The sequence below is a fragment of the Microcaecilia unicolor genome, chromosome 11 (genome assembly GCF_901765095.1).
Source record: "Microcaecilia unicolor chromosome 11, aMicUni1.1, whole genome shotgun sequence".
NCBI lineage: Eukaryota > Metazoa > Chordata > Amphibia > Gymnophiona > Siphonopidae > Microcaecilia > Microcaecilia unicolor.
In genome coordinates this window covers 92,035,110-92,157,005 of record NC_044041.1, presented here as the reverse complement: position 1 = coordinate 92,157,005, position 121,896 = coordinate 92,035,110, and the positions used below count along the sequence as shown (strand labels likewise).

General features: G+C 45.1%; 1 protein-coding gene across 1 annotated transcript; it reads right to left on the bottom strand.

Moving 5' to 3' along the window:
• Window positions 1-10,565: 10,565 nt before the first annotated feature.
• RAB3A (RAB3A, member RAS oncogene family) lies at window positions 10,566-104,254 on the bottom strand. Its single transcript, XM_030219055.1, has 5 exons — window positions 103,914-104,254; window positions 79,793-80,020; window positions 62,676-62,794; window positions 46,692-46,816; window positions 10,566-13,439 (listed from the first exon to the last, which is right to left on the bottom strand). Exons 2-5 carry the CDS (start codon window positions 80,018-80,020, stop codon window positions 13,249-13,251), a joined length of 663 nt encoding a protein of 220 aa, XP_030074915.1. The 5' UTR covers window positions 103,914-104,254; the 3' UTR covers window positions 10,566-13,248.
• Window positions 104,255-121,896: the final 17,642 nt, after the last annotated feature.

Below are 121,896 nucleotides of genomic sequence, written 5' to 3'. Positions count from 1 at the left end.
GGCTGACCATATGTAATGTGAAATGAGTCCCTTGGGCTGTGTGAGTCTTGGGCTGCTGCTGCACCCTGTCACTTGGAGAGGGGAAACTGCCTCTGGTTGGGCAAGAGAGGAGCTGGAAACACTGTGGCCTTTGGAGTTGATGGAGGATGCCAGTAATGGGCCTGATGCAGCAGTGGCAGCTATGCTGAAGGTTGGAGGCATGCAGTAGTGGAGGATAAAATGGTACAGGAGTATTGTTAGGGCTGTCACTGCAGTGAATTAGGCGGTGGGGGGGGGGGGGGGGGGCCAGAGATTTACAAGTAAAGCTGTGAACGTTGTGCAGAGGAGAGCTGCCATCTTTGTGGAGCATGGACAATTCATATGGGAGAGGGAGGGAGGGAGAGCTACTAACACAGGAAGGTTGGCGCATGTTCAAACGGAGCCATAAAGCTTCGGCAGAATGGATCTGTCATGAATGACATCACCCCAAGTATGTGTGCAGAGAAGGGTCAGTCAATAAACAAACTGAAGATGAGACCTGTCTCTTTTGGCCTAATTTAATATATCTGACAAGCTTTCAGGAGTTAACGTCTCTTCATCAAGTCAGCAATGCAGAGAAGGTGATTTGTTTGTTCAGCCTTATTTTCCTATTTCATTCTAGCTGTTCTGACCCCAGCAGCCTGCTCTGTTTTCCTGGGTAATGTTTTATATACATCAGCTGATGAGGTTTTATAGTTTCAAAAGTTAACACTTCATGCCTTCAATTTAGACTAGTGTTAGCAGTGTGTGTGTGTGAATTTTAACACCAAATGCAAAAGCGTGAAGTGCATTTACAGTGCTGTTAACCACTCCAACTCCCTCCCACTGAATTATTGGGCTGTAGAAAGGTATATTACAATAGCTTACAAAGTAGGCAAACCAAGGATGAAGCTCATTGGTTGATACAAGTTACCACAACATTTCTAAGACACTTTTCCTTCACACCAAGTATGAAAAGATTGGGAATTGCATTTTCTTATTTATATTATAAAACAGAAGTGGACAGACTGAGTGAAAAACAGGATCAGACACTTAAAAACTTAAAAAAAAAAAAAAGGGCTTCCATGCAAGTGGGAACAAACCACTTTGCACTTAGGTCATAAAAGGGTGGCTTAGGATCCTTTACTGCGGGCTCTTTTACTAAGCTGCAGTAAAATTTTCAGTTATGGCAGCATAATGCAGGATTTTACTGAGTGATAGCTGCAAATTTAGTGTAGGAATTATTGGGAGATGTTCCCAGTATTTGCCTTAACGGATGCTGCATCGCACTTGCAGATACTGCATAGCACTGTGCTTGGAGTAACGGTTCGCCTGCTAACTGCAAAACTGTTGATTAGCACTCATTTGCAGCGGGCTAGGTCACAAAAGGCCTCTCGCCCATTCCTCGCCCCACAAACTCAAACTCCATTCCCACCCTGTTCCTGCAACTGTACAAAATCTCATTTGTACAAAGAGTTATTTTATCAAATGATGGAACTGGTGCAGTTGAGTTTGAGTTTGCAGGGACAGGGTGAGGATGGGGATAAAATCTGTCCCTGTGTCATTCTCTACCGTGTGAATACTGCAAAGCCCCTTAACGTGTGCTAGTCATTACCTCCAGTAAACCACACGTTAAATGCTTGACATAATTTAGGAAAAGGGGCCCGTTTCCCTACGCCCTTTCCACTCCTTTCCTTGCTCATCCCTTGTACTTGCCACTTCTCCCTCCTCAGCAGCTTATGATAAAATCATGAATCAGCTTCCATTTCACACATTCTTGCTGGATATTAACACAGATTACAAGCACTGTTCTCCCTTAAAAATGCAACTTTTAAAATAAAGTCACATACAATCTGAATTGAGACATTCCACCTAATAAAAGCTGCATTACTACAATATTAGAAAATCCTAGCACGTTAGAAAAGTATAAAATAATTCAACAGAACACACAGTTCCAACAATAGGGTTCAAAGAACCATGAAAGAGAAGGATGCTACAGACATGCCTGCTGATAGTTCTTCTATCACAGAACAATATGTCTGCAGGAGGAAAACCCTATCTTTGACCAAACCATCTTCCCTTCCACCAGAATCAGTTCTGCAACATACGAAAGACTTAAAAGGTTCCTTAAAAAGCTACAACAGATCATGTAACAACAGGCCGTCTCAGGGTCTCCTGGGTTGGAGGAGGGGTTTGGGAATCATAAGCACGCTCATCTCAATAAGCTGGCCTGGAGTCATAAGAGTCCAGACAACGGGCCATCACAGTAGTATTTTCAAAGGATAAGAGTCATGGGGATGGTGGAAGCGGGTTGTTCACAAAAATTGGGATCATAAGTTTCTTTTGTCTCATGCTTTTTGGTGCTTTGCTTAATGTTATATCATTTCTTCATATCACGTAATTGACTATTACTACTTAACATTTCTAAAGCGCTACTCGGGTTACGCAGCGCTGTACAGTTTTACAAATAAGGGTAGTCCCTGCTCAAAGGAGCTTACAATCTAAAGGACGAAATGTCAAGTTGGGGCAGTCTAGATTTCTTGAATAGAGGTATAATGGTTAGGTGCCGAATGCGACATTGAAGAGGTGGGTTTTGAGTAGGGATTTGAAGATGAGTAGGGAGGGGGCTTGGCGTATGGGCTCAGGGAGTTTATTCCAAGCATAGGGAGAGGCGAGGCAGAAAGGGCGGAGCCTGGAGTTGGCAGTGGTGGAGAAGGGATTTGGCAATGCATTATTCCTCCACGACCCTCCAGACCGGTCAAGACGCATTATTGTTCAGCAGTTTGCTGTATGGTTCTTTTGATCCTGAATAAAAACCGTGAAAACTTAAAAAGCTACAACAGAAGCCATAGAGCTTGTCAACAAAAACAAAGTTTCCCCTGCCCTCCTCCTCCTGCTAGCAGAGCAGATGGTTGTAATGCCTGCTTTACTAAGCTTTGTCCTCCACTAATAATTACCTCCTTCCATATCATCAAGCTGATCAATCCATAGACTGGTGGGTTGTGTCCATCTACCAGCAGGTGGAGATAGAGAGCAAACTTTTGCCTCCCTATATGTGGTCATGTGCTGCCGGAAACTCCTCAGTATGTTCTCTATCTCAGCAGGTGGTGGTCACACACAGCAGCAGCTCTGGCTAGGCCTCCAAGCCTAATTTTTAGGTTTTGTTGAGTGCCTGGGGTTGAGGGCTCTTTTGAGCAAGTGCAAACCTGGTGGTGCCAGGTCCCTCCTTTTCTCCCCCCTCCCGCTGGCTCCGTTTAAAAAAAAAAAAAAAAAAGAATTTTTAAACGTCCTTAAAGGCGTTTATTTCGACGTTTATTTAAACGTTCATTGCAGCTACTCACTGGGACACCAGTTCGTTACAGCTCGGAGCGGACAGCAGGTAATTTTTACCTTTTTATAGCGGGCAGGGGGTTCCCCGATTCTTCTCCTCGTGGCATATGGCGTCGGAGGGCGAGGGCGCAAAGGGTCGCTCCCCAGATCGCTTGAGCGCTTCTAGAGGGGATGCGGGGGTCTTACAGCCTGATTCGCCCTTGTTGGGTGACAGTTTCGTGACCGATGAATGTCCCGGTCCTTCCTCCGGCGTGGCGGTTTTTCCCGCCATAAACGCCCATCCCCCGCTCCTCGCCTCCGCCATCTTGGCCGGCCACGCGGCTCGGACGGCTTCTTCGTGGGCCGCCCTTGAGGTTGGAGACATTAATGCCATGAACGCCCTTAATTTGGGCGACGGCACAAAAGCGGCTAAAGTTAAGCGCCGTTCTTCCCGCGCGGCTCCTTCGCGGAGTGTCGCGCCGGACGCCATTTTGGATGCGCAGCATGTCTCTCCCCCGCTCTTGCGAGCGCCGGTTGAGGGTGCGTCTAGGGCTGTTGCCCAGGCTGCGGAAGTGCACAGTCTGGGGGGTTTTTCCCCCGTGTTTGTTTTGCTGCTGCATCAGGCTTCCTCATGCAAAACGCTGCCCCTGCTCCCTCGTCTGGTAAAGAGGTTGAGGTTCCCAGAGGTAAACGCCCTCGGGTTGATTCCCAGGCCTTGGAGGACTTTGTCTCCTCCGATGTAGATGAGGGCAGCGTGTCTGAGGTCTCCCAACGGTCCTTTGCGGATTCCTTGGAGGAGACGGATCCCCGCTCGCATGGAGCGGATGACCCCTCTGCAGCGGCTCTTTAGCTCAGAGGTTTTGCCCAACCTGTTAGTGCAGGCCATGGGCATTTTGAAGATTTCCTCTCCGGAGGACGTCTCTCCCTCAGCCCCTGTTGGCTCTGCCATTATGCTGGGGACGAAGCGCCCGCCTAGAACCTTCCACATGCATGATGCCATGCACTCCTTAATTTCGGCTCAATGGGATGTCCCGGAAGCGAGCCTTAAAGTGGCTAGGGCTATGTCCCGCCTCTATCCTTTGGCTGTGAGTGAACGTGAGGCCTATCTGTGGCCTACCGTGGATTCTTTAATCACTGCGGTGACTAAGAAAACGGCGTTGCCGGTGGAAGGTGGCACGGCCCTAAAGGACGCCCAAGACAGAAGATTGGAGGCGGCCTTAAGGTCGTCCTTTGAGGCGGCTGCTTTAAGTTTGCAGGCCTCAGTTTGCGGCTCCTATGTGGCCAGGGCGTGCCTGACTATGGTGCAGCGGGCTTCCCCCTCGGATCATTCCTTGAGGGCTGTTTGGCCGGCCCTGGAATCGGGCTTAGCCTATTTGGCAGTCTTGCTGTATGATGTCTTGAGAGCCTCAGCTAAAGGCATGGCTCAGACAATCTCTGCGCGGCGGTGGCTTTGGCTGAAACATTGGTCTGCTGACCATGCCTCTAAATCCCGCCTGGCTAGATTGCCTTTTAAAGGCAAGCTGCTCTTTGGGGTCGAGCTGGACAAAATCGTGACCGATCTCGGCACGTCTAAGGGCAAGAAGTTACCAGAGGTCAGGGCTCGGGCTAGTACTCGCCCTGGTACCTCCAGAGGACGGGCTCAGGAAGCCCGTCGGTACCGCCCGGGCAGGTCGGGCTCCTCTGCCCTCTCTTCCTTCAAGAGGAACTTCTCCCCCAAGCAGCATTCCTTTCGCAGAGACCGCCGTCCCGGAGGTGCTCCCTCCGGTCCTCCCCCAGGGTCTCGTACCCAATGACGGGGCCTTGGTCCACGCCTCAGTGCAGATTGGAGGACGGCTGTCCTCGTTTATGGGCGAGTGGACCACAATAACTTCAGACGCTTGAGTGCTGGAAGTCATCAGAGACGGCTACAAGCTAGAGTTCTGCCGACCCTTAAAAGACGGGTTTGTACTCTCTCCCTGCAAGTCTCCGGTCAAGCTGTGGCAGTGCAGCAGACCTTGGACAATCTGTTCCGCCTGGGAGCGGTCGTTCCGGTGCCAGAGAATCAGCCTGGCAAGGGACGTTACTCCTTTTTCTTTGTGATTCCAAAGAAAGGAGGTTCTGTACGGCCTATCCTCGACCTCAAGGGGTCCATTGGGCCTTGAAAGTTCGGCACTTTCGCATGGAGACCCTCCGCTCTGTTATAGCGGCAGTGAAGGCAGGAGAGTTCCTGGCATCCTTGGACTTCAAGGACGCGTACTTGCATATTCCCATCTGGCCTCCTCATCAACGCTTTTTGCGTTTTGCAGTACTGGTCGACACTTCCAGTTCAGAGCCCTCCCGTTCGGGTTGGCTACTGCTCCGCGGACCTTCTCCAAAGTAATGGTGGTCATCGCGGCCTTCCTGTGGAAGGAAGGAGTTCAAGTCCATTTTTATCTGGACGACTGGTTGATCCAAGCCCCTCTTATGCAGAGTGCGGCAAAGCTGTGAACCGGGTGGTTGCTCTTTCGAGCTCCCTGAGGTGGATCATCAACCGGGAGAAAAGCCAGCTGCGCCCGACTCAGTCCCTGGAGCATCTGGGAGTTCGATTCGACACCCAAGTGGGCAGAGTGTTCCTGCCAGACAATTGGATTGTCAAGCTTCAGGCTCAGGTGGACTAGTTCCTAGTAGCCTCTCCTATTCGGACTTGGGACTATGTGCAGCTGTTGGGCTCTATGTCGGCCACGATGGATGTAGTGCCCTGGGCCAGGGCTCATATGAGACCACTTCGACAATCTCTGCTGCTGCGCTGGACTCCGATGTCGGAGGATTATGCTGTGCGCCTTCCCTTGGACCCAGCAGTGCGCAAGGCGCTGAGCTGGTGGACGCAGACAGACAAGTTGTCTGCAGGAATGCCTCTGGTGACCCCGGAGTGGATTGTCGTCACGACGGACGCCTCTTTGTCGGGCTGGGGAGCCCTCTTCTTGGGAAGGACAGCGCAGGGGCTCTGGTCTCCTGCAGAGGCAAAGTGGTCTATCAACCTCCTGGAACTCAGAGCCATTCGGTTGGCGTTTTTGGAGTTCATCCCGGTACTGGCGTTGAAGCCAGTACGGGTCCTGTTGGACAATGCCACGGCTGTGGTCTATGTCAACCGCCAGGGAGGTACCAAGAGCGCCCCTCTAGCCAAGGCAGCCGTGAATCTATGCCAGTGGGCGGTAGCGAGCCTGGAGCAGCTGTCAGCAGCCCACATTGCCGGAGTCATGAATGTCAAGGCGGACTTTCTCAGTCGCCATACCTTGGATCCCGGAGAGTGGCAGTTATCGGCTCAGGCGTTCTTGGATATCACGAAGCGCTGGGGCCAGCCGAGCCTAGATCTATTGGCGTCATCGGCCAGTTGCCAAGTGCCGCGTTTTTTCAGCAGAGGACGGGACCCTCGATCTCTGGGAGTCGATGCTCTCCTCTAACAGTGGCCAACACAAGAGCTTCTCTATGTGTTCCCGCCCTGGCCCATGTTGGGCAGGGTGCTAGACCGATTGGCAAAGCATCCGGGCTGGATAATCCTGGTGGGGCTGCCAGTGGAGCAGGGTCTGTTACATCAGGGTCCCGTGGTGATGGAGGATCCCTCCCCCTTTGGGCTTACGGCCTGGCTATTGAGCGGCAGCGTCTGAGGAAGAAGGACTTCCCAGACAAGGTCATCGCCACTATGCTGAGAGCGAGGAAGCGCTCTACTTTTACTGCTTACGCCAGGGTTTGGCGTACCTTTGCAGCGTGGCGAAGCAGGCTCATTTTCTTCATTCACTGCTCCAATTTCTTCAGTGTTGGCATTCCTGCAAGAAGGTCTGGAGAAAGGCCTGTCGCTCAGTTCCCTTTAAGTCCAGGTAGCGGCCCTGGCTTGCTTCAGGGACCGCCTGAAGGGTGCTTCCCTGGCTTCGTAGCCAGATGTGGTGCGTTTTCTCAAGGGAGTTAAGCACCTGCGCCCTCCTCTGCACTCAATGGTGCCTGCGTGGAATTTTAACCTGGTGCTCAGAGCATTACAGAAGCCGCCTTTTGAACCCTTGTTGAGGGCATCTCTGAAAGACCTGACGTTGAAAGCAGTCTTTTTGGTGGCTATCCTTCAGCCAGAAGAGTTTCTGAGCTCCAGGCACTATCATGTCGAGAGTCTTTTCTGCAGTTCACTGAGGCAGGAGTGACTATTCGCACAGTGCCTTCCTTCCTGCCCAAGATTGTTTCTCGCTTCCATGTGAATCAGCAGCTCAGTCTCCCTTCCTTTCGTAGGGAGGACTACCCAGAGGAGTACTCTGCTCTTAAATATCTGGATGTGAGACGAGTCATCATCAGATACTTGGAAGTGACCAATGATTTCCGGAAGTCGGATCATCTGTTTGTCCTGTTGGCAGGTCCTCGTAAGGGTCTGCAGGCTGCTAAGCCTCCAGTGGCAAGATGGGTCAAGGAAGTCATTGCCGCGGCTTATGTGGCCGCGGGGAAGGTGCCGCCTATCCAGCTGAAGGCTCACTCCACTAGAGCTCAGGCGGCCTCGATGGCAGAGGCCGGGTCCGTCTCCTTGGAAGAGATATGCAAGGCGGCAACTTGGGCATCGGCCCATACATTCTCCAAGCATTACCGCTTGACTGTGGCGGCACGGGCGGAGGCCCGGTGTGGAGCTTCAGTGTTGAGTTCAGGGATTTCTATGTCCCGCCCTGGGTGAGTACTGCTTCGGTACATCCCACCAGTCTATGGATTGATCAGCTTGATGATATGGAAGGTAAAATTATGTATAATCATACCTGATAATTTTCTTTCCATTAATCATAGCTGATCAATCCATAGCCCCGCCCAGATATTTGTATGGTTTCTATTCTGGTTGCATTTCAGGTTCAAGTTTAGTCTTCAGTTGCTTCAGGAAGACTTCGGGTTCAAGTTTTTTCACTTGGATTCTTCAAGAGTTGAGACGAGTTTGTGTATCAGTGAGCTGCTGCATTCCTCTCCCCTCCGTTTTACGGGGCTGGATTGAGACATAAATTCTACCGGCACTCCCTCCCGCTTCGTGCGGTTGTAGGGCAGTTTTGTACCCCTCCCGCTTCGGCGGTGCTAGGGTCAGTCAGCTCCTCCCGCGGTTGCGGTTGCAGGATAAGCCAGATCCCCCCGCATCGGCGGGTGTGGTGTCCCTCCCCCGCTCCACGGGGATGAGCTGGACGGATTCCCCTCCCCCACTTGTGTGGGGATGAGCTGGGTTAATTCCCCTCCCCCACTTGTGTGGGGATGAGCTGGGTTAATTCCCCTCCCCCGTTTCGGCGGTGGTGAGCTGGGCAGAGTGTCCCTTTGTGGGTGTAATTCTCTAAGTGCTGAGTCCTGCAGATGGAGCTTTGATATCGACATACTGAGGAGTTTCCGGCAGCACATGACCACATATAGGGAGGCAAAAGTTTGCTCTCTATCTCCACCTGCTGGTAGATGGACACAACCCACCAGTCTATGGATTGATCAGCTATGATTAATGGAAAGAAAATTATCAGGTATGATTATACATAATTTTACCTTCCTACATACCTTCCCATTTAAAATAAATTCAGCGAGATGATGCTCTACCTAAACTGGTTATATGTCTTGCAACTTCCTATCTGGCTATTGCAGCAAGATTTGAAGAACTTGTATAGGTCACTAAGGGCCCTTTTTACCAAGCTGCAGCAAAAGGGGGCCTGAACTGGCATCGGCACGTGTTTTTACACACACGCCGAGGCCACCTCCCAGGGCAGGTGCAACTGAGAATCATTCTTGCTTCCCCCTAATTATCCTTGGGACTCAGAAGTGTAGGTAGGATCAGGGGGAAGGGGGACACTTACAGTTACCCAGGGGTATTCCCCCTTGGTTCTACCCCCCAATATACCTAGTCCAGTCGTTGCAATGATGGTCCAGGGCTAGGAGACAGGCATCAGGCTGGAATCCTGCAGTCATAGGTTCTGAATCTGGCTCCTAAATACTGCCCTTAAGCAATGGCCACCTCCACTCTTTTGCTCTGGAATTGAATTGGGGACCTTTTGCATGGCAATGGCAGTGCCCTGGACCAGCCTGGATTTGAGTGCTTTTTAAAATGCACTGACTGTTTTAGAAAAAGGAATGTAAAAACACCCTTTGTACAACAGGACTCTGGAGTGTCTAGCATAAATAGCCCTGTTTTTGAAAGTAATGCGCCTGGAGCTACTATTGAATTACTATTCAAGCTAAATCCAACTCCCCTCCACCTTGTAATCTGCTGGTTTTGGTCTCCTGCTCCTTTTGGGCTTCTGACTGAACCAGGAGCAGCTTCTGGCTTCATTTGAAAGAGCCCAAGGCTCCTGTCCTCCCCTCCCCCCTTAGCCCACCATTGCTGTTATTGGTTTGGGTTCAATTCCCACTGCAGCTCCTTGTGAACTTGGGCAAGTCACTTAACATCCCCATTGCCCCAGGCACAGAAACTTAGATTTCATCTCTCTAGGAACAGAAAAATTACCTGCATACAATGTGTACAGCTCTGCGTACATCTAGTAGTGCTATAGAAATGATTATTATTATTAGTAGTAGTAGTACTATTAAACCAATGGTCCATCTAGCCCAGCATACTGTTTCCAACAGTGACCAATGCAGGAAAAATGTCAGGAAATATTTTTTCACGGAGAGTAGTGGATGCTTGGAATGCCCTCCCGCGGGAAGTGGTGGAAATGAAAACGGTAACAGAATTCAAACATGCGTGGGATAAACATAAAGGAATCCTGTTCAGAAGGAATGGATCCTAAGGAGCTTAGCCGAGATTGGGTGGCAGAGCCGGTGGCGGGAGGCGGGGATAGTGCTGGGCAGACTTATACGGTCTGTGCCCTGAAGAGGACAGGTACAAATCAAAGTAGGGTATACACAAAAAGTAGCACATGTGAGTTTATCTTGTTGGGCAGACTGGATGGACCATGCAGGTCTTTTTCTGCCGTCATTTACTATGTTACTATGTATGTTACTAGCTTGGCTCCCTCCATATCATTTAAGTGTGTACCCCTGAGGGTAGGGAACCTCTTGTCCTTCAACGCTGCAAACTTGTTGAATTTTCAGGATATTCCTAACAAATATGCAGGGAAGAGAGGTGGACACTTATTGCCTCACGCACTTTCATTATGAATTTATCCTGAGAATTGGACTGGAGGATGCCCAGCTAGCCTGTGGAATTAGAGACCTGGACCCTGGCTCTAGCTGTCTGTATGGCAGCACTTGCTACTGCGAGGCACCAGGTTGGCTCAAATTGAAATTCACTCCAGTAGATTATGCTCCAGACAAGACTTGTGATAAATCTTCTGATAAGCACAGAATTTATTTGCACAACATATCTTTAATACAGTCATATTTTTTTTCTTAAGGAAATTTGTATGTTTGACACTTGTTTAACAGAACAGCATATAATGTATTCCCATTTATGTGTATATATTTTTATTAGATATAGTTATCAGTAAACCACAAAAATAAGAGGTATCAATATTTCATGTTGGGTGTCTGTACGTGAAAACACACTGCTTTAATGAAATGGGAGTAAGAAATGTCTCCTATGTGCAGAAGAATCCTGAAAGCAAACTGGGTGTAAGGTCTGTAGCACATTGAGTACAGAGTTCTGTTTTCTCTTCCCCACCCACCTACCCACCTTATAGTTAAAGAGAAAGTTTGGGCTTTCACCCCCCCCCCCCCCCCCCTCATTTTGAGGCTGTGTAGTCCATTGTGTACTTTGTAGGAAGGGTCTGGTGAATCAGTTTAGTTCCTGTGCTTAGGGTACAACTTATCTCGTTAGAACTGGGCATATGATTGTGGTAGTCTCTCTTCAAGGAAGCATCAAACAGTCACGTATGTAGGTGGGGGTGGCCTAGCTGATGTGGGATCCTGGAAATAGTCTTGGCCCCCTATACATCACAGAACTGAAATGTGGGGTGGAGGAGGGCAAGGCGGTAAAAGTCTCAAGGAACAAGACTGACAGGCCTGGCTTTCATAAGTTAGTTGCACTTAACCCAAACTAACATTTTGGTGTGTAGAAAAAAACAGTCCACCATATTTGTTCTTTTAATCAGCTGTGCTTTGTGGAAGGAGCTAAACCAACCTACCTAAGGAGTGTACAGACAGTGCTGCTACAGAACTTGCTGACCTGGCTTGTATTCCTCTGAGTAATAACTCATAAGCAGTTTTAACACCACATGGTACAATCACAACACAGTGTGTTACTCATATTTACAGGTCCATGTACAAGAAAGGAAGACAGCAGCAGAAAGGGAAGGTAGGATTATTTCTACAGTGAAACTCAGGGGATTTAAGCATCTGTGTTGGACATGTAATGTAATAGCAGATCACACAGAAACCTAAGTACCACAGTGTTCTAGTGAAGGAAATTTGACATGCACAGGAAAGAGAGTATGCCTCAACTCCTCCCATCCACATACCAGATGTATGGATTGTGCACGCCTGTCACACCTTTTACCACCCTTGTGATTCACATAGCTGACTGTGTTTCCAGGCTATCCCTAAAGGATGTGTACAAGAATTATATGCGTGTAAATATCTGACCTATAGAGAGATCCTGACCAATGCACTTCCCTCTCCCAGCCTGGCCTGATAAGGACCTGAAGACTGGTTTGAACCCCACTGCTCCTTGCTTTTTGCTCAGATTTGGTGAGTTTGTGGGCTTAGTTTCCCTTTACAGTCTAATGTAATCTAATCACGCTGCAGGTGGCACGAACAGTGTTAGGTGGAAGGGGCAGCTTATACTTGAAGCACTGGTCCTTGGCTTTGAAACTGGTACATTGTTTTCCATGCTTCTGAGCACTCCTTAAAACTACTGCACTTTTCACACACAGTTTGAAGAATAACCCTACTGAACCCAGCTAAGTTTTTACTGAGGGGAGTAATTTCATACAGGGTTCTTTGTGCACCTAAAAGAGCTTTTATAAAAATTATCCCAGGGATTACGCATGTACAAGTATGTGTGGTGACAAGGTGGTGTGTATTTTTACACAACCTACATGCAAGTATGTTCAGCAACGGAGTTCATGTACAGCATGACCAGAATTGTAATTTATAAGTGAACATTTACACCCACTCCAGCGTGCCTATGTGTGTTCAGAAAATAGACTGGAAATCGGTTCCTACTTAGCTTTCACACATAAGCAACATCTTAGAAACAAAGAGCATAATTTTGTAATGGGTTTGTTGAAAAACCTTCCCTTTTTGTGTGTGTGTGTTTTTGTTTTTTAGCATCTTGAAATGAGAATTAAATAGCACAGAGTTAAAGTACTAATTGGCTATGGAGAGCCCCTGCACCAAAGTAGGTTAAAGCAGATTTTGTCCATCACTACAATATTTTGTTCTGTTTTGGAACCAGAGAGAAGGGGAAATGTACATTCTACAAAGCTAGACCTGTACATAGGAGGAGCACAGAGGCAAAACCCAACTTCAAAAGTGCTTAAAAGATGCTTCCTACAGACAGAAGAGTTAACCTAGCACTGCTAAGTAATTCCAGTCTGAATTTTTAAATTAACATGTTGAACCCTGTTTACAAAGTTAGATGTTATGAGATGCTCTTAAGAGCATGTTTGTTTTTGCCCCTATGCTAAGAGGTTTATTGTATATTTTATTTAAATACTAAATAAATAAGATGCATTCAGCAGTAAAGTTTTGTAGGTCACAACAACAATAATAAAAAAAAATCCTTTCAAATACACACATCTTCTCCTATTCAACAACAAGGTCGGCTATTGGTGGGGGGGGGGGGGGGGGGGGCTGTTTTTGTACTGTACTCTTCAGAATGAGTGACTCTCACAGTTTTTATAAACATTTTAAAGTCCTCTAATGCTAGATGTGGTCTCACTCACTACAGCTGACTTAACTACAGGTTACAGAACCAGCTAAGTGGGGTGGGAAGGGGAACAATGTTGGGTAAATTTAGAACTACTTGACTGGCCTGGAAGATGCGAGGGGGGGGTGAGGGGGGCTTCAGCAGGCACAATCCTGATGGGGTGGAGCCTGCTGGTCAGTCAACTGTGGTCCTTGTTTAACTCCTGTGACAGCTGGGTCTGCGGTGTCCAGGCTTTCTGACATCTTTTCACAGATGACGTCCACAAGTCGTTCAAAAGTTTGCTTCACGTTAATATTGTCCTTGGCGCTGGCTTCAAAAAATTCAAAACCTAAGGGTGGGGCAAAATAAGCATTAGCCTGTCAGAGAAGCACAGCTGATTGCTTTTGGGGCAGAGTTGTTTCCTGAACATATCTTTCTACCCCCCCCCCCCCACCCCAAGGAAAACCATACCAATGCTTTTAATGTTTAGTAAGGCACTTATATAAGGAGACTGGAATTTTGAAAATTACTTTGTTTTTTAATGATGCTACTTTGTGTGGATAGCTGTACAAGTAGTGGAATTAATGCCAGCTCTTTTAGAACCGGGGAAATAAACCCACCTTTTATTCTCTCCATTAAAAGAAATTAGAATACACTTTTACAAAATGGTGGCTCTTAGCATCACCTTCACCAGGCTTGGTTAGTACTTTGTAGCCACAGTCTTCTTAGTAAAAAATAGAATTTCCTCCTACTCCTCTGTTTGGCTTCAAGGTGGGGGAAAGCGGTCCTTTGGCTTAGGCAGGGAATATGGCATATTATCAAATTCATTGAATAAGTGGTTCATAAAACAATGCAATCATCATAAAATACAGCCATAGGAACAGCTGCTAGGATTCACCACCGGGGGGGGGGGGGGGGGGGGGGGGGGTTGAAGAAGCAACTGGGCCATAGAAGTGGGGGTGGGGCACTGTTCAAACACCATTTCTGCACATCCAAAGGGTAGAGAGTAGGATCTTGGAACAGAACTAGGGCACCAGGGATTAGCAGTGGGAGTGGGGGAGGACGGAAAAATTAATTCCTACCTGATAATTTTCTTTCCATTAGTCCCAACAGATCAATCCAGAGACTTGTGGGTTGTGTCCCTCTACCAGCAGGTGGAGATATAGCAAACCTCAGAGGTTCTCTCTATGTGGACCTGTGCAGCCAGCTGAACCTCAGTATGAACGATACCAAAGCAGTGGAATGGAAACAATAGAAAACTAGCCTGACATTGTCAGACCAATTGCCGAACATACTTCCACCTATACTTATTTTATTTTTTTAATCAAACGAAGGAACATTCAGAACAACAGAACCTGAAAAAAACTAACCAACCGCAACAAAACTGCAGACAGTAAACCCAGAGGGGGTGGCCTCTGGATTGATCTGTTGGGACTAATGGAAAGAAAATTATCAGGTAAGAATTAATTTTTCCTTCCATAGCGTCCCACAGATCAATCCAGAGACTTGTGGGATGTACCCAATCAGTCCTCAAGTAGGGCGGGCCATCCCCAACCCGGCAGAAATCACCGACGAGCCAAACACCTCATCTTGACGAGCTGCCACATCCACCCGATAATGACAAGTGAATGTATGGACCGAAGCCCATGTAGCTGCCCTGCAGATACCTTCCAGAGAAACCAAATGGAACTCTGCATAGGAGGAAGCTTGAGCTCGCGTAGAATGAGCACGAACTTGTAAGGGGCTTGCTTGCCCAATGCCACGTATGCCGAAGAGAAGGCCTCCTGCAATCAACGGGCTATGATGTCCTTGGACGCCATATGACCCTTCTTACTGCCTCCAAAAAGGACGAAGAGATGGTCAGAAAGACGAAATTCATTCATCACCTCCAAATACCTGAGAAGAGCCCGTCTCATGTTGAGGCAGCGAAGAGCCCGGAATTGCTCAGGGTAATCTTCCTGGCGGAAGGCTAGCAAATGCAGGGACTGGCCCAAGTGGAAACGAGAAACCACCTTGGGCAAAAATGAAGGAACTGTCCTAATCGATACCCCCAACTCCATAAAATGCAGGAAGGGGTCTCTGCAAGAAAAGGCCTACAACTCAAATTCTCCGAGTGGAAGTAATGGCTACTAGGAAAATCGCCTTCAAGGTGAGATCCTTAATCGTAATCCCCGATAAGGGTTCAAAAGGAGGACGCTGAAGCGCTTTGAGAACTAGATTAAGGTTCCAGGATGGCAGAACTGGTACGTGAGGAGGGCGCAAATGATTTATGCCCCTCAAGAAACAAACTAAAGTCCAAACAAAAAAACAGCACCACGGGCCTTTAAAATGGAACAAAGTTCTTTAATGAATGAGCCTTGACCCGACACGGGCCGTGTTTCGGTGACTAGCACCTGCGTCAGGGGTCTACATAAAATACAAAACATAGAAATAATATATTTTTAAAAATTGTTAACATATAATGAATAAAACCAAGAATTAAAAATAATATTTAGACTCATCAAGCATACATATATAAGCCTATATAAACACCTAAAGCATTTAATATTTTAACATTGCATTTAATAATTTAACATTCTCATATATTATTATATAGTAATTTGAAAATAAATGGATAATTAATCAAAACAAAAATGGTAATGGTAACTCACCACAGTGATGACGTGGAAAACTTGGGGAATAACTCGAATATTTTCATCTACAATATTCCTTACTTTTGGACAAAAAATTTTTCATATATTAATATATGTTTAAAATGCTTATTTTAATTATTAATAATATATTTTATAGAAAGGCCATATTATATAATACTGGCTATAACTGAATTTAAAAATAATTTTTTTAAAACATTTTAAAATATACAACAAATTTCAAACATTACACTGATAATATCATGAGCCTTCAAAAACATTCAAATCAGCACAGAATCAATAGATATATACATCTTCAAATATAAAAGCCAAAAATATAATATCTAGTGGCATTACTTGATCTTAATTTTGAAAAAACAGCATTTTGTCACTATATGTGTATATATATATACATATATATATATGCATATATATACATATGTATCTGTGTATATGTATATCTATATATTATAGCATAAACAGGGCTTCTATTATCTTTTGAAGCTCTGGGTATATTTATTTGGTTATCTGCCAATTGCAATTAATTATGTAAACTTTATTTGTAACTGCTATAATGGTATTTTAGCTAATGACAAAATACCTTAAAAATTTGCATTTATTTTGTTATCTACCAGTCACAATTAATTATACAAATGGCATCTTGAATAGTGGCAAAGGATTAACAGGGCTTTAATTCACATATATATGTTTCTCACATCAGCATTCATTTAATAAAATGTCTTCAATATATCTTTTAAAACATAGCAAAGATGATTTTCATAAACAATAAAATACTGACTTTCATTTTAACTCAAGTGTCAAAAGAAAAAAATCTGTATACCTCAAACTATATTGCCAAACAGAAGGGTTTCAATGAGTATAACAAACCATAATGCCACAGACATTACCAAAAAGATTGTGCAATTGATAAAAGTTGTTAAATCATGAGGCAGCAAATACTATAGTGCCTAACTTAGAAACTTCCTACAATTTATTGTCATGACAAAAAACTTACTCCCACGTCTCACGTAGCAAAAGTTATAAAGCACCAAGGCACCTTCACTTTCTGTATCCAAATGGATGAAAAGCTGTGCTCTCAAAAGGCTCTGCTTTTAATACCACGTCACACAGGGTGGAGACATTTTTTGATTAACTTAAGTGAAAACACCTAATCTTCATAAAGCATTAACCTTTATCCTATCAAATGAATTTAGGTGGTTACTGGGTCTAAAAGCCTGCCAGATATGCAGGAATCATTTACTGGGTCCTAAAGCCTACATTATTAAAATGGCCATTTGTTTAAAATATATATAAAATAACAGGATATTGAGTAATTATCAAAACAATTAACTAACTATATTGCAATTTTAATCTATTTAGCAAATCTATAAATTGTATCTTCAATTAACTCTTCATATTCCAATTTGTTATCTACTCTTAAAATGAATATTTATCAAATATTAAATGACCAAATTTAAAAAGATTTTCTGAACAAATATGAACTTACCATACCCCAATTTTAATTTACTAAGTCTATTAATTATATTTTAAATTTAACTGTTCATATACTATTTTATTATGTCATTAAAAAGCTTGTAAATGCTAAAATTGAGTTTAAACAGCACTTCATTCTTATAATTGTATGTTTATATTGTGCCATTATTATCTACCTTGTGAGTCTATAAATTACATTTATAATTAATCATTAAATTCTAAATATAAACTTAAATAATATTACAAACATATGGTTTTATCATTAAATGTACCAATATATTCTAATGTATTTACTATATAAAATGATTATTAAAAAATGAATTAAAATTAATTAAAAAATTAATGAAAAACATTTTTTGAAACCTTAAAAACTAGAATGAAACGTGAGTGGCATTACAAATCTGTAGTTTTATCATAATGTTATGTTGAATATACCCATGCAATCAGATGTTAAACTTAAATAAGTACATGTGTGAATCATTTGTTCATAAATACATGACATCAAACAATCAAAAATATGCTTTGAACCAAGCATATCATACATCCATTAGTCACATATATAAATGTTCCTTAAAGTGAACTGCAAAGAACATCCTTCCAATGTTTGAAAAGAAAGAAAACAACATAGTTTAAATATTCATTGAAAAACAGACAAGTCTATCTCTAGATTAAGTCCTGCAGGAGTTACTGTATTGAATTCAAAAATAGTTCTTTGTTCTCGTTGTAACAAAAGCAGATCAAGGTCACCACCACGCCACGGCTTTTTAACCACTTGATAGACAAAAAAACGGAGATCAGACGGGGAATGCGATTGTTCCATATATTATATTAGTGACCTTTGACATTGAAAGTCTGTATACAAATATCCCTCAGGATAAGGCCCTTAATATTTTAAAGGATATTCTTGATAATCGCACAGACAACATGCGGATTCCAACATCCTTTATTATTGAATTAGCAACACTAGCATTAAAAGAAAATTTTTTATGCTTTCAAGGAAAATTCTACAAACAGATAAAGGGAACTGCAATGGGTGCAACTATGGCCCCAGACATCGCTATTCTCTATGTAGCGCAATTTGAAAAAGAATTTTTGGAAACAAATCCATTTCAAGATGAAATTAAACTGTGGAAACGCTATATCGATGATATTTTGATGTTTTGGAAGGGAGATCTTGAAAGATTGCAAACCTTTTATACCTGGCTCAATTCCCTAGATCCTAATCTCAGATTTACAATGCAACTCCATCAGAATTCTATTGCTTTTTTGGATATAAATATCATTAAAAATATGGACAGGTTTGATACAACAATTTTTAAGAAACCGATTGGCCAAAACCAGTTTTTGCACTTTGACAGTTTCCATAGTAGAAGTCTCAAGGAGAATCTTCCACGATCACAGTTCCTACGGCTCCGGAGACTGTGTAGCCAAATAAATGATTTTGAAGAACAATCCAAACCTCTACAGAAAAAATTCCAGGATCGAGGTTATCCTTCAAAATGTATTACTAAAGGCTTTCAACAGGCTAGAACATCTGACAGAGAAAAATTACTCAAACCACGAGATGATAGAAAAACACCAGATATTGTTTGCAGCCTACAGTTCTCAAACTATTCAAGAGACATTCAGAAAATTATATATAACAACTGGCATATCCTTGAAGAACACAGTTGCTTTCAAGATAAAAAAAGTCACAATCGCACACACTAGAGGAAGGAATTTAAAAGAAATTATTGCCCCATCATCACTGCCTCAAACTAACAATGATCAACGATTAGAACTGGATCATTTTGCTATTGGCCATCATCCATGCAAGAGTTGTTCGGTATGTCAGTTGTCAATGGATATTGTATCCTTTGAACATCCGCAGACTGGCAAAATTTATAAACTGCTGAACCACACTAACTGCAATACCACACATGTCGTATATGTTATTATGTGCCCTTGCTCATTACTTTACGTGGGTAAAACAAAGAGAAAAATCAAGACGCGCATAATTGAGCATAGGAGTAATATCAATCGGGGTAATCTTACTGCCCCACTTGTGCAACATTATATGGAACAATCGCATTCCCCGTCTGATCTCCGTTTTTTTGTCTATCAAGTGGTTAAAAAGCCGTGGCGTGGTGGTGACCTTGATCTGCTTTTGTTACAACGAGAACAAAGAACTATTTTTGAATTCAATACAGTAACTCCTGCAGGACTTAATCTAGAGATAGACTTGTCTGTTTTTCAATGAATATTTAAACTATGTTGTTTTCTTTCTTTTCAAACAATGGAAGGATGTTCTTTGCAGTTCACTTTAAGGAACATTTATATATGTGACTAATGGATGTATGATATGCTTGGTTCAAAGCATATTTTTGATTGTTTGATGTCATGTATTTATGAACAAATGATTCACACATGTACTTATTTAAGTTTAACATCTGATTGCATGGGTATATTCAACATAACATTATGATAAAACTACAGATTTGTAATGCCACTCACGTTTCATTCTAGTTTTTAAGGTTTCAAAAAATGTTTTTCATTAATTTTTTAATTAATTTTAATTCATTTTTTAATAATCATTTTATATAGTAAATACATTAGAATATATTGGTACATTTAATGATAAAACCATATGTTTGTAATATTATTTAAGTTTATATTTAGAATTTAATGATTAATTATAAATGTAATTTATAGACTCACAAGGTAGATAATAATGGCACAATATAAACATACAATTATAAGAATGAAGTGCTGTTTAAACTCAATTTTAGCATTTACAAGCTTTTTTAATGACATAATAAAATAGTATATGAACAGTTAAATTTAAAATATAATTAATAGACTTAGTAAATTAAAATTGGGGTATGGTAAGTTCATATTTGTTCAGAAAATCTTTTTAAATTTGGTCATTTAATATTTGATAAATATTCATTTTAAGAGTAGATAACAAATTGGAATATGAAGAGTTAATTGAAGATACAATTTATAGATTTGCTAAATAGATTAAAATTGCAATATAGTTAGTTAATTGTTTTGATAATTACTCAATATCCTGTTATTTTATATATATTTTAAACAAATGGCCATTTTAATAATGTAGGCTTTAGGACCCAGTAAATGATTCCTGCATATCTGGCAGGCTTTTAGACCCAGTAACCACCTAAATTCATTTGATAGGATAAAGGTTAATGCTTTATGAAGATTAGGTGTTTTCACTTAAGTTAATCAAAAAATGTCTCCACCCTGTGTGACGTGGTATTAAAAGCAGAGCCTTTTGAGAGCACAGCTTTTCATCCATTTGGATACAGAAAGTGAAGGTGCCTTGGTGCTTTATAACTTTTGCTACGTGAGACGTGGGGGTAAGTTTTTTGTCATGACAATAAATTGTAGGAAGTTTCTAAGTTAGGCACTATAGTATTTGCTGCCTCATGATTTAACAACTTTTATCAATTGCACAATCTTTTTGGTAATGTCTGTGGCATTATGGTTTGTTATACTCATTGAAACCCTTCTGTTTGGCAATATAGTTTGAGGTATACAGATTTTTTTCTTTTGACACTTGAGTTAAAATGAAAGTCAGTATTTTATTGTTTATGAAAATCATCTTTGCTATGTTTTAAAAGATATATTGAAGACATTTTATTAAATGAATGCTGATGTGAGAAACATATATATGTGAATTAAAGCCCTGTTAATCCTTTGCCACTATTCAAGATGCCATTTGTATAATTAATTGTGACTGGTAGATAACAAAATAAATGCAAATTTTTAAGGTATTTTGTCATTAGCTAAAATACCATTATAGCAGTTACAAATAAAGTTTACATAATTAATTGCAATTGGCAGATAACCAAATAAATATACCCAGAGCTTCAAAAGATAATAGAAGCCCTGTTTATGCTATAATATATAGATATACATATACACAGATACATATGTATATATATGCATATATATATATGTATATATATATATACACATATAGTGACAAAATGCTGTTTTTTTCAAAATTAAGATCAAGTAATGCCACTAGATATTATATTTTTGGCTTTTATATTTGAAGATGTATATATCTATTGATTCTGTGCTGATTTGAATGTTTTTGAAGGCTCATGATATTATCAGTGTAATGTTTGAAATTTGTTGTATATTTTAAAATGTTTTAAAAAAATTATTTTTAAATTCAGTTATAGCCAGTATTATATAATATGGCCTTTCTATAAAATATATTATTAATAATTAAAATAAGCATTTTAAACATATATTAATATATGAAAAATTTTTTGTCCAAAAGTAAGGAATATTGTAGATGAAAATATTCGAGTTATTCCCCAAGTTTTCCACGTCATCACTGTGGTGAGTTACCATTACCATTTTTGTTTTGATTAATTATCCATTTATTTTCAAATTACTATATAATAATATATGAGAATGTTAAATTATTAAATGCAATGTTAAAATATTAAATGCTTTAGGTGTTTATATAGGCTTATATATGTATGCTTGATGAGTCTAAATATTATTTTTAATTCTTGGTTTTATTCATTATATGTTAACAATTTTTAAAAATATATTATTTCTATGTTTTGTATTTTATGTAGACCCCTGACGCAGGTGCTAGTCACCGAAACACGGCCCGTGTCGGGTCAAGGCTCATTCATTAAAGAACTTTGTTCCATTTTAAAGGCCCGTGGTGCTGTTTTTTTGTTTGGACTTTAGTTTGTACTTTGTTCCCTCTCTTTTGTTATACCTCAAGAAACAAACCACATCCGGGTGGGAGGCGATGGACACCCCCTGAAGCCGGCCTCTAAAACATGCCAGAGCTGCCACCTGCACCTTAAGAAAACTCAACAAGAGTGATTTTTGTACAGCCTCCTGAAGAAATGCGAGGACAACCGATACTGAAGCCGAAGCCGCTGACAATCCCGAACTCGCACACCACGAATCGAAGGTAACATAGTAGATGACGGCAGAAAAAGACCTGCACGGTCCATCTAGTCTGTCCAACAAGATAAACTCATATGTGTTACTTCTTGTGTATACCTTACCTTGATTTGTATCTGCCATTTTCAGGACACAGACCGTAGAAGTCTTGCCCAGAACTAGCCCCATTTTCAGGACACAGACCGTAGAAGTCTTGCCCAGAACTAGCCCCACCGAAGGTATGCCACACCCTAGCATAAGCTATCGAGGTGGATCTTTTCCAAGCCTACAGCATCGTACCGATAACCGCGCCCAGATACCCTTTTTTTTCAACCTCACCCTTTCAAGGGCCAGGCTGTAAGACCAAAGGGGAAGGGATCCTCCATTGTGACTGGCCCCTGCAGCAGGAGACTGTCTTGCCCCGGTAGCAGAAAATGACGATTGAAGAGAAGCCTGATCACATCTGCATACCAGGGTCGTCTGGGCCAATCTGGGGCCACTAGGATCACTCAACTGGGATGACTGGCAATTTGAGTCAGTAACCTGCCACGGTAATTGGCCATGGGGGAAAGGCATAGAGAAGGCCCCTGGGCCAAGGTTGAAGAATGGCATCGATGCCTTCTGAGCCCAGCTCTCGTCCCCTGCTGAAGAAACAGGGAACCTTCGCATTGAATGCGGTGGCCATTAAGTCCATCTCTGGCATCCCCCAACGGGCAGTTATCTGATTGAAGGCCAGAGGGGACAGCGTCCACTCCCTCGGCTCCAACTGGTGGAGACTGAAAAAGTCTGCTTGCACATTGTGACCCCACTATATGAGCCGCTGTCAAGAAAGAGAAATGAGTCTCTGCCCAACGGCAGATCAGGGCCGCCTCGCATGCTAGGGGTGCACTCCTGGTGCCCCCCTGACGGTTTACGAAGGCGACTGCCGTCGCATTGTCCGAAAGAACTCAAACTGAGCAACCGCGGAGAAGAGACAGAAACTCCCGAAGGGCCAGACAAATCGCCCGTAACTCCAAGCGGTTGATGGACCATGATGCCTCCGTCGAAGTCCAAATGCCCTGGGCCATCTGTTGCAGGCAATGAGCCCCCCAGCCAGACAGTGACACATCCGTGGTCACTATCTTCCAGTCCGGGGTTGTCAGAGGAATGCCCGACACCAGATTCTTTTCAATGAAGCACCAGTGCATGATTGTGTGAAGACGGGCCGAACATGGCTCCCGAACCTCATAATCCTCCGAAAGCCACTGGAGGGGGCGCATATGAGCTCTGGCCCACTTTACCATGTCCAAGGTGGAGTCATGGAACCTAGAACTTGTACATAGTCCCAAGCCCGTGGGTTCTGAGTTTGAAACAGCGCTCGTAACTAGGGTTACCATATTTTGTCCTCTGAAAAAGAGGACACATGTCCCGCCCCTTGCCCGCCCACACCCCGCCCCTTGCCCTGCCCCCGCCCTGACCCCTGTCACATATTCCCCTCCCCTGCCCCCCCGTCACCTCCCCTCCCCTTACTTACTATCTACTGCCCTGGTGGTCTAGAGGTGTATTTTCAAAGCACTTAGACTTACAAAGTTTCATAGTAACCTATAGAACTTTGTAAGTCTAAGTGCTTTGAAAATGATCCCCCTAGTAACCTCTTCGGGGCAGGAAAGAGCCCCCTCTTTCCTGTCCGGAGCTCTGTCCTTGCCCTGCATCCTGTTGCTGTGACGGTCTTGGAATTCAAAATGGCCGCTGAGAGTTGAAGTCTCGCGAGGCCGCTTCAACTTTCGGCAGCCATTTTGAATCCCCAGACCGTCACAGCAACAGGATGAAGGGCAAGGACAGAGTTCTGGACAGGAAAGAGGGGGCTCTTTCCTGCCCCGAAGAGGTCACTAGACCACCAGGGCAGTAGATAGTAGGGAAGGAGAGGGGAGGCTAGGATAGGCCCGCCGCCCACCCAGAAATCCGGACAAACGGGCAGACTGGCAAAACCCATCCGGACGTATGGTAACCCTACTCGTAACTGAGCCTGTAACCGCTGTGCTCGAGCTGAAGGAATAGAAACTATCCCTGTTCAGGTATCGAAGCACAGCCCCAAGTATTCCAGCGTTTGTGAAGGCCTGTTAGGCTGCACTTCAGGAAGCTGATCACCCAACCAAGTGACTGAAGCAACCCGACCACTTTGTCGGTTGCCCGCCAACTCTCCTCGAAAGAAGATGCCCGCACAAGCCAGTCGTCTAGATAGGGATGGACTTGAATCCCTTCCTTCCTGAGATAGGCCGCCACTACTACCAGGACCTTGGAAAAGGTCTGAGGCGCTGTGGCTAGGCCGAAGGGCATCACTTTGAATTGAAAATGACGACCGAGCACTGCAAAGCGAAGAAAGCGCCGGTGGGGAGGCCAGATTGGAATGTGTAAAAAGGCCTCTTTGAGATCGAGAGAGATCAAAAACTCCCCTGGCTGTACTGCTGCAATCACCGATCGGAGGGTTTCCATGCGGAAAAGCTGAACCCATAAGGACCTGTTGACGCACTTCAGATCTAAGACGGGTTGCCAAGATCCACCCTTTTTTGGCACCGCACCCTCTTTCTGCTGGGGGTACAGGCTGTACGGCACCCAGCCGTTGTAAGTTGAGGAGGGTGTGTCGAACGTTCCCCACCTTGGCGGGACATTTGCAAGGAGATTCCAGAAAAGAGTCTACTATCGGATGAGCCAATTCTAACTTGTAGCCGTCTCCGATAACCTCAGATGTTACCCAGGTCCACTCCACAAGGAATAGGGACAGTCTGCCCCCAATAACTGGCTGGATATGGGTGGACCTGGCTGCGGGCTGGTTTCTGTCACCTCAAAAGGGCTGAGGTCTCTGAGATGACCTTGCTCTCTGAAAAGAGGCCCAGCGACCTGGATGGTAACGTCGTGTATCCGTAAACTTAAGTCTAGGTCCCGCCGGTCATACAAACTTGGACCTGCCCTCCGGGAGGCGCTGGCCCTTAGTCACTGAGGTCCTTCACAATCTGTTCTAAGTCTGTTCCAAACAAAAGCTTTCCCCTAAAAGGAAGCCTTGCTAAATGTGACTTAGAGGCCACGTCTGCAGCCTAATGCTGCAACCACAGCCAGTGACGCGCGGTGACCACTAGGGAAACCTCCTTCACCGAAGCCCTCAAAAGATCATAAAGATCCACAAGGAAGGCTACACCAGACTCCAAGGCTGGCAAAACAGACACGAGATCATCCGGAGAGGAAGCTTTCTGTACCCATGATAAGAATGCCCACACCGCATAGGAACCACAAATTGAGGCCTGCAGGGAAAGGACCGCTACTTCAAGGACAGCTTCAAGCAAGTCTCCAAATTACGATCCTGAGGGTCCTTGAGTGCCTTGCCACCCTCCATGGGGAGAGTGGTTTTCTTAGTGACCGCTGTGATTAAGGAATCCACCGTAGCGACTTTCAGCAAGTCTAAGTCAGGAGCAGTTAGCGTGTAAAGACGCGACATAGCTCTAAGCAACCTTAAGCCCACTGTCTGGCGTATCCCACTGCGCCAAAATAAGGATCTTCATGGCCTCATGCACATGAAAGGAACGAGGTGGGCATTTGGTGCCAGACATAATAGAGGGCACCGGACCTGTTCCCCCTGACGATTCAGGGGGTGAAATGGCCAAAACCTCAAAAGCTCTAACAGTCAGGTAGGCAAGCTCTTCCCTGCGAAAAAGGCGGGCAGCCGTCGGATTATCCCCCTCCTCAGATGGCAGGGTGACCTCATCTGTGCCAAATCCAAAGATTCTGAGGGAGAGCCCAGAGACAAAACCGGGTCATGTGTGTCAGATAGCTCCTTGGGATCTTAAATCTCCACTCGGGGAAGTTTTCGCAGGAAAGACTGAGAGGCTGCAGCAACCGAAGTTTGCTGAGGAAGAGACAGGGCTGCCTGAAGAGAAGCTCCAGACTTCTTCAAAAGAAAGGAATTGTGTATTAATAAAACAAAATCTGGGGAAAAAGGAAATGCAAGGGACTCCCCTGCTCCCTGTACATCACTTCCCTCCATCGGAGCCTGTGCACGCTGCGCCTCTTGTCTATCAACCACCATGTGCAGAGTGGGTCGTGCCTGAGAGGAAAAAATGGCGCCCGCCAACGCGCACTGCACTAACTGCTCCGAGGAAACCGCCAAAACTATCCCCTGCGCTTCCGACTCACCGGACGCCTGAGGGGAACCCCCGTTGCGCTGAACACCCACTGCGGGCTGATGGCGGCAGGACTCACATTCCCCTGATGCTGTTCTCCGGCCCCCACACCGGGAGCAGCGCTTAGCCACCTTAGAAGGCACTAACATGCTCTACAAACGCATGCCCGAAAACTGACTCGGCAGAACGTCTAGTTCCTCCGTATGATTAAACAAAAACAAAGTCTCTTACCTTTTTGTTTGTTTTTTTTTAGTCAGGAGAGAAAGGAAACATCCGATCAGGCCAACAGCCCTGGGCAACGGAGGAAAGGTAGGAGGAGACCGGGAGGGACCTAGCACCACCAGGTATACACCACAAGCTGCAAATAGCCACTCAACCCCTGTCTGTGCTAAACTAGGCCCAAAGGACACCAGTAGCCAGATCAAACCAGCGCTGCACAGAGATGTCCCTCCACCTGCTTTTGTGAGCATAGGACTATGCAGGTCCTTGGATCATGGTAGCATCCATAGAGCTTGTTCCATGGACTCGTGCTCACATGAGATTTCCGCACATGGCTTCGGGAGGGGGGGGGGGCTTACCGCCACCCATTCGAGTTGCAGTAGAGGCTCCTGCGCTAACCTAGTGGTAAAAATACGTAAATTTCCATAGTGCCGGAAATGGCGAGCAGCTGGGGGTGGAATCTATATTTATTTAGATTTTGCTCACACCTTTTTCAGTAGTAGCTCAAGGTGAGTTACATTCAGGTACACTGGATATTTTTCTGTCCCAGGAGGGCTCACAATCTAAGTTTGTACCTGAGGCAATGGAGGGTTAAGTGACTTGCCCAAGATCACAAGGAGCAGCAGTGGGATTTGAATCGGCCACCTCTGGATTGCAAGACCGGTGCTCTAACCACTAGGCCACTCCTCCATAATTACCACCGGGCTGCTGCAGTAGTTCCAGATTGGCATACAGCAAGCCTATTGCCACATGCCAACCCTTTAGTAAAAAAGCCCCTTCATTTGTTGGATGTTGGACGGTTCTTTTTAGATATCTCAAAGTCACTAACAAATTTAGGCATTCAGATTGTTTGTTCTCCTTGGTGGTCCAAAGACAGGAAAAGTGACCTGTAAAGCTACTGTAGCTTGCTGGCTTAAATAAATTATTTCTTCAGCATCTTAAAAGGGAGGCAACCTCCAATATATTTGAAGGCACATTCTATAAAAGGTGTTTCAGGGTCATGGGCAGGTATCTCCCTTTGACATTTGTAGAGCAGTAACTTGGTCATCTTGGGACTTGATGTGGCTGTTTGGTTGGACATAGCTTTTGGGGCACAAGTTCTTAGAGCAGGACTTTTGCATCCCACCCTTAAGGCGTGTTTTGCTATATCCCACTAGCTCTAGATTGGTCTGGTAAGGACACTAAGGGGCCCTAAGTGTTGGCATGCGGCAATCCAGAACTACTGCCGGGTTACCATAGCAGGCTGGTGGTAATTCTGCCCCCAGCATGTGCCATTTCCAGTGCTATGGAAATTTCCATATTTCCCCCCAGCGGTAATTGGGCAGTGCTGTGTGCTGCTGGTTAGAGAGGGAACCCGTATTGCCACTTTAAATGGGTGGCGGTAAGTGCTCCCCCCCCTCCTGAAATGGCCACATGGCAAGTGCAAATTACCACATGGCCATTTCTTTTTTTGGCTTTTTATCCTCTGCAGTATAAGGGGCCTCGGCGTTCAGCAAAAACAAGTGCTACCACTACCACAGAACCGCCTTTAAAGGGAACCCTAAGGAAGGAGAAATGCTTACCTGTGTGTTTTCTATCCTTTATTCCTATCAGACCAGTCCAGACTCCCTCCCAGTCTTAATGTATATTTAGGTGTTTTCCATTACTTTTATTAATTTCAGGAGCTGGTTCTCCTCAATTTAATAAGAATATAGTTTCTTCTTGTTTTTCAAAGTTTAGCTAGTTAAGTTCTTTCAATATTGGCTGAAATTATCTTCAGAAGAAAGGGAAAGTATCTTTTCACCATTGCTTTGCTATTTGAAAAACTGAAGACCTCAGGCTGCACAGTAGCCTTAGATGGGCAAAGCACACAAGTCTTCAGTCTCCCTCTTCATCTGCTGGCTGACAGGCACAACCCATAAGTAAAATTTTGTGCCTGCCCAGACCACACTCCCTTGCCGTCTGCAAGTTCTTCTGTTTTAGACATCCATAGCCCAGCTTTGTAAAATCAGGACTTAAGATGTCTATGCATGATCAATGTCTTAAGTGCTGGTTTATGAACATCCAAAATGCAAATAGCCCTTCTAAAATAAGCACCATAGGAAATTACAGCAAATCTCAATGTCCGCTCTAGCACAGACATTTGCCACCTGCATGCTTGCCTTTGGGCCTGCGATAGCAGTTTTATACTTTTAATTGCATGGAGCAGGGGCCCCATGCTCCCTGCCTACCCCAGAGCAGTACAGTAGCGATGACCAGAAGCAATCAATGGTGTCATGTAGAATTTATTAAACACTTGCAAAACGACTCAACCAGGCCGTGTTTCGGCTTGTAGGGCCTGCCTCAGGAGTCTATTAAATACATAAGCAAAATATAATTAACATCAAAAAAAAAATTAGATTAAAAAAACCTCATAATGAAACCTATAGGTACACCAATAAAAAAAAAGACATAATTTTTTTATATAAACAACAAATTATAAGAAATATAGCAATGCAGTTACTCAATGACATTATAATAAATCTAAAAACAATATAAAAATATGAAACATTAGAATTAAAATAAATTCACAATAAACTTGCACTAAGACAACAGATTATATATAGAGTATGGTGAAATTAGATCTTACCTGCTAATTTTCTTTCCTCTAGACCCTCCAGACCGGTCAAGACGCGTGGGTTATGTCCTCCTACCAGCAGAGGGAGACTGAGAAAACACTAAGCTTTTGAAGCCTGTATATATAACCTGTGCAGAACCTCCACTAGCCAGTATAACCCTGACAAAGCAGAGAAACAAAAAAACACTAACAACAACTAGCAACCCTGTACGTGGTCACAGTAAACTGCAAAAACAAGAAACATCTTCCGCTTGCTCTTACGGAAACATGTTCCTTTGCCTTTGATAAAACAGTTGGGCTTCTACAGGTGGACTATCAAAGAAGAGCCCTACCTGTCCCGGACTCCTATCACAAAACAGAAATAAACAGTCTGCAATTAGAGAAACAACAATCTACAGCAGCCAAGAATTATCCAACAAACACACCTCCTGGCCTCCAATACAGACAGGGCGGGCTCTTGACCGGTCTGGAGGGTCTAGAGGAAAGAAAATTAGCAGGTAAGATCTAATTTCACCTTCCTCAGCGACCCTCCAGACCGGTCAAGACGCGTGGGACGTACCAGAGCAGTAACTAACTTACGGGAGGGACCTACTAAGGCCAGAGGTCAAAACTGCTGCCCCAAAGCGCACCTCGTCCTTTGCATGCACAGGAATCCTATAATGCTTCACAAAGGAATGCAACGAAAACCAAACCACAGCCCAACAAATATCTAACAGAGAAATCATACTATTCTCCGCCCACGAGGCTGCCATTCCCCTAGTGGAATGAGCAGACCAGCCCCTAGGCACCACAGGACTCTTCACCAAGTAAGCAGATGCAACCGCCTCCTTCAACCACCGTGCTATGGTCACCTTAGGAGCCGCTGCACCCTTCTTTGGCTCACCATGAAGAACGAACAAACGGTCAGAGGCTCTGAAGTCCTGAGTTCCAGAGAGATAACAACTCAAAACTCTCCTGACATCCAGCTTGGCAATACCACGCTGCTCCGAATCTCCAGCCATATCACCCAACACTGGCAGAGAGATGACCTGATTAACATGGAACTCGGAAACCACCTTGGGCAAAAAAGGAAAGCACCGTCCGCAACGAAACCTTTCCCTCAGAAAGGACAAAAATGGTTCCCTACAAGACAAAGCCTGAAGCTCTGAAACACTCCGTGCTGAAGTAATTGCCACCAACAAGACCGTCTTTAAAGATAAATCCTTACAAGATGCCGATACCAGTGGCACAAACGGAGGCCTGATCAAAGCATCCAAAACTAGCTTCAAATCCCACGGAGGCACCATCCGTCACTGAGGTGGACGCAGCAACTTAACACCCTTCAAAAAACGCACTACCTCAGGCACAGACGCGAAGGACTTTCACTGAAGCTTCCCACGAAAACATGACAAAGCTGCCACCTGAACCTTCAGTGTAGACAAGGCCAGACCCCTATCAACACCATCGTGCAAAAATTCCAAAACTTCCGCCACCGAAGAGCGAAACGGCCAAACTCGATGGTCTTCACACCAGTGCTCAAAGATTCTCCAAACCCGGACATACGCCAAGGAAGTGGATCGTCTACGGCAACTCAACATCGTAGCAAAGCCACTGGACGAAAGCCCCTTCTTCTTCAACTTGTGCCGCTCAAGAGCCAAGCCATAAGCGAAAACCGAGCCGGATCCGGCATGATTATCGGGCCTTGACACAGAACTGATCCCAACAAAGGCAGGGCCGCCGCCCCTGCCAACCGCACCAGGTCTCCGTACCATGGTCGATGCTGCCAATCCGGAGCTACCAGAATCACCCGACCGAAGTGATGTTCGATGCGCTATATTACTCGACCGACTAACAGCCACGGAGGAAACACATACAGTCACTCCCGAGGCCAAGGCAACAGAAGAGCGTCGATTCCCTCCGCTCAAGGGTCTCTTCAGCGACTGAAAAAAAAAAATCTCTGAACTTGCGCATAGCGAGCCGTTGCCCTAAGATCACCGAAAGTCCCCAGACCGACACAACTCACTGGAACACTGACCGAAGAAAAGACCACTCTCTGGGATCTAGAGTGTGCCTGCTGAGATAATCTGCATCTATGTGACCTACCCGGCCACATGCGCTGCCAAAAGAGCCTGAAGATGAGTTCAACTGCGCCGCCAAGGCTCTTCGTCCCCCCTTGACAGTTGACATATGCTACTGCCATGGCATTGTCACAGAGCACTCGGACTGCCTTGTGGCGAACCACCGACGTCAAGGCCTGGAGCACCACCCGAATGGCCCGAGTTTCCAGCCGGTTGATGGACCACTCTGCTTCTGCCCGAGACCACCGGCCTTGAGCTACCTGACCGAGACAATGTGCCCCCCAACCTTGCAGACTGGCATCCGTGACCATTACCAGCCCCTGTGGGGACTCCAACGGCATTCCTGTTCCCAAATTGCGCGGGTTGAGCCACCAGCGAAGACTGAGACGAGGGGCCACAGACAGCGGACAACACATTTCCAAGTCCTGCGACAGAGGGGACCAACGACTGAACAGAGCTGACTGTACCTGACGCATGTGCGCCCTGGCCCACGGAACTACCTCTATGGTCGCCGCCATCAGGCCCAGGACCTGACGATAAGTACGGGCCGTCGGCGCCTTCTCTGCAAGGAACCGACAAATCGGACCCTGTAACTTGGAACCAAAAGGCTGCACGAAGGAAAGTGAAGATAAGCTTCCGTCAAATCCAGGGAAGTGAGAAACTCTCCTTTCCGGACCGCACCAGTGACCGACCGCAACGTCTCCATCCGGAAAGAGGGCACCTTGAGTGCCGCATTGACCCTTTTGAGATCTAAAATGGGACGAAAAGTGTCCTCTTTCTTGTGGACCACAAAATAGATCAAATAGCACCCTGAGCGTTGCTGATCTGAAGGAACAGGAACCACGGCTCCCAACGCGAGCAGCCACCGCAGAGTGTCCCTCACTGCTGCCCTCTTGCTCCAAGACCGACAGAGGGATTCCAGAAACACTTCGGGAGAACAGCTTTCGAATTCCAGCGCATATCCGCCTCGAAACACCTTGAGAACCCACTGATCTGACCTGATTTGGGCCCAGCTCTGGTAAAACAGACTCAGCCGAGCCCCAACATGCACCAGAGCCTGAGCCCGCACACCTTCATTGGGAATTGCGGCGTGAATACTAACCTCCTGCGGAAAAGCCACGCCCTCCGCGACGATTCTCACGAAAGAACTGTGCGCGCTGGAAAAACCGACCCCTAGAGGTCCTACTACTATTAAACATTTCTATAGCACTACTAGACTTATACAGCATTGTCCAAATTAACATGAAAAGACAGTCCCTGCTCAACAGAGCTTACAATCTAAATTGGACAGACAAACAGACAGCTAGGGGTAGGTCCCACTCGATCTGCCCGGCCTATACCGCTGAGCCTCCCTAAACCGTCCTCGAGAGGAACTAGTTCTGGCCCCTGCCTTGAACCGAAAATCTGGAAGCCATAGAACCTTGGTATCACTAAGACCTCACACTAACTTGTCCAAATCTTCTCCAAAGAGCATAGCTCCCTTAAGTGGCAGAGACCCACAACCATAGCCATATTTTTTGTCTGAAGTAGGCAACAAATCATAAAAGCCTCAGACAAAAAGGATGAACCCATGTCCAAGTCGGCTAACTCCTGACCCCCAGAAGAACCAACATCTACCGAATCATCCAGGAGCTTTTCGGCCCAACGAAAACATGCCCGAGCTACCAGGCCCCCACAAACCGAGGCCTGCAGGGCTAGAGCCGACAAAACAAAACTACGCTTGAGAAAAGATCCCAACTTCCTATCCTGAGGATCACGGAGGGCCGTTCCTCCATCAACCGGGATAGCCGTAGCTATAATTACTGCCGTCACTACTGCATCTACCGTGGGAGCCTTAAAGGAATCCCTATCGTCCTGAGGGAGGGGATAAAGCCTCGCCATTGCCTTTGCCACCTTACACGGCAAATCCCATTCCTGACAAATCATCTCCCGGAGATCCTTGTTCATAGGGAAGGATCACGCCTGACGCTGAATGCCCTTCACCAACGGATCCTGGACAGTTTCCCCCAAAGCCACCTCAGGACCAAACTGAAGGGTGGACGACACCTGATCTATGAGTTCTGACAGCTCATCTCTATGGAAAATCCGCACTATTGAAGGATCCTCTCCAGGAATCCACCAATCCTGCTCCTGAGAGCCGTCAATTCCATCTGACTCCCCCAGATCACTAAGCACAGCTTCTGCAGCTACAGGAGAAAAACATTGCCTGTCCTCTGACCACTCTAACCGTGGTCTCTCAGCCAAGACGGAAATAGCCCCCTCTTCCAATTAGGGGGGGGGGGGTCCCGATCTCCAGGCCTGATACCGCGTCCAGACAAAATCTGGAGGAAAGCCCACCATTCCTGGACCGTCATTAGGCCCTTTTGTGCCAAAAACGGAGGCCGCAGGCCCAAAAACAGCTGGCTCCACGGGCCGCGTCAGACTCAAGATGGCGGCTGTTCCCGCCGAAACTGTTCCCGCTGACAGCGGCCCTGCCTACGCTCCCGCTGACCCGGAGACTCCCGACACCATCGATCCCTCCGCGGTCAAGTCGGGGGGAGCCACAGCCACTTTTATAGGTGCACCGCAAAGCTACACTGAGCGCCCGGTGCCTCTACCCCTCGCCACGAGCACGCGCGACATCGGAGGAGCTGGGCCGCCATAAACCATGAGGGACGGGAAAAGCTGTTCAGCAAACGCGCCAAACCAAAATCTCACTCACACTGCAAAAGCACTGAAGAAAGCGCTGCTCCCTCGTTCCAGCAAGGAATCTAAACCCCCGTTCGGTCCGCTGAAAATAAAGAAATAAATGACCTTAAAGGCACAGTACTCCAACTCTGGCAGCTGGAAATTGTAAGGCACTCAAGGCTACAATACTGAGAAAGCAGCCGAGGCACAAAGCTGCCAAGCAAAACGAAATAGAATAACTGACCTTAAAGGCACAGTACTCTAATTCTGGCATCTGGAAATTGTAAGGCACTCAAGGCTACAATACTGAGAAAGCAGCCGAGGCACAAAGCTGGCAAGCAAAACGAAATAGAATAACTGACCTTAAAGGCACAGTACTCTAATTCTGGCATCTGGAAATTGTAAGGCACTCAAGGCTACAATACTGAGAAAGCAGCCGAGGCACAAAGCTGCCAAGCAAACAGAAATAGAGAGCAGCACAGGGGGAGGGACCCAAACATAGGTGTAACACCCCAGGGGGAAAAACTGGGCCCCACCAGACCCAGGGCCCCAAAGCACTTTTTTTTTTTTTTTTTTTCACACACACGTTCAGGGTACTGCAACAGAATAAAGTTTGGAAGGAAAAAAATCCTACGACCCAATGACAAACTACCTCACCAGATTATTGGAGACTGCACAGGCTGTCAACTGCTACCTCTGCTGAGACTGAGAAAATACTGGCTAGTGGAGGTTCTGCACAGGTTATATATACAGGCTTCAAAAGCTTAGTGTTTTCTCAGTCTCCCTCTGCTGGTAGGAGGACATAACCCACGCGTCTTGACCGGTCTGGAGGGTCGCTGAGGAAGAAACACTATTATAAATGCAAGTGTAAATATAACAACAGACATACCTGCATATATGTCACAGCATACAATGAGCAACAAATGATATCCACATGAACTACTGAGGTGTTCAAAGATGATTTGATATGGAGGAAAAGCCTCAAATGCTAAGGGAACACTCAGTTGTTGATTTTCACAACATAAGGGAGGTCCCTTAGATCATCACGGGCAAAAACCTCCTGTATCAGAAAGTTCAGCTATAGTAACCGTGTATTTCTACTGAACGGTTCTGAAGAAATGCACTTATCTTTAAACCTTGCAGTCAAAATGACACCTTCCACGGCCCAAGTTTTGAATTCTGCCTCAGGGTCCATGGTGTCCGACTGAAGAGATAATATGCATGTTGTCTGTTGTATGTGACAACAGACAAATGCATATTATCTCTTCAGTGCTTAAAATGAGACATTTAAACATGTCCTCTACTGTATGCAAAGGAGAAGACACTAGCAAGTACTGTAAAATGATTAGAAAATAAAATAAGCTAAACTACCATAACAGCACTAGAAACACTATGGGGTCCTTACTGCGCACTAAAAACGCTAGCGTGCCTTTGTAAAAGACCCTCTATATCACTATAGCAAAATAACAAACTATCAAGTGAGTGGACACTGAAAGGTTATCTAACACAAACGCAGTCACATGGACAGCTTAACAAAACAAAAAGCAGCTTACAATACTGCTTCTAAACAAACATGGTTGCATCAAAAATGACATCCTCATCCCATCCATTTTAACTTGCCAAACGAAGGGGCCCTTTTACTAAGCCGCGTAAGCGTCTACGCACACCCAATGCGTGCCAAAATGGAGTTACCGCCTGAGTGTGTGGCTCTTGTGGTAATTTCATTTTTGGTGCATGTCAGATACGCGCGTCTGAAAAATATTTTTTATTTTCGGGCGCACATAACGGACACGCGCCAAGTGGCATTTGACGCGTATAGGTCATTTCCGCCCGGATTCTTTACCGCTAGGTCAATGGCTGGCGGTAAGGTCTTAGACCCAAAATGGATGCACGGCAATTTTCATTTTGCTGCACATCCGTTTTCGGCAAAAAAAGAAAAAACATTATTTGTAGGTGTGCTAAAATATAATTCTGCGTGTGCCCAAACACACGTCTACAGTACCGCAGGCCATTTTTCAGCGCACCTTTGTAAAAAAAACCCCTAATTTAGCCATTAACCATTGCATGTGCAAGAATGAACATATATGACAGATGATCATGTAGTGTCTAAAAATACAAATAAATGACAAGGGAAATGCTGCGGCTAAGAAAGCAAATAGAATGTTAGGTATTATTAGGAAAGGAATGGAAAACAAAAATGAGGACATTATAATGCCTTTGTATCGCTCCATGGTGCGACCGCACCTCGAATATTGTGTTTAATTCTGGTCGCCGCATCTGAATAAAGATATAGTGGGATTAGAAAAGGTGCAGAGAAGGGCGACGAAAATGATAAAGGGGATGGGATGATTTACCTATGAGGAAAGGCTAAAGCCCCTAGAGCTCTTCAGCTTGGAGAAAAGGCGGCTGAGGGGAGATAAAATAGAGGTCTATAAAATAATGAGTGGAGTGGAAGGGGTAGATGTGAAGCGTCTGTTTACGCTTTCCAAAAATACTAGGACTAGGGGGCATGCGATGAAGCTACAATGTAGTAAATTTAAAACGAACTGGAGAAAATATTTCTTCACTCAACGTGTAACTAAACTCTGGAATTCGTTGCCAGAGAATGTGGTAAAGGCGGTTAGCTTAGCAGAGTTTAGAAAAGGTTTGGACGGCTTCCTAAAGGAAAAGTCCATAGAACATTATTAAATGGACTTGGGGAAAATCCACTATTTCTGGGATAAGCAGTATAAAATGTTTTGTACTTTTTTGGGATCTTGCCAGGTATTTGTGACCTGGATTGGCCACTGTTGGAAACAGGATGCTGGGCTTGATGGACCTTTGGTCTTTCCCAGTATGGCAATACTTATGTACTTATGAAAACAAAATAAGTTAAAGTGATCCAGTAGCACTCTAAAGCACTGCAAAAATTCCAAAATATAACAAACTCGCAAGTATATATTCACTAAAAAGTTGTCTTCAATCGCAGTTACGTGGACAGAACAATGATGAAGAAAGTCAGTTTATCAAACTGCTTTTAATAAATACAGGGGTCCTTTTACCAAGCTGTGGTAAGAAGGGCTCTGCGCTGGAAGGCAATATGCAGTAAAAAAAACCACATGCGTGATCAGGAACAGAATGCCACCGCTATTCTAATGAATCACTGCATAGATAATTGCAGAAGAAACCAATGAAAAAATTAAATTACTAACATAAAAGATTAAGAACAACCTTATCACGTAAACACAACCCTGCTTTATATATTGAAATGACTGCAATATCCAATGAAAAAAAGTATATATGATATCAAGAAGCATAAAACAAGGGGCAAAATATATCTATACATACGTCCTGCAGGACGTCAGACTCAGAAACAGAATGAAGGAAGAAGAGGACCTCGGCTGGCGGGGGTTGGGGTCCCCCCCCCAGCAAAGGTAGGCGACGGTGGGAGGGGGGGAGGGTCGAGAGGGTCGGCGGCGGCGGGGGGGGGGGGGGGGGGGTCAAAGTTGTTGGTGGTGGTGGTGGGGCTAAAATGTGCCCCCTTACCTTGTGCTCTGGACCCCCCTCCCGCCGAAGTCTGGCTACGCCCCTGATTCAGACCCTGTGGTATAACTGTACTCAGCAATTGTTAATGGCTAAATTAGTTTGGCAAGTTAAAATGGATTGGATGAGGATGTCATTTTTGATGCAGCTGTGTTTGTTTTGAAGCAGTATGGTAAGTTGGTTTTTCTTTTAAGCTGTCCATGTGACTGTGTTTGTGGTAGATAACCTTTCAGTGTCCACTCACTTGATAGTCTGTTGTTCTGCGATAGTGATATAGTGTTCCTAGTGCTGTTACGGTATTTTAGCTTATTTTATTTTGTAATCATTTTTCAGTACTTGCGCCTTCTCCTTTGCCTACAATGGAGGACACATTTGAATTCTGTCCCATTTTAAGTAAGCAAATGTGTCAATTTTCACGTCTAGCTTTATGGAGTAGCCTGTTTTATTAGGTTTTTTTTTTCTTTTTCTGTTGGTGCAATTCTCCATTGTATCTTGGGTGGTAGTTTATATCAAACTTTAATTCTGGCTTTTGTGTACCCAGCGTTTGTATTCTGTTGATTCTGTTATATACTACTACTACAAATCATTTCTATAGCACTACCAGTCGTACGCAGCGCTTCACAATTGAACATGAAGAAGAGACAGTCCCTGCTCAAGAAAGCTTACAATCTAAATCAGGACAGACAGGACAAATAAGGGATAAGGGTAGGACAGAGACAGATAGGACACGTGGAGGGGCATAATCAAACGGAAACGCCTATCTCCATGGGCATTTATCTCCGAGAACGGGTCCGTGAAGCGGCGGACCGAAGCGTATTTTTGAAAAACATTGGACGTTTATCTTTTTTTGAGCTGGGCGTTTTTGTTTTTCAGCGATAATGGAAACCAAAAGCGCCCAGCTCAAAAACGAATAACTCCAAGACATTTATTCGTGGGAGGGGCCAGGATTCATAGTGCACTGGTCCCCCTCACATGCCAGGACACCAACCGGGCACCCTAGGGGGCTCTTAAAAAAAAAAAAAAAAAAAGGTAAAACAGCTCCCAGGTGCATAGCACCCTTCCCTTGGGAGTTGAGCCCCCCAAATCCCCCTCAAAACCCACTGCCCACAAGTCTACACCATTACTATAGCCCTAAGGGGTGAAGGGGGGCACCTACATGTGGGTACAGTGGGTTTAGGGGGCGGTTTGGAGGGCTCCCATTTACCAGTACAAGTTTAACAGGTGGGGGGGGATGGGCCTGGGTCCACCTGCCTGAAGTCCACTGCACCCCCTAATAACTGCTCCAGTGACCTGCATACTGCTGCCAGGGAGGTGGGTATGACATTTGAGGGTGAAAATAAAAAGTTGTGAAACGGCATATTTTGTGGTGGGAGGGGGTTTGTGACCACTGGGGGAGTCAGGGGAGGTCATCCCCGATTCCCTCCAGTGGTCATCTGGTCATTTAGGGCACTTTTTGGGGCCTTATTCGTGGAAAAACAGGGTCCAGGAAAAGTGCCCTAAATTCTCGCTAAAAACGCATATTGTTTTTCCATTATCGGCGAAAGGCGCCCATCTCTGATCGCCCGATAACCACGCCCCAGTTCCGCCTTCACCACGCCTTCGACACGCCCCCATCAACTTTGTCCGCATCCGCGACGGAGTGCAGTTGAAAACGTCCAAATTCGGCTTTCGATTATACCGCTTTATTCGTTTTTGTGAGATAAGGTGAAATTAGATCTTACCTGCTAATTTTCTTTCCTCTAGACCCTCCAGACCGGTCAAGACGCGTGGGTTATGTCCTCCTACCAGCAGAGGGAGACTGAGAAAACACTAAGCTTTTGAAGCCTGTATATATAACCTGTGCAGAACCTCCACTAGCCAGTATAACCCTGACAAAGCAGTGAAACAAAAAACACTAACAACAACTAGCAACCCTGTACGTGATCACAGTAAACTGCAAAAACAAGAAACATCTTCCGCTTGCTCTTACGGAAACATGTTCCTTTGCCTTTGAAAAAACAAACAGTTGGGCTTCTACAGGTGGACTATCAAAGAAGAGCCCCACCTGTCCCAGACTCCTATCACAAAACAGAAATAAACAGAGTCTGCAATTAGAGAAACAACAATCTACAACAGCCAAGAATTATCCAACAAACACACCTCCTGGCCTCCAATACAGACAGGGCGGGCTCTTGACCGGTCTGGAGGGTCTAGAGGAAAGAAAATTAGCAGGTAAGATCTAATTTCACCTTCCTCAGCGACCCTCCAGACCGGTCAAGACGCGTGGGACGTACCAGAGCAGTAACTAACTTACGGGAGGGACCTACTAAGGCCAGAGGTCAAAACTGCTGCCCCAAAGCGCACCTCGTCCTTTGCATGCACAGGAATCCTATAATGCTTCACAAAGGAATGCAACGAAAACCAAACCGCAGCCCGACAAATATCTAACGGAGAAATCATACTATTCTCCGCCCACGAGGCTGCCATTCCCCTAGTGGAATGAGCAGACCAGCCCCTAGGCACCACAGGACCCTTCACCAAGTAAGCATATGCAACCGCCTCCTTCAACCACCATGCTATTGTCACCTTAGGAGCCGCTGTACCCTTCTTTGGGCCACCATGAAGAACGAACAAACGGTCAGAGGCTCTGAAGTCCTGAGTTCCAGAGAGATAACAACTCAAAACTCTCCGGACATCCAGCTTGGCAATACCACGCTGCTCCAAATCTCCAGCCATATCACCCAACACTGGCAGAGAGATGACCTGATTAACATGGAACTCGGAAACCACCTTGGGCAAAAAAGGAAAGCACCGTCCGCAACGAAACCTTTCCCTCAGAAAGGACAAAAATGGCTCCCTACAAGACAAAGCCTGAAGCTCTGAAACCCTCCGTGCTGAAGTAATCGCCACCAACAAGACCGTCTTTAAAGATAAATCCTTACAAGATGCCGATACCGGAGGCCCAAACGGAGGCATGATCAAAGCATCCAAAACTAGCTTCAAATCCCACGGAGGCACCATCCGTCACTGAGGCGGACGCAGCAACTTAACACCCTTCAAAAAACGCACTACCTCAGGCACAGAAGCGAAGGACTTTCACTGAAGCTTCCCACGAAAACATGACAAAGCTGCCACCTGAACCTTCGGTGTAGACAACGCCAGACCCCTATCAACACCATCGTGCAAAAATTCCAAAACTTCCGCCACCGAAGAGCGAAACGGCAGAACTCGATGGTCTTCACACCAGTGCTCAAAGATTCTCCAAACCCGGACATACGCCAAGGAAGTGGATCGTGTACGGGAACTCAACATCGTAGCAAAGCCACTGGACGAAAGCCCCTTCTTCTTCAACTTGTGCCGCTCAAGAGCCAAGCCGTAAGCGAAAACCGAGCCGGATCCGGCATGATTATCGGGCCTTGACTCAGAACTGATCCCAACAAAGGCAGGGCCGCCGTCCCTGCCAACCGCACCAGGTCTCTGTACCATGGTTGACGCTGTCAATCCGGAGCCACCAGAATCACCCGACCGGAGTGATGTTCGATGCGCTATATTACACGACCGACTAACAGCCACGGAGGAAACACATACAGCCACTCCCGAGGCCAAGGCAACAGAAGAGCGTCGATTCCCTCCGCTCGAGGGTCTCTTCAGCGACTGAAAAAAAAAATCTCTGAACTTGCGCATAGCGAGCCGTTGCCCTAAGATCTATCACCAAAAGTCCCCAGACCGACACAACTCGCTGAAACACTGACCGAAAGAAAAGACCACTCCCTGGGATCTAGCGTGTGCCTGCTGAGATAATCTGCATCTATGTGACCTACCCCGGCCACATGCGCTGCCAAGAGAGCCTGAAGATGAGTTCAACTGCGCCGCCAAGGCTCTTCGTCCCCCCTTGACGGTTGACATACGCTACTGCCATGGCGTTGTCGCAGAGCACTCGTACTGCCTTGTGGCGAACCACCGACGGCAAGGCCTGGAGCGCCACCCAAATGGCCCGAGTTTCCAGCCGGTTGATGGACCACTCTGTTTCTGCCCGAGACCACCGGCCTTGAGCTACCTGACCGAGACAATGTGCCCCCCAACCTTGCAGACTGGCATCTGTGACCATTACCAGCCCCTGTGGGGACTCCAACGGCATTCCTTTTCCCAAATTGCGCGGGTTGAGCCACCAGCAGAGACTGAGACGAAGGGCCACCGACAGCGGACAACACATCTCCAAGTCCTGCGACAGAGGGGACCAACGACTGAGCAGAGCTGACTGTACCTGACGCATGTGTGCCCTGGCCCACGGAACTACGGTCGCCGCCATCAGGCCCAGGACCTGACGATATGTACAAGCCATCGGCGCCTTCTCTGCAAGGTGCTGATGAATCGGACCCTGCAACTTGGAACCAAAAGGCCGCACGAAGGAAAGTGCAGATAAGCTTCCGTCAAATCCAGGGAAGTGAGAAACTCTCCTTTCCGGACCGCACCAGTGACCGACCGCAACGTCTCCATCCGGAAAGAGGGCACCTTGAGTGCCGCATTGACCCTTTTGAGATCTAAAATGGGACGAAAAGTGTCCTCTTTCTTGTGGACCACAAAATAGATCAAATAGCACCCCGAGCGTTGCTGATCTGAAGGAACAGGAACCACGGCTCCCAACGCGAGCAGCCACCGCAGAGTGTCCCTCACTGCTGCCCTCTTGCTCCAAGACCGACAGAGGGATTCCAGAAACACTTCGGGAGAACAGCTTTCGAATTCCAGCGCATATCCGCCTCGAAACACCTCGAGAACCCACTGATCTGACCTGATTTGGGCCCAGCTCTGGTAAAACAGACTCAGCTGAGCCCCAACATGCACCAGAGCCTCAGCCCGCACACCTTCATTGGGAATTGCGGCCTGAATACTAACCTCCCGCGGAAAAGCCACGCCCTCCGCGACGACTCTCACGAAAGAACTGTGTGCGCTGGAAAAACCGACCCCTAGAGGTCCTACTACTACTACTATTAAACCTTTCTATAGCGCTACTAGACTTACGCAGCGCTGTACAAATTAACATGAAAAGACAGTCCCTGCTCAACAGAGCTTACAATCTAAATTGGACAGACGAACAGACAGCTAGGGGTAGGTCCCACTCGATCTGCCCGGCCTATACCGCTGAGCCTCCCTAAACCGTCCCCGAGAGGAACTAGTTCTGGCCCCTGCCTTGAACCGAAAATCTGGAAGCCATAGAACCTTGGAATCACTAAGACCTCACACTAACTTGTCCAAATCTTCTCCAAAGAGCATAGCTCCCTTAAGTGGCAGAGACCCACAACCATAGCCATATTTTTTGTCTGAAGTACGCAACAAATCATAAAATGCCTCAGACAAAAAGGATGAACCCATGTCCAAGTTGGCTAATTCCTGACCCCCAGAAGAACCAACATCTACCGAATCATCCAGGAGCTTCTCGTCCCGACGAAAACATGCCCGAGCTACCAGACCCCCACAAACCGAGGCCTGCAGGGCTAGAGCCGACAAAACAAAACTACGCTTGAGAAAAGATCCCAACCTCCTATCCTGAGGATCACGGAGGGCCGTTCCTCCATCAACCGGGATAGCCGTAGCTATAATTACTGCCGTCACTACTGCATCTACCGTGGGAGCCTTAAAGGAATCCCTATCGTCCTGAGGGAGGGGATAAAGCCTCGCCATTGCCTTTGCCACCTTACACGGCAAATCCCATTCCTGACAAATCATCTCCCGGAGATCCTTGTTCATAGGGAAGGATCACGCCTGACGCTGAATGCCCTTCACCAACGGATCCTGGACAGTTTCCCCCAAAGCCACCTCAGGACCAAACTGAAGGGTGGACGACACCCGATCTATGAGTTCTGACAGCTCATCTCTATGGAAAATCTGCACTACTGAAGGATCCTCTCCAGGAATCCAACAATCCTGCTCCTGAGAGCCGTCAATTCCATCTGACTCCCCCAGATCACTAAGCGCAGCTTCTGCAGCTACAGGAGAAAAACATTGCCTGTCCTCTGACCACTCTAACCGTGGTCTCTCAGCCAAGACGGAAACAGCCCCCTCTTCCAATTGGGGGGGGGGGGGGGTCCCGATCTCCAGGCCTGATACCGCGTCCAGACAAAATCTGGAGGAAAGCCCACCATTCCTGGACCGTCACTAGGCCCTTTTGTGCCAAAAACGGAGGCCGCAGGCCCAAAAACAGCTGGCTCCATGGGCCGCGTCGGACTCAAGATGGTGGCCGTTCCCGCCGAAACTGTTCCCGCTGACAGCAGCCCTGCCTACGCTCCCGCTGACCCGGAGACTCCCGACACCATCGATCTCTCCGCGGTCAAGTCGGGGGAAGCTGCAGCCACCTTTATAGGCGCACCGCAAAGCTACACTGAGCGCCCGGCGCCTCTACCCCTCGCCACGAGCATGCGCGACTTCGGAGGAGCTGGGCCGCCATAAACCACGAGGGAAGGGAAAAGCTGTTCCGCAAACGCGCCAAACCAAAAACTCACTCACACTGCAAAAGCACTGAAGAAAGCGCTGCTCCCTCGTTCCAGCAAGGAATCGAAACCCCCGTTCGGTCCGCTGAAAATAAAGAAATAAATGCCCTTAAAGGCACAGTACTCCAACTCTGGCAGCTGGAAATTGTAAGGCACTCAAGGCTACAATACTGAGAAAGCAGCCGAGGCACAAAGCTGCCAAGCAAAGCGAAATAGAATAACTGACCTTAAAGGCACAGTACTCTAATTCTGGCATCTGGAAATTGTAAGGCACTTAAGGCTACAATACTGAGAAAGCAGCCGAGGCACAAAGCTGGCAAGCAAAATGAAATAGAATAACTGACCTTAAAGGCACAGTACTCTAATTCTGGCATCTGGAAATTGTAAGGCACTCAAGGCTACAATACTGAGAAAGCAGCCGAGGCACAAAGCTGCCAAGCAAACAGAAATAGAGAGCAGCACAGGGGGAGGGACCCAAACATAGGTGTAACACCCCAGGGGGAAAAACTGGGCCCCACCGGACCCAGGGCCCCAAAGCACTTTTTTTTTTTTTTTTTTTACACACACGTATAGGGTACTGCAACAGAATAAAGTTTGGAAGGAAAAAATCCTACGACCCAATGACAAACTACCTCACCAGACTATTGGAGACTGCACAGGCTGTCAACTGCTACCTCTGCTGAGACTGAGAAAATACTGGCTAGTGGAGGTTCTGCACAGGTTATATATACAGGCTTCAAAAGCTTAGTGTTTTCTCAGTCTCCCTCTGCTGGTAGGAGGACATAACCCACGCGTCTTGACCGGTCTGGAGGGTCGCTGAGGAAACGTCTATCTCCCAATTTGGGTCACAATATAGGCGTTTTTCTATTTCGATTATAAGCAGGATAGGGATAAAAAGGATGGGACAGAAGGAGGAGAGATTAATTAGCAGCAGAGCAAGCGGGCTGAGTAAAGAGATGAGCTTTCAATAGTTTTTTTGTTAATCAATAGAAATAAAACAAAATAAAACATGAAAAAGAAAATAAGATGATACCTTTTTTTTATTGGACATAACTTAGTATATTTCTTGATTAGCTTTTGAAGGTTGCCGTTCTTCGGCAGATCGGAAATAAGCAAATCTTGGTAGATGACAGTATATATAAGTGAGACATCAAAGAAGGGTGGGTTGATGCCAGATATGGAGGGAAAAATTAATTCCATAACTTAAGAATAAATAGGAATAAGTAGTGGAAGAATTTCATGTGATGAAGTGAGGTGTAGTTCTGATAATGAAGGTAACGACAAAAAGGTTATTACGTGTGGAGCAAAGGAACTGGAGAGGAATGTAGGGAATGAGAAGCTTTTGGAGTAGGAGGGAGCAGAGGGTAATTGTGATTTGTTGACCATAGTGAGAAGTTTAGATTTGAGGTGTGCAGTGACAGGAGGGGTGATGTGATTAAAGTAATGTACTGCACATTGTTAGTAGTTTAACAGCTGTAGACTGGATGAGCTGTAAGCGGTTGAAGGAGAAAAAGGTAATGCCGGCATACAGGGGAATTGCTGTAGTCTAAATGTGAAATTACCAAAGCCAGGATAAGTGGACAAAGGAGCGAGACTGGAAGAAAAGGTCGGACTGAGCAAATACAATGGAGAAAAAGTGGAAATGTGAGTCAATTTGAGGCTTAAAAGTAAGCTTACAATCAAAAAATGACATCTAAGACCTTATTGAGTAAAGTTATTAGGATACGTCTCCAATAACTTTACACACCTAGATCTGTCAATGTTAGACCATTGTTATATGTGGTGGTGTTTTACATTTTGTTTTGTATTTGGTTCTTAGGTTACCTTGGGTATTAGTATTTTTTCTATTTATCTTTATATTCTTTTCTATAGATTATCAATTACTTCTTTTTCCACACAGTATTTATTTTTTTTCTTGTTCTCTCATTGTCCTATGTGGTTGGGGTAGAAACTGACACCTTGGTATTTAATATAATGACATATTTATGTTTTTATAGGACAATTTGAGTCTATAAGGCTTTCATGGTGTTTCACTGTGTGACATATATGCAAATATGTCTGTTATATTCACATTTATAATGTTTCACACTCTCTATACATAATCTATTGTCTAAGTGCAAGTTTACTGCAAATTTATTTTTATTTTAATGCTTCATATTTTTATATTGTTTTTAGATTTATTATACATCATTGAGTAATAGTAGATATCATGCTGCATTGCTTTATTTGTTACAATTCGTTGTTTGTAAAAAAAAAAAAAAAAGCCTTTTTTGGACTGGTGTAACCTATTGGTTTCATTGTGAGGTACTTTTATCTTGATTTTTATTATGTTAATTATATTTTCCTTATGCACTTAACTGACTCCTGAGGCAGGCCCTACAAGCCGAAACACGACATGTTGAGTCGTTTTGCAAGTCTTTATGGTTCAACATTTTATTAACGAAGGTACACGTATTCATTTCTTCATCAACCAACACTAAATGTAACTCACAGTGTCACAACTGGTAAACAATAAGTCCAGCTAATCATGCAACCAATTGCAACTTTCCTGTTTCCTCCCTTTCTCCCTCCTATCCAACTCCCCCCTCTTCCCCTCCCACAACCCTAGTTTTGCAAGTCTTTAATAAATTCTAAATGACACCATTGATTGCTTCTGATCATCTCTACTGTACTCTTCTGTTCTCGTTGTGGAGATTGGTTCTTCTTCTCTTTGACCCTGCCTACCCCGCCACATTGCTGACAGGTGCCAGATTCCCACGTAATTAGAAGAACACTGGTAGGGTTTTAATTTAATTCAGTAATGTACCAGCTGCTTAATGTATAATCATTAGAATCTATAAACCTGAGTGTTTTCAACTTTTGGAAAACAGGACTGACTTACCAAGGTGGTCTGCAAGTTGCCTCCCCCTCTCCGATGACACAACTCTTTCATCTTCCATGTCGCATTTGTTCCCGACCAGCAGCACTTGTGCATTGTCCCATGAGTATGTCTTGATCTGGGTTGACCTTTCATATAATTGGATTAAAGGAAGATAATAAAGTAATTACATTGATTAAAGGTGACTGACAAAGATGTTTCAATAAGATTAATAAATTATTCTCTATGGACAAGCAGGATGAGTCAGCCTCCATGGGTGACATCCGCCTGATGGCGCCATGGCCAGACTAGCTCTCCTAAAGGTCTGAAAAATCTAGAAGGCATCCCTCACCACAAATGGCCACCTGATACCATCTCAGTCTTGTCTTTCTACCCAGTCAGATGGATGAATTCCACTTCTTTCCCTTTATTATTTTACTTATTGATTTCTTTTTTTTTTGTTCACTTTGGGATCCTTTAACCAAAAGCGCGCTAAAAACGTTAGTGCACCTTTGTAAAATGACCCCTTTATTTGTATTCAAATTTTCTTAAACATATACAACTTTATAGGTAGAAAACAAACAATACTAAATTGTTTCCTGCCCCTTGACCCCCTCTCCCCCACAGTCCTCCAGGGTGACTAACCAAATCCAACAATATTAGTAAAACAAAATCACATCTGTAGAATGAATATACTGAATAAGCATTGATTATATATATATATATATATATATATATATATATATATATACACACACACACACACACACACACAGTGCACTCCATTTAAGTGCACGTCGGATAAGCACATGCTCTGTTTAACTGCATGCCGAACTTTGGTCCCATTTTTGGTGCCATCAATTTCTATGGGGACAAACTGCGGTTTAGCGCACCGATAAGTGCAAGATTCGCTTATACGCATGGTTTAAGACCACTCCTCTGCAGGAAAGACTCCTCATAAGCACACGCACAGAATATGGAAGCCGATTGGCACGTGACAAAGGGGCGATAAATTTGAAATCTCGTTGGTTAACTGCCACAGGCAGAATAAGCGAAAGAAAGTTGTTAGAGTGTACACTGGAGTTCTCGTCATCATCGCGCAACTGTAAGACTAACATTGGCTGAACGAATAGAAGTTCTTTAAAAAATTAGAAAACAAACAAAGTCAAGCATCTATTGCTAAAGAATATGGTGTCAATCCCAGTCAAATTTCACGTGTCTTGAAGCAGAAAGACCAGCTTCTGGAAGACTGGCAAAACAATACAAATCCACAACGGAAACGAAAACGGGCGGGAAAAGCAGAGGTTGTAGAAGATGCTCTTCTTTGGTGGTTTTCTCAAGTCAGGAGCAGACAGTTTCCTGTCAGTGGTCCACTGCTTATGCAGAAAGCTAATCAGCTAGCTGAAAGGCTTGGACTAACTGAATTCAAAGCCACTGTTGGATGGTTGGAAAGATGGAAGGAGAGGAGCAACATCAAATTCAAGAAACAGCATGGTGAGAAACAAGACGCTGATGACTTTGGTGCTGAAAATTGGGTTGTTTCAGGAACCCATCTTGAACCTAAATATATGTAAACCGCTTTGAATCAGTGGCGTAGCTAGGTGGGGCGCAGGGGGAGTGGTCGCTCCCCCAAATGGATTTCTGAAAAAAATGGCGCCTATGTGCATGCGATGCTGCCTTCCTGTTTGCATGTGTGGCGGTACCACAACAAATATGTGCCGGTCCATGTCTTCTTGTCGCCTGCCAGACGCCAGTGCCTGCTCTAAACAGCAGCAGGTCCGGGCGAGACTGAGAACAGACTGCACACTGCTCGCTGCTGCTTTATACAAAGAAGGGAGCTGGTTGGCCGCTGCAGCGCTGATTGTGTGCATGGAGTGGACAACCCGCTCTCGACGACGTTCTCCTAGACCAGTCCTCTCAGCTTCAGCACTGCGGGGGCAGAGCCAGGCCAAGGGGTCCTCCTTAGGCATGGCTGAGAGGCGCCGGGCTGCGGTGTGGTGTAGGCTAGACGCTGTAGCCTAACTGTTCGGTGCTTGGACTCTGGAGCCTCGGCCTCAGCTGTGTGACCTGAGCTCTTCTCTGACTGCTGCTGGCTGGGGTAAGGGACTGCTCGCGCTGTGCTGGCTGACTGTGTTTGTGGGCTGGGGATGGAAATTGGAAGGGTTCCACCTCCGCGACACTAGCTGTTTCAGTTCAGCTAAAATGTCTGGGAAGGGGGCAGGGGGGGTTACAGAAGTCGATCAATGGACAGTCTTCTTAACCTTAGCCCATGCAGCAGGAAAACAGGGGGGGGTTAGGGAGGAGAGGTACACATACTCATAGAAGCACACACACAGTCTTCTTTTGCAGCCCATAAAATAAAAAAGGGGAGGGGGCGCACACACACCAAAGGGGGATAGAGGGTGAGGGAGGTACACACAGAACCCTTTTGTTTTCAGCCCATAAAATAAATTTAAAAAGGGGACATGCTGGTAATAAAATACACTCTGTGTGTGTGGGGGGGGGGGGGGGGGAGCAAGATGGAGGGGAAGATCGAGGTAAGAAAGAGGGAGATTTCAGAGGCGGGGGAGGGAAGCAAGGGGAGATGTCCAAGGAGGTTAAAGAGAACAAGAGATGAGGTGTTCCTATCTAGTCCATTATACGGGCTTTAGTTCACCAAAACAATAGCACATGCTAAAGCAATAGCAAAAGATTATTTAAAAAATAAAGGTGTGGTCTAAAGCTGCTCCAGTTGGATAGGCAGTTTCTTAAAAGGTGCAGGACAAAAGATTTTCTTTCCTTTTTTACTTATGTGATAGCTTTTTAATTTATTTGAAAGCTTCCCATATGTAGATATAAATATCATGATCATCACTAAAACAGCTTAAAAAGTATTATAGATGGTAGAAACCGCAGTTATAATCTCTGTATTTTGTGCTCATTTTTCTACACTGTTCTATACTATACAGATGGCAAACTTTTAGTGAGAATATCCTGTTTCTTGATCTTAACTGTTTATCATAACTGTTGCTGTAATCTGCCTTTGGGAAGCCTGGCATTATAAAGATGGAATATACTAAAATGGAAGTAAAATTAAACTCTTCTTTTATTGGGACACACGGAATCACATCTACATCTGATGTCTGGTTTGGTGACCCATTACTAAGTGAAAACATCTCTGTACAAATACAGGGGGGTGAGGGGGAGTCCAGCCCCAACTGATAATGTTGCAGGTCTGCTATCCATATTTGCAGGTTTTTGTGATGCTTCATACAGTACCTGGCAGTGGAAGGATTTTGTGTTGCTGTTAGTGAGGCTCATGCATTCTATTACAATTGTACTAAGGATAGTGAAAAGAAAACTAGGCAGGCAAAAGGAAAAATGGGAGGGGAGAAGAGCAAGGCAATCGAAATACCCAGAGATGGGAATAACTCTCAATAAAGAGCATAAATCATTTGAATATTGAATTCATAATTGATACTTTTTGCTGGGTTTTCTGTATTTATTTGAATTCAGCCTTGTTTATTTAACTTTGTTTTTTCTCTGTTTTAAGAGGCATAATACAAAACTTGTAAGTTCATTAAAGTGTCTTAGGTTTCAGTAAAAAGGTATCAGTGTATACATTTGCTTTGTATTATTAACCTGTACTTCTGTGCATTCAGATTCAGTACTGTACCAGCACTGCCTATTGTATGAAAATTTCACAGTACACAAATTCCAACGTCTTGCCATGCTAATATAGTCTGCAAGTCTAAAAAATATTTCTTCGGTCTATGTATTTGTGTTTGCACTTGACTGCCACATGGCAGTACAGTGTAAAAGGTCAGAGAAGTTCCTGTTTGGTTGTTACCTTTATAGGAAAGTCAGAGCCTAGGTAGGGTTACCATATGTCCGGATTTACCCAAACATGTCCTCTTTTTGAGGACAAGTCCGGGCGTCTGGATGGATTTGGCCAGCCTGCCCGTTTCTCCGGATTTCTGGACAAATGGGCTGGCTGGCGGGGCGGGCACGGGACTCCCCTCCCCTTACTCTACTATCCCTGGTGGTCTAGAGGTACCTCTTTGTCTTCGGGGCAGGAAAGAGCCCCCTCTTTCCTGCCCGGAGCGCTGCTGCTAGCTGCCCTGCATACTGTCTGTGAGTCCGGCTCTTGGCGTTTCAAAATGGCCGCCAACTCTCGGCGGCCATTTTGAAACACCGAGAGCTGGACTCATCACAGGATGCAGGGCAGCTGGCAGCAGCACTCCGGGCAGGAAAGAGGGGGCTCTTTCCTGCCCCAAAGAGGTACCTCTAGACCACCAAGGATAGTAGAGTAAGGGGAGGGGAGGTGACGGGGGGGGGGGGAGTGGAGATGACAGAGGGGAGGCAAGGTGATTGGGGGAGGAGGGGAATACGCAAAAGGGGTGGGGCGATGGCATGAAAGGGGCGGGGCAAGTGTCCTCTTTTTATGAGGACAAAAAATGGTAACCCTAAGCCTAGGTACATTCCCCTTGGAAAGTGCTAATCCCAATGAGACTCCAAAGCAGCCACCAGTGTCCCCTAGGCTAGGGGTGCATTAGCAGTGCCTTGTCTTTTCCAAGAATGTTTAGTTACACCTTCTGCTGTGGGATGCTATGGCCAGCCTACCCTCCTGGCGCCTATTTTACAAAAGTCTGCTCCCCCAGGCGTCAAAACCTAGCTACGCCTCTGCTTTGAATGTAGTTGCAAAAACCTCAGGCGGTATATCAAGTCCCATTTTCCTTTCTCTTCATGCATATTCATTGTGGATATCCTGAAAAGCTGTCTGGGAAGGGGTATTCCAGGACCAGTCTTGGAAAACACTGTTGAAGAATACTAGCACATATGTATGGAAGTGGTATTCTTTAAAATACATACATAGCTGCAAGAAAGTGTACATGTGAGCGGAGCATGGGTGGGACATGGGGCTGTTTCCCACTTATGAACACAACTTACATACACAAAACTTCCAGTATTCTGTAAGTGCCTCACTTAAGTGCACCTGCCGACACCTGCCATAGACCTGATGAAAGTGAATGCACCTAAATGTATGTTCACTTCTGCCGACTTAAAGAATACTATAAGAATGGAATCTGTGTGCCACGATCACGTCTCCAAAAAAAATTCAAAAATCAGCACACATTTCATTTTTTTGTGCAGAATTCCCCCATAAAGGTGCAAATCCTCCCCCCCCCACCTTTTTCTAGCCCTCTACCCCATGGCACACACACAATCCACCTTTCTCCAGCACCCCCTCCCATGGCACATGCCACTCCATCCAACATCCTTCAGGACCCTTCCCCCAATGACATTCACAACCACATACCTTCCTTCCCATGACACACACACAATCTGCCTTTTATCTCGCCCTCCCCCACCCTTTTCCACAAACACTATTTATCTTTTTTTCCAGGCACCCCTCCCTCTCTCTCTGCCTACCTGCAAACGCACCACTACGCCGCCCTGAAAAGCCATAACACAGTAACTCAGATTTTTGACAAAACTAAGCTAACTCAGCAAATGGAGTGGAGGAGTGGCCTAGTGGTTAGGGTGGTGGACTTTGGTCCTGGGGAACTGAGGACATAGGCGCCGACTCCGTGGGTGCTCGAGCACCCCCAATATTTTACCCACCGGAAGTTCGGTGTCCGGCGGGGCTGACAGATTAAAAAAAAAATTGTACTTTCTCCCATTCCACCGTACCGTACTAGTACCATCCCCCCCCCCCCCCCCCCCCCCGCGACACTTCGACTGAAGCCTACTTCGTTTAATATCTTCAGACTCCTGCTGCAGCAACAGCAAACTATTTGATTGAGCCCCGGTGTCAGATCCTTCCCTCTGCAGCTGCTGCTTGTGTCACGAGTCCCACTCCCACTCTCGCGCAGACAGGAAGTGACAGTCTGAGAGCAAGACAAGGTAGGGAAGGATCTGACATCGGCTCTAGTGGCAACGTGCTATCGCAGTGCAGGGGCTGTTAAACAAATACGGTCCGGACTCCAGAAGGGACACAGAAAGGAGTGCTGGACTTCGGAGGGGTGAAGGGTAAGAGAGATAGAAGGAGGTTTGACGGTCCGGTCCAGAGGGGACACAGAAAGGAGCGCTGGACGTCACTTCGGAGGGGTGAGGGACAAGAGAAAGAGAAGGACTCTGGAGGGAGAAGCGGTGCTGGACTCGGGAGGGAGGAAGAGGGGGAAACAAAGTAGTGCTGGACTTGGGGGGGGGGGGTGGAGACAGAGAGGGGGAAACGGAAAGTGGTGCTGGACTCGGGGAGGGGGGTTGAAGGCAAGAAGGTTAGATAAAGCAGGAGACGAGAAAGGCTATCTAGACCTGGCTTTGACCCAAAACAATAATAAACGCTATTGAAATCAATAGCCAAAGATCATTAGAAATAAGGGACTGCCTATGCGTGCTTCTAGTTGGGTAGGCAGTGCCTTAAAAGGTGGAGGATAAAAATATTTTATTTTTTTATAGCTTTTTCAATTTATTTGAAAGCTTCCCATTTGTAGATATAAATATAATGAAATAACAATTGAATATCACTAAAATAGCTTAAAAATTATCGTAGCTGGTAGAAACAGTACTAATAAACACTGTATTTTGTGCTCATTTTCTACACTGTTCTATATAATACAGATGTACAAATTTCAGTGAGGATATCCTGTTTCTTGATGGGTTCATGTTAACTGTTGCAATCTGCCTTGGGAAGCCTGGTGTTATAAATATGGAAAGCAGGAAGAGAGGAGGAAGATGGCGGACCATAGGAGGAGGAGGGAAAGTGAGTAAGACAAGGGGAGACATGCTGGACTCACAGATGCAGCCACTCAAACCCTGATGGCTTGCTCCTTCCCAGATTGTAGACACAGTAAACCACACTTAGCAGGCTTTCACTTCTGGTGTGCAGTTTGCTGCCTATACAAACTGAAAGGCTCACGGCATTAGGGATTTGTGTAGCCATGTCTCCTGTCACAATAAGGAGTAAAGGGGGAGAGAGGCGGCAGGAAATTGCTGAACCATAGGGGTGGAGGGGACAGGGAGAAGGGGATAGGGAAATGCTGGACCATAGGAGAGAGAGAGGATGGGGGAACATTGAGATGCTGGGCTACAAGGATGTAAGGGAGAGGGAGGGGAGATATTTGCATGTTGGAACAATGTGGGGAAAGACAACGGCAGCTCTCAAGGAGAGATGAGTGAGAGGAGGATGGTAAGTACAGAATTATATAATGGGAAGTGGGTGAAAGAGAAGGGATTATGAGGCCAGGGAAGGAGTGAGACGGAAGAGGTAGGGGTGAGAGGAGAAGATGGAAAGTTGATAGGTACTGGTAAGTGAAATATAGGTGGAGGACTGAACAGTGAGAAGACGAAATCTGAGGGTGAGAGAAAACAAAGAGGAAATGTCAGAGACTGATATAGTGAGGAAGTAGAAGAGAAGAGGAAAGTGGAGAAAGGACAAATAGACCGCACCCATGGAAAGAGAGCAGAAGACAGGAAAACAAAAGAAGAAACTGGGACCAACATGCTTGAAAAAATAAAATACCCAGACAACAAAGGTAGAAAAAAGTGTTTTATTTTGAATTTATTTGTTGGAATATGTTATCTTTGGAAAATGTGCAACACTGATGTCTTTGTAATTTTTTTTTCAGTACAAGAGGAAATACATTTGTGTTTTCATTTCTCATATGTTGTGGAACATGCCTAGTTTGAATTCTTGGGGTTCCCAATTCAATTTTTATCTTTATATTTCTAAATTTGTGATCACTCGTTCTGTATTTGGTGTGTGACCAAGGTGTGGTATTCTGTGGGCAAGTAGTTTCTGCGTACAACTCTGTAGCAGTCCCACTTATTATGTTTTACCAGTAGTAGATGTATTGGTGTTGTAGGGCCACGTAAAATATTTGTAGTGCTGCATGTTAAGTAGGATTCTTGTTTAAATCAGTGCTACCGTTCTATAGCAGATTTGCAACATGTATGTCGAGTTAGGATTTTTTCAGGTTTTGTGTTATTTCACAATGTGCCTGACAGTGGACAGATTTATTTCACTATTATTGAGATGATGTGAGAATCATAATTTTTTTTATAACAACTTCCATGGAAAAATGTGCTAGTCATGATTTGCATCTGTTATTGTGGGGGAGGGAGATAAGGTTTTTGTGGACGCAGAGCATGTTTACATTTAATATATAAGAATTGATGTACTGTATCAGACCAAGGTCCATGAGGATTGTGTGTGCAGTGTGTAATGGATGCAAGCATAAGCCATCATGTGTGTCCTGACTGAACAAAAGTTGAGAACCACTGGCCTAGGCACAACACGCGATCCAGCATTTCTCCCTCTTTCCCCTGTCCTGCATAGTCCTATGTCTTGGCCTTTCCTCCTTGGCGGACCTCCATTGTTTCTATGCCTGCCAGCAACATCGGCAAGTAAAGCAAACTGCCTCAGGCTAGCCACGCAAGCGTTCCCTCTGCTGTGTCCCACCTACAATGACACAGGACGTTTATGTCAGAGGAGGTGAGACACAGCAGAAGAAACACTTGCAGGTCCAGCCAGAGGCAGTTTGCTTTACTTGCTGATGCTGCTGTTAGCCATAGAAACACTGGAGGATTAGCGAGAAGGAGGAAGAAGAAAGGATGATAAATACCAGACCCGGGGGAAAGGAAGAGTAAAAGATGCCAGACTATGAGTAAGGGAAGAGAGGATGAGAAATACCAGAATGCAGGGACAGAGGCACAGAGGGGAGATGCTTTATAGGAAAGATAGGGACATAGAGGGAACGATGGTGGACATGGAGTGAGAGAAAATGTCAACTGGAGAGGAGATCTAGAAACAGCAGAAGTTGAATGGCACTTGGTAGGGGGAGGAGATACAGAGTAGCAGATGGATGGCATTTGGGGAGGGGGAGAAGGGGAACAGAGCTGAAGATGGGGCGGGGGGGGGACAGATCAGAGAAGATGATGAATGGAACTAGGGGGTGGGAAGAAAGGGAACAGAGCAGAAGATGACTGGGACTTCTCAGTCGAATGAGGGTTGAGGAACAGAGCAGGGAATTATAGACAAAAAAAGATGAAGTGAGAATTTTGAGGGGATAGTGAGTACTTGGCAATTGGTAGTTATGAATAGGTATATGTTAATGGGTTGGGAGAATGAGTGAGATTGTAAAATAAGAGAAGAGGGGCAAGAAAAAGGGATGATGTTTGGAAAAGGTTGAGACAAAATATGAATGACCTGAAAGGCTGGAGTGGATGAGAGGCAATGAAAAGGGATGGGGATACTGGGGAGGGCTATGAGTCTCTGACATGGTTGAGTGAGGGTGGAAATGGGGATAAAAGATGCTGAAAGAGAGGCAATAGGACATGGGGAATAGGGTAAGAGATAGAAGAATAGTCTGGAGGCAAGGGAAGGAAAGAGACAGAAGAATGGTCTGGAGGAAAGGGAAGGAAAGAGAGATAGTGGTGCTGGTCAGGGGATCAGAGGGAGTGGAGGGTAGATGAGGATTCACAGGGTGCGTACAGAGAATGGGAGTGGGCAATGGGAATGTTGGAAAGAGAATGAGAAGAAGATAGGAAAATCCAATAGGTAGATGAGAAGTGAAAAGGAGACTAGAGGGTGAGAGGGAGTCTAATTAGAAAAATAAAATTCCCAGACAACAAAGGTAGAAAATACTTTAAGGACTGAGATGCTTTGTAAAATGTACAATTTTTTCTATTTTTATTTTGCAAACTACATGGGTCAATACATTTCTGTTTCTCTTTTACCAATATTGCCCTGCTTATAGTCTAGATTCCTTGAGGGGGGGGGGGTCTCCATTTCAGTTTTCTTCTGCATGTTTCTTTCTTGTGGTCCCCTATTTTGTATCAGGTGAGGGTCTGTCCATATTCTGAGGTGAAGGATTCTGCTAGTGTGTGGTGTCTGTGTAAGAATCTGTAACAGTCCACCTTGTTCCAGTTTCCCAGTAGCAGGTTCTCTAGGGCCAGTGGTATGCTGGAGCCGGCTCGCTCCGGCTTGCAAGATCCGGTTGTTAAATTTTGGCCGGACTTGCGAGCCGGTTGTTGGAAAGGGCGAGCTGGCTCTCCCTCCCTCCGCCCTCCAGATCCGGTCCCTCACCGATCCTACCTTGACTATCGAATTCTTCGGGGCAGGCAGTGTTGCCTGCCCGCTGCTATCACTGACTTTCCTCCGCCGCCTTTTGCGCTTTAAAAATGGCCACCGAGACTTCCAGAGGCGGCCTCGTGAGACTTCTGTAAGTCTCGGCGGCCATTTTGAAGCGCGATCGGGCGGCGGAGGAAAGTCAGCGATGGCAGCGGGCAGGCAACACTGCCTGCCCCGAAGAATTTGATGGCCAAGGTAGGGTCGGTGAGGGACCTGATCGGGAGGGAGGGAGGAAGCAGGAGAATTTGCGGAACAAGTCGGGAGGGGGTGGTAGGGGAGAGAAGGGAGCTGCTGGCCATGGGTGGATTGAGGGCAGGAGAGAGAAGGGAGCTGCTGGCCATGGGTGGATGGAGGGCAGGGGAGAGAAGGGAGCTGCTGGCCATGGTGGATGGAGGGCAGGGGAGAGAAGGGAGCTGCTGGCCATGGTGGATGGAGGGCAGGGGAGAGAAGGGAGCTGCTGGCCATGGGTGGATGGAGGGCAGGGGAGAGAAGGGAGCTGCTGGCCATGGGTGGATGGAGGGCAGGGGAGAGAAGGGAGCTGCTGGCCATGGTGGATGGAGGGCAGGGGAGAGAAGGGAGCTGCTGGCCATGGGTGGATGGAGGGCAGGGGAGAGAAGGGAGCTGCTGGCCATGGTGGATGGAGGGCAGGGGAGAGAAGGGAGCTGCTGGCCATGGGTGGATGGAGGGCAGGGGAGAGAAGGGTTGTTGGCCATGGGTTGATGGAGGGCAGGGGAGAGAAGGGTCGCTGGCCATGGGTGCATGCAGGGCAGGGGAGAGGAGGGTCACTGTTGGCCATGGGTGGATGGAGGGCAGGGGAGAGAAGGGTCGCTGGCCATGGGTGAATGGAGGGCAGGGGGAGAGGAGGGGAGAGAGAATAAATGCTGGACATAGATGGAGGGGAGGGAAGAGTGAGGAAGGAGATAAGATAAGGGAAAAGGAAGAAAGGAGAAAAACTGCACATGGATGAAGAAAATAGGCAGAAGCTGAGGACCAGAAATGAAGAAGAAAGGAGGAAAGTAAAAGAAATAAATGGAAAGGAAGCCCTGGAAACGGAGTTAGGAGGACAGATAGCAGCAGAATTGGATACTGGGCCAGCATGATCAGAAAAACAGTCACCAGACAACAAAGGTAGAAAAAATCATTTTATTTTCATTATAGAGTTTGGAATATGTTCAATTTGAGAATCAGGTGCTCAACATTAAAAGTTTATATTTATTTACTTATTTATGGCATTTTATCCCACATTAAACATGAATTAGATTGGAACCTGGGATCATTTAATTTTTTTTTTCCTGGAGAGAGTAATGCATTGCCCCCCCCCCCCCCACCCACTGGTTATAGCCAGCTCTGCAATTTTGGGGGGCGCCGAGGTGGACCAGGGAGAGAGCCTGTTGTTAAAAATTTACCAGCACACCACTGTCTAGGGCCCTGTGTAATATTTATAGTAGTAGCTTTTCATAGGTGGATTAGGATGCTATGGTGTATAGGTTTTAGTGTCTTTTTGCAGGGTTTTACGTTGTTAACTGTCTGGCCCTATTTGAAAGTAGGCTCTGGGGCAAGGGCTGCCTTTGGTGGCCCTTGTCACCAAAAATAAAAATGCTCAGGACTAATGGGCTCCACATCCTGTAGAGTCACCACACAAACAAAAGTCCATCTGATTTAAGCAAAGTTTCTACCGGTGAAAGGAGTATTCCTGAGGTGATGGTCACAATTTTATTAATTTTACTTGTAGTTAAGACAGGCTGCCTGCTGTGGTCGGTCCTGGGACCTCTGCTACCTCCCGCCTCCTGATGTAACTTCCAGTTTCCTTGTAGGTGGGATACAACAGAGGCAGCCTGTATTAATCGTTGCCAGCCACAGTCACTGCACCTGAGTAACAATACCGGCACTGCTGCCTGTCAAACACTGACCAGTGCCTAATTTACAAAAGTCTGCTCCTTCTAACAGCAAAACCTGGCTACACCTCTGACCGGAAGTTCGTTCCCTCCCTCCCTCCTCCCTTCGAGTTCCAGGCCTCCTCTCTCCGAATTTTAAAAGTCATCTATTTTACCCCGTCGGGGTTAGGGCGGCAGCAGCGGTAAAAAGCATGCAGGCTCGGCTCGGTGCTTAGTTCAGTTTTCCCTTCTCTCTCTCTCTCAGCTCTGGTCCCGCCCTCATTTCCTGTTTCCGCAAGGGTGGGACCAGAGCTGAGAGAGAGAGAGAAGGGAAAACTGAACTAAGCACCGAGCCGAGCCTGCATGCTTTTTACCGCTGCTGCCGCCCTAACCCCAATGAGGTAAGATAGATGACTTTTAAAATTTGGAGGGAGGGGGCCTGGAACTTGGAGGGAGGTGGAGAGGGGACGAGGGAGGGGGGAATGCACCACCTGTAAAAAAAAAAATTCAGCACCCCCAATCATTTTGAAAAGTTGGCTCCTATGACTGAGGAACTGAGTTCGATTCCCACTTCAGGCAAGTCACTTAACCCTCCATTGCCCCATGTAAGCCGCATTGAGCCTGCCATGAGTGGGAAAGCGCGGGGTACAAATGTAACAAAAAAAATGTCCTGTAGTTCCTGTGTATTTCTTAATCTGGAAGCCATTTAAACACGTGAATGCATTTTCAAGCCTGTAGCAAAAGTCCAAAACACAGTACCTTGACAAATGGGAGACATGTTAAGCCAGAACATAGTACTGGATTAAGTTTGATAAAAAATTACATCATGGGGATTTTTTTTCAAATAAATCAGTTTTGGGGAATTCTCAACAGTTACTGTGTTTTGGCTTTTCCAGGCAGTAAGTACAGTGCAGCAAGAGAGAGAGTTGCTTGCACAGTCACACAATAGGCTGCTTCCTCCTCCTCTGCCATGCCAGGCCTGACTGTTCCTCTGAGCCATACAAGCTCAGCTTATAGGAAACCACTGGGGACCCAGCCAGTGGAAGCAGTTCCTCTTTCTTGCCAGACTGTAGTAGTGCATGTACAGGTACGCAGAGAGGGGAGGGAGGGAGGGAGCCAGCTGGAAAGGAAGCATATTCAGCAGATTGCCTAGAATTCCGAGGGACTTCGAAGCAAATTCTGCAGTGTGCAGAATTCCCCCAGGAGTAAGAGTAGTGCTCCCTGCGCTGCATCCAGGTGTGCAAATAGAGGCGCCCAGTTATAGAATTGTTGCCGTAGCTCCTCGTTCTATAAGCTTGTGAACACATTTTCATGCTTAGCATGCAAAATTTTGCATACAGGTTACATAGTACTGTAAGTTACGCATATAAGTGTTAATTTGTACCTAATTACCTATCAATAATAGGCTTTAATTGACCTTAATGTGCAGTTATGCATGTTAATGCCTAAATGCTGGGGTGTGTAAATGCAAGAGAGGTGTGGATGTGGGAGGGACAGGGGTATACCAAGCACTTATGTGCTAACCTATAGCATGTAACTGCGAGAGGGGTGTGGACGGGGGAGGGACTGGGGTGGGCCAAGCACTTACACGCTAACCTGTAGCATGAACTGCGAGAGGGGTGTGGACATGGGCGTGACATGGATGGTCCAAGGACTTAGGAGCTAACCTATAGCATATAACAGGCGGATGTGGACAGGGGAGGAACATGGGTGCGTCAAGCACTTATGAGCCAACCTATAGCATGTAACTGTGAGAGGGGTGTGGACGGGGGAGGGACAGAGACAGGCTAAGCCCTTACAAGTTAACCTGTAGCGTGTAACTGGGAGAGGGGTGTGAATGGGGAGGTGTAAGCATGTACAAGCTAACCTGTAGCATGTAATTGTGAGAGGGGTGTGGACAGGGATGGGTTAAGCACTTAGGCACTAACCTTTTAGAACAGCATAATTTATTGGCTGCATTTAGAAGTGAGCATTTATACCAGCCTTTGACAAGGCATACGTAGTAATGCTTAAAATTCAGCATGTAAATGTTGACCTGCACTAGTATTATGCACGTAATTGTCAATATAGAATTTGCGCTTAGTACACATCATCCTAGCGCCTAACTTGAGCTGACTTTTTTTTTTAATAGAATTGCCTCATATGTGTCTACGTGTAGTATGTTAATAGAGCTGCCACGTTCTGGTACTTTATTAAAAGGGTGTGAGCGGGATTTGCTATTCTTTGGCCGGCAGTGCTTTGTTCGGTCTCCAGTGTGCACCAGCACCTTCCTCTTAAGTAATTTCCAAAAGGCTCCTTGAGAGACTAGTGCGGAACGCAGCCATTTCCGATCTGTTCTACTACAGCCCTTGGCATCTTTCCCAGAAGACTGAGAACTGATCCAGTGCCAGCGGCGCTGCCTAGCAACAGACAACACCCTGAGAAATTCCAGACAGCCACTAAGGGCAATTGGTTCTTTTGAAAGAAGAGTTTAGGACTAGTGTCTTAATCCACATAAATCAAACCCTGGAAGCTCTCTATCTGCCCCTGAAATGGCAAATATGTGTATTGTGTAGTAAGAGGGGTGCTTATGCTTTTCTCAGGAAAATATTGCAACTGTAAACCATGCTTTGTTATTTCTACAAATTTCAGATTGGTGCACAGAAGCAGGTACTTCATTTTAAGCTTCTGCAAATTCCTCAGAAAGGGCTGTCTTAAAATGTGAATAAAAAACATGCCCCTTCCTCAAAAACTGCAATGTTGAAAGATATAAAAAGCTACACTGGATGAATTTCTACACATGGACTATATGCTATACTGGGATTTCCATAAATTGTGTCATGATGTCTGTATAAATATTCAACGTCAAGTCCTTCAAAGTAAATTAGACCTAGAATTTTTTCGCAACCAAACAAATTGATGCAAATGTAACAACTAGATGTCTGCATTGCTTATGATACAATTTTTTTTTTATCTGAGACCTCAGTTTGGGGTTTCAAGCACACCAATTATTTACGGTATATGCTTAAAGGACACGTTGGTCCCTTTAATTTACTCGTGTTTGTAGTGAAACCAATTTTTTGGAAAATTTTTTGTTTTATTTTTTATTTTTAATTGTTAGTTTTCCTTTGTTTGAACTTTTAGTATGCTATAAATTGACTTAGCTTTTTCAGCGAAAGAGTAGTATTGGCTTCAGAGGGATGTTGTTCTGACATGAGTCATGTTTCACCGCCGAGCATTTTTTTCAAGGATACCCCCTCTTATTGCTGCTGTGCTAACATGCCGGCCAATCTGGGATTTGAAATATGCATATCTGGCACAAAGACTGAGTGAAGACCAAGATAGTTTGTGCATTTCAGAAATACACTGCCAGTAGAATGATGACGCAGTCAAGGTGGACATCTTTGCTTCTGCCAGACAGCAGGCTCATGTAAGATCAAACAATTTTAGGTGTTAAGAGGGAGGACACAGCTGTCTCAGACATGCTGCTTACAGAATGCCCTAAATTCAGTTCCTGGTCAAGAGAGATACAAGCGATCTCTGCTCAGTGCCTAGGCATGAGCTAGTACGCCTGGTTAGTATGCATAGCTAATTTGCTTTCACTTTGGCTGACGACATCCTGGAGAACATGAGAACTCAAAGCTACAATGGCTATAAGACAAGCTATGGTATTATTTTCTCTTCTCCACTGACTGCGATTAAAAATAGAAAAGCAAGAACCGTCCTCTTGACGACAAGAATGATACAGCTAAGGGGGGAGGGTACAAAGCAGAAACAGGGTGAATCATATCCATTAGGAAAGGGTCTATGAAATCCATACGCCAGACCAAGATGGTAAACCTTGTTCATGGGCCTCAGGAATCCAGAATGTTAAATGCAACCTTTTATGGACTTGAACAAGTCACTTTACTTGCCTATAACTCGGCCTACCCAGTTATAATAATATTCAGTGTCCCCTCTTTTCACTTCTTGGGAAGCTCCAAACCCCATTTGGTTTCACATCCTGCCAAATATTTAGAATTTACATAGCAAACTCTTTACCAGTCCTGCACGGCGTTGAAAGATTCTTCATTTGTGATGTCGTACATCAGGATGAAACCCATTGCTCCCCGGTAGTAGGCAGTGGTGATGGTTCTGTACCTCTCCTGACCTGCTGTGTCCTGTAAAAACAAGCATGTGATTCAACAGCAGGCATGGCAAAGAAATCCTGACAAATCAAACAGCCGGACAAGGGCAGGTGCCACATTCAACCCCTTATGGTAATTCTTCCTCTCAGTGCTAATTAAGATGTGAATGCAGCTCACCTCACTGGCAAGCAAGGTTAACGGAGTTTGGTTAACTGTAGAAGTATTTGGTGGGGGATAATATTGTGGTGCAAGTCATGTATCACAGTAACAGGGTGAGTAAAAGGCAACGGAGGTTAACATTTAAGGGGCATCCTTGTTCTTTTTCCATGATGCAGTCTGAGTATAGGGCATCAATGATGTGTGGGGAGGGTGTCCCCTCTGATACTGGAGCTGTACAGCACTTGATACAATCCAACGTCACACCATGGATATGTCTGCACCTCGTTGCAGACCTCTGGGGTGGGGAGGGGGGTAATGCTGCTTGCCCTACAAGAGGGCAAATATTGACTACTGCTTGAGAAACTAATCATACAAACATGAAAACTGTTATACCTTTAATAGGACAAACTCAAATTATCCCAAGGTGGTGATGCATCACAAGTGACAGTGAACCTGTTTTTCTTTTTCTGGAGCAACTCAAATAGTTTCCACCTTTCATTGAGGCCCAATACATAATGCATTCCCTGAAAGGCTTCGCTTAACACAAGACTATCTCTACTTCAGGACACAGGTGAAAACTTGGCTCTTCAACCAGGCCTTTAATGGAAGAAGTAAATGACACCAACTGCACATATTATAGGCAGGACATGTTTACCCACTCCTACCCTAGCTAAGATAATGTTCAAGCAATTTTCTTCAAACTGGTCCCTTATTTACTTACTCCTCTTACTCTGTTTTTACTCAATCTTTGCTTACACCCTGTGTTGTCTATTAAAATGTTTTACTGCATATTGTATTGATATTGACTTTCTATTGTTGTTTGAATATTTTGCTGCTGTAATTGTCCATTGTTTATGTTTGATTTATTCTTGCTGTACACCGCCCTGAGCAAGTTACTTCAAAAAGGTGGTAAATAAATCATAAGTACATAAGCGTTGCCATACTGGGACAGACCGCAGGTCCATCAGTGGCCAATCCAGGTCACAAGTACCTGGCAAGATCTCAAAACAGTACAATACATTTTAGGTGGTTATCCCAAAAATAAAGCACTGGATATTCCCAAGTCAATTTTAATAATGGCTTATGGACGTTTCTTTTAGGAAGCTAGCCAAACCTTTTTTTAAACCCTGCTAAGCTAACTGCTTTTACCACATTCTCTGGTAACGAATTCCAGAATAAATCCTAATCAATAAATAAATGAGCTCCTCCCCCCCTGACATGAAGGGCTAAATTCTATAAATGGTGCAGCAAAAGTTCGGCTATAAGCATTATTCTATACAGCATGCATGCTCTGTATAGAATGACGCATAAGCACAGACTTTGAGCCTACCTTTGGCCGTCAGACTTACACCTGCTGAAACCCAGTGTAAATGCTGGTACCCAAGTTGGGCATTCTGAGCCATTATTCCTTATGCCCCCCGACATGCCCGTGCCCCCTTTTGGGAGTCAGGCGCCCTACATTACAGAATAGCATGCAGACAGATGCATGCGCAAATTCTAACTGCAGCCAATTAGCATCGATAATTGGTTGTTGGCCCCAATTAATATCTTGATGAGCCATTAAAAAGCCCAAATTTTGGCACTCAACTTTGGATGCCATATATAGAATCTGGGAGAAAACATAATACAATTGGCCCCAACTTCAGTTTTGTACCCTGCAGAGAAATATAACAATTAGGAAGTACAGTGTTTTAAAAAATCAATAAGGAGCCAGAGTGGCATTAACTCTAATATCCCATCACTAACTGCACAGGATTACTACAAATGCAGGGCTCAGAGGCCAGATTAGGGACATTTTGGCAACTCCCAGTTCTAGAATCTCCTTTTCTTGAAAAAAGGGTTTGCTTTAAGGATGTAAATATTATTTTAAAAGTTATGTGCTAACAGTTTAAATGTTAGGGCAAGGTAGCTGGGTAACACCGCCCACCTTTCCTCCTAGCCTCCCTTCTGCCTCCACCTCCAGGTGACATTCATATACATCAGTGCGTTTTTTCTAACGAAAAAGGTGCCCGAACACGGTACTCAAATGCCAGCCCACCCTTCAGGGGTGAGGTGATCACTGAGGGACCCCACAATAGCCAGGCCCCCTGCAACCAGTCACAGAATCTATGGCAAAGGCAGAATTGGCGTGTAGAGCCTGAGCTCTTTCATTAAAACTTTGGGACCCATGGGCAATTTTAGCAGGCAATGGAAAAGGTGCCGGTACTCAGTACCCCCACGTACCCCCTCAAAAAAAGCTCCGATATATATATATAGGGTATGATACATACCTGTAGCAGTTGTTCTCCGAGGACAGCAGGCTGATTGTTCTCACGACTGGGGTTGACGTCCGCGGCAGCCCCCACCAACCGGAAAAAGCTTCGCGGGACGGTCGGCACGCAGGGCACGCCCACCGCGCATGCGCGGCCGTCTTCCCGCCCGTGCGCGACCGCTCCCGCCAGTTGAATGACAAGCAATAAAGTATGAAACACAACTCCAAAGGGGAGGAGGGAGGGAAGGTGAGAACAATCAGCCTGCTGTCCTCGGAGAACAACTGCTACAGGTATGTATCATACCCTTTCTCCGAGGACAAGCAGGCTGCTTGTTCTCACGACTGGGGTATCCCTAGCTCTCAGGCTCACTCAAAACAATAACCCAGGTCAATTGAACCTCGCAACGGCGAGGGTACAACAGAAATTGACCTACGAAGAACAACTAACTGAGAGTGCAGCCTGACCAGAATAAATTCGGGTCCTGGAGGGTGGAGTTGGATTTACACCCCAAACAGATTCTGCAGCACCGACTGCCCGAACCGACTGTCGCGTCGGGTATCCTGCTGGAGGCAGTAATGAGATGTGAATGTGTGGACAGATGACCACGTCGCAGCCTTGCAGATCTCTTCAATAGTGGCTGACTTCAAGTGGGCCACCGACGCTGCCATGGCTCTGACACTATGAGCCGTGACATGACCCTCAAGAGTCAGCCCAGCCTGGGCGTAAGTGAAGGAAATGCAATCTGCTAGCCAATTAGAGATGGTGCGTTTCCCGACAGCGACCCCTAGCCTGTTAGGGTCGAAAGAAATAAACAATTGGGCGGACTGTCTGTGGGGCTGTGTCCGCTCCAAGTAGAAGGCCAATGCTCTCTTGCAGTCCAATGTGTGCAACTGACGTTCAGCAGGGCGGGTATGCGGCCTGGGGAAGAATGTTGGCAAGACAATTGACTGGTTAAGATGGAACTCCGACACCACCTTCGGCAGGAACTTTGGGTGAGTGCGGAGCACTACTCTGTTGTGATGAAATTTGGTATATGGAGCATGAGCTACTAGGGCTTGAAGCTCACTGACCCTACGAGCGGAAGTAACTGCCACCAGGAAAATGACCTTCCAGGTCAAGTACTTCAGATGGCAGGTATTCAGTGGCTCAAAAGGAGGTTTCATCAGCTGGGTGAGGACGACGTTGAGATCCCATGACACAGTAGGAGGCTTGATAGGGGGCTTTGACAAAAGCAAGCCTCTCATGAATCGAACGACTAAAGGCTCTCCAGAGATGGCTTTACCTTCCACACGATAATGGTAAGCACTAATCGCACTAAGGTGATTCCTTACTGAGTTGGTCTTGAGGCCAGACTCTGATAAGTGCAGAAGGTATTCAAGCAGGTTCTGTGCAGGGCAAGAACGAGGTTCTAGGGCCATGCTCTCACACCACACGACAAACCTCCTCCACTTGAAAAGTAACTCTTTTTAGTGGAATCCTTCCTAGAGGCAAGCAAGACCCGGGAGACACCCTCAGACAGACCCAACGCAGTGAAGTCTACGCCCTCAACATCCAGGCCGTGAGAGCCAGAGACTGAAGGTTGGGGTGCAGCAACGCTCCGTCGTTCTGCGAAATGAGAGTCGGAAAACACTCCAATCTCCACGGTTCTTCGGAGGACAACTCCAGAAGAAGAGGGAACCAGATCTGACGGGGCCAAAAGGGCGCTATCAGAATCATGGTGCCGCGGTCTTGCTTGAGCTTCAGTAAGGTCTTCCCCACCAAAGGTATGGGAGGATAAGCATACAGGAGGCCGGTCCCCCAATGGAGGAGAAAGGCATCCGACGCTAGCCTGCCGTGTGCCTGAAGTCTGGAACAGAACAGAGGCAGCTTGTGGTTGGTCTGAGAGGCGAAAAGGTCCACCGAGGGGGTGCCCCACGCTCGGAAGATCTTGCGTACCACTCTGGCATGGAGCGACCACTCGTGCGGTTGCATGACTCTGCTCAGTCTGTCGGCCAGACTGTTGTTTACGCCTGCCAGGTATGTGGCTTGGAGGAGCATGCCGAACCGACACGCCCAACGCCACATCCCGACGGCCTCCTGGCACAGGGGGCGAGATCCGGTGCCCCCCTGCTTGTTGACGTAATACATTGCAACCTGATTGTCTGTCCGAATTTGGATAATTTGACAGGACAGCCGATCTCTGAAAGCCTTCAGTGCGTTCCAGATCGCTCGGAGCTCCAGGAGGTTGATCTGCAGATCCTTTTCCTGGAGGGACCACAGACCCTGAGTGTGGAGCCCATCGACATGGGCTCCCCACCCCAGGCGAGATGCATCCGTCGTCAGCACTTTCGTGGGCTGCGGAACTTGGAATGGACGTCCCAGGGTCAAATTGGTCCGGATGGTCCACCAGAGCAGTGAAGTGCGACAACTGGTGGAGAGGCGGATGACATCTTCTAGATTCCCGGTGGCTTGGAACCACTGGGAAGCTAGGGTCCATTGAGCAGATCTCATGTGAAGACGAGCCATGGGAGTCACATGAACTGTGGAGGCCATATGACCCAGAAGTCTCAACATCTGCCGAGCTGTGATCTGCTGAGACGCTCTGGTCTGCGAAGCCAGGGCCAAGAGATTGGTGGCCCTCGCTTCGGGAAGGTAGGCCTGAGCCGTCTGGGAATTCAGCAGCGCTCCTATGAATTCCAGAGACTGAGTTGGCTGGAGATGGGACTTTGGGTAATTTATCACAAACCCCAGCAGCTCCAGAAGTTGAATAGTGCACTGCATGGACCGGAGGGCTCCTGCCTCCGAGGTGTTCTTGACCAGCCAATCGTCGAGATATGGGAACACGTGCACTCCCAGCTTGCGTAGGTAGGCCGCTACCACCACGAGGCACTTTGTAAACACTCGTGGGGCAGAGGCGAGCCCAAAGGGCAGCACACAATACTGAAAGTGCCGTGCGCCCAGGCGGAATCTGAGATACTGTCTGTGAGCTGGCAGTATCGGGATGTGAGTGTATGCGTCCTTTAAATCCAGGGAACATAGCCAATCGTTTTTCTGAATCATTGGCAGAAGGGTGCCCAAGGAAAGCATCCTGAACTTTTCTTTGACCAGGAATTTGTTCAGGCCTCTCAGGTCTAGGATGGGACGCATCCCCCCTGTTTTCTTTTCCACAAGGAAGTACCTGGAATAGAATCCCTGCCCTTCCTGCCCGGGTGGTACGGGCTCGACCGCATTGGCGCTGAGAAGGGCGGAGAGTTCCTCTGCAAGTACCTGCTTGTGATGGGAGCTGAAAGACTGAGCTCCTGGAGGACAATTTGGAGGCAGGGAGGCCAAATTCAGGGCGTATCCGCACCGCACTATTTGGAGAACCCACTGGTCGGAGGTTATGAGAGGCCACCTTTGGTGAAAAAAATTTAACCTCCCTCCGACCGGCAGATCGTCCGGTACGGACACTTGTAGGGCGGCTATGTTCCCGTGGATCCAGTCAAAAGCCCGTCCCCGGCTTTTGCTGTGGAGGCGCAGGGGGCTGCTTAGGCGCACGCTGTTGACGAGAACGAGCGCGCTGGGGCTGTCCCTGTGCCTGACGAGGCCTTCGGGCCGGCTGGTTGTACCTACGCTTTGCAAAAGAATAGGGTGCAGCCTGCCGTGCCCGGGAAAAACGCCCACCCGTGGGGGCGGGTGCTGAAGGCGCCCGGTGGGAGAGCTTGTCGAGAGCGGTTTCCCGCTGATGCAGTTGGTCCACCATCTGCTCGACCTTCTCACCGAAAATGTTATCCCCCCGGCAAGGGACGTCGGCCAGTCTCTGCTGGGTGCGGTTGTCCAGGTCAGAGGCACGCAGCCATGAGAGCCTGCGCATCACTATACCTTGGGCCGCAGCACGAGATGCCACGTCACAGGTGTCAAAAATCCCCCTGGACAGGAACTTTCTGCACGCCTTCAGCTGCCTGACCACCTCCTGATAAGGCCTGGACTGCTCCGGCGGGAGCTTATCGACCAGGTCCGCCAGCTGTTGCACATTGGTCCGCATGTGGATGCTCATATAGAGCAGGTACGATTGGATGCGGGTCACGAGCATGGAGGACTGGTAGGCCTTCCTCCCAAATGAGTCCAGAGTGCGAGACTCCCGCCCCGGGGGCGCCGAGGCGGTATCCCTCGAACTCCGTGCCCTCTTGAGAGCAGAATCCACGACCGCTGAGTCATGGGGCAACTGGGGCCGCATGAGCTCTGGGTCAGAGTGGATCCTGTACTGGGACTCTGCTTTCTTGGGAATGGTGGGATTAGTTAATGGTCGCACCCAGTTCCGGAGCAGCGTCTCCTTCAGGACATTGTGCAGCGGTACCGTGGAGGACTCTCTAGGTGGTGATGGATAGTCGAGGACCTCGAGCATCTCGGCCCTCGGCTCTTCCACAGAGACCACGGGAAAGGGAATGCTTATAGACATATCCCGCACAAAGGAGGCAAAGGAGAGACTCTCAGGAGGTGAGAGCTTCCTCTCCGGTGACGGCGTGGGGTCCGAGGGAAGGCCCGTAGACTCCTCTGAGGAGAAATATCTCGGGTCCTCCTCTTCCCCCCACGAGTCCTCATCCTCGGTATCGGACATTAGCTCATGTAGCTGAGTCCGGTACCGGGCCCGGCTCGACGTCGAGGCACCGAGGCCTCGGTGTCGTCGAGCGGTGGACTCCCGCGCCGGCGGGGACGGAGCTCCCTCCATCGACGTCGACGGGGACTCCACCTGCGTGGCTGTCGAGACCGGCACCGCAAGCGGCGGCGGTGTCGACTGCCCCGGCGCCGGGCTAGAGCTCGCCGGCGCCACAGTCATCGGCGCCGAGGGCGCAAGCACCCCCGGCGCCGGCACAGCCTGGCGCATCAGCCCTTCCAGGAGCCCCGGAAGGATGGCTCTGAGGCACTCGTCCAGGCCCGCTGCCGAGAAAGGCGGTGGGGCCGGCAAGGGTGTCGGTGCCAGAAGCTGCTGGGGGCCAGGAGACGGCACCGAGGTGCCGGAACCCCGACGCGTCGGTACCTCCACCACCGACGGAGATCTCTCCTCTCTGTGATGCCGCTTCGGCGTCGACACCTCCTCAGGCACCGAGGGCTCCCGGTGACGGCGCTTCTTGTCCTTCTTCCGGTGCACGTCACCGGTGCCGGAGGGCATGGAGGAGGAGGAGGTCGATCCCCCTCGGTCTCGAGGTACCGGGTCCGACAGGGTTCGGTCCCGTGGCTCACGAGTTGAGGGAGTGACCGGGGCCGACTGCCCACGCGGTCTCTCTACCCCACTCTCGCCGGCGGACCGGCGGGCCGACGGGACCTGTTCTCCTGGGGTCGCTGCCATCGGTGCCGATGTCTCGGGCATCGATACCGGTACCGAAGAACCGGCCTTCGATACCGATGCCGTCGAGGTCGACGTCGAGGGGCCGGCGCAAGTTCCAAAAAGACGGTCCCGCAGAACTTGCCTCGCAACCTGAGTCCGTTTCCGGAGACCGAGACACAAAGCACACGACTTGAGATTGTGCTCCGGCCCGAGGCACTGGAGGCACCAAGCGTGGGTGTCGGTCTGCGAGATCGGCCGGCCGCAGCGACCACACTTTTTAAATCCACTCGGGACCTTCGAGGACATCGACGGAAAAATCGCGTCGGCGAAGTCAAAGTCGGCAATGGTGGCTAAAATCACACCACGAAAATTGAAACCGACCGAGCGGTCACTAGGCCGCAACGAGGCGTCCCCGCTAGAAAGCGAGGGAAAAAGGAGGAGCGCGTGCTCCACACGCGCAAAATTCTTTTTTTTTTTTTTTTTTTTTTTTGGATAACAACGAAACTGAAAGAAGAAGAGGCCAAAAGGGCCAAGAGCGACGACCCGCGTAAACGCGGTCGAAAATTCCGGCGGCTGAAACGAGAGAGTTGCAAAAACACGACTCTCTCAGTCGCGGGAAAAAAGTAACTGGCGGGAGCGGTCGCGCACGGGCGGGAAGACGGCCGCGCATGCGCGGTGGGCGTGCCCTGCGTGCCGACCGTCCCGCGAAGCTTTTTCCGGTTGGTGGGGGCTGCCGCGGACGTCAACCCCAGTCGTGAGAACAAGCAGCCTGCTTGTCCTCGGAGAAATATATATATATATACACACTCCTTTGGCTACTTCAATGTATGGGTAGGCCATACGAACCATGCAGCTAGCCACAAATCAGCAGTGGTGGCTAGGAATGGACTCACACTGTACTGCCCTGGCAGCTAACGTAAATATAGACTAAGTGCAACTTGTTTTCACTGTTTGAAATATTTTACATCCCTTATTTGCTTCTTGTGAATTAATACCTTTAAGATATTTGCATGTGCAGGGCCCTCTAATTGCCTCCTAATGCTGCTCTAACCATCTTGTGGTTTGAATTGGATGGGTTTCACATACAAGAGGAATTTGATATACCGCCTTGTTGTGGTTACAATCAAAGTGGTTTACGTATTTTGTACCTGGGGCAACGGAGGGTTACATGACTTGCCCATAGCCTGTGGATTATGCAGTGTAAATCAGAAAACAAACGGCCGGAGCAGCGCCAGACCGCCTCCGTGCACATTAATGAGAACATTAGCCCTTCCTGTTTCTAGGTCTTTACGTCTCATAACTTGGGGCCAGATGCTGAAAAGTTGCTATTAAATACTGTGTGCATCTATACCGGTGGTTGAACTTCCCGATTTTGAGCAATCAATGCTCAAAGGACAATCAGATGCAATTCTGCAAAGTGGCTTGGTAGGCAAAGGGCCTAGCACATGAGAACAGTATCGCGGTAAGCGACGATGTTATACGCACGTCCAGAGAAAAAAAGGCGACAAACAGCGTCATAGAGTTCCACAACTGTAGTAGTGCTATTACGGGCGAGACACACTCAAAGATATAGTACATGCACATAGCACATTTACGGATGAGACACACCCACCCACACATATAGTACATATAGAGTGGAGGAGTGGCCTAGTGGTTAGAGCACCGGTCTTGCAATCCAGAGGTGGCCGGTTCAAATCCCACTGCTGCTCCTTGTGATCTTGGGGAAGTCACCTAACCCTCCATTGTCTCAGGTGCAAACTTAGATTGTGAGTCCTCCTGGGACAGAGAAAGATCCAGTGTACCTGGCAACACGGCCGCGCAGGTTTCTGTGAGTCTGACGTCCTGCACGTATGTGCAGGACGTCAGACTCACAGAAACAGAAGCCTGCGCCTGCAGATCAGCAACGATTCTGGAATCCTAAAGAGTGACAAGACTCCATGCAGAATCTCAAAGAGTAGCAACATTCCATGTAGAACCCTAAAGAATAACAAGTGGAGGAGTGGCCTAGTGGTTAGAGCACTGGTATTGCAATCCAGAGGTGGCTGGTTCAAATCCCACTGCTGTTCCTTGTGATCTTGGGCAAATCATTTAACCCTCCATTGCCTCAGGTACAAGCTTAGATTGTGAGCCCTCCTGGGACACAGAAATATCCAGAGTACCTGAATGTAACTTACTTTGTGCTACTACTGAAAAAGGTGCGAGCAAAATCTAAATAAATAAATAATAAAATAATAATAATTTCACACACACGTGCAGATTCTATTAAAAAAATGCAAGCAGACTGCTCCGTCAAGAAGTCGCTCTCATGCAACGACAGCTCCAGACCTGCCGGAACACTTTGAATATTAAAGGTAGGTGTTCCTTTCTGGGTACTGCACAGAATGCTCATTTTAATACTAATGAGCTGCTTGTAAAACATTTGCATAGGATTATCAGTAGCTGTTACCGTGAACAGTAAAAGCGACACAGAATCCCTATGTGCATTAGATGCTGAATAACGTGTGGGCTAGACTGGCTACAATCAGTCTAAATGAAACGTTGCAAACACGGTAAGCTTTGAGCATTGAGGCCTTAGCGGTCAGGTTTTGCAGTGTTTTGATCTCTCTCTGCTTTAGGCTGTCACTACGATATCAGCAGAACGAATAGTGTAGGTAGCGGGCACTTCCACAAAGTAACAGAAGGATCAGAGATGTAATAAACAAAATTCCTCAAGACCCGACTCAGCACTGTGTTTCGGCATAAAGCCTACATCAGGGGTCTGTACATAGAATCACTGATGAATATTGGGTGTCAGGATAACAGTCTTTTTTTTTTTTTTTTTTTTAGACGCGATCCTTTTTGGCACTTCGCTCCTGCATGTTATACTGCATCTCTGCTCGGATCGCATCTTTTTAAAGACTGTTATCCTGACACCCAATATTCATCAGTGATTCTATGTGCAGACCCCTGATGTAGGCTTTACGCTGAAACACAGTGCTGTGTCGGGTCTTGAGGAATAAAGATTTTATTGATTACATCTCTTGTCCTTCTGTTATTTTGTGGAAGAGCCCTGCTACCTCCACTACTTCTTCTGCTGGTTCCCACTTACGTAGTGACACACGGTCCTCCGCTTTTGTGGTGTCCCGACTATGCCGTCTATGCCATTTTGGAGATGTGGCCTCTAGAATTAGGCATAATACACTAGTGACCTCTACAGAGGTGTTAGAAACCTGGGTGGTGATTCGGGCATAATCTTGTCCCTATAAACAAAAAAACCCCAGGCCCGTGCCAATGCGGTAAGCGGGGTAAGCACCGCAGGAGGGCGCCCACCTCTGGAGGGCGCCGCCGCAGTGCTTACCCTCGCCCCGCGACGCCGAGGCCTTTAAATCTTTTACTTGCAGTTGCAGCAGCGTCTGTGAAAACGGAGCGCTGCCGACGTCTCCCTTCCCTTCGCGCTCTTGGTTCCCTCAGTGTCCCGCCTTCTTCTGATGTCAGAAGAAGGCGGGACACTGAGGGAACCAACGAGTGCAAGGGAAGGGAGACGTTGGCAGCGCTCCGTTTTCACAGACGCTGCTGCGACTGCAAGTAAAAGATTTAAAGGCCCCCAGGGCGCGCAGCGATCTTCATGGGGGGAAGGGGGGGAGAGAGGCGCGCGCGTCAACTGTTCTTCTGCGGGGGGGGGGGGGGGGGGCGCCAACATTTCGTCTGCGGGGGGGCGGCATAGACCCTTGGCACGGGCCTGAAAAACCCCAAAGGCTGTAAAACACTGCTGATTCATGAGCTGTAGCCCCTACCAAGCAACTCAGAATAGGTTTCTGTGTATTCATTGTTCACTCCTCCTTTTGAACAATTTTAAATTTATATACAATCTAGTGAAGATGTTCTGCTGTACCTGCAAAAGACAGCTTGTAACTGTGAATTTTATTATTTTGAATTTCCATGGTACACTGCTAATTTCCAAGAGACAAATCTGCACTGCTAGCAGGCAAAGGAACTGTTCTTACAAAATATCAACGAATGACTGATCGGTGTGAAAAACATGTTTATAAGAACATGTCCCAGAAATGAGTCACCATACAGGCAACAGAGAGAGTGTGAGAGAACAAATCTTGAAACCAGTCTATAGTGAGTGGGCTAGAAATGCTACTTATTGGTTAGGGAAAGTCTTTTCCTACACCTCCCTAATCCCCTCTGACACTCATAGTGGAAACACAGAGAAAGGTGGTCATCCTCTTAATCAGCTTCATATACATTGTCTGATAAGCTTAGAGGTATAAGGTAGAGAATGACATGGGGACAAAGTCTGTTCCCGTCCCGTCCCTGTGGGTTGTGTCTCCATCCCTACCCCATCCCCACAGTTTGTATCTCCACCACTGCCCCATCCCCGCAGGTTCTGTCCCTGTCCCCGTGGATTCTGTCAGCAGAAGCCTCAAACACTTATGATTTTATATTTAAACCGAAGGAACAATATGCTGTGCAACTACTGTTTATAAATCACAAATAGAAAATAACAACGAGCAACTATAATAACCCCCCCCCACCACCACCCTCTACCCTTCCAACCCCAACAATAGCTAACTTCTACTACTACTACTACTACTACTATTTAACATTTCTAGAGCGCTACAAAGTGTACGCAGCGCTGTACAAACACAGAAGAAAGACAGTCCCTGCTCAAAGAGCTTACTACCTCAAAGAATCCTAATCCACCCTGTTAAAATGTCCAGGGGTACAAAATGTAACCCGTTCTGTATGTTCTATGAAGCACAGTTATGATTTTTAATCTGTGGATGAATAAGTGATCAACAATCTCAGGATTCAGTCTAGCTCTCTTGTCTTCCACGGTCCTTCCTGCAACAGAATATGTCTTCTTAGAAGATGTGATGGTAGAAGGAATGTACAGGATCCCCCATGCAAATTTTGCAGGTTCTGGCCAGCATGTTTGCTTGTTTTTCCAAAAAATCTAAATATTGTCGTCTGCATCATTCAAACATAAATAACAGTCCAGTTCATTAACAGGCTTCAAAGTAGAAAATGGCACGGGGACAAAGTTTGTCCCTGTCTCCATGGGCTCGTCCCCACCCTGTCCCCGTGGGCTCTGTCCCTGTCCCCATGTAATTGCCAATACACAGGTATACTGGAATGCCAGTTTTGTTCTTCAGTGTCTTTCATGTCATTGTTGGTAATGTTTGAAAAATAAAAAAGCTTTCAAGTAAAAAAAAAAAAAAAGAAAGTACTACACAACATTTTATTGACCTAAGCTACAACTTATTTTTCCAGTCACTTAACTTGAGGTGGTAACAATAAAATGCAGTATACATACAAAAGCGTTAAAAAAAGTCTGACACAAAAGTAATAAAACAAGTAAAAGTAAAATAAAATCAATCACTACTATAAACAGATAAAATTAAAGAGTAATAGAAAACAAAAGCAGAAAAAAAACCATAAATGTAAGGCCCGATATTCAAAAAGTTTTAACCCTGCTGCTGAGCTGGCCTTCCGCCAATATTCAGTGGTACTTAAGTGGGTAGTGCTGCTGACTGCCATGGACCTGTCCTGTTCGTGAAGCATAATCAGTCCACTAACTAAGCTGATAAATTTAGGACAGCAAAACGGTGGACCCAACTTTTACCTGCCAAGATAACCGGGCACCGGTCTAAATATTAGTAGCTGCCTTTTTAACTTGAGGTGACTGCACTTACCTGGATATTCAATGCTGGAGTCTAGACATGGCTCAACACTGAATATCTGGTCTTACTGCAGTCCATGGCTATCAGTGGCTTAAAAACTGTTGAACACTGTGGGCTGAATATTGGGCCTGTGCTCTTTAAAAGCCTTGGTAAAGAGCTAGGTATTAACCAAATGTGTAATGTAAACAGATCATAAGAAAGATATCACTTGGAAGAGAGTTCTAAAGTTTAGGACCAGCCCTAGAAAATATGTATAGGCAAGTCCCAAATAAGCTGAATTCCTTGACAGAAACTTCTGGAAACAGTGTAAAAACTCATTTAATAGATGTATAGCCAATGGACAATCACCTACATACTTAGGACCAATATTTCTAAGAGCTTTTAGTAGCAGCCATCTGGAGATGTAGGATGCCCAATTTGTGTATGAGCTCCTTCCCCTGCTGGAGGGGCCCAATGTGGCCGTCTTTGGATAACTTCTGTGGGTTCCATATAACTTATATGAAAGGTACCCTAGAACCCATCAAATCAAGGTTAGCACCCAGAAGAAAGGAAGAAGAGATGACAATGGAGGCAAGACTTGATAAAAGGGAGGGACTAGGTAAAAATAAGGGGTGATGATCTCATCTGAACCAAACAGCCAACATGAAAACAAATTTCACAGTGAAACACAATTTAAAAAATAATCAAACATACAAAAAAAAAACCCCAGATAAAATTTAGAAACCCCCCCCCCCAGCATAACCAATCTAAGAACAAGTGATAAAACCATACAACACTAACAGAAGGTACGCTTAAAAATAAGAGGCAAAAAAGCCATAGTACACAATCAAGTGGGAAAACAACAATAAACATCCAAGATTGACTGTGTTTATGAAATGAGCAGACCAGTGGCGTAGCCAAGGGTGGGCCCAGGCCCACCCACTATGGGCTCAGGCCCATCCAGTAGCAGTACACCTATGATGTGGCTGGCAGACATTCTTCCCAAGCCCCACCAGCCGAAAACTCCCAACTGTCCCTCCTGCATACCTTGTAAATAGATCTTCACCTGCAGCAAGTAGCGACTGATACATGCTGTAGGGCCAACATGAGCAATGTGTATTAGCTAACATAGTAGATGAAGGCAGAAAAAAGACCTGCACGGTCCATCCAGTCTGCCCAACAAGATAACTCATATTTGCTTACTTTTTGTGTATACCCTACTTTGATTTGTACCTGTGCTTTTCAGGGCACAGACCGTATAAGTCTGCCCAGCACTATCCCCACCTCCCAACCACCGGCTCTGGCACAGACCGTATAAGTCTGCCCAGCACTATCCCCGCCTCCTAACCACCAGCCCCGCCTCCTGATCTTGACTAAGCTCCTGAGGATCCATTCCTTCGGCACAGGATTCCTTTATGCTTATCCCACTCATGTTTGAATTCCGTTACCATTTTCATTTCCACCACCTCCCGCGGGAGGGCATTCCAAGCATCCACTACTCTCTCCGTGAAAAAATACTTCCTGACATTTTTCTTGAGTCTGCCCCCCTTCAATCTCATTTCATGTCCTCTCGTTCTATCATCTTCCCATCTCCGGAAAAGGTTAGTTTGCGGATTAATACCTTTCACATATTTGAACGTCTGTATCATATCACCCCTGTTTCTCCTTTCCTCCAGAGTATACATGTTTAGTTCAGCAAGTCTCTCCTCATACGTCTTGTAATGCAAATCCCATACCATTCTCGTAGCTTTTCTTTGCACCGCTTCGATTCTTTTTACATCCTTAACAAGATACGGCCTCCAAAACTGAACACAATACTCCAGGTGGGGCCTCACCAACGACTTATACAGGGGCATCAACACTTCCTGTCTTCTGCTGATCACACCTCTCTCTATACAGCCTAGCAACCTTCTCGCTACGGCCACCGCCTTGTCACACTGTTTCGTCACCTTCAAATCCTCAGATACTATCACCCCAAGATCCCTCTCTCCGCCCGTACCTATCAGACTCTCCCCGCCTAACACATACGTCTCGCTGCTCGCTGCAGGTGAAAATCTATTTAAAAGGTATGCGGAGGGGGGGATGTTTGAGAGACCATATGGTATGCAGGTGAGAGAGGGAGAGACCAAATCATTTGTGGGGCAAGGCGGAGTTCTTCTGCCCACCCATCTTGGGCCCAGGCCCACCCAAAATTGGGTGTCTGGCTACGCCCCTGGAGCAGACAGTCCTGCATTGCATCTATAGCACTTAGTAAACTTACTCTAATGTGCTGGAGCAATATAGGAAAATCTCTCACTTGTTTCCACAAACTTTACAGCTGGAAGACCTAAAAGCAACTTCCCTGATGACTGCGAAGATTGAACTGATAACCCTTCCCTCAAATGTTTAAGATACTCAGGATCAGAAACATATAAAGCCTTGAAAGTCAAAGACATCTTGAACTAAGTTTGGGCCATTACAAGACGACAATGAAGACTCTGAAAGGCAGGAGATACATGATCATAGGGTCTTAGATTCAGTAAAAACCTGACAGCAATGCTTTGAACCAACTTCAGATGGTAAACCTGATTTTGAGGTACTCTGAAATACAGGGAGTTAAAATAGTCAGTGTGGGAAAGAATGGGGAGCAGTGACAAGATCCTTTGGGTTTAGAAAAACAAGTTAATTGTACTCTGCATATTTTTTTAAAGTAATTCTCCTTTTGTTTTAGGATACCTTCTGTTCACCAATCTTGATCCTACACATTTAGAAGTAAGATGTAAACCAACCAGATTTTCTTCTTTCATCATGGAGCTTAGTAAGTCTCAGAAAACCCTCTAAAGTACCAAAGCACGACACATGGACTGGACCATGACGACTGATCGATTGTAGGGGCGTAGCCAGACCTTGGCGGGAGGGGGGTCCAGAGCCCAAAGTGTGGGGAGGGGGGCACATTTTAGCCCGCCTTCCCCAGCCACCACCTCTCCCCGCCACTTCCGCCCCTCCCGACCCCCCCTCCCCCGGACGCCGCAGGGTATCTTTGCTGGCAGGGGTCCCCAACCCCCACTAGCCAAAGCCTTCTTCAGCACCGGTCTTGTCACGCCGCGTTTGCTGATCTGTGCTGCTTTCTTGAGTCCTGATGTCCTGCACATTCCGTTAAGTGAAACTGAGCAGTTTCACTTAAAGGAACATGCAGGACGTCAGGACTCAAGAAAGCAGCACAGATCAGCTAACGCGGCGTGCCAGAGACCGGCGCTGAAGAAGGCTTCAACTAGCGGGGGTTGGGGACCCCTGCCAGGAAAATCAGGGGCTTGGACTAAATCTGTGGGGGGCTCATGCCCCCGTGGCCCCACCTAGCTACGCCCCTGATCGGTTGTGAATGCGAATGCCTGCTAAATCAAGTCTTCTTAACTGGTCTGAAATGTCAGCAAAGGTCACCAAGTATATGCAAAATCGTCAACCCAGCTGTATCGTCTTTAGTTCCTGTTTTACCATTCTTTAAATTCAGAAACGGGTTTAATTATACTCCAACCAACTCATTCATTAGAAAATCTCCATTGTTTATTATATAACTTTCCACATGTATGTTTTCACTTGTATGTTCAATGTGTATAAACACTTTAAAATCTTAAAGAATGGTAAAACAGGAACTAAAGACGATACAGCTGGATTGACGATTTTGCTAAATCAAAAGAGCATAAGTACTTACCCAGATTTGTAACTTGATCCTTTTGTCATTTCTGTAGATGGTTTTGACTTTGAAATCGATACCGACTGTGCTGACGAAAGCGGGCGTAAAGGAGTCATCGGCGTACCGGAAGAGAAAGGAGGTTTTCCCCACGCTGCTGTTCCCAATGATTAAGATTTTGAACATATAGTCAAAGTTTTGGTCAGAGGACTCCTTCTGTCCATAGCGGGAATCTGTTGCTGAAGCCATCTGAAAAAGGGGACAGAACAGCATGAGTTGTGTGTGTGGAAACGGGGAGGGCTGTGCACAAGAACTACACATACAAGCCTTTGGTTTAGAAAAAGCTTTCTAGTGGTAGGTAATGATGCAGCCGTTGTTAGACCTACTACTACTACTAGATCACCCAATGAAGATAAGCTTGCAGGAGATTGGGGATCAGTTCTTTAACTAATACAGAAATCAAGTCTGGTGCTGCAGGTGAGCTTCCTTCCTTCTGCATTCTATTCTCAATAGTGGGACAATCCCACTTACAACTCTTAACTTGCTCAGGTCGACTCCAAGGGGACAATGCAGTCCTGATTTCTGCCCCATTGTAGGTCTGTCCTTTATTTGAGAAACCAGAATTACAACTTCATGTAGGCAATGGGGGTACCAGCAGGACCTGATCTGCTTTCCTGGGTTGACTAAGGTGGTGGCCAATCTACACCCTGCAAACTACAGAAACAAGGTAATAACTGCAAAACACTCTACATGAGACCTACAGAAACATACTGAAGACATCCAACTGGACGTTCACCAGTAGAACAATCAAACTGGGATCTGAAGGCATTCAGATATGTTTAAAAGCTCTGTATTATTTGCATGAGCAGGGGCAAGACCAGAAGCCTGCTCTGGGTCATCCAGTATTAATGTTCAGGTTTTGGTCACTGCTAGGAAATCACTGAATTGCAATTGCCAGGCAATGATCTCTTAGAAGGCTACATAGATATTAATAAGGTAGTTGGGTAAGGTCAGTCTTAAAAAACACCAGGTTGCTGACTAGGACAACACATTTGAAGTGGAGGAGTGGCCTAGTAGTTAGCGTGGTGGACTTTGGTCCTGGGGAACTGGGTTTGATTCCCACAGCAGGCACAGGCAGCTCCTTGTGACTCTGGGCAAGTTACTTAACCCTCCATTGCCCCAGGTACAAATACGTACCTGTATATAATATGTAAGCCGCATTGAACCTGCTATGAGTGGGAAAGCGCGGGGTACAAATGTAACAAAATAAAATTTCCTGTCTATATTTCAGCTAACATTAATGAAGGCTGCAGGGGTCACAGTGGATTAGTACATCACTTGGATAGTTCAATGGTAGACTATGAGAGATCCTTTTCCTTCACCACATTTTAGAATTAAACAGTGGAAACTCTGGAATTCGTTGCCAGAGAACGTGGTGAAGGCGGTTAGCTTGGCAGAGTTTAAAAGGGAGTTAGACGGTTTCCTAAAGGACAAGTCCATAAACCACTACTAAATGGACTTGGGAAAAATCCACAATTCCAGGAATAACATGTATAGAATGTTTGTACGTTTGGGAAGCTTGCCAGGTGCCCTTGGCCTGGATTGGCCACTGTCGTGGACAGGATGCTGGGCTCGATGGACCCTTGGTCTTGTCCCAGTGTGGCATTACTTATGTACAGTGAGAGACACCAGCAGCAACACCTGTGCCTTGAGAAAATACAAATACATAGTGCTATATAATCTTTTAAGACCTCCTTTAGCTTACCTCACAGTCATGGCGAGACCTGCTTGGAGGAGACATTCTTATGCAATAACAGACAATGGCCAGCAATGTCTGCAATACTGAGGCCAATGCAATTCAGTGTGTTTTATTTGAGTACTTGATATTCTGCCTTTCAATAAGGAAAATCAAAGTGATTATAACAATCTAAAAATTCTACAACTGGGAGTATATGAAAATTCAATTGTCATTGGACAGCTGAAAGATTATGGAACCCTTTACCTCCATTTCACTAGTTCAAATCTTGCTTGGGGTTTGCAAGGATTTGTAAGAAGGTGGGCTACCTGAAATGGGCTGGCAAGTCCTAGTCAGTTCTAACTATGCATAGCAAAGAAACAAAAACAAAAAAAGGGCCTTCAGGAGCGGAATAAGCAGCCTTTATTCACAAAGACCTGACATGGCCCGTGTTTTGGCGCTCATGCGTCAGGGGTCAAATGGAGATCAAATCTCAAACAAAACTTTGGATGCTATCGAAAGAACATAAAAACCGCATCTCCGGTAATCAATGCCTCACAAAACCACCAAGTATTAGTTTTTTGACGGTTTTGCAAGGCATTGATTACCAAAGAAGTGTCTGTTTGAGATGCAGTTTTTATGTTCTTTCAATAGCATCCAAAATTTTGTTTGAAATCTGATTTCCATTTGAACCCGAAGCAGGCACATAAGTGCTGAAACACGGCCTGTGTCGGGTCTTTGCGAATAAAGGCTGATTATGCTACTCCTGAAAGCCCTTTTTTGCTTTTGTTTGCAATTTTGGACCCTCTCTTTTTGCTACTAACTAGGCATAGCCCAGGCTGCTAAAATCATATCTGCAAAAAAAAAAAAAAACAGTACATAGCAAAATGCAAATCTGTATCAAAGATCTCTAAAGTCAAGACAGAATGGGATAATCACAGAGGATATTTGAGGGAAAGTGGTTGGTCTGGATAGGCTGTATGGTCTTTATGACTTCAGGATATGACCCGAAAGCTTTAATTGCTACAAAAGACAAGAGCTTTATTTAAGACATTGAGGACTAAATTCAATATATGGTGCCTACAAAACCCAGGCTCAGCATCATTCTATAAACTGCGTTTAAAAGTTAGGCACAGTTTACAGAATAGCACTTATGCCCGGGAACTGCAGCTACATTAAGGCACAGCCATTTACACCAATGGAAACGTGGTGTGAATGCTCGCGCCTAAATTAGGTGTAGATCTCATCTTATTCTATAATTATGTGCGTAACTGAAAAGAACAGCCCCGATCTGTCAATGACCCTCCCTATTGCCATACCTAAATTTATGCATATAATGGGTCTTTAACTACGGTGAACTAATATTTAGAGCACACTAAATGTTAGTGGCGTCCATATATTCCTATAGATGTCACCAACGTTTAGCACACGCTAAAAACACTAGTGCACCTTACTAAAAGAGGCCCATACAATTTAATTATTTCTAATTAGTGCCAATAACTGCTTGTTAAAGCCAGTCGGTGCTAATTAGCTCATTATTCAATTAAATTGCACGTGCAAATTGGGCATATGCCCAAATCTGCACATACAATTTTTAGCACTTTTTCTAGAATTGGGGGGTAAAAGTTGAACTACCAACAGTTTTATTTTCTCTGTTTAAGGAAGGTTTATTTTTTTGCGTATGATTAGAATATTATGTATAGAGCTTAAAGAAGTAAAAGTTCTACCCTGCTCACTGAGGCTTTTTTTTCCTTCCTCAATTAACATATGCCGTGATATTTAAGTGACAGTGTATGATGAAGGTATTTTGTGGTGACTTGTGGTCTTTATTTGCCGTCATTTTCTCTGTTTCTCTCTCAAATGGAACCAAAAGTACTGTCTCTGGGAGGCTGGACAGGGTTAACAAGTTAAATACACAAATACTGTTTTTTGTAATTTTATGGGAAAAAATGAATTACTGTTCAATGCCACCAGATTTCAACAAACCAAAGTCCCCTGAAGGATATAAATTAGTTCTTAGATGCAGAAACCACTAAAACCTCCTTTCTGAGTGGTAAGTTAAAAGGCTTTTTTTTTTTTAACAATCTACCAAGCCAATGCTACGACTATTTTCTCATTTACAGAATTTGTTGAAACAAGGTTGTTGAGTATAGGGACAAGTAATATTTTTTTTTTTAAAGAAGCTTATCCTAGACTCCCTCTAATTCCATTAACTGCAAAGATCTTACACTGTGTGTACTGTGGATGAAAAGGAGAATGTGAAAAATATCACACAAAAACTTAGGAACTGTGATATGCCTCAAAAATTTTTTTTAGCTCAAAAAAGGTTCGCTGAGCAACCCAAAGATCAATGGCAAAAACTCACCCCTCATCCATACCCAACTCCATCGCCCCCTCCCCCCCCCAAACAAAATCCAGCATCCAGCAAGAACCATGTCACAACGCAGCTGATGTGCAGAAATCCAAAAAGGATTTGCAAGGGACTCCCTTCATCCTAGAAACACCAACTAGTGTTCCCTCTCTCAATCTCTCTCTTCCCTCACATTCACCCATTAACAGATGGTGCGCTGCAGTGGAATCTGTAATCTACCATCATGCTCTAACACACTATATTTCAGGAGCCAGCGTTCATCCATCCTCAATGTCCATCTGTTGACTAGATAACAGGGACTTTTTCTTCCATATATACTGTGTACACCTTATAGCACTAGCTCCTGACGTTACTCCTGAGTGTACAATCCCCCTTACAGCCTCGTGACCTCTCATTTCAGATAAGTGGCCCATGGAGCAGAATCCATGTCTCCCATGTGGCAACACTGCCAATGCACCAAGCCTAAAAAAGGTGTAAGAAGAACTTTCTCAGGCCTTAGGTTATTAATTCTGCATGCAGAGCATTTCTTGTTTTGTTTGCTGAATATACCCAGGGAACAAACTCTCTTCCTACCATCCTGCGTTCAGGTAATATTTATTGCTCTCCCTTGTGTTCTCTTGGAGATTTTCAAAGGCCGATGCCTGTCTCCTGGTGGCAAATGTGTCCTTTAGTCCAGGACTGATGTTATGGATCCACAGCTCTTTAGTTCCAGCTGAAAGAGTGCAAAATGCTGCCAGGCCATGCACCCCAGAAGAGGCTGCATCAATAAATCTGTCATTCACGTGTGTGTACGGGGTCAGTTCTGCTACATTTTAAGGCCAGATAATATCTGGCAACTTAATTCTATATAAGATGCTAAACTTTGCATAACAAGCTAATTAGCTTTGATAATTGGCACTAATTAGAATTGAAATATATGTGCATAAACGTACGCGCGGGATTCACGCCTAAATTTTATGCTCAATTTCAAAAGGAGATGCAGAAATGGGAGGGTCATGGACGGAACAGGGGCGTTTCTAATATTTACGCATGTTATAGAATGAGGGTGATATGCACCTAATTTAGGTACGTACATTTGCACCACATTTCAGTTGGTGCAAAAGGCTCCAAGTTAGCTGCGATTCCCGAGTGTAAGCATTACTCTATAAACCACGCCTAACTTTAAGCGTGGTTTATAGAATAGCACTTTTTTGGCGCCATATATAGAATTCACACCTTGATGTGTTTTACAGATGGGCTCTGCCCAGTGCCTGAAGGGGGTTAAGATTGCCCATATAGTTTCTCTTCTTTCCTTCTATTGTATTTCTACACAGCACTCATCACTGCAATCACGTGAGAAATCATTAGGTTTTGGGATATAGCAGACCTTCAATAACCAGGCAGCCCATCAGATACTAAGGCAGGTGAGAGAGCTGACCCAAGCTAGCTCTCCAGGTGTTGAAAGCGAAGGATGACGCTAATCTCTTTATTATCCTACAGTATATTTGAAAAAGCTGGTCATGGGTCTCAGTAATCCCAAAAGCCTGAAGCAATCATTTGCTTTCTAAAGGGAGTTATCAGTATTCAGCTTCTTGAATTACATTTCTTTTATCACCAAGACCTCTTCTGGAGTAACATAAGAATAGCCATACTGGGTCAGATCAATGGTCAATCTAGCCCAGTATCCTGCTTCCAACAGTGGCCAATCCAGGTTACAAGTACAGAAACCCAATTAGTAGCAACATTCCACACTGCTAATCCTGGGGCAAGTAGTGGCTTTCCCCATGTCCATTTCAATAACAGACTATGGACCTTTCCTCCAGGAACTTGCTCAAACCCTTATAAAACCCAGATGTGGTACCACATGCTCCGACAGCAAGTTCCAGAGTTTAACTGTTCTTTGAGTGAAAAAAAGTATTTCCTCCTAATTGTTTTAAAAGTATTTCCATGTAATTTTATAGAGTAACCCCTGGTCTTTGTACTTTTTAAGAGTGAAAAATCTAATACTTCTTACTTGTTCTACACTACTCAGGATTCTATAGGCCGCAATCATATCCCCCCTCAGCCATCTCTTTTCCAAGCTGAAGAGGCCTAACCTCTTTAGTCTTTCCTCATATGGGAGGAGTTCCATTCCCGCTCTTCTTTGAACCTTTTCTAATTCTGTTATATCTACTTTGAGATACGGCGACCAGAATTGAAAGCAATACTCAAGGTGAGGTCGCACCATGGAGCGATACAGAGGCATTATAATACTCTGTCTTATTTTGCATCGCTTTCCTAACAATTTCTAGCATCCTTTATGCTTTTTTTTTGGCTGCCACCCACACTGGGCAGATTTCAGTGTATTGTCTACGATGACATCTAAATCTTTTTCTTGAGTGCTGATTCCTAAGCTGGACCCCTAGCATTGGGTAACTATGATTTGAATTGTTCTTCCGAAAGTGCATCACTTTGCATTTGTCCACATTAAATTTCATCTGGAATTTGGATGCCCAGTCAGTCTTCCAGTTTCCAAAGGTCTTCCTGCAATTTTTCACAATCCGCATGTATTTTGACAATTTTGAATAGTTTTGTGTCATCCGTGAATTTAATCACCTCATTCGTTATTCTGTTTTCCAGATCATTTATAAATATGTTAAATAGCTCTGGTCCCAGTACAGATCCCTGCGGCACTCCAACTGTTCACCCTTCTCCATTGAGAAAATGGCCATTTAACTCTACTACTACTACTATTTATAATTTCTATAGTGCTACAACTCTATCCTCTGTTTTCTGTCCAATAACCAATTCCTAATCCACAGAAGGATGTTGCCTCCTACCCCATGACTTTTTAATTTTCTCAGGAGTCTCTCATGATGAGCTTTGTCAAAATCTTTCTGAAAATCTAGATACACTACATCAACCGGCTCACCTTTATCCACATGTTTATTTACACCTTCAAAGAAATTAAGCAAATTGGTGAGGCAAGACTTCCCTTGGCTGAACTCATGCTAACTCTGTCCCATTAAACTATGTTTGTCTATGTGTTCCATAATTTTATTCTTTATAATAGTTTCCACTACTTTCCCCGGTACTGAAGTCAGGCTTACTGGTCTGTCATTTCTCATTCACCCCTGGAACCCTTTTGGCGTTACACTGGCCACCCTCCAATCTTCAGGCACCACAGACGATTTTAACGACAGCAGATCAGCAATTTAATGTTTAAGATCTTTCAGTACCCTGGGGTGTATGCCATCCAGTCCAGGTGAATTATCACTCTTCAACTTGTCAATTTGGCTCAGTACATCTTCCAGGTTCACAGAGATTTCTTTCAGTTCCTCCGCACTGTCAGCCTTAAAAACCATTTCTGGTACAGGTAGACCTTGCATCTTCTTCTGTAAAGACTGAAGCAAAGAAAGAATTCATTCAATCTCTCTGCTAAGGCCTTTTCCTCCCTGATTGCCCCTTTTGCTCCTTCATGATCTAATAGTCCCACAGAATCCCTCACAGGCTTCTGATGTACCTGGTAAAGGTGTTGCTATGAGTTTTTGTCTCCACGTCAAGTTTTTCTTCATATTCTCTTTTAGACTTCTTTATCAGTGCTTTGCATCTAGCTTTATCAGTGTTTAAGTTGCTTCTTATTTTCTTCATTCAGATCCTTTTTCCATTCTATGAAGGTTGCTCTTTTGGCAATTGAAGAGTGGCAAATTGCCTGGACTGGATGGTATTTATACCAGAGTACTGATGGAATTGAAAAATTAACTTGCAGAACTATTGCTAGTAATATGTAATTTATCTTTAAAATCAATCATGGTACGGGAAGATTGAAGGGTGGCTAATGTAACGCCGATTTTTACAAAAAGGTTCCAGACGTGATCCGGGAAATTATAGACCGGTAAGCCTGATGTAGGTGCCGGGCAAAATGGTAGAGTAATATAAAGAACAAAATTACGGAGCATATTCAAAAGCATGGATTAAAGAGACAAAGCCAACATGGATCAGTGAAGGGAAATCTTGCCTCACCAATCTATTACATTTATTTGAAGGAGTGAACAAATATGTGGATAAAAGGTGAGCTGGTTGATATTGTGTATCTGGATTTTCAAAAGGCATTTGACAAAGTACCTCATGAAAGACTCCAGAGAAAATTGGAGAGTCATGGGATATGAGGTAGTATTCTATTGTGGATTAAAAACTGGTTAAAAGATAGAAAAGAGAGAGAAGGGTTAAATGGGCAGTATTTTCAATGGAGAAGGGTAGATAGTGGGGTTCCACAGGGGTCTGTGCTGGGACCGTTGCTTTTTAACATATTTATAAATGACCTAGAGATGGGAGTAACTAGTGAGGTAATTAAATTTGCTGATGACACAAAGGTATTCAAAGTTGTTAAATCAAAAGAGGATTGTGAAAAATTACAAGGGGACCTTATGAGACTGGGCATCCAAATGTAGATGACGTTTAAGGTAAGCAAGTGCAAAGTGAAGCATGCGGGAAAGAGAAACCAGAATTATAGCTACGTATAATCCTGGAGTCTCTGACCAGGAAAGAGATCTAGGTGTCATCGTTGATGAAACGTTGAAACCCTCTCCTCAGTGTGTGGTGGCAGCTAAGAAAGCAAATAGAATGTTAAGTATTATTAGGAAAGGAGTGGAAAGCAAAAATGAGAACGTCATAATACCCTTGTATCGTTCCACGGTGACACCGCACCTTGAATATTGTGTGCAGTTCTGGTCACTGAATCTCAAAAAATGATATGGTGGAATTAGAGAATGTACAGAGAAGGACGACAAAAATGATAAAGGGTATGGGACGACTTCCCTATGAGGAAAGGCTAAAATGGTTAGGGCTCTTCAGCTTGGAGAAGAGACTGCTGAGGTGTGATATGATAGAGGTCTATAAAATAATGAGTGGACTAGAATGGGTAGACGTGAATCGATTGTTTACGCTTTCCAAAAATACTAGGACTAGGGGGTACGCAATGAAGCTACAAAGTAGTAAATTTAAAACGAATCGGAGAAACATTTCTTCATTCAATGTGAAATTAAACTCTGGAATTCGTTGCCAGAGAATGTAGTAAAAGTGGTTAGCTTAGTAGGGTATAAAAAGGTTTGAATAGCTTCCTAAAAGAAAAGTCCATAAGCCATTATTAAGATGGACTTGCATAAAATCCACTGCTTATTTCTAGGATAAGCAGCATAAAATGTATTGTACTGTTTTGGGATCTTGTCAGATACTTGTGACCTGGACTGGCCATTGGGCTTGATGGAACTTTGGTCTGTCCCAGTATGGCAATACTTATGTACTTACTTATGACTCTAATAGCCTCTTTCACTTCAACTTTTAACCACGCTGGCTGTTTGCTCTTCTTTCCACTTTTGTTAATATGTGGAATACATCTGGTCTGGGCTTCCACGATATTTTTTAAACAATGTCCATGCCCGATTTAAAGTCCTAACCTTTGTGGCCAACCCTTTCAGCTTCCTTTTAACCATTTTCCTCATTTTGTCATAGTCACCCTTTTGAAAATTGAATACTGCTACAGCTCAAATTTGATCATGTTATGAACACTATTTCTCAGCAGATCCAACATCATTACCTCTCGTATCATGCCCTGAATTCCACTAAGGGCTAGATCTAAAATAACTCCACTTCTTGTCGGTTCTTGGACCAGTTGCTCCAAAGAACAGTCATTTATTACATCTAAGAATTTTACCTCTCCAGCGTTCCCTGATTTAGCATTCATCCAGTCAATACTGGTAAATAAATCCTAACAAATACATTCTGGGGTAATTGATATCACCCATTATTATGATGTTGCCCGATTTGTCAGCTTTCCTAATTTCTATAAACATTTGTTCATCCATCTGTTCATTCTGTCCTGGAGGACGTAATACAGCCCTTACCAGTATACTCTTTCCCTTCACACATGGAATTTCTATCCACAAGGATTCCATGCTGCTGTTTCATGCAGAATATTTATTTTGTTTGACTCAATTCCCTCTTTAACATATAGCGCAACCCCCCCCCTCCAATTTTGTACCCTGACAAGACAGTGTCCCGTTCCACCAGGTCTCTGAAATGTTTATTATATCTACCTCTTCATTTAGTGCTGGATTCTCCAACTCTCCCATCTTATTTTTTTAGGCTTCTAGCAGTTGTATATAGACACTTCAAACTGTGTTTTTTCCTAGCATTTACAAGCTGCTTTGAACTTGAGGATAATTTGCATTCTTTATTCTGTTCTCTCATTCAACATTCTTGTCTTTCTTTCACCATTATTGAAACCTCTCTATTAGGATTTCCTAAAATACTCCACATTGAACCATGTGATCCTGGGCAACTGTTGCCCCCCCCCCCCCCCCCCCCACTCATTTAAGTTTAAAAGCTGCTCTATCTCCTTTTTAAAAGTTAACTCCAGCAGCCTGGTTCCATCACAGTTAAGGTGGCGTCCATCCTTTTGGAACAGACTCCCCCTTCCCCAGAATGTTGTCCAATTCCTAACAAATCTAAATCCCTCATCCTTGCACCATCATCTCATCCATGCATTGAGATTGCGGAGCTCTGTCTGCCTCTTGAGTCCTGCACATGGAATGAGAAGCATTTCCGAAAATGCTACCCTGGAGGATCTGGATTTCAGCTTTCTACCCGAGCCTAATTTTGGCTTCCAGAACTTCCCTCCCACATTTTCTTATGTCATTGGTACCCAAATGTACTAAGACAGCAGGCTCCTCTCCAGCTTATCTAGGCGATGCATGAGGTCCACCACTTTCGTGCCAGGCAGGCAAGGAACCAGGTGATCCTCACGCCCACCAGCCACCTTGCTATCTACATGCCTAATGATCGAATCATCAACTACAACAGCTGTCCTAACCCTTCCCTCCTGGGAAGAAGGTCCTGAGACACATCCCTTGGTGGACAGGTCCTGGGTAAAGGATTGCTTCCTACTTCACCCTCCCTCCTCAAAGGCAGCACAGGGGCTGCCAGACTGGAAATGGGACTTCTCTATAACATCCTTGTAGGCCTCCTCTATGTACCACTCTGTTTCTCTCAGCTTCTCCAAGTTTGCTACTCTAGCCTCAAAAGAACGGACTCGTTCTCTGAGAGCTAGGAGCTCTTTGCATTGAGTACACACTTATAACCTCTCGCCAACTAGGAGATAATCAAACATGTGACACTCAATGCAAAAGATTAGATAACACCCCTCTTGCTGCTGGACTGCTGTCTGCATCTTAGTATTTTTGTGTTGTTAATTAGGGATATTAGATTAATATAAAGAATCTTAAGATTATATTGTATATTGCATGATTTATTTAGTGTTAACTTCTAAGAAAGTAATTACATGTAATTAAAACTCTAATGAAAATTCCCCTTGTTATCCTAATTAGAATAACTGACTATTAGTTTAGACTATAAATGAAGAGATATGCTAGAGGTGGGTGGGAATAAAGACTGAACTAGGCCCTGCTGTGCCTTCTAGAGGCTGTTAATGCTGTATGTTGTGGTTTAATTTTTAAAAACTATGGGGAAAAGGGTAGGAAGACTAGTTAATAAAGTTTGCTTTTTCAAATTCTAACTGTCTTTATCAGTAAACCTATCTTACCTTTTTTAAAACCCAACCTTTAATTCACCAAAACATAGACTATAAAAAGTGTTCACTTACCTAGAGAAATGTTTTCTTCTCTCAGAGAGAAAGAAAATTTCCTGGGACCTTTCCTCTCTAACAGACCCTTTGAAGCTAACACAGTAATCAGATTGCCCTAGTAACATTTGCAGCTATTACACCTGCCTCACACCTTAACACCTAATTCAGATCAGTAGCACTGCTACCTCACTTCCAGGCAAGAACAGAAACAACTACAGTGATGGCGAACCTTTCAGAGACAGAGTGCCCAAACAGCAACCCAAAATCTAATTATTTATCGCAAAGTGCCGGTACTCATTATGGGCGGGGTCACCACATATGACTCCACCCCTATGATAGCCACACCTCTTACACCAGCCATGGCGCATATAAACCGACATCATTGAAAATATTATACTAGTATAGGAGAAAAAAATAACATGATTTTCTTTCATTATAAATCATTTCTGTAAGCTGTCACAGCTCCAGTATACCCAGTGCAAAATAAGACAACAGATGTAAATTCTCAAATTGGACATATTCCAAACACTAAAATGAAAATAAAATGATTTTTTCTACCTTTGTTGTCTGGTGATTTTGTTTTTCTATCCATATTGGTCCTTGTCGCTGATTCTGCTGCTCTCTCTCTGTTTTCTTAACTCCGTTTCCAGGGCTTCCTTTCCATTTATTTCTTTCCTTTCCTCCTTTCTTCTTCATTTCTTGCCCTCCATCCATGTCCAGCAACCCTCCTCTCCCCTCCAGCCACAAATATCCATCCACCCTCCTCTCCCCCCTGCCTGCCCTCCCTCCCACCAAGCACCAGGCCGCCCTCCCACCCAGCACGCAGCAGCAGCAGCACCCAGCAGCAGGCCTCCCTCCCTCCCTCCCACCCAGCATGCAGCAGCAGCACCCAGCATCAGGCCTCCCTTCCACCCAGCACGCAGCAGCAGCACCCAGCATCAGGCCTCCCTCCCTCCCTCCCTCCCACCAAACAAGCATCAGGCTACCCGCCTGTCCTCTCTCCCTCCCAGCACCAGGGCCCCCCCTCTCTGAAATTTAAAAGGCGTACCTCGGGGTTAAGGCGGCATCGGCAGAGAAAAGCGTGTTCTTCGCTCGGCGTCCCTTCGGGCCTTCCCTTCTGTCTCTCAAGCTCTGGTCCCGCCTATGAGGGCAGGACTAGAGCTTCAGAGACAGAAGGGAAGGCCGAAGGCGCGCCGAGCGAAGAACACGCTTTTCGCTGCCGACGCCACCTTAACCCCGAGGTACGCCTTTTAAATTTCGGAGGAGGGGGGGCCCTGGTGCTGGGATGGAGGGCGGGCGGCCTGATGCTTGTTTGTTTGGTTGGTTGGGAGGGCAGGCAGCTTGGTGGGAGGGAGGGAGGGCAGACCAGCAATGGAACGGACGGGCGGGCAGACCAGGCGCGCGTGCCAACAGAGAGGGATCTAAATGCCCTCTCTGGCACGCGTGCCATAGGTTCGCCATCACTGGTTTAAGACAAAGTTTATGCCCTGAAACTATCCTTTTCAATGCTCTTGACTGTTACAGTTGAGTTTCTAACTCTAGAAGAAAGTTTCAGTTTAAAACTATGGGGAAAAGGGTTGTACACTATGGAAACTAGTTAATAAAGCTTGCTTCTTTTTTAAATGAAGACTGAACTAGGCCCTGCTGTGCCTTCCAGACGATATCTGTTAATGCTGTTTGCTGTAGTATTGTGTCTAGTTCTGGAGGTGATACCTGGAGAGATTGGGGAGGGGGGCAAAGAAGGGCTATCAAAGTGTAGTGGGGTTTGCACCTGAAGCTTTATAAGATGTAATTTGCGAATCTAAATATGTATAAAGTGCTGTTAAGTTACCCAGTTCCAGGACAGAGACTTTATGGCCAGTCTTGGTTTTAAACTTATATCCCATGGAGAACTCTAAACCCTCTGGAGAGAGACTACATACATCTCTCAAGGGTGCACATCACCATGTCTAGAATAGATTATTTTTTGCTATCGAGAAATATTTTCAATAGTGTTGGGGGGGCCTGAGGTGTCAGAAATTGGGCTGATTAAGATCTCCAACCATGCCATAATATGGGTGAAGTTGACACTAGGAACTCTTTCAGCAGGTGTGCTAGTTTGGAGATTCCCAGCCTCTTTGTATACCTTCCAGGAATATTTGGTAGCAAAATGGAACCTTTATAAAGAATGTAATCAGGCCCATGAGGATGAATAGATCTTGTTTTGGGAGGCGGCCAAAGCATTTTTAAGAGGAGAGATTTGCTATCAAGAAGTATTTTCAATAGTGTTTATGTGTGTGTGTATGGGGTGGAGGTGTTAGAAATTGGGCTGATTAAGATCTCCAACCATGCCACGATATGGGTGGAGTTGAAACTAGGCACTCTTTCAGTAGGTGGGCTAGTTTGGAGATTCCCAACCTCTCTGTATAGGGATGGTACCTTCCAGGAATATTTGGTAGCAAAATGGAAGCTTTATAAAGAATGTAATCAGGCCCATGAGGATGAATAGATTTTGTTTTGGGAGGCAGCCAAAGCATTTTTAAAGAGGAGAGATGTTATCTTTTGCAAGCAATAAAAAGAAAATAAGAGATAATGAATTGAAGAGACTGGAAAAGCAGTCACTAGACAGCATCACATTTATAGCAGAAACCCCATCATACAAGAACAAAAGAAAAAAAAAAACTAGGCTCCTGGAATTACAACAGGCCCTAAATAAACCGCTACACTTAAATTCCTCAAAATCAACTATAATAAACATCAGTTGTACAAATTCACTAACCAGAGCAATAGATTGTTAGCAGGACTAGCAAATCAATGACTGAGATTACTAATTTGCAAAGTGATAACGAAGTATTGAAACACACTGACCAAGGCATTAATAAGATTTTCAAAAAAGTATCATGACGCACTGTACTCTTTGCCAGACATGCCGCCTTTAAACAGCGAGATGTACTTTGCAAACTTAGATTTACCACAGGTAGTTAGAGACGATCAAGATGCTGAATGCCAGAGCCCGGTTTTCGGAGTGAGTTCTATAAATTGAGAGAAGAAATTGTAGGGTCTAACAAAGGTGTTTAATGCTATCATCAAGCTGGGGGAATTGCCAAGGTCCTTTAATAGAACTCAATTAATAGTATTACCGAAGCCTGGGAAAGACTTGACATTGCTAGAGTCTTAAAGACCAATATCTTTGCTGAATTATGAAACCAAATTGCTTGTTAAGGTTCTGGCCAACAGACTATCAGAACCCCAGGTAGGATTTGTGAGAAGGAGATGTATAGTTAAAAATATATGACAAGTTATAGCAACTTTACAACTAACGCGTCTAAACACAAGTGCCATCGATGCTCATTAGCTCTGATGCGGAAAAAGCGTTCGACAAGGTCATATGGGAATTTCTATATGGAACTTAGATGCTTATGGGATCCAGGGTTTTTATCATGCTCCAGTGGCACAAGTGTGGATCAGTGGGGTTCTTTCAGGATTTTTCATTATTTTGCAGAGGGATTCGGCAGGGCTGCCCCCTTTCTCATTTGCTGTTTGTTCTAACATTAGATCCTTTAATTAGAGACATACAACAAAACCCAGATATCAGAGGCTTCATTGTGGGTCAGTCCAGCTTCAAGAGAGTGGCTTTTAATAATGACCTTTTAGTTCACATAATGAAGCCCAGGATGTCTTTCCCCGACACTACTGACAGTTTTAGAGCATTAGGGGACTTTTCAGGGTTTAAGTTAAACTTAGCTAACTCTGCATGGAGTGAATCATTCCTGTTGAAATGCTATTTTGGGATAATTCTAGCTATGGACATATTCCATTTATATTGATTAAATGTTTATAATCAATGTAGAAGAGACTAGAAGACAATTAGATAGCTGGGACAACTTTTCCACTGTCTTTATCTGGGAGATAAGTTTGTATAGAAGAATGATGGTGTCCTCATGAAGGCTTAATGTGTGACAGACTTTGCCAGTATCTCTGTTATGTGGAGATTTATTAGCTCTTCGGTATATTCTTAGGCAGTTTTGCAGAGGAAGGAAAAATAATCTAAACTGAAATGGGAATATATGCAGGGTAAGTGGGAACAGGAAGGCTTTGGGATACCCAATATGAGGTTATATAATATAACAAGGCTTGTCTATTGCGTGACTGGTTGAAGGGGAGTTCTGATTTTACTCCACTGGAATTTGAGCATGCTTATTTTAAGTCGTTGTACTTAAATTTTTTGTTGCATGCTAGGGGAAGAAAGGTGCACTTAGAGGTGATGAATAGTATTCTTCTGAAGCCTTTGTGGCACTTGTGGAAAGAAAGTTTTGATTTATGGGGGTGTAATTTTAGTTGTAGTGCCTTCAGATTTTTGCTGATTTAGATAAAGCTTTTTGTCTGTTGGAAAGCGTAGTGGGTAACATTACTTCTCCATTTAAATTAGGGAAGATGGCACAATTATATCCTTTGAAGAATTGCAGCAAAAGATTACATGTAGGACTTGAGACTTCTTTGCTTATAGACAGCTATGTCATTACTTCTCCTCACTGGACTCAGAAGGGTTGCCCGAGATCAGAGTTATTTTGTGGTTTTATAAGATTCTTAGAACTTATATGCCCAAGGAGGATTATGGTCCCATTCTGGAGTAATGGAGTAGGAATTAGGTGAACCTTTCAGAGATTTAAATGTGCACAGTTTGATTTCTCAGATTACAAGTATAGTGTTTGGTGCAGAGTTGCAAGAGTACCAATATTGCGTTCAACACAGGGCATATTTTTCTCAAAAACAAGCCTATAAGGCAGGGTGTTCTGCCACTCTGTTCCAAGTGTCATTTATATGATAATACGTTTGCTCATGCTTCATGGCAATGCAATAAGATACATATGTTTTGGACAAAAATGAACAAATATCTGAGGAACTTATTAGGCAGATTAATTGTACTTAAATCCATGGGGATACTATTTAATTAGTCCACATTATGGGGGTCTCTGGAAAAGATACTCAATTATTCCTTAGCAAAGCATTTTTGGAAAGATTAAACAAGTGATTCACGTCTACCCGTTCCATTCCACTCATTATTTTATAGACCTCTATCATATCTCCCCTCAGTCGTCTTTTCTCCAAGCTGAAGAGCCCTAGCCACTTTAGCCTTTCCTCATAGGGAAGTCGTCCCATCCCCTTTATCATTTTCATCACCCTTCTCTGCACCTTTTCTAATTCCACCATATCTTTTTTGAGATGCGGTGACGAGAATTGAACACAGTATTCGAGGTGTGGTTGCACAATGGAGCAATACAAAGGCATTATAACATCCTCATTTTTGTTTTCCATTCCTTTCCTAATAATACCTAACATTCTACTTGCTTTCTTAGCCGCCGCCACACACTGAGCAGAGGGTTTCAACGTATCATCAACGATGACACTTAGATCCCTTTCCTGGTTGGTGACTCCTAATGTGGAACCTTGCATGACGTAGCTATAATTCGGGTTCCTCTTTCCCACATGCATCACTTTGCACTTGCTCACATTAAACGTCATTTGCCATTTGGATGTCTAGTCTCCCAGTTTTGTAAGGTCCTCTTGTAATTTTTCACAATCCTCTTCCGATCTAACAACTTTGAATAACTTTGTGTCCCCAACAAATTTAATTACCTCACTAGTTACTCCCATCTCTAGATCATTTATAAATATGTTAAAAAGCAGCAGTCCCAGCACAGACCCACTATCTACCCTTCTCCAATGAGAAAACTGACCATTTAACCCTACTCTTCGTTTTCTATCTTTTAACCAGTTTTTAATCCACAATAGAACACTACCTCCTATCTCATTACTCTCCAATTTCCTCTGGAAATATCAACCGACTCACCTTTATCCACATGTTTGTTCACCCCTTCAAAGAAATGTAGTAGATTGGTGAGGCAAGATTTCCATTCACTAAATCCATGTTGGCTTTGTCTCTTTAATTCATGCTTTTGAATATGCTCTGTAATTTTGTTCTTTATAACAGTCTCTACCATTTTGCCCGGCACTGACGTCAGGCTCAACAGTCTATAATTTCCCGGATCACCTCTGAAACCTTTTTTAAAAAATCGCATTACATTGGCCACTAATCTTCATGCTTGATTTTAAAGATAAATTACATATTACTACCAATAGTTTTGCAAGTTCATTTTTCAATTCTATCAGTAATCAGGGATGAATACCATCCGGTCCAGGTGATTTGCTACTCTTCAATTTGTTCAGTTGCACCATTACATTTTCCAGGTTTATAGAAATTTCCTTCCGTTTCTCCAACTTGTTAGCTTTGAATACCATTTCTGGCAACAGTATCTCTCCCAAATCTTCCTTGGTGAAGACCGAAGAAAAGAATTAATTTAACCTCTCAGCTATGGCTTTGTCTTCCCCGAGTGCTCCTTTTACCCCTTGGTCATCTAGCAGTTCAACTGATTCTTTTGCTGGCTTCTTGATTTTAATATACTTAAAAAGGTTTTAACAATGTATTTTTACCTCCAACGCAATCTTTTTTTCAAAGCCTCTCTTTGCCTTCCTTATTAGTGCTTTGCATTTGACTTGCCATGCCTTATGCCGTTTCTTATTATTTTCAGTTGGATCCTTCTTCCATTTTCTGAAGGATTTTCTTTTAGCTCCAATAGCTTCCTTCACCTCACTTTTTAACCATGCCGGCTGTCATTAGGTCTTCCTTCCTCCTTTTTTAATACATGGAATACATTTGGCCTGGGCTTCCAGGATGGTATTTTTGAACAGCATCCACACCTGATGTAAATTTTTGACCTTTGCAGCTGCTTCTATAAGGTTTTTTTTTTTCACCGTTCTTCTCATTTTATCATAGTCTCCGTTTTTAAAGTTAAATGCTAATGTATTGGATTTCCTGTGTGTACTTACTCCAGAGCCAATATCAAATGTAATCATATTATGATCACTTATCAAGCGGCCCCAACACCATGACCTCCTGCACCTGATCATGCGCTTCATTAAGGACTAGGTCTAGAATTTTTCCTCCTCTTGTTGGCTCCTGTACCAGCTGCTCCATAAAGCCCTTTTCAGAGCAGACCCAACCCACCCCACTCCCGTTATATACTACGACTGCCCCAGCCACTCCATACTGATGCACACTCCCACACATCACACCACCACTGTGCCACTGAAATACCCATGCCTCCACTCCCAGATAGCAGATATTTCACCCACAGCAGACACTCACCACACACTCTTAAGTACCTCCCTACACTCTCCAAATGTATCCCCCTGCCACCACACAAAGACTCCAGCCCCATATACAACTACCCACCTACCCCTCAGTTTCCACACATACTGCCATCTCTCACTCCCTGATTGTAGCTCTGAGGGGGTCACCCCCTGCTTTGGGAGAAATGGTGTTATAGGGGGCCCCATCTTAATTTTTCTACCGAAGCCCATTCAATCGTAGTCATGGCACGTGCTGGTCCGCAGCACTTATCTGGATGGTAGGCAGTGCTGTCTGAATAAATGCATTTGAATAGTGGGTCCTTGGATTCCTAGAGGACCTTGTGGCTGGAAACAGGAAGGAAGGGTGCTTGGAATGTTTGGAGAGAGTGAAAGCTCAGGTATTGATAAAGACGTAGTACAGAAACAGCCTGCCGCAAACTATGCCCTGCAGCTTGGATATATTTATACAACTTATCTGCTCTTGCAAGCATGTAAACATAAAGTGAGGCACAAAAGACTCAAACTGGATACGAGCCTACCTTAGCAGTGTGGACAGGAATGCCTGCGCACAATGACTAGGATCGACTGCCATCATATTTGTTATTAAATTACATTTCTTAATAGAATTTTAGTTCATATTGGGGTAAATACTGTGAACTGTTCTAAAATTACCTCATGTAAATGCCAGTTTTACAATACTGCTATGTTAGATGCATACACTCTGAAGTGTTCCCAGTTTTGCATGGGTGTATAAGTTTTCTTTTTGTCTGCTTGTATGCCTCTTCCAACACAAGCTTAACTAGCAGTGCACTGCTCATCTTAGATAGGGATTTAGAAAAGTAATTCAGGGGGCAAATTATATTTAAAATGTACTTATAAATATAAAAAAAATTGGGAGGGCTGCAAGTCATGTTGTAAATACAGAGAGATGCACAGTGTCAACAGGAGTACTGGCGCAGTTGAGACAGCTTCTGGTGTGAGGAAGGACCCCCTTGCTGATGTCATCTGGCGTGGTGGCCAGAGAGTTTTAAAAACTGCTGATGGTTGTAGGTGTGTGCCTGAAGGGGCATGCAATACTCCTTTGGAACCACACTGGAGCCATGATGGGAAGTACCCTTGCTGGATAGAAGAACAAGTTTGGTGTTTAACTCATTTTCTCCTTGGACTACAAATTGTGACTATTTCTCCTTTTCACTTATAAAATGGAAACAGAAGATTAAAGTGAAATAAACACCAGGGGCGTCGCTGTCCATATCTGTTTTTAGGTTCAGTCCAGGAAAGAAAAGTATGAGGGGGGAGGGAGGGTAGTGATAAGCGCTGCTGGGTAGCCTAATGGAATGTGTGCCTGCCTTTTAATAGAAAGGTTATAGATTCAAATCCACTAAAATTGGGCTGTCTCTATCTGTATTACAACTGTGTCTAGGAAAGACAGGTATAAGGGGAATGAAAAGTAAGCAATCATTGACTGGTTGGCAGCTCAGCAGCCAGCCTAGGGGGTTTTGATCCAATATAGGTCACAGGTTCCAGTCTAGTTTAGCCAGTGCAAGTGGGTGGAGGGGGAAAAAGGTGTTTTTGTTCCAAGTATACTTGGTAAAAACTTAATAATGATTAAGGACACCAGCAGCCAGGTTATGCTCATCTCCATTGTAAAAAATGACCATCATATTATTAAAACTACTCCTTTTTCTTCAATTGCAAGCAGGGGCATAGCCAGACTTCGTCAGGAAGGGGGTCCAGAGCCCGAGGTAAGGGGGCACATTTTAGCCCCCCCCCCCCCCCCCGGTGCCGCTGACTCCCCTGCCACTTCTGACCTCCCCCCCCCACTGCTGCCCCTCCCACCGCCGCCAATATTCCCACGCCACCGCCAGGTACCTTTGCTGCCGGGGGTCCCCAACCTCCGCCAGCCGAAGTCCCCTTCAGCGTTGGTCTCCGAGTCCGGCATGTTAGTTGATCTGGATTCTGTTTCTGTAAGTCCTGACGTCCTGTATGTTCCTATGTGCAGGATGTCAGGACTCACAGAAACAGAATCCAGATCAGCGACGCACCAGAGACCGGCGCTGCAGAGGACTTCGGCTGACGGGGGTTGGGGACCCCCGCGAGCAAAGGTACCTGATGGCGGTGGCGGGTTGGCAGCGGCAGGAGTCGAATGTGGCGGGAGAGGGTCGGCGGCGGGGGAGTGAAAGCAGGGGGCCAGGGCTAAATCTGCGGGGGACCATGCCCCCGTGGCCCCACCTAGCTACGCCCCTGATTGCAAGTTACTTCTTGACTCAGTGAGACTCATACCCACAACCTTGGTGGCTTTCATGCTAGGAGGAGTTGGGAACTTCTCTTTCCCCTTGTCTGGACTCTGTCCGGAGCAGAAGTGGAGCCAGGTTGACGGCGCGGGGGGAGCGAAAGCGGCATGAGAGCGGACTTCTGCCAGCGCTGGTACACATTTTCAATGCAACACGTTGAGAAAAAAAAATAGGCACTGGTACCGGCAGAACTCTGTTTGGGGGAGCAGCCGCTCCCCTGGCACCCCCCCTAGCTACGCCACTGGTCCGGAGCACTTCTCTCTCACACAGGGGGTCTTTTACTAAGCTGCGGCTGCATTTTTAGCTCATAGTAGAAATCAGCTGGCAGTAAAGGCTGAGGCACCCATTATATTCCTATGGGCGTCTTGGCATTTACCACCAGCTGATTTCTACCATGGCTTAGTAAAAAAAACCAAAACCATAGTCCAGCTTAGAGGAATGCCAAAAGGCAGTTGCTCAAGATGTTAAAGTTGATATTGTTAAAGGGATTGTACACCCCCTCCCTAAAGAAGCAATAAAGCGAAACACAGCTTGTGCTGGGGAATACAGAATTTTGCACATTGGACAGCAGGAGGAGCAATCATCAATGGAGAATTATTGAGATTACAGATAAGTCTAAAACCATTTTTCAAACGGAGGGTTAAGTCTTGTACTGCACCAAGTTCATTTTTTGGGATCTGCATTTTACGAATGCCTTGGGGATTACAAGTGGCTTTAAATACAATTCAGTACGAAACGTTTGTATCAGCAGTTTTCATCATCAGTTCTCATCTGTTTTAGTGAATGGGACGTTTGAAGAGAATTTGCTTTTTCAGTATGCGATGATGGGAATGGTGGTTGCTGCCTTTTTGGTTAGCACTAGGTTCTTCCCAGCACTCTTCATTTAACTTTAGTTTCATTTTTTAATATAGTTATTATTTAGCTTATCAGACAACTGGATTTTTTCTTTTTTTCACACAGAACTGATAACACCCACCAACTAATGTATTTGTAGCCAGCAATTCACATCACAACTTTAAACAGTCTGGCTTATTTTTTGTAGTACTTTCAAAAATTACAGTCTCACACTTCAATGTCATTTTCCAGCAATTAATGGTAAGTTTTCTAAAACTTAATTAGTTTAATTAGGGCTAAAATCATTAGAGCAGAGTTATGTACTGTGTTAAGAGATGTATGATACAGCAGTGCTCTATCAAAAGCCCTTGATCTCCTCTAATGTCTCTTCCCTTCAATACGGAGCTGCAGTCAAACATCTAATTTCTGTCCAGTGGATTCGGAAGAAGGGGCCAATGTAATCTCCTATCCAGTGTCAGTTTGGTTTTTTTTAATGAGACAATAGAAGGTCCCTGCTTTCTTCAGAACTATCCCTGCAACCAGATCTCTGCAGCATTGACTCTGCTGGAGATTCTGACACGTTAGACTAGACCTGAATAGAGAAGAGACTTTAGCTGTAGGACAGGCACTGGGAATCCAAAAGGGATAGATTATATTATCACCCTCCTGTGATCTCATGACAGAAAGGAAAAGAATTAGAGGGGGTTGGCAAGACTGAACTTTCACCTTCGACATCTAATACCATTACATGGACTCCACCTTTTGGGCCCAAAAACCCCACTGAAATTTTGATAATTAAACTCAACAGTCATAGCACCCCAGCACTACCACTCTTTGGAACAATCAGAAGCTTAGCCGAAATTGGGCGGCAGAGCTGGTGGGGGGAGGAGGGGCTGATGGTTGGGAGGCAGGGCTAGTGCTGGGCAGAGCTTCTACGGTCTGTGCCCTGAAAATGGCAGATACAAATCAAGGTAAGGTATACACGAAAAGTAGCACATATGAGTTTATCTTATTGGGCAGACTGGATGGACCGTGCAGGTCTTTTTCTGCCACCATCTACTATGTTACTATGTTAAATGCTTAATTAGGCAAATTCCAAAACCTATTTATCTGGGTAAATAGGCTATTCAATATTTCTTACCATACACTGTGTACAAAGTATATTCTGATGGTTCATGACTATTTCTCTTTCACTGCAGTTGTTCTTTGCCATCTCCTGGACACTGCTGCCCTAAGTAGGCACCTAATCTGATGGTTAAACCGACCCTGTCCAATGCATGCAGCCTCCTCTCAACACACTTGACACACTGCATACAAATAAACCGCACACATCCATTTTATTCTGTGCAAAGGTCTGCCATGTTCAACTTCTGTTGTCCCCTGCAGACACTGATCCACCTCCTGATCTTTTCACCTGAGAATGATCAAAGTACAATCTCAGGGCCTGATCTTTAAACATGAATTCTACACCTCTCTTGGTCTATTTTTTTTTTTTTTCCTGAAGGCTGCCAATATCCTCAGAACACAAACTGGAAGTACGTGCACAAGGTGGGAAAAGAAAATCCCATTACAAAAGAACAGTCGATAACAGTGTAATACTATAATTTCTGCCTTATAAATAAATGATTGACCTGGTTTATTTTTATTCATTTTATTACTAGAGAGAAGGGAAAGAGGGAAGCGAAACAGTAGCGAGGATTTTTCTTTCCTCTTTTTGGCTGCCTCCCAGGATGAACAAATGGATGCTGATCATTGGATCGACGCTTTTTTTTTTTTTCCCTTCCTGCACAGATGGATCCCTGGGCCGTGTCCAATAACTAGTGCACCTAACGCCCTGCTTTTAAAAAGCCCCAGCATTAATCCGTCTTGTACAATACTGCCATCCATATACCAGCTCCTTCTTCCAGACACGTAGCTTCATTACAGCCTCCCTTATTATTCTGGCATCTTCATATGTCAAATGAAGGTTACTACCCCCCTTTAAAAAGGGATGCTATAACAAATCAACATTGTTCAGCACCATGAAAGAGAATCAAAAGAAGAACGTTATATTTTAGAAGACAGCAAAGCATATCAACGGGATCTGTTTTACGCATTAAACAGCAGATTACAAAGCAACAAATAATAGCATGTCTTACCTCGGAGACGTATTAATTTCTCCCTTCCTAAGCTCCTATTGCATCAATGCAGTAACAGCGGCGCTCGCGCACCTGCAGCACCAAGGAGGTTGGATGAACCTACGCTGACGTCACTCTGATTGACGGCTGCAGAGCGCAAGGCGGAGCTTCGACGGACCACGATTGAAGGACACCGAGGGCGGGCCGGGCGGAGGGGAGCCGCGCCCCCTCCTTAGTTTTTAAAAATCGAATTTTTACATAACCTAGTAGTTGGCGTCTCTCTCTGTCCTCTTTCGCCAGTCGTCATCCGGTTGACTTACTTACTCACTGGATGTGCATGTGCCGGTAGAGCTGAGGAAAGGCAGTTGGGGGTTGGGAGAGTTAGCGCGTAAACACCGACCGCCGTGACGTGCTCTCCGCCCCATTGCACTCTGGGAATTGTAGTTATTTCCAGAGACTACAATTCCCGATATCGCTTGGGACCTGGCTTCCACTTAGGCTGCAGGGAACAGCTTTTCCCTGTTCCACTTTACTCAGTGTGAATTGGGCTGAACTGGACCCAGTTCCAAATGGGAGACTTTTTGCATACTTTTGGACACACTAGACCAGGGTCCCTGCCAATCTGATTAGAACTTTGCATTCTGCTCCCATAACATTTTTCGACCTAATCTTTCTTGCTAACATTATTTTAAGTATTGAAGAAAAAAAAGCTGTAGAATGTAGTTCTTGGCATTCGCTATTGGTCTTTCGAGGAAAAAGTAGCATCACTTGAAGAGGGAAGGGAAGTACGATCAATGTCCAAAAATTTTAATTCAGAGAAAAATTATTCCAAAGTTTTAAAGACCCTATTATGTATTTTAAAAGGGTATTTTAATGTTCATCCTCAGAACGTTTGTCGTCAGTATTGTCATTAGTAGTAAGCAGCGCATCAAAATTTTCTTTTGCAGTCTGTCTAGTGATGTAGTAAGGTAAGATAGCGCCCGGGAGAGTTGCCTCCCCCTTTACAACGCTACACCTGTGATGCATTCCTTATTCCTATATCCTCGTCATCACCAGATCCTTACCTGCTGCTGCTGCCACTGGATCATATAGCTGCAGCGGGATAGTCAGCATTAAAAGGTAGCAGGACCTCCCAGCCGCTGGCTGATGACTCTGATTCGTCCCGCGACCTTTCAGAAGTCGGTGGGGGGTGGGCAGCAGGACGCTGCAGAGTCATCCAGAAGCACGCGGCTGGGAGATCTGATGACTGTAGGATCCTGAGAGGCTGGATGCACGCTGCAGCAACAGTTGAGGTAGGCGGCAGTGCACCCTGCGTCCGATGGTTGTCATTAAAACCGGCATTTGTGTGTCAGCCGAAGTCGGTGTCGCTGCTTGCTAAGACAGCACCTGGGGTGATCCGCCCCTCCCCACTTCCCTCTTACTGTGGTACTAACTAGACTGTCCACAAAATCGAAAAATATGGACCATGTTCGTTTTTCCATCTGAGTTTTCATTTGTCAACATCTTTGAAAATATAAAAGATCTTTTGTATTTAAAACTTTATGTATTACTAATACATTCAATACATTTATATATTACTATATATTCAAGTCCAATAGTCTACATACCTGGGGAAATGGTGTCGGGTTTATAATTTACAGGCAGTATTTCACTTCCATGCCAAATTACTTCTGATGGCTGGAGGTGGGGTAGGACCAAAGCTGAAAGCTTGGTCTTATGACTTTTTAGCAGGTCAAACGTTTAAATCCCTTAATAGGTCTCGTTGAAGGCACATTTTATTCACATTATCCGAAGTTTCCTGAGACATCAGAAATATATTATTCAGACCTGGATATCACATGTACATTACACTCCATTTAAGTGCACGTCGGATAAGCACATGCTCTGTTTAACTGCATGCCGTACTTCGGTCCCGTTTTTGGCACCATAAATTTCTATGGGGACAACCTTCGGTTTAGCGCACCACTGATAAGTGCAAGATACGCTTATATGCATGGTTTAAGACCGCTCCTCTGAAGGAAAGCTGCGCACGGAATATGGTAGCTGATTGGCACGTGACAACCAACGAGATTTCAAATTTACTGCCCCTTTAACTGCCACAGGCAGAATAAGCGAAAGAATTTTGTTAGAGTGTACACTGGAGTCGTCATCGCGCAACTGTAAGACTTTAACACTGGCTGAACGAATAGAAGTTCTTAAAAAATCAGAAAACAAACAAAGTCAAGCATCTATTGCTAAAGAATATGGTGTCAATCCCATTTAAATTTCACATATCTTGAAGCAGAAAGACCAGCTTCTGGAAGACTGGCAAAACAATACAAATCCACACCGGAAATTAAAACGGGCGGGAAAAGCTGAGAAGGTAGAAGATGCTCTTTGGTGGTTTTCTCAAGTCAGGAGCAGACAGTTTCCTGTCAGTGGTCCACTGCTTATGGAGAAAGCTAATCAGCTAGCTGAAAGTCTTGGACTAACTGAATTCAAAGGCACTGTTGGATGGTTGGAAAGATGGAAGGAGAGGAACAACATAAAATTCAAGAAACAGCATGGTGAGAAACAAGATGCTGATGATTTTGGTGCTGAAAATTGAGTTGTTTCAGTTCTTCCTATCATCTTGAATGAGTTTGCACCTCGTGGCATTTTCAATGCTGACGAAAACGGTCTCTACTGGCGAGTGATTCCTGATGGAACACTTGCATTCAAACAAGTCAAAACTACAGGAGGGAAAAAAGTCAAAGGAAAGACTGACGATCCTCCTTTTCTGCAATATGGATGGGAGTGAGAAGTTAGAACCACTCATCATTGGAAAGAGCAAACAGCCCCGTTGCTTCAAGACTGTTAAGCGACTTCCTGTGTCATACGAGGCTAACGCAAATTCATGGATGACTGAGGAAATTTGGAAGCAATGGCTAAAGAAGTTAGAATGCGGGCACATAATCAGATTTTGTTGCTTTGTGATAATTATGCTGTACACAGTGATGATGTCAGGCTGTCTAACGTCAAGGTGGTCTTCCTGCCACCAAACACTACCTCTCTGATCCAACCTGTGGATCAGGGCATAATAGCCAATTTCAAACAACATTATCGGGATCTTGTGCTACGTCGTCTGATGAGCATTATGGATGACCAGACTGGCAAGGATAAACGTGCTGTTGAACTGGCTCGTAATCTATCACTGTTGGATTCCCTACATATGCAGAAAGAAGCCTGGGATCATGTTACACAGGCAGCCATTGTGAACTGCTACAAGCAGGCAAGCTTTGTTAGGGATGTGGAGAGGGACAAAACCGATGCAGCTGTTGCAAACGCGTCAGATGAACAGGCTATTGACATCCCAGCCGGTGTTACTGAAGAGGAGTTTCATCACTACGTAGCTGTTGATTATGATCTACAAACAGCTGACGACAGCACTGATGTCGAGATATGCGCCTACACGCAGGCAACGGCTGATGATGAAACAGATGATGAAATGAGCAGCGAGGCACATGCTGACGAAATTCAAGAACCTCCTGTCACTTTTGCAAGAGCGCTGGAAATTCTCCACACCGTGTGGGCCTATCTGGAGGCCACTGGATGTCAGTGCTATGACAGTTTTTACCGTCTGGCAGACACAATAGTGTAAAGAGGACTATGACTGATTACTTCAAGTAAGCCTAACATCAGTTAACGGAGACTGTATACTGTACGTATAATAATAAACAGTACTGTACATATGTTTATCAGATGTCAAGCTTCTTTGGGTCACAACAGTTAAATGCACGCTCCGGTTAACTGCATGTATTTCTTTGGTCCCAGACCCTTGCACTTAAGTGGATTGCACTGCATTAGTTGTTATTCCTCTGACCACAGAGAAAACATTGGGCAGAAGTGTCCACACTATTCCTTGACTCCATCTCATGAATGAATTATAGTGAAATAGACTGCTAGGCATTACATAGTTATCTGCCACCTTCCAATAGGAAAAAAAATCCCCCCATAATTCTCAAATAATACTGTCCCTTACTTGCTTCCTACCAGAATTTCTACATCCACAGCTGATACTTTAATGGCACTTTAGTTGCTGCCCATGTGTCCTGCTGCTATGGCAACTCCATGTTGCTGTAGTGCAGAAATCTTGTACCACAGCTGCTTCCTCCTTATTCAAGTGCTGTCAGTATTGTTCTTTTTCTGGTTCTATGTAACATTGTGTTTCTTAGGTTGTTGTCCATTTTTTAAACCAAAACCTGTATAAGGAAGTTTTTGACTTAATTGTTTCCTAGGGAGTTAGTGTAAATGAGACTCAGTGGATTGACATCCATAGAAACAGGAACCTTCCACTTCTTCACAGAACAGGCACAGAATGAACACATGGCTCTCTGTTGCCAGGTAGTTGTGGAAAAATAAGCATGTTTTCCTTCAAAAACAAGTACAAAACAAGCAATATCAGTTACGTAAGTACATAAGTATTGCCATACTGGGACAGACCAAAGGTCGATCAAGCCCAGCATCCTGTTTCCAACATTGGCCAATCCAGGTCACAAATACCTGGCAAGATCCCAAAGAAGTACAAAACATTTTATACTGCTTATTCCATAAATAGTGGATTTTCCCCAAGTCCAATTTAATAATGGTCTATGGACTTTTCCTATTAGGAAGCCGTCCAAACCTTTTTTAAACTCTGCTAAGCTAACCGCCTTTACCACATTGTCTGGCAATGAATTCCAGAGTTTAATTACACGAGTGAAGAAACATTTTCTCCAATTCGTTTTAAATTTACTACTTTGTAGCTTTATTGCATGCCCCCTAGACCTAGTATTTTTTGGAAAGCGTAAACAGACGCTTCACGTCTACCCCTTCCACTCCACTCATTATTTTATAGACCTCTCATATCTCCCCTCAGATGCCTTTTCTCCAAGCTGAAGAGCCCCAGATGCTTTAGCCTTTCCTCATAGGGAAGTCGTCCTATCTCCTTTATCATTTTCGTTGCCCTTCTCGGCACCTTTTCTAATTCCACTATAAGGCTTATTTTCGAAAGAGAAGGGCACCCATCTTTCGACACAAATCGGAAGATGGGCGTCCTTCTCCCAGGGTCGCCCAATTCAGCATAATCAAAAGCCAATTTTGGGCCTCACCAACTGTCCATTGTGGGGATCACCAAAGTTCTCGGAGGCATAGCGAAGGCGGGACTTGGGCGTCCCTAACACATGGGCATCCTCAACCCATAATGGAAAAAAGAAGGGCGTCCCTGACGAACACTTGGCCGACTTTACTTGGTCCCTTTTTCTTATGACCAAGCCTCAAAAAGTTGCTCGAACTGACCAGATGACCATCGGAGGGAATCGGGGATGACTTCCTCTTACTCCCCCAATGGTCACTAACCCCCTTCCACCCTCAAAAAACAACTTTAAAAATATTTTGTGCCAGCCTCAAATGTCATACTCGGCTCCATTGCAGCAGTATGCAGGTCTGGACCCAGCCCCCCCCCCCCCCACACCTGTTACACTTGTGGTGGTAAATGTGAGCCCTCCAAAACCCCCCCGAAACCCACTGTACCCACATCTAGGTGCCCCCTTCACCCATAAGGGCTGTGGTAGTGGTGTACAGTTGTGGGTAGTGGGTTTGAGGGGCTCAGAACACAAGGTAAGGGAGCTATGCACTTGGGAGCAATTTGTGAAGTCCACTGCAGTGTCCCCTAGGGTGCCCGGTTGGTGTCTGGCATGTCAGGGGGACCAGTGCACTACGAGTGCTGGCTCCTTCCACGACCAAATGGCTGTCCTGCGAGGATGTCCCTAGGAAAACTTGGACGTCCCTTTCGATTATGCCCCTCCATATCTTTTTTGAGATGCGGTGACCAGAATTGAACAAAATATTTGAGGTGCGGTTGCACCATGGAGCGATACAAAAGCATTATAACGTTTGTTTTCCATTCCTTTCCTAATAATACCTAACATTCTATTTGCTTTCATAGCCGCAGCAGCACACTGAGCAGAAGGTTTAAACGTATCATCAACAACGACACCTAGATCCCTTTCTTGGTCAGTGACTCCTAACGTGGAACCTTGCATGATGTAGCTATAATTCGGGTTCCTCTTTCCCACATGCATCACTTTGCACTTGCTCACATTAAACGTCATCTGCCATTTAGACACCCAGTCTCGTAAGGTCCTCTTGTAATTTTTCACAATCCTCTTCCGATCTAACAACTTTGAATAACTTTGTGTCATCAGCAAATTTAATTACCTCACTAGTTACTCCCATCTCTAGGTCATTTATAAATATGTTAAAAAGTATTCCTAGCACAGACCCCTGGGGAACCCCACTAACTACCCTTCTCCTAAAAATAAGCCCAGTTTTTTTATGTGTCTTATAAAGTATGCCCTGGGTGTCAGAAGGCAGCCCTAATACAGGGGTTGTTCATGTTGTGATTAACTCCTTCCATAGCCAATGAGAAAACGAAAGAGGACAGGAAAAGGCGGGACTAAGCGCTGGCTGACACACTTACTTGCAATGTTATCACGGCGACAATTGTAGGCAATCAGCGGCAGGGCTGCGGAGGGGGGGGGGGGGACAAAATTCCCTGGGCCCAGGCCTCCAAGGGGAGCCCAGCGCCAGGGTCAGGCCGCCGGCGCTGCAGTTCCCGGTCTCACCTGCCTGCCTCCTTGGCTCCGGGTCCCCTGCATTCGAAGCGACAGTCACGGATCGCCTCTCTTCGGGCCTTCCCTCCCTGTGTCCCGCCCTCGCGGAAACTGGAAGTTACATCAGATGAGGGCAGGACACGGGGAGGGAAGGCCCGAAGAGAGGCAATCTGCGACTGCCACCTTGAATGCAGGGGGCCCGGAGCCACGGAGGCAGGCAGGTGAGACCGCGGACTGCAGCGGCAGGGGAAGCGACAGGAGGTGGCAGCGGGGTGGCCTTGCCACGGGCCCGGCCTAGTCTCTTGGCGGCCCTGATCAGCGGTATATCAAGGGAAATAAAAGAAAAAAGAACAAACCTAAAAACAAGCCACCCGCAAGTTCAGAACCACAACGTTAAAACATTACAAGCCTAAACTCGCGGGAAATAAGCTAGGTTGGCAACACTGAATTGGCTCTGCTTTAATTCTTATTGTACACCAGTGCTTTTCAATCTTCTCCTTTAAGTAGAACTACCCAGTTAGGTTTTCAGGCTTACCATAGTTAATATATGGTGATTTGCATACAATAGCTAGTCTATCTCTCACATATTCATTGTGGTAGTCCTTAGTCCTGAAAAACAGACTGACTTGGCCTGCCACCAAGCGAGGGTTGAGAATCATTGTTGTAAGGGGAGCATGTGACTGTAGGAGGAATTTAATCTTTTGTGCCAGCTCAGAGGCAGGCCTCCAGGCCTCGCTGAAATGCTGTGACTTTTTTTAAATGTGTGATGCCACACCTAGTCACTGGAGGCTTACAAAGGACTGCCAAGTTCTACATAGAAGATGGCATTCTTGTACATGGAAAGTTTGCCATGGAAAGAAATCCTGTCAGCTCTTTCAGAGATTTTATACAACAGTTCAGTCACTGCTTTTGATTTGAGCTAGTGATTTCTTTTCTAAACCAAGCTAAATTGGGGAAAAATTCAACAACCTGGATTATAACATTGCAATGTAATGTTTGCAATTTCCCCCCAAAATGCAGCTTTATAAAACAATAGCCTGTGTTTGAAGACTGTTTTTTTGGTGCAGGCTGTGCACTTAGCATGAAACATGCTCCCTGTTATTGGTCTGATAGGTCACTGCACTCTTTTTAGACCTATTGTTAGTATGATTCCTGTCACCACTGTAACTTTTAGGTGAATCCCCCTCACTGCTACTTATTTTAAATAATACATACATCTAGAAGTAGATTGATGAGAATATCATGGAGGACCATGTCTGGGACAACATTTGTTATGGGTTGTTGGAGTTAGCCGGAGGCCTTTGGTGAATGGATGTGTATTATGTTATTAAAAAAAAACAAAGTTCATCTGAAGACAGTTTACAAAGTAATCACATGTACAAAAAACATAATGTAGTCCAAGTGACAAGAAAGCAAACAGTAATTGCCAATACAACATGGTGTGAGGAGTCCAGGAACACCAATCGTTGAAGAACAAAAACTGTAGGCAGCTGCATAGCATGATGAGGATATTTTATTGGTGAAACACAAACCCGACATGGCCACGTTTCGGCAAATGCCTGCGTCAGTGGGCACAATGTCTAAAATGAGGCATAATACATAAATATCGAATACTTAATAATAAAGAATAACACCATACTGGTGCCTACAGTTTTTGTTCTTCCACTGTTTGGTGTTCCTTGACTTCTTATACTAGGTAAAATAATATAATGTTACAGCACTGCCCTTGCACGTCTTTATTGCTTAATTGTATTAGGACCTCCTTGTAAGCAGAGATGTGAACAACTCACGGGCAAGTCTGAAGAATGGGGCTTGAGAAAGAAGACCTCTCAATCTGTTACCAAGGTAGCCCGTTCTTTTGAAGGTGTTATCACAATCTGACTTGCTGTTGAAATTACTGGATGATTACACTGGCCAGCTTAAAAAAGAAATTTCAAGCCCTCTTTGCAATGTTGCCTGTGTATAATGCACTATATAAACTCCAGTAGGTAGTTCTTTATGGAAGAATGCAAGTATTGAGCCCAGCATTAGCAGTGATTCTGAGAGAGACAGATAATCTCCAAAATACCCTGGCATAGGTGTGAAGCTCATTTATCTCATGATATGCACAAAATTAACCCATTTTAAGGCATAATCCTTTGAGCCTTAACTGTATATCCAACAATGCCTAGATATGAAGCAGTCAGCTTTGGGGACTGGAAGCTTGCATGCACAGTTTGCTTTGGAGAAATCTCACATTAGTTAAACCAAGGGTATCAGATGCTCTGATAGAGGGGGCTGTAAAAAAGGTGGATAGATGGAGAAAGGGATGAATGGAGGGATCAGCCTGGAAAAAAAGATTAGTGATGGGGGACACACATGGAAGGGGGGAAGGGAAATGGGGGAAATACAGCACATGATTTAAGCACTATATTAGGGACTGTCATACTCTTGTTCATGACTTGGGTTACTGCCCTGCTGTATGCACATATTGATTTGTGTCTTGTATTGCAAAATGTTACCTGGCTCACGCTGCAACACTGACTCTTGATCTGTTTCCTGCCTGCCTGCCCAAGCAAATCACGTGACCCGTAAGACATCCCGCTCCAGAAACTCCTTTGATTTAAGCACTATGGACCCCATTTACTAAGCCACGTTATAGGCGCGTTAGCATTTTAAATGCGCTTTAACTGTGTACGTGCCTACAATATCCCTATAGGTGCCTACATGGTTAGCACATGCTCTAATTGTATCGCGCCTTAGTAAGCAGGGTCCTATTTTATGGATTCTTGCACTACTTGGGCTTGAGTGTGCCAAAATCGTTTTCTTTCTAGTTTTTTGTTTTAGTTACTTTAACTCTTACCGACATTATGCCTTTTCTCATGCATGAGCTTTTGCTGCTGAGCATTTTAGCCGTTTCCTGTATTTTTTTTCACGCAAGCAATGAAGCCCCCTGTTTCCCTATCCCAGTCTTTTGGGGTTATTGACCCATCCTTCCAAGTCACAATTACTGCTTTCCCCCCTTAGTTATTCCACTTCCCTCTGTTAAGGATACTTCAATTCCCATCCCCTCCACTTTCTCTCCCAATTAGGCTCTTGAATTGTAGATCAGTTCATTCTAAGTCCTGGCTAATTTGCGACCACATTTTAACCAGTCACTGTTCATTATTCTGTGTCACTGAATCATTGATTAGATCTGGTGAGGAAGCTAACCTTTATGCCTGCCTCCCAGAGAACTATGATGTTTTCTGTGTCTCTTGAGGTTCTAAGGTGGTGGTGGTGGTGCTATTACTTACGCTAAGGATTTAAAGGTTTCTGAGGTTCCCTCTCCTTTTTCTTATCTTGAACTGTTGATTGTCAAGGTAGATTTGGCTTGTCCTTTATATATCACTAGTAAATAAGGCCCGTTTCTGACAGAAATGAAACGGGCGCTAGCAAGGTTTTCCTCGGAGTGTGTATGTTTGAGACAGTGTGTGTGAGAGTGACTGTGTGAGAGAGAGAGAGAGAGAGTGAATGTGCGAGTGTGTGTGAGAGAGATCTACATATTGTTCTATTGAACCTTTTCCCGCGGAACCACACAATCAAACCGACCTATGCTTTCCCTTCTTGTACATACTTGTAACCCTGGTGGTCTAGTGGCTTGCTTCGGGGCAGGAAAAATCCCCACTCTTTCCTGCCCTCTGCCGCTGATACATCTTGCTGCCACAGCTTGTTTAAAATGGCTGCCGAGACTTCAGCAGATATCTTGTGAGGCCACCGCTTGAAGTCTTGGCAGCCATTTTAAACAAGTTGTGCGCTGGCAGCGAGCCGGATCAACGGAAGCAGGCAGGAAAGAGGGGCATCTTTCCTGCCCCGAAGCAAGCCACTAGACCACCAGGGTGGCTTCAGGTATGTGCGGGGAGGGCAGCCAGGGCTGGAGGGGAAGTTAATGCAGAGTGTGGGTGAAGGGAGGAGGGGAAAAATGGGGCAAGGAGGTTAGATTGAGAACAGGAGACGGTATAAGGCTATATAGCCCAATGGGTTGAAGCCTAAATTATAACCTTGATCAAATGCTCAGGCTCTAATTGAATTTTCTGCTTAGTTGCCTTACTAGGCAATAACAAGAATAATTTGAATGTATACAACTTTCATTAAAAAGAGAGTGGAGGAGTGGCCTAGTGGTTAGGGTGGTGGACTTTGGTCCTGTGGAACTGAGTTCAATTCCCACTTCAGGCACAGGCAGCTCCTTGTGACTCTGGGCAAGTCACTTAACCCTCCATTGCCCCATGTAAGCTGCATTGAGCCTGCCATGAGTGGGAAAGTGCAGGGTACAAATGTAACAAAAAAAAAATAAGGAACTGCCTATGCATGGTCCATCTGTAAAAAGTCAAAAGCTGTTCCAGTGATAGGCAGTGTCTTAAAAGGTGGAGGACAAAAGATTTGTTTGTTTTTTATTTATTTGACAGCTTATAGAATCTGGCTTTTTTGTGGGGTTGGGGTGACGGTGGGGTGGGAGGCAGGGCTGGTAGCGGAGCAGCATTTATTTTTTTTTGTGTCCTCTTTTTTTGGTCTCTGTAAATATGATAACTCTAATCAGAGCCAAAAAAATAAATCCAAAATGGATTCCTAATTCCTGATCTCTGTGGAAGATCATTCAGAAATGGGTACCAGGGCTTTCACTTCAATGAAGGCTTCAAATATGTTATGTGGTGGTTTACATTGCTCAAGTACCAAACTGTAACATGCTTTTGGAACCTCAAATGAAAGATGTTATATACATTCAAATTATTCTTGTTATTGCCTAGTAAGGCAACTAAGCAGAAAATTCAATTAGAGCCTGAGCATTTGATCAAGGTTATAATTTAGTAGAGACACCAAGGAGCTCATGCAATTTGGTGGATTCACTTAATACCAGCAAAACTCATTTGCTGAAACTTCTTCCAATTCAGCTATAAATAGCAAAGAAGTACTTCCAGATTTCCTTCTCAATTCACCACTTGCTAGTACTACTGAGTCCATTTGATAGGCAGGGCCAGCATTAGAGGGTTGCAAACAGGGCAGTTTCTCTGGGCCCTCATGCTGCTGGTGGCCCATAAACCTGTCTAAATTTGAAGGAGATACAGCCTGCTGGTGGGCTTTTGGCCCTCCTTCTAAATTTCTGCCCTGGGCACTAGCATGTTTAACCCAAGCTCTACTGGTAGGAAAAACAGATATAAAAAAGGGGGGGGGGTGTCAAGATGGCGGCACGCTGCTGATCGTGGTTGAGCTCTCTTGTTGGTTGCTCTGTATTAAAACTTATTCCTCATCTCAGATTCCTCATACTAAATACAAAGGGACAGTTAAGGCTGGCTCCTCGACAGTCAGAACCTCCTCTCCACAGCAGCAAAGGTTTGCCACAAGAACTTCTGCCCCAAATACCGGGAGGAGCCCTGCTGTTGCTCTAGGAGGAGGAGACTCTGGAGACTTAGGGCTGGATATTACTCTCTCTCTCCTGGCTTTCAACCCACCGCCTCTCCCCGAAGGACGCTTATCTCAACGGAGGCCTCCTAAATCCGAATGTGTTGAAGGTAGGCCTCTGGATTGAGGTATTGAGAAGGTGGGTCCCGACGGAGGTTTGAGGCCTATTTGTGCCTCAACTGAGCACGTGGCGCCAACAAAAAAGCCAGAGACGGTAACGTTGGAGAGCATATGGGAAGCTCTCCAACAATTGGATATTACAGTGGCCAAATCTATCAGCTGAAGTTTCGACCTTAGTGATTACTGTTGATAATTTATCTCTTTGGAAGGCATTAAGACAGAATTTAATACTCAAGTGACTACAATTAAAGAAGATGTAAAGAAATTACAAGATTTTTCAGCTATGATGATAAAAGATAACATTATAATTCATCGAAAAATTGAACAGATAGAAAATTATAATCGCCGATTAAATCCTCGTTTTCTGAACTTTCCAAAATCTCCGGGTATTACTCCTTTGGAAGCGTTTAAGAAATATTTGTTCGAAATGTTGAAATTCACCCCGGAAACTATTCCCCCGATAAATTGGATATACTATATACCTAATAAAAAAGCCATGGAGGAATCTTTGGAAATGATTAATCAAGAAAAAAAGAAAGATTTACTGAAAATATCTGAATTTTTAGAAGCATCATTATCTGAACATTCTGAATGACTTTTTGGTTTCATTTGTATTTGAGCAAGATTTGGAGGCAGTGAAGTGTTTATCCCTTTGAAATGTGCAAACTTTGTTCTATGGTAAAAAAAAGTCTGGATTTTTCTGGACGTTACAAAGCAAACACAAGAAAGGAGGAAGGCTTTTTTGGCTTTGAGAACGGATACTTTAGCAATCGGTGCATCTTTCTATCTTAATTATCCATGTAAATGTGTTGTTAAATACACTAGGTTAAAATATGTTTTTTTTTCTTCCAGAGCAATTACGTGCCTTTATAGATTTAAAAAGGGTGACTACTGGTAATATCCACGTTGAGAATATGTAATGGCCAGGGTGGGGTTACAGCGTGTTAAGCATTTCTGAAAACTATTTCCTTAAGCTTGTCTCCTAAACTATGTAATGTACACGCCACCTCAAATGTGGTCTAAAGAGGAATAATAATTTTTCTTTATGTGATATGTAATAATTTACTTTTCCGTATTTTTTCCTGTTCAAGTATTTGACTTGTAAAATAGTTTGTAAAATAATAAATAAACAAATAAAAAAAGAAGGAACAGATATAATTTTCCAGCCAGTGGCGTAGCCAAGGGTGGGCCCAGGCCCGCCCACTTTGGGCTTAGGCCCACCCAGTAGCAGCACACCTATGATGTGGCTGGCAGGGATCCCCGAGCCCCACCAGCTGAAAACTCCCAACAACTGTCCCTCCTGCATACCTTGTAAGTAACAAATCTTCGCCTGCAGAGAGCAGAGACTGATACATATTGCTCGCACCAGCCCCAAAGCCTTCTCTGTGATATATTCCCGCCTATGCAGAAACAGGAAGTTGCATCAGAGGGAAGGCTGTGGGGCCAACATGCAGTGTGCATTAGTTGCTGTTCGCTGCTGGTGAAAATCTGCTATTCAAAAGGTATGCAGGGGAGAGGGATGCATGTTTGAGAGACCATATGGCATGCAGGCGAGAGAGGGAGAGACCAAATCACTTGTGGAACAGAGCGGATTCTTCTGCCGACCCATCTTGGGCCCAGGCCCACCCAAAATTGGGTATCTGGCTACGCCCCTGTTCCCAACACGTCACAATGACTGTTGACTTTTATTTCTGAGACATGGCAAACTAGAGGACAACTGGAATTTTGGTTTTGTTGCCAAAACTGGCCTGAAATTCAAATTCGGCTTTGTTTCAGTTGCAGGTGAAAATGCTAGTGCATTTTTGGCTGAAACCAAAACTCCTCTGACCAAACAAAAGCGTCCCCCACCCCCCGCCTAACCTACAGACCTTGGTGGTCTAGTGGCCTAGTTGGAGCAGAAATGATCGGCAGTCGCTTGCACCCATGCCAGCTCTGCAGTCAGAATGGCTGCCACAACTTCCCACTGAAGCTGGCATGGTCAAGAGCTACTGGGGATCGTTTCTGCCCTAAGTCAGCACTAGGGTTTTTTGAGGTAGGCCTGGGGGGGGGGGGGGGGGGGGGGGCTACAGGTGAGAGACTAATTTTGTTTGGCAGGGGGCTATGCGTAGGATGGCTAATTTATGTTCAGGTGGATCAGGAGCGAGGCCTGCTTTTTGTAATGCCTATTTAAAAAAAAGGATCCAAGGGATTCCACAGGTTTTCGATTGGTCTGGTATGGATGCTGAGGAAGGAAAAAAAATGTCGTCTTACACCTGTAAGTTTTCCTTTCTTTAGTCCTACCAGACCAGTCCAGAAACCCGCTTATATTCCTGCTTTTCTTTATGGATTATTTTCCTGCTTTTTCTGTTATAGGATTTCTCTGCTGTTCTACAATCAAATCCACCGTTGGTTCAGCAACTGTTTCTTACTGCTCTGCAGGAGCTCCTATGTCAGGTGGAGAGCTTTCAGCGCCTGCTTCATTTGGTGACACGTCTGTCAGTAGTCTACAATAGCTTTTTCTGCAGTTACAGAATTCTATATCACTAGAGTTTGATAGCACCTGGTAAACTATGTGGCAGCGCTATTGAATAGCGCCTGCTTCAGCTGGAGATCTTTAGGACAGTTGAGATTGTTAGTATCTTCTCGCAAGAGGTAATGCATGATTGTGCTTGCTTTGCCTTTCGAAATACCAAGAGGCAGATGACCAGAAGCCCCACGCTGTTCCAAACAGCGCTCTAAAATTAGCACCGGAACAACACGGGGCTATACCGTCCCTATGATCAGAGCTAATAGCATGCAAATATAGGCACGCTATTAGCTTTGATCATAGGGGTATTTCTGTGGGAGGATTGTGCCTGGGTATCATCAAAGATATGGGGGGGGGGGTGAGGGGGCTGCTAGACTACCAGGTTGGACCTCCAGCCCTTTTCCTCTGTTGGGGGGATCGGGTCAGGGTAAGGGGGGCTAGACCACCAGGGAGGTCTTTTCTGTCAGGGGGGTGGGGGTCATCAGTTCGTCTTCGATTGGGGGTTTTGTTGGATCGGTTCTGTCCGTGCTAGGTGGATCTGCTCTGTCGGGGTGGGAGGCCTGGAGTTTGTATTATTTAAGTTGATGGAATATCTAGGTGCAGATTTTTATCTGGACACACAATGATTGGTAGTGCTTACCTACCTCTGTTAAGTACTCAATGTGTAGCCTTCCTGGTGTGGAGGAGTAGCGTAATGGTTGGAGCTGGGGTTTGTAAACCAGGAAAACTAGGGTTCAAATCTTGCTTGCTCCTTGTAATCCTGGCCAAATTGTTTTAACCCTCTATTGCCTCAGACTGTAAGCCTTCTGGGGAGAGGAAAATAACTACTATACTTGAATGTAACTCAATCTTGAACTACAACTTCTGTTATTGGTTCATTCTGTCCAGCAATAGCTTTAGTTGACACACTGAGAACAGCTAAGCCAGGAATACAGGACCAGCCATGTAAATTGCATTGATCCAAATTCACGTAAAACCGATGGAAACATTGGAAATCCACTTAGTTGATGATCTCAACTAGAGTCTGCCATGCCATACGTAAGTGCCAATCGAGTTTGCTGATTACAAGAAAAAGCTGGAATAATTTCTACTGATTTTCAATATTAAGAGGCAGACGAAATTTAATGTGGACAAATGCAAAGTGATGAATGTTGGGAAGAATAATCCAAATCATAGTTACCTGATCCTAGGGTCCACCTTAGGAGTCAGCACCCAAGAAAAAGATCTAGTTGTCATTGTAGACAACACATTGAAATCTTCTGCCCAGTGTGCGGCGGTTGCCAAAAAAGCAAACAGGAAAACAGGATCCTAGGAATTATTAGGAAAGGGATGGTAAATAAGAAAGAATATTATAATGTCTCTGTATCACTCCATGGTGCAACTTCACCTTGAATATTCAATTCTAGTCACTGTATCTCAAAAAAGATATAGCAGAATTAGAAAAGGTTCAAAGAAGAGCGACCAAAATGATAAAGGGGATGGAACTCCTCTAATATGAGGAAAGGCTAAAGAGGTTAGGGCTCTTCAGCTTGGAAAAGAGACAGCTGAGGGGGGATATGATAGAGGTCTACAAAATCCTGAGTGGTGTAGAGCAGGTGACACACAATGAAACTACATGGAAATACTTTTAAAACAAATGGGAGGAAATATTTTTTCACTCAAAGAATAGTTAAGCTCTGGAACTCATTGCTGGAGGATGTTGTAATAGTGGTTAATGTATCTGGGTTAAAAAAAAGGTTTGGACAAGTTCCTGGAGGAAAAGTCCATAGTCTGCTATTGCAGTAGACAAGGGGGAAGCCACTACTTGCCCTAGGATTGGTAGCATGGAATGTTGCCACTATTTGGGTTTATGCCAGGTATGTGTGACCTGGATTAGCCACTGTTGGAAGCAGGATACTGGGCTAGATGGACCACTGGTCTGACCCCAGCATGGCTTTTCTTATATTCTTAACTTCTTAATTAAGTCAGGGAGAAATAAAGTTTAATGTTGACTCAGATTGTGAGTACTCTAGGGACAGAAATATACTTATTGTACCAGCATGTAAACTGCTTCAATAGCTTTAGGGCTTGCAGGTGGTATTAAAAAACAAACAAAACAAGAAACCCCAAAACCAAAACTTTTATGTTGACATGTGCTGCCTGTAATAAATGTAGTAGACCACTAGGTGACACTGTTGACTAATGTTAAATCCACAAGTCTGCTGCTGTGTGAGTTCGTGCCTGACAATTTAATCTCTCTCTTTTTTAATATATATATTAGAGAAGTTACAACATTTGTGAGCTTTACAAACTTTGGGGTCAGAAATTAGAAAAATGCGAACAGACTGAATAGACATAAAGAATTGGACTGAAACAAAACCCTAAAAAAATGTTACGTATGCTTTGGTTACAGTACACAAATTATTCCTGCTGGGAACAGTCTTCCAGTGAGCTCCAAAGGCTGCGGTCTGTGTTCTACTTTACATTTCATTTGGACTATAGAGTCACACTGTTCTGCTATTTCAATATGGGCTTTTGCTTTGTTCTGGTTAGAAAGTCAGCTGCAGCTTCTCTTTGCACAATGTAAGCAATTGGTTAGACTAGGGGTAGGTAACCTTACACAGAGGGAGACATGAATGTGTGTCCCTCTGTGTAAGGTCCCTAGACAGGCACTCACATAAAATCCCCCCCCCCTCCCCAATGGTCTCCCACATTTCTCTTCTTCCCGCATTTCTCTTTTCCCCCCATTTCTCTTTTTTCTTATTTCCCTTTCTCACCCCCATGGTCTCCAGCATCTCTTCTTTATACCCTCCCCCCCCCCCCCCCCCCCCCCCGGGCTCTAGCATCTCTCTCCTATCTTCTATCCATTTCCTCCTCATATATTTTAATCCCATACCTCTCTTGCTTGGAGTGGCAAATCTACAACTGCTCTAACAGGCATCAGGTGGCCAGCCGGTATGGAGGCTGCTCAAGGCCTGCCGGCTTCCATCTCCTCCAAAACAGAAAATTCAGAGAGGGAGCCAGCAGGCCTTGATCATGCACATTTGCTTAAGGCCTCATGTCAGCCGGCTGCGCAATATATTTTATACGATTGTAGATTCACCCTGGGGGAGGTAGGTAAGGGATTAAAACAGCTCGTGGGTGAGGGTGAGGGTGAGATAGAAGGTTTCAATGCTTGTGGTCTCGCGGGTCACAAAAATGTCCAAGGCAGGTTTAGACTATTGTAATATTTTAAACCTGGAAACTACAATTAATACAGAATGTGCTTATAGGGTAACATTGTCACCGGTCTTTTTAAATGTTATTTTTTTCATGAACTTCTTAGCAATTCAAAATATTAATTTGCTAAATATTAATTTGCTTGCTTGTATTA

Excerpts from the sequence above, each read along its gene's own strand:
- RAB3A (XM_030219055.1), bottom strand. The coding sequence starts at position 80,020 with ATGGCTTCAGCAACAGATTCCCGCTATGGACAGAAGGAGTCCTCTGAC. Across the intron at positions 46,817-62,675 it reads TTCAACGCCGTGCAGGACTG|GTCAACCCAGATCAAGACAT; the intron begins GTAAAGAGTTTG and ends ATTATATGAAAG. Across the intron at positions 13,440-46,691 it reads GCAACTTGCAGACCACCTTG|GTTTTGAATTTTTTGAAGCC; the intron begins GTAAGTCAGTCC and ends CCCCACCCTTAG.